This window comes from Vicia villosa, unplaced genomic scaffold (assembly GCF_029867415.1).
Source record: "Vicia villosa cultivar HV-30 ecotype Madison, WI unplaced genomic scaffold, Vvil1.0 ctg.000716F_1_1, whole genome shotgun sequence".
NCBI classification, from domain to species: domain Eukaryota; kingdom Viridiplantae; phylum Streptophyta; class Magnoliopsida; order Fabales; family Fabaceae; genus Vicia; species Vicia villosa.
The window spans coordinates 52,361-196,539 of NW_026705324.1; the positions used below are offsets into that span (position 1 = coordinate 52,361).

General features: G+C 38.2%; 2 protein-coding genes, 1 long non-coding RNA gene and 1 other non-coding gene across 22 annotated transcripts; 1 reads left to right on the forward strand and 3 right to left on the reverse strand.

Annotated features, from left to right (window-relative positions):
• Positions 1 to 29,956: 29,956 nt before the first annotated feature.
• LOC131630695 (uncharacterized) lies at positions 29,957 to 79,513 on the forward strand. Its single transcript, XM_058901446.1, has 2 exons — positions 29,957 to 30,058; positions 79,229 to 79,513. Exons 1-2 carry the CDS (start codon positions 29,957 to 29,959, stop codon positions 79,511 to 79,513), a joined length of 387 nt encoding a protein of 128 aa, XP_058757429.1.
• LOC131630703 (small nucleolar RNA R71) lies at positions 73,398 to 73,504 on the reverse strand. The gene has a single exon (XR_009292431.1). It is a non-coding gene; the product is annotated as a small nucleolar RNA R71 (small nucleolar RNA).
• A 10,881-nt stretch (positions 79,514 to 90,394) lies between the features above and the next one.
• Positions 90,395 to 92,854, reverse strand: LOC131630696 (uncharacterized). Its single transcript, XM_058901447.1, has 3 exons — positions 92,577 to 92,854; positions 91,379 to 91,841; positions 90,395 to 91,198 (listed from the first exon to the last, which is right to left on the reverse strand). Exons 1-3 carry the CDS (start codon positions 92,852 to 92,854, stop codon positions 90,395 to 90,397), a joined length of 1,545 nt encoding a protein of 514 aa, XP_058757430.1.
• A 4,276-nt stretch (positions 92,855 to 97,130) lies between these two features.
• LOC131630689 (uncharacterized) lies at positions 97,131 to 102,995 on the reverse strand. Of its 19 annotated transcripts, none has more exons than XR_009292429.1 (8): positions 100,691 to 100,839; positions 100,498 to 100,615; positions 100,176 to 100,248; positions 99,513 to 100,072; positions 99,330 to 99,437; positions 98,941 to 99,020; positions 98,723 to 98,831; positions 97,131 to 98,290 (listed from the first exon to the last, which is right to left on the reverse strand). It is a non-coding gene; the product is annotated as an uncharacterized LOC131630689 (long non-coding RNA). The 19 variants fall into 19 exon arrangements; XR_009292428.1 differs by having other exon boundaries at positions 99,200 to 99,437; XR_009292425.1 differs by adding an exon at positions 102,567 to 102,995 and having other exon boundaries at positions 98,723 to 99,437; positions 100,498 to 100,578; positions 100,691 to 100,767.
• Positions 102,996 to 144,179: the final 41,184 nt, after the last annotated feature.

The window sequence follows — 144,179 nt, forward strand, 5'->3', positions numbered from 1 at the left end:
ATTCTGGTGATACGCGTATGGTACGCGTATGGGCAAAAGATGATACGCGTATGGGATTGATGATACGCGTATGGCTTCTGTATGTGAAAATTCTGTTTTATGATTTTCTGGAAAGTTCAATGATGCGTAACTTTCGATCTGTAGGCCTATTTTGTGTGTTGTTTGAGAATGAGTAGACCTTGTTATGTGATCTTGTGGCTTACTGATGAATTGAGTGTATTGAATGATGTTAATGTATATATGAACATGCTTGATAATGATGATGATGATGAAATGAGTATAGATGATGCTACTCATAGAATGGTGATGACGAAAGCATGTTATATATTGTTTGCATGCATTCATAAACATTGATGAGGGCTGAATCCTAGATGATGAGAGGATTCAGTGAAGGGCAGAATTCCCATTGTGTGGAATTTGTGCTGGCAGGGCCGTATCTGGATGATGATAGATCGGTCGGTGGATGAATTCCACTGGTGATGTTTGGTACCACATGCATAGAGTCAGTTTCATACATATGCATGAATTTAATAATATGATTGAATGTATTTCATTGTTATGTTTTGATGATATGTGTGTTTGTGTGAATGGTGGATTACCTGAATATAGATGAATTGGGTGAATAAGATAACTATCAATGTATTGTTATTTATAATGCAATAATATTTGTTAATTGTGAATGAGACTCACCCTTACCCTATATTTTTTCAGATTGAGGATAGCGGCTTCGACTCGGTGAGGATTAGCTCATGAGTCAATGTGTCGGTTAGCGTCGGGTCATGCTCTGATAGGTGTAACACTAGGGGAACGCTGTTTTTAATTTATGACATTAACTCTGTTTTGTTTAATTTATTTTGAAGATTGAAGCATTAATGATGTAATGCTAGTTGAAGATTTATTCTGCTGTGTAAACATGAGTTATTGATTTATGAGTTATGTTAAGATGTTTTCTTCAGCCAATGCATGACTTATGATAGATGATATTTATTCTATTATGAATTGTAACGCCCTTATGCATGTTACTCTGACTTGAATTGTTTAATTGTCGTGGGATTTAGAAGGGTATTACAATAGTGGTATCAGAGCATAGTCGGTCGTTATGACCAGAGTCTTAGTGTCAGTCTTTCTTGTGTATGCGACTAATACGAGTATTTGTCGATACTTTTGTTCTGACTGGATTGTTTGTGATTAAGCAGAACAATGGCTGGAAGAGGAGGAAGAAATGATGATGCTATCGCTAAGGCTCTGGGCATGATTGCTGGTGTGCTTGGAGGGAATGCTGTAGGTGCAGGGATTGGTGCTGATAGGCAACTGGGGAATTTTCAAAGGAACAATCCTCCACTGTTCAAAGGCACGCATGATCCCGAGGGTGCTCAGAAATGGCTAAAGGAGATCGAGAGGATTTTCAGAGTCATCGATTGTGCTGAGAATCTCAAGGTGAGGTATGACACACATATGCTGTCGGAAGAGGCTGATGACTGGTGGTTGGCAACCAGAGTTGAACTGGATGCTGATGGTATAGAAATTACTTGGGCTATATTCAAAAGGGAATTCCTGAGGAGGTATTTTCCTGAGGATGTTAGGGGAAGAAAAGAGATTGAATTTCTGGAATTGGTTTAAGGTAATATGACGGTACCCGAGTATGCTGCAAAGTTTGTTGAGCTAGCAAAGTACTATGTGCACTACAACAATGATGAAGCCAGTGAGTTCTCAAAATGTGTCAAATTTAAGAATGACCTTCATGATGAGATCAAGCAAGGCATTAGGTACCAGAGGATTCAGAGATTTGTTGACTTAGTGATAACACGTAATTATATCGTATATTAGGCTCGATTATAACATAAATTGTTTCGTTATTTTATTATAATTATATATTATTACGGTATTATGCTGGTATTTTAATGTGTTTTAGGAATTTAATGTTTATAAGGTTCGCTCGAAGGAAAGGAAGTAAAAAGGAAAAGAATTGAAGAAATATATATATATATATATATATATATATATATATATATATATATATATATATATATATATATATATATATATATATATATATATAAGTGGGTCCCATACCATATTTATATATATATATATATATATATATATATATATATATATATATATATATATATATATATTAAATATTTATATATTTATATAACATTATATATATATATATATATATATATATATATATATATATATATATTAAATATTTATATATTTATATAACATTATATATATATATATATATATATATATATATATATATATATATATATATATATATATATATATATATATATATAGTGACGTAGTCACTTTTATATATATTTGCCAATGTGAAGCAATGGAGACGTACGTCTCCAAGCCACTTGCCCCACGTCTTCTTAGGAGACGCCCGTCTCCTCCCACTAGGTCCACTTGAGACACACGTCTCAAGTCTATTTTGAAATTGAAGAATTACACGCCGCATCGTACTTCTGTAGAGTCAATTAATGTGCTATATTTTAGGAGAAAAAAGGGGACCAGCTAGAACGAGCAGTTACCACAAAGAGAACTACATAAAGAACCAGATATTCACGTAAAAGGGGTTGGACCATGTGTAGTCCCAACCACTGTTTTTGTTCAGTATTATTTTCCTTTCATTCCATCATTTTTAATTCCAGCTTTTATTTCTACTTTCGTTCATATTTTCTCACAACAATTTCTACACCGGAAATTGTTGTGAACCTTTAACGGATCTAACCTTACGTTAGGTTTAGTTTTTATTTCCTTGTTTAATTTATGCCGAATAATTTCTGAAGAACAATCCAACCAACCTGTGGTGGAAGTTCAAGTACTCCAAGATTCAAGTTTTATTTCAGATTTATATTATTCAGGTTTATTATTTACCGCCTTTATTTATATTTATTTGCATGATATATTGTATGCCATTTAATATGCCTTTTATTATGAATCGAACCGATTTATGCATGTTTAACCGTATCAATATGTCTGGCTAATTTATTTAGATGTCAGTATGTAAAGTAATTTAACCGTAGGGATCCGAAATAAATTGGCTTAATTACGTTTTATTAAAAATCACTCGTTTCTAGCTTTGTGTCTAATTTAATTTGATAAAGTTATAAAACCAACAGAGCGAGAGTTTCAGGTTTTAGAACTAATAAAGGTTAAGGTCAAGAGAGCGAGAGTTTGAGATTATTAACTAGATAGTAGACATAGGACATTGGTTTTAAGGATGGCTAAAGCGTATTAAAATTGATTAAAATTTATTTACTTTCAAAAAGTGTTTTTAAACCCGACGTGGGATGGCGAGAGCGTACGTTAGGGAATACTAGCATGATCCGAGTCAACAGAGCGAGAGTTTGAGACTAGGAGATTTAAGTAGGTAACGTCTTCTTGAAGCGAGCATTTTATTAACTATGATGTTTTCAAAAAGCGTTTCTAAATCTGGTGGGATAGCGAGAGCGTACATCATGAGTTAGGATCGTAGTCTTAATCAATAGACCGAAAATTTGAGAGGAGGACTTTTAAATGACATAGTTAGTAAAGGTTTTTGATTTAATAAGAATCTGGCCAATGGAACTTCGGATCACCTAAGTTAGACGAACTACATACCGATATCCGCGCATTTATATTTTACCTAGATTTAAGATTTTAGTTTCCCCTTATTAACAACCCAAATATCATTAGCCTTAGCTTTACATAGTAACTTTAGATAACAGTAGGTCGATTTATAGTCCCTGTGGATTCGATATCTTTTAAAACTACACGACACAACTGTGCACTTGCAGTTATCCCGACTAATAGACACGCAAAGTCGCGATCAAGTTTTTGGCGCCATTGCCGGGGACTATTCAAGTCGATATCGTAACTCTTTTAGTTACGCAGTAGAGACTAAGTCATTTTTTTTATTTTATTAGTTACAATGTATCACCCAAACTTTTTCTACAACTCCCAAGTATTTTGAGGGATACCAAGAATCCCGTAAATCCGACCTCGAAATACTGTTGGAAAATTTCAATGCGTCACAAACTCATTCTCACCCGAATTACCTCTCCAACTATCAATCCCAACATTTTGAGGAGTCGCAAGAATTTTATAATTCCAACCAAACTTATCCTCAACCGAATTTCCTCTACAATCAGCACAACCAATATTTTGAGGAGTCACCAGAATCCCATAAATCCGATCTCGAAATAATAATGGAAAATTTTAATGAAACATCTATGATGACAAGGCACTTTGTGGAAACTCAAAATGCGACGCTAACCTAGTTCGAGGAACCACAAGAATCCTATAATTCTAACCTCGAAGCATTAGTAGAGGATTTCAATGCAACACAAACTTATCATCAACCGAATTTCCTCTACGATCACCATCCCTAACATTTTGAGGAGTCGCAAGATTATCATAAATCCAACCTCTAAATATTAATGGAGGAATTCATTGAAGCACAAAATCTCTCTAGGCTAGAATCTATGATGACGAAGCACTTTGAGGAAACGCAAAATGCAATGCTAGCTCCCTTTGAAGAACCTCAAGAATCCCATAATTTTAACTTCGAAACATCAATGAAGGATTCCGGTGAGACGCTAACTCACTCTAGATTAGAAGCCATGATGGAACAGTTTGTAGAGACAGAAACCGTCCAAAACCAAGAGTTTATCAAACAAAGTCTTCAAAACAATGAAACCTTTAGGCAACTGACCACTATGGTCGAGTCCCTCACGACTCACAACATGGCATTAGAAACTCAAATCTCCTAACTTGAACAAAAGTCGCTAGGACACTTACTTGAGGAGTATATGGAAACAACCATTAGTGAAGAACAAATTGAAATTCCTGAGGAGAGTGATAATGAGATTGAGGAGAGTGATTATGAGATTGAGAAGAGTGATAATGTGGTTGAAGATATTTCTAGTGAGAAAAGAGTGGAGATTGAGAAAAATCCACCAACACCATCTGAAAGGGAGGTTGTAGAAGAGGTTGAGAGGAAAACACCTATTGTTATTCCTCTTCCCTATACCCCACCGATTTCTTTCTCGCAAAATTTTGTGGAAACTAAGGTAGACTCCAAATCCATAATGTATGTAAAGATATTGGAAAATATCCACACTAATGCACCCTTATTTGAAGTCTTGCATAAAAAGAGAAATTTAGACGACCATGAAACTAAGGATATCATTAGTGATAAGAGGGTAAGGTTAACCTTTGAGGTGGGGGATAATATCACTAAGCCCGAACTTGAAAAGCTGATACTTAGGATCGATCCAGAACCGCCACCACGATTTCAAAAGAATGAACCACCCCACAGAAGAAAGAAAAGAAAAGGTGAGGGATATGTGAGATGGCTCGATAAGTGGCCATGGAAAACGACGATTACTAAAAGTTCAACCGAGGAGTCATTCTCGAGAGAAACACCTTGAGTGCTTGCACTCTTAAGCCGTCGAGCTATCGACGTTAAACAAAGCGTTGCGTGGGAGGCAACCCACGAGCTTTCAATTTAATATTTTCCTTTTATTGTTTGAACTTGCAGATAATAAAGTTATGGATTGCTTGTCACATCTCGGCCATATCTAGGCGAAAAATCTATAGACGATCATTGTAACACCCCTTTTTATACCCCCAAATATTTAACATATAATCAGAGAATAACATGCATATAATTCAAAAGGGCGTCACATCGATGCTTTTAGAAGAACTAAAAACCTTAAAAAAAAACTGACAGCATTTATCTACACAGCACAATACTCCTGGTCATTTTAATAACACTCAATATCAAATCACAATTTAACCTGGATATGCATTCACAGCGGAAATATATGATACTCATGTGATTTATAATGATTCATGTCCCATACCATGATCATACATCGACTAGTAGTCTCAATCCAACATAAAACATAATCAAAAGGCTTGGCTTGTAAGCCTCACAAAAGACATGTAACCAATAAATAAGTTCACCAGTCATAGCATAATACATACACAAACATAACATGAGTTAAATACACCTAGTCTACCCAGTGTTACATGACCAGAGCATCGACTCACTACCTAATCTCCAATAACCAAGGAAGAAACTCCGGCTAGGTCACACGCGGCTACTAAACTCCAGAACCTGCATGTCGCCAAACGAGGGCAACATTAAAACAGAAGGGTGAGAATACGAACCATTATGAAGAAAGTATAACAGAATACAATGGTTAAATCAATACTTCTAATAATTAGTCATACTATGTAAAACAAAATAGATCATAGTAATCAACACATATTTCACATGTTATCGAATATACAACAAGCTCAAATAATATAATATTTCAATTCTACTATTATATTCTCAAGAAAGTACGCAATCATGGTTATCACATATTCTCACATTTTGTCAAGTATGGATTCAAACTCCACCCGTCTCAACTATCAAACTCATACACATATTACAACTACATCAACTTCACACACTCAATTATCGCATAATTTTAATGTGACTCAATGCAAGATATGTGACACTATGCATGTGGTACCGAATTGTGAACCCAAAGTTTCACCGCTTTCCGATTCAATATCTAGAATCCAAGTCACGCTTCCGATCCGGACAAGACCAAAGCCCACCAAACGTAAACATATAGTTTACCGCTTCCGATTCACTTTAGAATCTAAGCCTCGCTTATGTTTCAAAGCAAACCACCTTTGTTTCAAGGCATCCATGATATGAATGTATGTACAATGTTAATCAAACATAAGCAATTAAGATCATCTCTACCATCGTAATATTTAGCATATCACAATAATTCAACCCTATGAATTATCCACAATTATTGTACACAACATTCTAATCACATAAGTATTATTCACATATAATAGCCAACACACAATTTCAATGCACCATTTCAATTAACACTAGTAATTAATACTATCACATGCTAACTCACAATTTGTCAATTTCATATGGTTTACTCACTTTCATATTAAGCCAGCAAACCATTAGTATTTTTATCAACTAGTTATTTCTAAATTTCAAATTTTAGAATTATAATAGAAATACAATCTAATTTGCTATCTTTATTAGGAACATATTATATTAATTTTTTATAGAAATCAATTCCATTCAAGCCTTCCTATTTTTTTCCAATTAATCTAAATATATATATATATATATATATATATATATATATATATATATATATATATATATATATATATATATATATATATATCATGTATGTCTATTAATAAAGTATGATGGTGGTTCACATTTTTAATTAAAACTAGGCGCTACAGCATGTAATCCACCATATATATATATGAACATGTTGATAGCATATACTTAAATGCTTACATAACCAGTGCTGTTCCTTTTCTTTCTAATTGGCCAATGGTAGCAAAATAAAATAAAATAAAGAAAACAAACATTGGGGAAAATGAAACAGTATTGTGTGGCTCTTAATGGTCACTTGGATTCAAGATATAGTATCAATAGCATGTTCATTTATTGATTAGCAGTAGGCCCACGTTTTATTCATTGGCATTAATTTAATGGCAGCAGCACTTTCTATCCTTATCTCATATAATTGCGCTACAGTCAGGGACAATTGAAACTTGTTTCAATTAAAACCAAAAACGCTACAGCAAGTTACCAGAACAACCACAAAATAACTTCACAACACCTGTTCTCATCAACAAATCACATTACGGAGTATACCCATCAAACAAAACCTATGCACCTACCACTAAACAGATCTTAAATCCAGTGTTTCAACCAGCTTGGAAAGTAACGTTTCGGAATAAACAGCAATTAAAACACATATTTAAGATTCAACTATAGATAAATATAAATATGCTAATCTACCAATTGCCCCATTATACTAGCCCACAATGATTAGGGATTCTCCCCCTTACCTCTTGATTCCTCCTCCAAAACCCTAGTTCCTCTTCTTGTTCCTCTCCTCCACTTCTATTCTTCAAAAACCAGCAAAAAATGAACTAATGGTGCTTCTACCCCTTATTCCCTCTTTTACTATCTTTATTTATTACCTTGGGCTTTAAAAATTAATAACACCCCCTATATGCTTATCACCCCAATAAATAGGCCCAATTAATAAAATAGAGTAGTCAAATAAATAATTATGCTCCAACAAATAATATTATTTTCCGATTAATCCAATTAAATCCGACTTTATCTCAAATAAATAAAATCCAATAATAATATTATTTCTAATATTATTTCTCTACATACTCCACTTTATTAATTCCTCGATTAACCGAATGAATTTCAACTTCACTTAATAATCCGAACACGTTTCTCAATAACACCGACGATCCAATTAATTATTAAACTTCGTCCAAATTAAGTAAATAAATCCTTATTTAATTTAATTAGCCAAATAATAAAATCCGGGCTGTTACAACTCTCCCCCACTTAAAATATTTTCGTCCTCGAAAATTCCGTCGACACAACCATTTCAACACCAAAACCACATCCACTCTCTCTCTCTCTCTCTCTCTCTCTCTCTCTCTCTCTCTCGATTCATACCGATACAAAACGTTCTACACCTACGACCTTACAAAGCTCCAAAAGATGTCATTTCAACATCCAAAGAAAATACCATGCAACACACAATCCTTTCGATACACAACTTAGCAAGTCTCTTCATCGAATAATCCGTCTTCATCGGAATAAAACGAGCACATTTCGTCAACTATCCACACAGACCCAACTCACTTCACAATTACTCGATGCCTCGGAAATCTCGAAATAAAATCCATAGAGTTACTATCTCACTTCCACTCGGAAATAGATAACTGTTGCGCCAACGAAACCGTTCCTGACAAATCCAACTCAAATACACAATTCCGGCATATCACTCTTCACACTTTACCACTAAACATTTCCTCAAATTTCGATACATCATTAATACCATGATTAATACTCAATTCATTATGATGTTCCTCATCCACACATTCTCTTTGTCCAAATTCAAACCATCAGGAATATAAACTCGATCACAACATCTCATGACACCATTCTCGAAAATCCAAAAGTTATCACTTTTTCCTTGATTAATCAATATCATCTCGTCAACCAATTACAAAATCCAATTGCTAACCTTCTATAATCTTGTCAATAATATCACAAGTAAGCTTCAGCATACCAACTTAACACACAAAGACGTCGCTTCACAACCAAAATCAATTCTCTAAATCGTTCCAACGATTTCCAATTCTTGAATCCTCAACATAACTTATAAAATTATTTCCTACTTAATGCATCGGCCACAACCTTCTTTCTTCTTACTCGACAAATAGGGTACTCTACGATTATACACTCACACAATGAACCTCTTCTCAACAATTCCTCAAATCTACTCTTCAACTTCTCCTTAGTCGCTTTACACGCTACCAAGTTAGTAAGACACGTCTATCTCGTTCAATACGATATCGTCTCCTATCAACAATAGATTAAGGGTTATCAAGTCCTCAATTTGTCAATAGAAAATTGACAATTATAACGAAACATAAACCATCGTTACTAAACCATTATAGTGTTCCTTCAAAACTCGCACTCGAAATTACTTAAAACACCAATACCCAAAATCTCTCTTAAAGTTACAATTACTTGCTTCAACTCCAAACAGTTCATACCAAATTCTCATTAAATTGGTCTAGCGGAAAACAAACTAATTTAATCCCAAAATCTCTACCAAGATGCTCAACGGATAATTCAAACACGTAAAAGAAATAGAAACAAAGCCACAACAGTTGTGTCAATAGCTACCCTTCCATGCATAACAGATAAAACATGATCCAATCTTATAGCACAATCCAAAGAATAAAATAATGCGTTGCACCATTATCAATAATAAAGCACGTACCTCAGATTAACTTATCCTTAGTATTAGTCTCAGCACCAAACAACGCAGACACTTTTCCTTTCGCTTGCTCCTTCTTTGGCTTATCGCACATGGCACAATTGTGTCCTTGCTCACCACAACTGTAGCAAATCCTACTCGAGCCAACTCCACAATCAACAGTTTTGTGACCCGTCTCGCCACACCTGTAGCACTTAATCGGAATAGATGCTCCTCCCCCACTTGGCTTCTTGCCAATACCAGATTGTCCCCTCATGTCATCATGCGATCCCTCACGGAACTGTTCTCCTCCTCGTTTCAACTGTAGAAACCTCACTTATTTCTTTCCACGCACATCTTCTGGACAATAGTTTCCCAAAAATGCATCACGGAAAAGAGTCCAAGTAACTTCAATACCTTCTCTTTCAAATCTCCGCACAGTATTACTCCACCAACCGTCAGCTTATTTTGTCAGCATGTGAGTACCAAACTGTACCTTCTGTACATCAGTACAACTCACGACTTGAAAGGTCTTCTCGATTTCTCTCATCCATGCGTGCGCTTTGCCCGGTCCATACCCTCCTTCAAAGATCGGCGGGTTGCACCTTCGAAAGTCCCCAAAAGCACGGAATTCATCCTTTCCTCCATAACCGACATTCTCTTGCGGCGCTTGTCCAATCGCACCAGTCCACCTCATCATTGCCTCAACATTAATGTCAACATTCCTTCCCGCAGCCATCGTCCTAATCAATCAAACAACCAGACAAAACAGTATCGATCGTGTCAGATACACGAATCAAATACAACAGGATAAAAGACATTAACAACTATTGACCAACTGGTCAACCAGGCTCTGATACCACTAATGTAACACCCCTTTTTATACCCCCAAATATTTAACATATAATCAGAGAATAACATGCATATAATTCAAAAGGGCGTCACATCGATGCTTTTAGAAGAACTAAAAACCTTAAAAAAAAACTGACAGCATTTATCTACACAGCACAATACTCCTGGTCATTTTAATAACACTCAATATCAAATCACAATTTAACCTGGATATGCATTCACAGCGGAAATATATGATACTCATGTGATTTATAATGATTCATGTCCCATACCATGATCATACATCGACTAGTAGTCTCAATCCAACATAAAACATAATCAAAAGGCTTGGCTTGTAAGCCTCACAAAAGACATGTAACCAATAAATAAGTTCACCAGTCATAGCATAATACATACACAAACATAACATGAGTTAAATACACCTAGTCTACCCAGTGTTACATGACCAGAGCATCGACTCACTACCTAATCTCCAATAACCAAGGAAGAAACTCCGGCTAGGTCACACGCGGCTACTAAACTACAGAACCTGCATGTCGCCAAACGAGGGCAACATTAAAACAGAAGGGTGAGAATACGAACCATTATGAAGAAAGTATAACAGAATACAATGGTTAAATCAATACTTCTAATAATTAGTCATACTATGTAAAACAAAATAGATCATAGTAATCAACACATATTTCACATGTTATCGAATATACAACAAGCTCAAATAATATAATATTTCAATTCTACTATTATATTCTCAAGAAAGTACGCAATCATAGTTATCACATATTCTCACATTTTGTCAAGTATGGATTCAAACTCCACCCGTCTCAACTATCAAACTCATACACATATTACAACTACATCAACTTCACACACTCAATTATCGCATAATTTTAATGTGACTCAATGCAAGATATGTGACACCATGCATGTGGTACCGAATTGTGAACCCAAAGTTTCACTGCTTTCCGATTCAATATCTAGAATCCAAGCCACGCTTCCGATCCGGACAAGACCAAAGCCCATCAAACGTAAACATATAGTTTACCGCTTCCGATTCACTTTAGAATCTAAGCCTCGCTTATGTTTCAAAGCAAACCACCTTTGTTTCAAGGCATCCATAATATGAATGTATGTACAATGTTAATCAAACATAAGCAATTAAGATCATCTCTACCATCTTAATATTTAGCATATCACAATAATTCAACCCTATGAATTATCCACAATTATTGTACACAACATTCTAATCACATAAGTATTATTCACATATAATAGCCAACACACAATTTCAATGCACCATTTCAATTAACACTAGTAATTAATACTATCACATGCTAACTCACAATTTGTCAATTTCATATGGTTTACTCACTTTCATATAAAGCCAGCAAACCATTAGTATTTTTATCAACTAGTTATTTCTAAATTTCAAATTTTAGAATTATAATAGAAATACAATCTAATTTGCTATCTTTATTAGGAACATATTATATTAATTTTTTATAGAAATCAATTCCATTCAAGCCTTCCTATTTTTTTCCAATTAATCTAAATATATATATATCATGTATGTCTATTAATAAAGTATGATGGTGGTTCACATTTTTAATTAAAACTAGGCGCTACAGCATGTAATCCACCATATATATATATATGAACATGTTGATAGCATATACTTAAATGCTTACATAACCAGTGCTGTTCATTTTCTTTCTAATTGGCCAATGGTAGCAAAATAAAATAAAATAAAGAAAACAAACATTGGGGAAAATGAAACAGCATTGTGTGGCTCTTAATGGTCACTTGGATTCAAGATATAGTATCAATAGCATGTTCATTTATTGATTAGCAGTAGGCCCACGTTTTATTCATTGGCATTAATTTAATGGTAGCAGCACTTTCTATCCTTATCTCATATAATTGCGCTACAGTCAGGGACAATTGAAACTTGTTTCAATTAAAACCAAAAACGCTACAGCAAGTTACCATAACAACCACAAAATAACTTGACAACACCTGTTCTCATCAACAAATCACATTACGGAGTATACCCATCAAACAAAACCTATGCACCTACCACTAAACAGATCTTAAATCCAGTGTTTCAACCAGCTTGGAAAGTAACGTTTCGGAATAAACAGCAATTAAAACACATATTTAAGATTCAACTATAGATAAATATAAATATGCTAATCTACCAATTGCCCCATTATACTAGCCCACAATGATTAGGGATTCTCCCCCTTACCTCTTGATTCCTCCTCCAAAACCCTAGTTCCTCTTCTTGTTCCTCTCCTCCACTTCTATTCTTCAAAAACCAGCAAAAAATGAACTAATGGTGCTTCTACCCCTTATTCCCTCTTTTACTATCTTTATTTATTACCTTGGGCTTTAAAAATTAATAACACCCCCTATATGCTTATCACCCCAATAAATAGGCCCAATTAATAAAATAGAGTAGTCAAATAAATAATTATGCTCCAACAAATAATATTATTTTCCGATTAATCCAATTAAATCCGACTTTATCTCAAATAAATAAAATCCAATAATAATATTATTTCTAATATTATTTCTCTACATACTCCACTTTATTAATTCCTCGATTAACCGAATGAATTTCAACTTCACTTAATAATCCGAACACGTTTCTCAATAACACCGACGATCCAATTAATTATTAAACTTCGTCCAAATTAAGTAAATAAATCCTTATTTAATTTAATTAGCCAAATAATAAAATCCGGGCTGTTACAATCATCTCAAAGATGAATGGGTCTCCATGTACATTCCTACGAGTGTTGCTGCTGGTGGTGACACCGCTGATGAGCATGATAGGAGAAGATATTTCCTCCGGACGCGGAGCAGATTTGGTCGTGATAGCCCGTCGGTAGCATCCATATAGGTTCTGTCTTTTCTTCTCCACCTTGGATCGAAACATTGAGGACAATGTTTGGTTTAAGTGTGGGGGAGAAGCTTTACCGCTTTCATTTGTTGCTTTATTGTTTTATAGTTATGTTGTCAAGTCTTTATATATGATTTTCTATTGTTATCAAATTTCCCCAAAATTTGAAAATTTTAACCTCTAACAAAAATTTGAATTTTGACGCATGGCATACACACTCTGAAAGTATAGTGGTTGTCACACTTTAGGCATTGTTAGAAAGACTTGGAGATGTTTCAACAACATCGATACCGTCCTGACACCCTAAACCCCCTCATTATGTGATATCAATTTGGATGCCCATTATGTCGAGACCTTAGGCTCAAGTTTTCAAAGTAGCTCTTAAGTAGTTTATATTAGCAGTCGACACCATCTTAAGCACAAACTACGTAGGGAGTCGATGAATATAAGTGAATGATCCTGTTTTTAAATGATATAATTGAAAAATAACCTTCTAAGTTAGGTGAACCTCACTCGGTCATTTAGCCCAACGGTTGTTAAGCCAATAAGGATTTAATAATTAGCACCCACTGTTGGTTGGCATAGAAGTCACTGGTACTGGGCTTGGTAGGGTGGACTACGGTCTGATCCCCCGCAAACACAGTTGGGAAATATGGGGGTTCACCACTAAAAACCAGAACCCCGTGCTAAAGAAAAGAAAAGGATCATAGTCGCTAACCGATTTCCCTACTATGTGCGTGTACGGATAACGAACTTAATGTGTTTGTGCTTGAATGAAAAGAGTGAAAGGAAAAACGAGAGATATAGGTTGAGTTATAATAGCATAATTCGATTTGGTTTGTATAAGGAAGGAGTTTTTGAACATTGTGTCATTACAATATCCTTGGTGTCGATATCTATTACCTATCGATGTAACATTTGCCTAACACAAATATGATTAGCAGTCGTGTTATGCCCTTGTTTCGAATCAAGCTTAATTATTTCTTTTTACCGTGTTGGTTGATTGCTTGAGGAAAAGCAATGGTTTAAGTGTGGGGATGTTGATAACACGTAATTATATCGTATATTAGGCTCGATTATAACATAAATTGTTTCGTTATTTTATTATAATTATATATTATTACGGTATTAAGAGATTTGACATGGCAAAATCAAAGATCCCTGACACTCCAATGCCTACTGCCGTTAATCTTGATCGGGATGAACTTGGTAAGCTGGTTGATGTAAAAAGGTATAGAGGTATGATCGGATCCCTTATTTACCTTACCACTTCTCGTCCCGATATTATGTTTAGTGTTTGTATGTGTGCAAGATACCAATCATGTCCTAAGGAGTCTCATTTAAAAGTCGTTAAGCGCATACTTAGGTATCTTTGTGGTACCATTATGCATGGGTTATGGTTCTCCAAGGGTAGTGATTGTTCTTTGATAGGTTATTCCGACTCCGACTTTTCCGGTTGCAAGTTGGATAGGAAGAGTACTAGTGGTACATGTCACTTCTTTTCAAACTCTTTAGTGAGTTGGCATAGCAAGAAACAAGTATCTGTTGCTTTGTCAACCGCAGAAGCGGAATATGTGGCTGTCGGAAATTGTTGTGCCCAAATATTGTGGCTCAAACAACAATTACTCGATTATAATGTGAAACTTGATCATATTCCAATCTTTTGTGACAACACTAGTGCTATCAATTTAACAAAGAATCCAATTTTACACTCTCGCACTAAGCATATTGAGATTAGACACCATTTCCTTAGAGATCATGTAGAGAAAGGCGATGTTGTTTTTGAGCATGTTGAATGTAAAAATCAACTTGCCGACATCTTTACAAAACCTTTAGCAACCGAGCCTTTCATACATATTTGTAGGGAACTCAGTGTTCTTGACATATCGGATAGAATGCAACAATGATTGTTGCATTGGTGTTATTTAATTTTTTTTTGCTCTCACCAAGTTAGCAACTAAAGTGAAATAGATCTATGAGAGTGCAAAGGTTCTCCTCCATACTTCAAATGTATTATCGTTTCAACTTAAAATATCTCCTGCTCAATGTCTCTATGTGGTAAAACTCTACTTCACTATGTGATTCCATGATAAATATGTTTGATTATGTCTTGTGCTATATGTGATTCATGCTAGTGTCTTAATATATGTTGCATCATGCATTTATGGTTCAAACTTATGCAAAAATGGTAAACAAACAGGTTTAGGTCGACCTACCCTATCTATGGGTCGACCCATCACATTAATTTTTTTTCAAAATATGGCACTCATGCGTCGACGCATGATTTTTGGAGGTCGACGCATTGCGCGTCTGTTTCCAATTTTCTGTACAAAAACAACACAGCAACTTGTCATTTTCATTCCTCTTCCAACAATCAGCCGCAAAAGCTCTCCCAAACCCTAACTTCTTCTTCCCCAAAAATCCCTCATCCACTCAAGCATTCAACAATGTCATCCCCAAGACCATCAAAGAAAAGGCTCTTAAGAGGGAGTGGTTCATCTCAACGAAGTAATCCGGTAACCCCTTTCTCTCTTCTCTCTGATGACTTAACTGAATCATTCTCAGTAGACTTTGCTAAGAGGAAGGTAGTTAAACAACTTGTTATTTATCAATTGACCATGAATAGACTACATGTAGAGGAAGTTATGGATTTACTGAATTTCCAAAATTTGGGTGCTTTCTTAGAAATTGATAATGAGTATAATGAAGACCTTGTGCGAATGTTCTACACGGGTATGCAAGGGTCTTTTGAGAGTTCATATTTCAAGTATAAGATGGGTAATAGGGTTTACAATGTCAATTCTGAAATATGGAAGGAAGTAGGTCTTTTTCCACCAAGTCCGGTAACGGTCAAAATCACCGACCAAAGTCATGTTGGTGAATACAATTATAAGATGGCCATGAACTCAATGTTGAAACGTCCCTATCCTGATAAAATTCTCAACAGTGACTTGTTTCCAAAAGCATTTACTATAGGTGTATTGAAACCGGTTGATCGCATGCTTTAATGGTTTGTTTCTCATATCATTCGTCTAAAACAAGGTGGTTATTCTCGTGTGGATCAATCTGAGGTGCATTTGGTCTGGGTCATTAAGAGTCGGATTCGGATAAATTGGCCTCACTAATTTGTAAGTCGTATGTTCGACTTAAAACTCTCAAGATGAGGCAACGCTCTGCCCTATGCTTCCTTCATCCAATTGGTGCTCAACAAGGCCAACATAGTTGTTCCTAACCTTCCCATGCTCAAAATTCCTACTGATCAGGAATTTACTCAGAAAACCTTAACCATGATGGGGTATGTGTGGGATAGAGACACACACCGGTTTAGGGTTCTTGTGCGAAGTAACAATGCTAGACAAAATAGGGCTGACAGTGATAAAGAGAATGAAATTGAGAATGTGGTGGGTGATGAGGATGAAGAGATGGAAGATAACAATGAGGAAGACCAAGATAACAACAACTCTCACATTGTTAACATGCTTGAGGCTATGCGCCTTCAACATGTAGAGAATAAATCTCTCATGAATGAGCGCTTGACAACACTGTCTACCCAAATTATGGAGCAAGGTGCCCAATTCTCTACATACTCGACTCTCCAAGATCAATGCTACAACACCTTGTACGGGCTAATGGAGTCTCAGGCTAAACTTCACCAACTTCACCAATAATTTCAACTCATTCACCACAAGCTACATGAACCAATGCAATTTGCCTCCAAACCCTCCACCTCAAGATGGGAATGAAAATGACCAAACTTAATGTTGTTTTTAGTTTTTTTGTGAACCGTATTTTGTTATGTTGTGTTTTATTATGGCATCTGTACTATATTATGGCATACTATGTGTTTGTTTTGTTGTAAGAGTGAGTGTGTTTTATGCTCACGAACTTGGATGTGTTATTTATGTTATTTCCCGTTATTTCATTCTCTAACTTCCTTTTATGTGATTGATAGTTAGACAATGCTTATTAAATGCAAATTTTGGTACTTGACATAAACTGAATGTATTATGATCCTCTAATTTCTCGATTGCCGCATCTTCTTTTTGATGTTGTCAAAGGGGGAGAAAGAGAGATAGAAAGAGAAAATTTAAGAAGCTCAAGCATATAGCAAAAGGGAGTGCACCAAGATAGGGGGAGCCTTGACAAAAGGTAATGCACCAAGTCAGGGGGAGCCTTGACTTCCAAAGAAACAAGTTTTGCCATCATAAAAAAGGGGGAGTATGTGAATGCAAGGTGTGTTTTAAGTGATGACAAAACTTTTTATTAAAGGTTGGATGTGTCTCAAGTCAATCGTGCAAGATGGGAAACTTCAAATAGACTCAAAGCAAGCAAATTTGAAAGTTCCAGGTTCACAAGATGACCTATACAAGGTGTGAGTCGACTCACACAGTGAAAGAGTCAGTTTTCTAACATTTTGAGGTCCTCAGGTTGACCTCCAAAATTCACAGGTCGATGCATGAAGTTTTGGGTGAACCTCGGGTTTAATCAGGTCGACCCTCGGGTCGACGCATTCTGGGTTGCATGTTGGGACAACATGCATCGACGCATGGCCCTGTTTGGGTCGACGCATGGAGAATTGAGGAAACCTCGGGTTTGAATAGGTCGACCCTTAGGTCGATGCATGACAAGCACAGGTCAACGCATCACAAACACAGGTCAACGCATGCATAAGTTTTTGGCAAACTGAAGGAACCACGGGTTTGAACAGGTCGAGTCCCCCAATTCCTCAGGTCGACCTGTCGCCCCAAAACTCATAATTTTTGCTGTTTGTTTTGCTATTGCTGCTCTTTGTATAAAAGAAAATCATTTTGGTTTGGTGAGAAACAACAAGAAAAGTGAAAGATAGACACAAGGCTATTATCATCTTTAACCTCTCTCTCATCAAATTGACAACTACACATAACAATTTTTGTGAATCATGGTGAGGAGTGTGGGTTGATAACGTTCGACGGTAGATTCAGTTCTTGTTCGAGTTAAGAGATTGTGGGTTTTTCATGAATAAAACCTTAGGGTTTTGTCCTCCAAGATCAAGTGTGATTTGGGGGTTTTTGACGATCGCTTTGCTTCACGAGTATCTGACTTTGCTTAAGGGTTTGAGGGATTCGCAATTCGCTCAACAAGCTAGCATCAACTGGAGAATAGAGAAGAAAGGATCAGGGTCAAGATTCATCAGGATCGTCGATAATCACTTGGTTCTAATTGAATCAAGGGAAGAAAAGTGTTTAGATTCAATTTTACTTCCCTGTTGTAATTGGTAATCGGTAAACCTTGTCTTGTTAAGACCATTTGCATTTAATACATACTATCCTAATTCCAATTGGAGTTATGGGCAGACGTAACCTACGCGAGGACGACAAGGGGAACTGCCTAAATAACTATCGTGTTCTCTATTGTCTTTTGCTTTATCTTTTCGTATTTGTCTGCGGTAAAATCCATTTTTTATCAATAGTTAAAACTTGGTGAAAGACGCGCACCAAGTGTTTGATAAAATTCCAGATTCAACTTTTGCTCAAATTTTTGTGAAACAGTTTATTGTGAGAAATCTCTTATAGTGTGTAGATTAAAAAATTGGTAATCCAGTTGAAGTACGTAATTTCATTTCATTATTTTCATTCGGTTTTGTTCACACATATCCGGCATTCAATAACTTGATCGTTCTAGACGATAAGTTTGATTCTGGGGCATTACGTTTTTCAAACACTAATATTTCACAAAAATTGAAAAAGATGGTTTGTTCACCCCCTCTAGACCATTCATATCGGCTAACAAAAAGTACATCCCAGAGCCTCCACTTCTTGAAGAAAAACGGAGAATTTATGCGTCTCAGGTACTCATCCCTTTTAAACTTTCTGGAGAAAACTATGCATATATGGGTCCAACTCCTGACCCAGATGCACACCCACAAGATAGTTACTTTCCAACTTATCATAAATACAGACCTTTAGTTAGTAGGAATAAGGTATATGACAAATGAAAACACGTGCCTATTGATTTAGGAACTCTTCCCCCAAACCCAAATACATCTTCGACTAAAATTAGGATAGTTCGGGAGCGTATTCCTTTAGAGTTTCTGAAAAATACCCTCAAGGTATTTCGAGCTATTCTGCTAGCAAAAGACCCTGAACCTTATTACGCTTGGCTGTCAAAGGTAGAAGCAAAAAAGTCCCAATTTCGGAAGGAATTAGTGATTTATGACCTGGTCCAATGGTCGAAAACTGGACTCGACTATAACCAAACCATGCTAGTGACCTCTCTATACTTTTGGGACACCACCCATAATACCTTTCACCTTCCATGTGGAATGGTTACTCCCACTCTCTTTGATGTGGCTGCCGTCACTAGACTCCATCCGATTGGAGAGGATTTCGATCCTAATGATATGGACGTTGATACTATCCAATTAGGTGAGAGTAAGGTCACCTACATCGATTATATTGAGAAACATCATGATAGCAATAGTGCAGACGTCTCTGACGAAGAGCACATTGCTTTCTTGGCACTATGGATGTCGAGATGTGTTTTCTGCTCAAGGTTGCTGCAAGTGGCAATGAGATATCTGACTATGGCTAATCAACTAAATGCTGGGAAGAAATTAGGCCTAGCCCAACTGATCCTCATATATCTCTACGAAGTCCTTGGTGAATCCGTGGAGCATCTGAAGGAATATGAAGCTAGGAAATCTTTGTTGTTCGCTGGTCCCTTTTGGTTTCTACAACTATGGATGAACGCAACTTTCGAGTCTTGCATGCCAACAAAAGGTTTGGTGGACGAAGAGGATCCTGCTATCAAGGAGAGGATTGTCGAAAGGACTAGGCTCGCTCCACTGACTCCTGGGGAAGATCCTGGAAAACTACCAGAGACTTTCAAAGCTTTCATGATGATGTTTACGAAGCGTTATAATTTTAGTCCATCGATGGCTCCCTTTGCTGAAAGAAGAGTAGGCCCATTTTGGTAAGCTTTCCTTACTCCTAGGTTGCTATCTCACAGAATCATTTTGGCCTCCTAAGTTACCAACCAATCTCGTTTCTAGACAATTTGGTCTTGTCCAGATCAAACCTATGACCATGTATACGAAGAAGAGTCACCTGCGTCTCCCCTCCATGTATTCGACTGAGCAAGGCTTCAAGAATCAGACTGCCAGATTCATTAGTGTTACTTCCCTTACTCCAGTCCCCATCAAACCCATTTTCTACTGCACTAGGGAATTTTCCACTTGGTGGGATGAGTATTACCGAAAAGAGATTTTTGATGCTCCTTCACTTTCAAAAGAAATAACCTCAGCCTTTGCTTCTACACAGGAACGCTTCAAGAAAGGTAATTCGATTCATCTCCAAGAGATTCAAGCATTCCAGAAATACTTTGAAACTGTTTACAGGCCTCATGAGCTTAGTCGAACTATCAACGAATCAACTGTTACTTTGCACGAAAAGTTTTCTAAAAAATTGGAGAGTCTGAAATTGCCTTCGTATGTTCGTCCTGAAGAAGGATATGAACTGGCTTTCAACATGTATCCTCTGAAGTTTCCTCGATTATCCAGTGCTGACTTTGGTGTGGCTTTACGCCCTCCATTCCCTGACTGGTTTGTCTGTGGTGATGTTGTAAAAATCATCCGGGAATCTTCGAAAAAATGCTTTAAACAGGTAGTTCCGACTAAGCATACCTTGGACAGTTTCAAAGGACACCTTCATATTGGAATCGAACATGTTCGAGTTTTGACTCCAATACCAGAAGGTGTGGAATGGGTTTCTATTTCCATTTTCCCTATCTTTTGTTTTTTTCGATCCTTATCAAAAATTGTCATGTTTTATCTGACTGTAGCTCTGAGTCGAAGGCAAAGCGCAAAAGAAGGTGATAGGCGAAAACCTGGTGCTGCTAAAGAAAAAAAGACTAGTGAAGACACAAACACTAGTAAATCGAAACCCATGGTGAGTATTCGAGTTTAGTCTCCGTATTCTCTTCAAATTTCATCAGTTTTCTTAATATCTAGTTCTTATCGAAAACCTCCCCCAACGCCAAAGAGGAAAGTTGTTGAAGCCACTCCTCATGTTGATTCTGACCCTGAAGACCAATCCCCTCCTGATTCAAAGCTTATAAGAAGGAAAAAGACTAAAGTTACCACTCCTTTGGCGAAAGAGAAATCCTCTGGGACTTTGAAACCTGAAGTCTCAACTGATCAAAAGGTGTTTGAAGAACAACCTAACAAAACTGCTGAGGCTGAAAGTCATAATTCGAGTCCATACAATGTTGTTCCTAAGGTAACTTGTACTTCTTTATTTTCGTCTCTTTTACTCGATTGTATATTTTATAACTTTTAATGTTACTTATGCAGGATGATGCTGCTGGCACCACAACTTTGATCTTACATGCCACCCATGTTCAAGGATCTCTCGAAGGCTCAAACAGCAGACCAAATGACTTTGTGATTCCTGCTCATCCAAAAGCGACTTCCAAAGCTCCAACAACCCTAGTTCTCTCTGATTCTGATACTGAAAGTGATGACATGTTTCAAGACTTCATACAACCTACACCTCTTCAATACATACTTCCCGAGGACTCGTCACCAGAAATCCCAAATCATGACCAAGATGTTGATATGGATGTGGATCTTACTTCGCTGAATATAGATGATGGCAACGAACAATCTGGAGATGATGGGCAATTCGAAACCATCGAAACCACAATCGAAGATGGCCCCTCCAAACAAAATCTGGACCAAACAAAAGACCATGAGCAACCAAATCATCCTTTTGGAACTATTACCCAACCGTCAACCAATTCGACCAATGCTCCTTGCGCCTTTTCTCAAGCTGAGCTCAAAGATATTAAGGCAAAGAATCCTGCTGGTTTCCTCAAGGATATGCTCCAGACGCGAAGTGGCTCCTCTGAAAAAGGTGGGACATCCTCTACCGCTTCAGGGGGACCAAGAGAAAACACCACAAGTCAAAGCTTCCTTCGACAGCTAAAAGAGAAAATCTTTGATATTGATCTGATCCAGGACATGAGCGAGAATGTTAACATTTTCTTTCCCTTGAAAGACTTGCTGAAGAAAGTGGATGTGCTAAGCGTTTCTGGTGATGTGTCTCAAATTTTGATCTCGATTGGTCTCCTAATTGAGGAACTTCAAGCAGCTCAACTTCGCAAGCAAGATATTTCGCAGAGAGTTGCTGCTCAAACCTCATAATGGGTAGAAGCCAATGCTTCTAGTGAGAAGGTCGAAGCCATGGAAACCCAGTGCTCAAAACGGCACGAAGAATACAAATCTTGTGAAGCAAACATCAAAGCCTTGGAAGAACAAGTTTCTCAGTTAAAACATAAAATTCAAGCTGCGAAGGATCGTCAAGATGAGATCCGCGAATTGGACTAGGAGGAACTTAATGTGGAAATTCAAGCTAGCATTTGTCACGTCAAAGAGGATTAGAAACTGGAATCCGAGGTTGAGGAGTTGATGAGACAAAAAACTGTAATCGAACGACGCCTAGTCGTGTTCGCTTCTCAGTATCTTCAGATGAAATCCAATCTTCCTGATGATTTTAATCATTAAAAAAATGTTGTAATAACTTTGGATCTTTTAATTCCTTTCTGTTATCACTTTTGTATTTGAAACGTATTGATTTGTATTTGGTATTTGTATGACTATTCTGGGATTTAACATTTAACAATGCCATTTTGGCGAAGCATCATACCATTTTGGCATTTTTGTGTAGCTTTTAGTTATTCCGTTAATATCTTGACTTCCTAAAGACAAGGTTTATATTTTTTCAAATATTACCATTTACTCGAAGAATCCTTCGATCTTCAGCAAGCTCTTCTATTTCGTAAGCATTATTCGAAAATTCTTTTACAACTCGAAAGGGTCCTTCCCAATGTGGGGACCATTTTCCTAATGCTTTGTTCTTTTTATCCATAGGTAATATTACTTTCCAAACTAGATCGTTTGTAATGAAAGTTTTGCTTTTAACCCTTTTGTTATATGCTCTAGTCACCCTTTCTTTCTGTCTTCTTAGGACTTCTAACACATGTTGTAACACCCTTCTAATACCCCGCATAATATTAAACAATAATCAGAGTAAAACATGAAAAAGGGCATTACAACTTCCGAATAATTAAACAATAATACTCATGTCATGCCACAAAGAGAACGTCAACCAAATTTATTCAGATCATCATGTTTAACACAACGGAATTATCTTTAACATCTGAATAACAAACAGCCAAGTCATAGACTTAAAACACCAACATAAGAAATCCACCCAAAATAAAAGAGTTTAACAAGTAACTCTAAACGACGCCCCCAGTGTTACACGACTAGAGCATGACACAGACCCAACTGACTCTAACGAACTACTTGACGAGCTAATCCTCACCAAGTACGAGAGCTACTCCTCAATCTGAAAAATAACAACTGTAAGGGTAAGTCTCATTCACATTTAACTAATGTTATAAGATATAGATAATAAAATATCATTTTTACATGCCATTCACCCAATCACATTTACGATCAGATTCGAACCATACAAACAATAAACAAACAACCAAATCAACACATATTATAACATTGGACGATCTTCCATTCATGTTATAATAGCACAAACAACCTAATGCAATGCAACTACATGCATGTGGTACCAAAATCTGGGATAACCCCAACTCACCGACCCACCATCATCAAGGATACGGTAACACCCACTCACTAATTCCACACAATGGGAATTAGCTACCACTGATCCACCATCGTCAAGGATCAGCCACAAAATGATTATGAATGCATGCATCTATCATACCCCAATTTTTGACCCTAAGATCATACATCATTCGCATTTCAATCATCAATAAAGATCACAATCTTGAGGTATCATTTTTCCTTTGAGAGGGACCATCAATCACCAATGTTTGTTTATCTTGTATGCATACTGTACTAACCCAAATACCAAAAATATTGCTTTGTTTCTTTGTAGGCTTTTGTTTTGTAGGTACCAAGCCAAGACATGCAATAAACAAGGCATTTTTCACATTTTTTGGACTGATGAAATCGATTTCCCTACTGGGTAAATCGATTTCCCTGCAACAATATTCAACAAAATCACATTCTGGACAACATGAAATCGATTTCCCTCCTGGGTAAATCGATTTCCCTAGTGTATTTTGCGCCAAATTCTCTTCTGGAGCAGTGTGAAATTGATTTCGCTCTTGGGGAAATCGATTTCGCTCCTGTGAAATTGACATCATTTTGGCACCTTTTTATTTGATCATTTTACCAATTTTCCACCTCATCAAAATAATTCCCTTCATTAATTCCATTTTAACCTCATTTTACCATTTCTTACCATTTAATTGCCACTTTAATCACCAATTAAACACAATTTAATTACCAAACACAAAATGACCAATTTGCCACTACTCTTGCTCCAATTCTATAAATAGAGACCTCTACTCTCTCATTTCTCAAGCTTTGAGAGCCAAAAAATCCCTTGCAATTTCTCTCCTCATCCCTACCAAATTCACCAAAGCTCTTTTTTCTTTCATAAAGTTTGTGAGTCACATCTTGAACCTCACAAACTTTGAGCTAAACCACCATCTATTTCACTCTTTTTTCTTCAATTGTTGAGAGATCAAGATTTGTGTTGGTGATTCTTGAAGTAGATATAAGTTTTGTTCAAGATTTGGTAATTTTCTTCATCCTTTTTGTATATCATAATGTGATCCTTTGTTGCTTGTGTGTGATGCATCTTTGATGCTATATTGTTGCTAATTGATGTTAATTTGATGAAAAATTCGTACTCAAGTTGATGTGTGATCATAAGGTGTTTGTATATTTGTTCAAGTCAATTTTCATGCCTCTAAATGCTGTTTTTGCTGAAATTTGCACTGAGGAAATCGATTTCCTTAAGGTTGAAATCGATTTCATGCTGAACGTAACCTGTTTTTTTTGAAAACTGCACTATGGAAATCGATTTCCCTCTGCATGAAATCGATTTCCTGCTGGCAGAATGTGGTTTTTTGCCTTTTTCTCAACATGTTTTGGTATCTTTTCTTCCTATACTTCCTTAATCATGTTCTTGTGTAATTTTCATTGTTCTCTCTTTATTTCTTGTGATCAATGAAAGTCTTAATATCTTGAGGATCCTATGGATTCTTGATAAAGACTAGATCAATTTGTTTTCATCTTTTTCATCTTATTTTCTTTTGATCGATGAAAGTCTTAATATCTTGAGGATCCTATGGATTCTTGATAAAGACTAGATCAATTTGTGTTCATTCTTATCTTTTGCATCTTATTTTCTTTTGATCGATGAAAGTCTTAATATCTTGAGAATTCTATGGATTCTTGATAAAGACTAGATCAATGTTTTTCATTCTTATCTTTTTCATCTTATTTTCTTTTGATCGATGAAAGTCTTAATATCTTGAGAATTCTATGGATTCTTGATAAAGACTAGATCATTTCTTCTTCTCCTTCTTATTTCTTTTGATTGATGATTTTGATACATGGAGAATCCTCCTACATTTGTCCCGACTCGATAAAAAGATCCAACATAGAAGAGAATTGTATGCGGTTGATTTATGACTTATGGAAGTTTATCGTGTAGTCGCTATGATTTTATCAAGCTTCTGATAAATTTCCATTGAATTTAAATCCGAGAACATCCTTCACTCACCATCGATCTTTCTTACTAACTTTGATAACATACTTGACAAGTTTTAAGATGGTTATCTTTAACATCTAACAACTAACTTTAATTTCCGCAATTTATTATACCGCTCTTTATATTTATCGCTTTACCGCTTTATTTTATCATTTCATCATGTTTATGTTTCCGCCATTTTCTCTTTGTCCATTTGGACGTTTATAATTCCGCTATTTTCCTTTTGTCCATTTGGACATATGTTTATGCTTCCGCTATTTTTCTTTGTCCACTTGGACCATACTTTACTTTTATGCTAAAACACTAATAAATAACAAAAATCTAAAAAATGTTTAATGTTCTCTTTTGGACTATTGGTTACTATCCCTAGCATTTTGGAGATTCGGACTTATGGACTTAGTGCCTCTGGACCCTTATTCCGTTTTTTCTCTGCTGTTGTTCTGTCTGTCTGGCATTGGATTGTTGTCTGTTTATGTGTGCAGGTATTTCCTTGAAAGCCCTTGATGGTTAATTCCAAGGCATTGATATAAGGATTTTACCCAAAAACAGCCGTTACTCTGCCCGATTTTCGTCAGAATTTCAATGTGCTTAATGCAAAGTGGTGCTAAGATAATAAGTTCATCTGGATCCCCAAGTGATAATGTGTTGGTTTGGTAATGATAAGTCCAAAGGATGGGAAATCTACCTTGACTCATAATGTCAAGTGTTGGCTTCTTATTTCGGTTAGACCGTTTCTTTCCTTAGCTTTTATTTTACGCAATAGGATAGCCTCTTCATCTCCTCCCATTCTTAAATTTTCAAAATCTTCTTCCTTTTTCAAAAACATTCTTATGTTTGCAAACCTTTTCAAAACCTTTTCTTTAAAATATCTTTTGCCTTCAATGGCTTTTCTTCAAAAGTTTAGACACTATTAATTGTCGAAACGAGTGGTTATACCCCACGATTTTGAAATTGATTGATATAATGAGATCTTTTCCGCGTGAGAGAGCTAGTGGCATACTCGTTGATTTTATCCGAGTTGGAGCCCTTCTTTCATTTGTGATGCAAAGAACTCGTTTGTTCTCATGCTCAAGATCAATGGCTGAGTATTTCTCTCCGACGACGATAAAGTGTTTATTCGTTTTTTAAAATGTTTTCCCTTTAAGCGGAACTACATTAGCTCTGACTTCTCCATTGCACCGAGGAGGTATGTAGGCCCAAGGCTCAACCTCTTGCCGAGCTTATTTTAAAAATAAAACAAACCCTTTTTAGCACACACGACACAGATTTTCAAAAAGGTTCCTGTGGAGTACCACAAATATGAGGGGTGCTTAAAACCTTCCCCTCGTATAATCAACACTCGTACCTGAGATCTCTTTCTTGTTTTAAAAACAAAACTTTGGGTTTTTCGTTCTTTCCCCTTTTCCTTTGAAAAAATAAAGCGCGGTGGCGACTTTCACCGAAATATTGATTCGAGTCAATCCTATGGCTTCGACATCAGAATTTCCCCGCTACAGAAAAAAATGGCGACTCTGCTGGGGATCCAGTTTTAAGTGTGTTAAGCCTATTTTTGTTTATCTGTGTGTTTTTATCTGTATATATTGTTGTGTGCTTTGTTTGTTTTTTTTCTTTTTTTTCTTTTTGGTGCTCGATGGTTCCTCTGTGATGAGATAAAGTCCTAACCTGGACTTTGGTGAGTAACTTGAGATAGGAGGTGGTAATACCAATAGTCGCATGTCAGGAGCAATCCTTAACATGAGCGTCATATGGTGGAACCCCAATCAGTGGAGGCCTCATGGAAGGTAGTAGAGGTTGTTACGAACTATCGTGATAACGCTATTACTTTCAATAGTGAGTGTCCGTAGAAGCTGAATGATCTAGAACCCTTTTAACCCATCTACGCCTTTTTAGGATGTAGCGCAGAAACAAGGTCAAGTACCAATTTGAGCTTGTTGTCATGCGATGCTACGCTCAGACGAGGTCTTTTTAGGCATATTATTGGCGCCCATGAGCAATTGTGCGTGCCGGTAATATCCGATAGAAGATTGAAAACTCTGGAAACCTTTGTAGAACCCGTTCGGCAGGTACAAAATTCCCTAGTACATACCTTTGTGGGTGGTTCTTAACTTTGACTCCATGCTCGTGACGTTGAACCTTTGAACCCTGTTTGTGCGACCATGTGTGATCTTGATTGTGATTGATGCATAAACCATGCATCCATGCATTCATTTGATTTCCAAGGAACTCATAGGTCTTTCTTTGTAAACATCATAAGTTTCATCAAACTCAATGGATCTTGGGTGTCGATAGGGTGAAAATCTTAATCCACCAAAATGGATGATTGATCTTGATGATAACTTGATCAAAGCTTTGATCCAATATAGGATTTACCTCCTTCATGTTTTGATGTTTACAAAGTAATAACTTGAATTCTTTGAAAACCAAATAAATAAATAAAAAAAACAGCAATTGCATCATTTGCATACATACATCCAGGTTGTCCAGAAAACTTATTCTTGTCTGTCTCCATCTTCAGAGTTTGTCTGTCTACCGTCAAGCTGATTCCTCCACACAAGTACGGAACTAGAGCCAACGTCAGATTGAGAATGGAATACCAAGAGCAACACAATGCAGAGGTCAGAATGGAAATTGATGAGTTGAAGTCAGGCATGACCAAGCTAACTGAAATGCTGCAAGTTTTGATTGCTAGAGGAGAACCGCCTCAGAAAACTGTCATTGTTGAAGTCTTAAGTGCTGATGTTGACCCTCAACCTACTCAACAACCACCTTCTACATGGCCTGAGTTTGGTTTGCCACATGGTTACACTCCTCCTTTTGAGAAGGCTCCTGGTATTGGTCAGTCTTCACAACTTGTGATTGGTCAAGCTTCAAATCCAGTTTTTCATGCTCCTGTCTTCACTGAATCTCAACCTATTGTGCACACTGTTGCTCAGCCTACTTATGTGAATCCTCTGTTTGAATATCCAGCTGCCCGTTCCCAGAATGGAAGTCAAGGAGATGCTGGAGATATTGAAGATGTCAAAGAGCAGTATCAGACTTTAGAAAAGCGCCTGAGAGCCATGGAAGGAAATGATTACTTTGGGATTGCTGCTGAGAATATGTGTCTGGTTTCCAACTTTGTCATGCCTGCAAAGTTCAAGACTCCTGAGTTTGAGAAGTATAAGGGGAACACTTGCCCAAGAAGCCATTTGACCATGTACTATCGCAAAATGGCTGCTTATACCCAGAATGATAAATTGCTTATCCATTGCTTTCAGGATAGTTTGAGTGGAGCTTCGCTGAAATGGTATATGGGACTTGAGAGTAATCACATTCATTGCTTCCAAGATATGACTGATGCTTTCATGAAACAATATAAGTATAATCTGGACATGGCACCTGATCGCCGACAACTGCAAAGCATGTCTCAAAAAGAGAAAGAATCTTTCAAGGAGTACGCTCAACGCTGGAGAGAGCTAGCTTCTCAAGTGGAGCCACCTCTGGTTGAGAAAGAATTGACTGGAATGTTCATGGATACTCTCTCCCCTTTCTACTGGGAGAAAATGATTGGAAGTGTGTCCTCAAATTTCACAGACTTGGTTACTATTGGCCAGAGACTCGAAGAAGGAATCAAGAATGGGAAAGTTGCTAATGTTGCTGAATCCTCTGGTGGATCGAAGAAACCTTATGGAAACTTCCACAAGAAGAAAGAGAATGAGACTAATGCTATGTCGGATAGCAGAAGGGGATCTCGTCATAGACCTCAAAACGGTGATCAACCTTTTGTAGCCGCTGTCGCTCCTGTGCAAGTTCAAGTTCCTCAATCTCAAGTTGCTAATCAGAATCAGAATCGTGGTAGGACAACTTATGATCCTATTCCCATGACTTATACGGAACTGTATCCTGCTTTGGTCCCGAAAGGGTTGATTACAACAAGAGCCATGCCTCCTCCTCGAAACCCCCCCTCAAGGGGATTTCGGCCTGATCTTCATTGTGAATTTCATCAGGGTGGTGCTGGCCATGATTTAGAAGGCTGTTATGCTTTGAAGGCCTTAGTGCAAGAGTTGGTTAGATCAAAGATGCTATCTTTCAGGGATATGGGTCCTAATGTTGTCACTAATCCTTTGCCAGATCAAAGTGGTTGAAGATAAGTCAAAGCCCGATTTTCCTAAAGCCAGGTGTTTCAGAAGAGATAGCTCATCTTTGTTGCTGATTAGTCATTAGGCCTTGTTTCTGTACTGTTCGTATTTCCTTTATTGTGCTATTTACTTTTAGACTTTGTTTGTTTATGAATGGTGATTTTAATGAAATGAGCATTGCATATTTTGAATTCATTCACATCTGCTATGTTTATACCTTCTTTTACAAAACTTTTTCTTCCTTTTGCTTTCTCTATCAAACTTGTGTTTTATGCAAAGATTGGAGGGAGGATGATGACAACGAAATACCCAAGTTGTTGAATTGTATGCTTTCAAATAAAACTTTGCTGATGATGTACAGGCATTGTTTCAATTCCCAAACACTGGAGAAATAAGGAAGTTAATCCCTTGTCAACCCCTTTGAGCCTTCGAAGTAGGAGTTTCTTTCTGTATGAAAAAACCCGCATTTTTAACCTGGGGCAGGGTAGTTCTCAGTTAATTTGGCTGTGCATTCTATTTTAAGAGAATCATTCAGTACACCTTTCAACAAGTGCTTCAATCGCAAGCTTTCCTCCACACACATCAAAGAAGTGTTGGAGATGTCAATCAAAGCCAATGATGGTTCATCAATCATTAAGCCAGGCAGTCACTATCTTTCAAAAAAAATGTATCAAAAAAAATATATATACAAAGAAAAGCCTGCTAAGTCAAAAATCCAAAAATGACTTAGGCAAAAATTAAGGCATCCCGCTGACTGTAAGTTCAAAAATAAACAGTTCAGGCAAAAGTTAGGGATATCAAAAGAAAAAGATGAAAAAAGAGAAGTCAATAAATCCTCAAGCAACAAAATGTTGTGACAACAAAAGGAAGAAGTGACCGCAATCTCAAAAGTTCTCTTTGCTTGTGAGCTATCATCATTACAAAGGTGGAATTCCAGAAGCCTCTTGGAATCTGAATGCATAACATGAATTAACTGAGCTTAGGACTGGAGATCATCACGAAGGGGGTGGGTACAATCAAATTTTGAGCCTTATATCCTTTGTTTCTGAAACCGTAAACCTGGCCACGTTACAACCTTTAAAAGACCTAATTGAAGCAAGGTTTGTTTGAAAGCATACTACAACAAGGTTGCGTAAGCTGACTCCCATGAGATTTTCCAATCATTTGTTTTGATATCATGCCTTTGCTTTATTTTTCACTTTGAATGTCTTAACCTTTATGTTTTGACCAGTGATTCCATTTGCTCTACATCAATAATATCATTCCAATAATGATTTTGATTTCAAAAATATTCTTTGAGCATTGCATTAAAATTACCATTCTTGAATAAACATTTTTATTTGCAAGTAAGCACTCATCTTTCAGGAAGTTCAAACAGTCGAGAAACTTGATCAGTGATCCTACCAGGGGCGCGTTACTTCAAGATCCTGTTGTTCAGATGTTCATTCAAGATTTGTTGATCAGAACATCCTTTCAAGACTTATACTGGGGCAAGCCATCCCAACATGCATTTCAAGAACTGAAGCCGTGATCAGTTCATCCCGAGTACACTTCAGCTGAAGCCATGATCAGTTAACTTGCAACAATTAGTCAATAAGGGGCAATATTCTTCAGTAATCCCCAAGCAACTTTATCAATCCTTCTTAGAGGATCATCAGTTTGATACAACTACCAATGTGACAAAAGTTTGTTTAAACATCTTTTTCCCAAGCAGAGTTGGCAGAGTTCTCGTGTTAAGGAATCCGAGTTCCTATCGTGCCTCACAAAAGAGTCTCCCCTAGTTGTCACAAACAATTGCATTGCATTGATCATATATCATGCATAGAAAAATTCAACATCATACAATGAAACAAAGTTCATGCTCATTTACATTCTCCGAGGTCCTGTTGTTATCAACATCTTACCTTGAGATCTAAGTCCAACTTACTTGGCACATACCAAAGTATATGTCCGTCTGCCTATTGCTATTTCCGTCCAATGCTACTCTTGGATTTGTAAACTTTTCTCTTTGTCCAATGCTACTCTTGGACGTGTCGTTTCTCGCTTTTTATCCAAAGCCACTATTGGATGTCACAATCCCCATTAACATGTTTCTCACCTCATTCAAAGCTACCATTGAATGACGTTCATGTCTTTGAGCGGGAATAACATTCTTTTTGTCCAATGCCACTATTGGATGTTTTTTTAGTTTGTTTTCCATCCATTGCCACTCTTGGATGGCTACTCAGGTTTTTCAAACAAGATTCCTTTGTGTATTTAAAGCCACTATTGAATCTCTCTAGTTTCTTTTCGTCCAAAGCTACTATTGGATGACCCCAATATCTTCGAGCTGGGTTAACTTTCCTTTTGTCCAATGCCACTCTTGGATGTTCTCAGGTTGTTTTCCTTTCCATCCAATGCCACTCCTGGATGGCTGCTCAAATTTCCAAATTGGTTTCCCTTTTGTTCAAAGCTACTGTTGAACGTCTCTGATGTATTTCTGGGTTCAGGTTTCCATTTTGCATTCAAAGCCACTATTGAATCTCTTTGGTTTCCATTTTTGTCTAAAGCTACTATTGGATTGTTCCCGATGTTTTCCAGAGTTTGGATTCCTTTTGTTCAAAGCCACTATTGAATCTGGTTGGTCTCCTTCCATCCAAAACAACTATTGGATGTCTCCGATGTTTCCTCAGAGTTTGGACCCTTTTTTCAGATTCATTCAATGACACTCTTGAATGTCTCTGATGGTTGGTGTCGTCTAATGCCACTCTTAGACGTTTCTACCCAATATGTTTGTGTTCCAGAGTTCATTCAATGCCACTTTTGAATATCTCTGTTGATTTTCGTCATCTAATGCCACTCTTAGACGTTTTTACTACACTTCTAACTTGGGTTTTATTCCTCCCTTTCCAAGTATTGCTGGATATTTCTTGTCACCCTGACGGATAACCAGTAATATCTTGTTTCCCCAGCCGCTCCTTTCATTCGAGTCTATCGCTCATTCCTTTTGTTCCCCCAATGGCATTATATTCCCCTCTATTTCATAATCATACTTGATGCATCCATTAGCATCACATCATACCTTAGGTTCAAAAATTGTGTGTTTTGTATTTAAGTCTCTTCAATTACGTCGAGCTGAGGATTTTAACCCTCACATCTCCGGATAGAAGAAACTTAAATAGGGGCATCTATCATACCCCAATTTTTGACCCTAAGATCATACATCATTCGCATTTCAATCATCAATAAAGATCACAATCTTGAGGTATCATTTTTCCTTTGAGAGGGACCATCAATCACCAATGTTTGTTTATCTTGTATGCATACTGTACTAACCCAAATACCAAAAATATTGCTTTGTTTCTTTGTAGGCTTTTGTTTTGTAGGTACCAAGCCAAGACATGCAATAAACAAGGCATTTTTCACATTTTTTGGACTGATGAAATCGATTTCCCTACTGGGTAAATCGATTTCCCTGCAAAAATATTCAACAAAATCACATACTGGACAGCATGAAATCGATTTCCCTCCTGGGTAAATCGATTTCCCTAGTGTATTTTGCGCCAAATTCTCTTCTGGAGCAGTGTGAAATCGATTTCGCTCCTAGGGAAATCGATTTCCTTGGGGAGAAATTCAAAAAAATATAAGGAGGGAAGCTTGACATCATTTTGGCACCTTTTTATTTGATCATTTTACCAATTTTCCACCTCATCAAAATAATTCCCTTCATTAATTCCATTTTAACCTCATTTTACCATTTCTTACCATTTAATGGCCACTTTAATCACCAATTAAACACAAGTTAATTACCAAACACAAAATGACCAATTTGCCACTACTCTTGCTCCAATTCTATAAATAGAGACCTCTACTCTCTCATTTCTCAAGCTTTGAGAGCCAAAAAATCCCTTGCAATTTCTCTCCTCATCCCTACCAAATTCACCAAAGCTCTTTTTTCTTTCATAAAGTTTGTGAGTCACATCTTGAACCTCACAAACTTTGAGCTAAACCACCATCTATTTCACTCTTTTTTCTTCAATTGTTGAGAGATCAAGATTTGTGTTGGTGATTCTTGAAGTAGATCTAAGTTTTGTTCAAGATTTGGTAATTTTCTTCATCCTTTTTGTATATCATAATGTGATCCTTTGTTGCTTGTGTGTGATGCATCTTTGATGCTATATTGTTGCTAATTGATGTTAATTTGATGGAAAATTCGTACTCAAGTTGATGTGTGATCATAAGGTGTTTGTATATTTGTTCAAGTCAAGTTTCATGCCTCTAAATGCTGTTTTTGCTGAAATTTGCACTGAGGAAATCGATTTCCTTAAGGCTGAAATCGATTTCCTGCTGAACGTAACCTTTTTTTTTGAAAACGGCACTATGGAAATCGATTTCCCTCTGCATGAAATCGATTTCCTGCTGGCAGAATGTGGTTTTTTGCCTTTTTCTCAACATGTTTTGGTATATTTTCTTCCTATACTTCCTTAATCATGTTCTTGTGTAATTTTCATTGTTCTCTCTTTATTTCTTGTGATCAATGAAAGTCTTAATATCTTGAGGATCCTATGGATTCTTGATAAAGACTAGATCAATTTGTTTTCATCTTTTTCATCTTATTTTCTTTTGATCGATGAAAGTCTTAATATCTTGAGGATCCTATGGATTCTTGATAAAGACTAGATCAATTTGTGTTCATTCTTATCTTTTGCATCTTATTTTCTTTTGATCGATGAAAGTCTTAATATCTTGAGAATTCTATGGATTCTTGATAAAGACTAGATCAATTTGTTTTCATTCTTATCTTTTTCATCTTATTTTCTTTTGATCGATGAAAGTCTTAATATCTTGAGAATTCTATGGATTCTTGATAAAGACTAGATAATTTCTTCTTCTCCTTCTTATTTCTTTTGATTGATGATTTTGATACATGGAGAATCCTCCTACATTTGTCCCGACTCGATAAAAAGATCAAACATGGAAGAGAATTGTATGCGGTTGATTTATGACTTATGGAAGTTTATCGTGTAGTCGCTATGATTTTATCAAGCTTCTGATAAATTTCCATTGAATTTAAATCCGAGAACATCCTTCACTCACCATCGATCTTTCTTACTTATTTTGATAACATACTTGACAAGTTTCAAGATGGTTATCTTTAACATCTAACAACTAACTTTAATTTCCGCAATTTATTATACCGCTCTTTATATTTCCCGCTTTACCGCTTTATTTTATCATTTCATCATGTTTATGTTTCTGCCATTTTCTCTTTGTCCATTTGGACGTTTATAATTTCGCTATTTTCCTTTTGTCCATTTGGACATATGTTTATGCTTCCGCTATTTTTCTTTGTCCACTTGGACCATACTTTACTTTTATGCTAAAACACTAATAAATAACAAAAATCTAAAAATTGTTTAATGTTCTCTTTTGGACTATTGGTTACTATCCCTAGCATTTTGGAGATTCGGACTTATGGACTTAGTGTCTCTGGACCCTTATTCTGTTGTTTCTCTGCTGTTGTTCTGTCTGTCTGACATTGGATTGTTGTCTGTTTATGTGTGCAGGTATTTCCTTGAAAGCCCTTGATGGTTAATTCCAAGGCATTGATATAAGGATTTTACCCAAAAACAGCCGTTACTCTGCCCAATTTTCGTCAGAATTTTAATGTGCTTAATGCAAAGTGGTGCTAAGATAATAAGTTCATCTGGATCCCCAAGTGATAATGTGTTGGTTTGGTAATGATAAGTCCAAAGGATGGGAAATCTACCTTGACTCATAATGTCAAGTGTTGGCTTCTTATTTCGGTTAGACCGTTTCTTTCCTTAGCTTTTATTTTACGTAATAGGATAGCCTCTTCATCTCCTCCCATTCTTAAATTTTCAAAATCTTCTTCCATTTTCAAAAACATTCTTATGTTTGCAAACCTTTTCAAAACTTTTTCTTTAAAATATCTTTTGCCTTCAATGGCTTTTCTTCAAAAGTTTAGACACTATTAATTGTCGAAACGAGTGGTTATACCCCACGATTTTGAAATTGATTGATATAATGAGATCTTTTCTGCGTGAGAGAGCTAGTGGCATACTCGTTGATTTTATCCGAGTTGGAGCCCTTCTTTCATTTGCGATGCAAAGAACTCGTTTGTTCTCATGCTCAAGATCAATGGCTGAGTATTTCTCTCCGACGACGATAAAGTGTTTATTCGTTTTTTAAAATGTTTTCCCTTTAAGCGGAACTACATTAGCTCTGACTTCTCCATTGCACCGAGGAGGTATGTAGGCCCAAGGCTCAACGTCTTGCCGAGCTTATTTTAAAAATAAAACAAACCCTTTTTAGCACACACGACACAGATTTTCAAAAAGGTTCCTGTGGAGTACCACAGATATGAGGGGTGCTTAAAACCTTCCCCTCGTATAATCAACACCCGTACCTGAGATCTCTTTCTTGTTTTAAAAACAAAACTTTGGGTTTTTCGTTCTTCCCCTTTTCCTTTGAAAAAATAAAGCGCGGTGGCGAATTTCACCGAACTATTGATTCGAGTCAATCCTATGGCTTCGACATCAGAATTTCCCCGCTACAGCATCAACCATAACATGCTCATCACCCACATAAATCGACCAAATGTCATAATCATTAATGAAACACATTTTTCACGCCAACAATACATGTATAATAAACACCAGTTATAACCACAACATCATACAGGTAAAACATTCAATAGTGTACCTATAAGCATAACCCACCACAACCAAATAAAATCGGTGTTTCAAAAATAATTCAAGCCACAACTCAAAACACCCTTTGAGTATATAAATTATTTGATTAACTCCACTGTACTCGAAACGGCACCAAAATCTGGTTTACGGTTTAAAAGTTACACATTATTAAGCTTTTCAAAACGGCCCATCGCCAACAGCACGCGGCGCCACACACAGTTCGCGGCGCGGAACGAATAAAAACTACGCCTTCGCGGCGCAAACAAGGGTTCGCGGCGCGGAACGAACAGGAACTACGCCTTCGCGGCACAAACCAAGGTTCGCGGCGCATACTGAATGCAACACAACTTCCTGGCTTTCTTCCAAGCAGTTCGCGGCGCCAACTCCTGGACGCGGCGCGAACTGGCGATTTCCAGAACTCCGAATCTCAGAAACAGCCTGCGATTTTGCCCTTCTTTCACCGAATCACTACCAAACCAATTCCAGTCCAACCAGATTTTACGTACAGCAAACAAGCACATATTATAACACATTTATAATACATCCAACCATCCAATTATCACCATACATGATCAATACAATCATTACAAATCAATCCTTCCAAAAACCTAACAATTCTACAACCTAAGCATAACCCAATTGATACGAATAACACGATCAATTTCTATCATACCATCTATAATCCCATAATAGAAGATAAACGGAAGAGTCCCCCCTTACCTGAAGGTTGATTCTTCGTTCCTCTTCGCGTCGCACTTCCTCGCTTCTCTGCTCTTTCACGTTCAGACTTCTCTTCTCCCTTTTTGGTTCTCTTCCCACAATTCCTCTATTTTTCTATTTTATGAAAATAATCTTATCATTAGTAATGGGCTTCACAACTGACACCCCCCTTCTACTCAAAGCGACACTGGCCCATTAGCCTCATTATTTCATTTTTCTCCGTTAACTCAAATAATTCTAATATTTAATCCAAAATTAATTAAATTAAATAAAGAATTTTATGGGGTGTTACAACTCTCCCCCACTAGAAAAGTTTTCGTCCTCGAAAACATACCTTAGGCAAAGAGTTTCGGGTAGGAGTCCTTCATCTGGCTCTCCAATTCCCACGTAACATTTCCACCAGCTGGTCCTCCCTAAGCTACTCTGACCAACGCTATCTCCTTGCCACGCAATTGTTTCACCTTCCGATCTTCAATCCTCATCGGCAAAGTTTCAACTGACAGATCATCCTTTACCTGTACATCATCTACTTGGATCACATGAGATGGATCAGTAATGTATTTCCTCAACTGCGACACATGGAATACATCATGTAGATTCGCAAGTGTTGGTGGCAACGCAATACGATACGCCACTTCTCCAACCCTCTCCGTAATTTGAAACAGACCAATGAAACGCGGAGTCAACTTCCTTGACTTCAGTGCTCTACCGACACCAGTTGTAGGAGTCACCCTCAAGAACACATGATTCCCTTCTTGAAATTCAAGTGTCCTTCTCCTTTTATCATGATAACTCTTCTGACGACTCTGAGAAGTCTTCATCTTCTCCTGGATCATCTTAATCCTTTCTGTTGTCTCCTGAACAATTTCCGGCCCAATCACCGCACTTTCGCCAGATTCATACCAACATAAAGGCGTTCTACACCTCCAACCATACAAAGCTTCAAACGGAGCCATACCAATACTCGAGTGAAAACTATTATTTTAAGTAAATTCAATCAAGGGTAGATAACTATCCCAAGCACCGCCTTTTTCCAACACACAAGCACGCAACAAATCTTCTAGTGATTGAATAGTTCTTTCCGTCTGTCCATCCGTCTGCGGATGATAAGCAGAACTCAATCTCAGCTTAGTACCTAAGGCCTTCTGCAAACCTTCCCAGAATCTGGATGTAAACCTTGGATCTCTATCTGACACGATACTCGAAGGAATACCATGTAAAGTCATTATCTTCTCAATATACAATTGAGCCAGCTTCTCCATTGGGTAATCCATTCTCATTGGTATAAAGTGAGCAGACTTCGTCAACCTGTCCACAATAACCCAAATAGCTTCACAATTCTTCACCGTCCTCGGCAAACCTGAAACAAAATCCATAGATATACTATCCCACTTCCATTCTGGAATAAATAACGGTTGCATAGCTCCATACGGTTTCTGATGCTCAATCTTTGACTTCTGGCAAGTCAAACAAGCATAGACAAATTCAGCTATCTCCCTTTTCATTCCAGGCCACCAAAACAGCTTCTTCAAATCATGATACATCTTGGTAGCACCAGGATGAATACTCAATCCGCTACGATGTCCCTCCTCAAGAATGCTTCTTCTCAATTCGGCAACATCAGGAACACAAACACGATTACCAAACCTCATTATACCATTCTCGTCGATTCTGAATTCACCTCCTTTATCTTGGTTAATTAGAGTCAACTTATCAACCAACTCTACATCAGTCTTCTGACCCTTTCGGATTTCCTCAAGAATATCACTAGTCAGCTTCAACATACCCAATTTAATACTGGTAGGAGTGTCTTCACATATCAGACTTAAATCTCTGAATTGCTCAATTAAATCCAATTCTCTCACCATAAGCATAGACATATGCAAGGACTTCCTACTCAAAGCATCGGCCACCACGTTTGCTTTGCCCGGATGATAATTCAGTTCAAAATTATAATCCTTGAGAAATTCTAACCATCTTCTTTGTCTCATATTCAGCTCTTTTTGGTCAAAGAGATACTTCAAGCTCTTGTGATCACTAAATACATCGAACCTTGAACCATATAGATAATGCCTCCACAATTTCAGCACAAATACCACTGCTGCCAACTCTAAGTCATGAGTCGGATAGTTTCTCTCATGCACTTTGAGTTCTCTCGACGCATAAGCGACTACCTACTGATTCTGCATTAGTACACCTCCTAATGCCAACAACTAAGCATCACAATATAACAAAAGATTCCGCCGGATTCGGCAAAATCAAGATCGACGCACTAGTCAACCTCTTTTTCAACTCTTGAAATCCTTCTTCACATTTCGAATCCCAGACGAAGGCTTGACCCTTCCTAGTCAACTTAGTTAACGGCAATGCTAACTTTGAAAAAACTTCAATGAACTTTCTATAGTAACCCGCAAGACCAAGGAAACTACGGATTTCGGAAACTGACTTCGGAGCTTCCCACTGAGACACTGCTTCTACTTTCGTTGGGTCAACGACAATACCATCCTTGGAAATTACATGCCCAAGAAAGCTCACTTCATTTAACCAGAACTCACACTTTGGCAGTTTCGCATAAAGTTTCCTTTCCTTCAATAGTTCCAATACCACTCTAAGATGATCGGCATGCTCTTCTTCATTCTTAGAATATATTAAAATATCATCGATAAATACCACTACGAACTGATCCAGGTAAGGATGGAAGATCCTATTCATATACTCCATGAAAACCCCCGGCGCATTAGTTACCCCAAAAGGCATCACTGTATATTCGTAGTGACCATACCTTGTTCTAAATGCCATCTTCTGAATATCATCCGTCTTCACCCGAATCTGATGATATCCCGACCTCAAGTCAATCTTGCTGAACACGCTCGCACCAACCAGTTGATCCATTAAATCATCAATCCTCGGCAATGGGTACCGATTCTTGATAGTAACTTTATTCAGTTGCCTATAATCCACACACAACCTCATTGAGCCTTCTTTCTTCTTCACTAGTAACACTGGTGCACCCCACGGTGAGACACTAGGACGAATAAATTTATTTTCAAGTAACTCTTCCAATTGACTCTTTAGCTCAGTCAATTCCGATGCCGACATACGATAAGGTGCCATCGACACAGGACTAGTTCCAGGAACTAATTCAATAGCAAAATCTACTTCCCTCTCTGGCGGTAATTCTCTTACATCTTCTGGGAACACTTCCGGAAATTCACGTACTACCGGTAAGTCACTACTCACCGCTTTCTTCTTCACTTCCATGGATGCAATCAACATAAACACAACCGCCCCATCCTTCATTGCTTCATCCACTTGTCTAGCCATCATCGCTAAATCCTCAACACTGACATCTTCAGGGAAAATAACCGTCTTCGTGAAATAGTTGATATGAACTCGATTAAATTGCAACCAATTCATGCCCAGGATAACATCAAGCTGTTCCAATGGAAGGCACACTAAGTCCATTCCGAATTCTCAACCAAAAATGTCAATTGGACAGTTCAAACAAGCAAACGAAGTAGTCACTGAACCCGACGCAGGAGTGTCAATGATCATACTTCCATTAATATCAGATATTTCCAAATTCAGGCGTTTAGCACAATCCAATGAAATAAACGAGTGGGTTGCTCCAGTATCTATTATTGCAATTAAAGGAGTGTCATGGATAAAACACGTACCTTTAATCAACCGATCCTCTGGAGTAGTCTCTGAACCAGATAAGGCGAACACCTTACCACCAGCTTGATTCTTCCTCGGCTTAGGACACTTAGGACTAATATGACCTTCTTCCCCGCAGTTGAAACAAGTTACAGTGTTCCCTTTGCACTCAATAGCAATGTGACCTGCCTTTCCACATCTATAGCACTTCCTCTCCTCACTTTTGCACTCGTGAATGCGATGTCCAGGTTCTCCACACTTGAAGCACTTAATAGGGGCACTAGAGTCTCCCCCACTAGGCTTCTTCCAGCCTCCAGCTTTCTGGTTACCCTTACCATATGGCTTACCGCGATCCATATGCTTTTTCCCTTTCTTGTCGACTAACTCGCGAGAGTGTGATGACTTCAGCTTAATATTGTCCTCTTCAAAGATTCGGCTGCAGTCAACCAAATCGACAAACCTGCGAATCCTCTGGTATCTGATACCCTGTTTAATCTCATCACGGAGACCATTTTCAAACTTAACACACTTCGAGAACTCGCTAGCCTCATCATTATTGTAGTGGACATAATACTTTGCCAGTTCAACAAACTTGGATGCATACTCCGGCACGGTCATGTTACCTTGTGTCAGCTCCAAAAATTCGATCTCTTTCCTGCCTCTAACATCCTCAGGAAAGTACCTCCGCAAGAATTCCCTCTTGAACACAGCCCAAGTGATTGCAACACCTGCAGCTTGCAGTTCATCCCTACTAGCCATCCACCAATCATCAGCTTCTTCAGACAGCATGTGAGTACCATATCTCACCTTCAGATTTTCGTCACAGTCAATCACCCGGAAGATCCTTTCAATTTCCTTTAGCCACTTCTGGGCGCCTTTGGGATCGTGAGTGCCCTTGAACAACGGAGGGTTGTTCCTTTGAAAACTGTTCAGCTGCCTGTTAGTACCAATTCCAGCTCCATTGGCATTCCCTCCCAACACACCAGCAATCATACCGAGAGCCTCAGCAATCGCGTCGTCGTTTCTTCCGCCTCTTCCGGCCATTGTTCTGCTAAATATCAAACAATATTTATTAGAACAAGAAGTATCGACAGTGTCAATCTTACACTAATCGCATACAAGGGGTCAACCGACACTAAGACTCTGACTCAAACGACCGACTATGCTCTGATACCACTATTGTAACACCCTTCTAATACCCCGCATAATATTAAACAATAATCAGAGTAAAACATGAAAAAGGGCATTACAACTTCCAAATAATTAAACAATAATACTCATGTCATGCCATAAAGAGAACATCAACCAAATTTATTCAGATCATCATGTTTAACACAGCGGAATTATCTTTAACATCTGAATAACAAACAGCCAAGTCATAGACTTACAACACCAACATAAAAAATCCACCCAAAATAAAAGAGTTTAACAAGTAACTCTAAACGACGCCCCCAGTGTTACACGACCAGAGCATGACACGGACCCAACAGACTCTAACGAACTACTTGACGAGCTAATCCTCACCAAGTACGAGAGCTACTCCTCAATCTGAAAAAATAACAACAGTAAGGGTGAGTCTCATTCACATTTAACTAATGTTATAAGATATAGATAATAAAATATCATTTTTACATGCCATTCACCCAATCACAGTTACGATCAGATTCGAACCATACAAACAATAAACAAACAACCAAATCAACACATATTATAACATTGGACGATCTTCCATTCATGTTATAATAGCACAAACAACCTAATGCTATGCAACTACATGCATGTGGTACCAAAATCTGGGATAACCCCAACTCACCGACCCACCATCATCAAGGATACGGTAACACACACTCACTAATTCCACACAATGGGAATTAGCTACCACTGATCCACCATCGTCAAGGATCAGCCACAAAATGATTATGAATGCATGCATCAACCATAACATGCTCATCACCCATATAAATCGACCAAATGTCATAATCATTAATGAAACACATTTTTCACGCCAACAATACATGTATAATAAACACCAGTTATAACCACAACATCATACAGGTAAAACATTCATTAGTGTACCTATAAGCATAACCCACCACAACTAAATAAAAACGGTGTTTCAAAAATAATTCAAGCCACAACTCAAAACACCCTTTGAGTATATAAATTATTTGATTAACTCCACTGTACTCGAAACGGCACTAAAATCCGGTTTACGGTTTAAAAGTTACACATTATTAAGCTTTTCAAAACGACCCATCGCCAACAGCACGCGGCGCCACACACAGTTCGCGGTGCGGAACGAATAAAAACTACGCCTTCGCGGCGCAAACAAGGGTTCGCGGCGCGGAACGAACAGGAACTACGCCTTCGCGGCGCAACCAAAGGTTCGCGGCGCATACTGAACGCAACACTACTTCCTGGCTTTCTGCCAAGCAGTTCGCGGCGCCAACTCCTGGACGCGGCGCGAACTGGCGATTTCTAGAACTCCGAATCTCAGAAACAGCCTGCGATTTTGCCCTTCCTTCACCGAATCACTACCAAACCAATTCCAGTCCAACCAGATTTTACGTACAGCAAACAAGCACATATTATAACACATTTATAATAAATCCAACCATCCAATTATCACCATACATGATCAATACAATCATTACAAATCAATCCTTCCAAAAACCTAACAATTCTACAACCTAAGCATAACCCAATTGATACGAATAACACGATCAATTTCTATCATACCACCTATAATCCCTTAATAGAAGATAAACGGAAGAGTCCCCCCTTACCTGAAGGTTGATTCTTCGTTCCTCTTCGCGTCGCACTTCCTCGCTTCTCTGCTCTTTCACGTTCAGACTTCTCTTCTCCCTTTTTGGTTCTCTTCCCACAATTCCTCTATTTTTCTATTTTATGAAAATAAGCTTATCATTAGTAATGGGCTTCACAACTGACACCCCCCTTCTACTCAAAGCGACACTGGCCCATTAGCCTCATTATTTCATTTTTCTCCGTTAACTCAAATAATTCTAATATTTAATCCAAAAATTAATTAAATTAAATAAAGAATTTTATGGGGTGTTACACATGTACTCTTTCTTCGTCCAAATCTACCAATTCATTCATCATCATTTCCTAGTATAGGTCATATAGGATTTCTCCCTGCCTTTGAATCCTCACTGATTGTATGCAGATTTTGACAGGTAACACTGCATTGTGGCCAAATGTAAGTTGAAAAGGTGTGGTGTTAGTGGCTTCTTTTGGGGAATTTCGCCAAGCCCAAAGCGCTTGATCCAATGTATTATGCCAATTCTTAGGTTTCTTCCCTATATGTTTCTTAATTAGACCTATTATTACTTTGTTGGCTGCTTTGACCTGTCCATTTGCTTGAGCATAGTATGGTGTGGATGTTAGTAATTTGAAACCCATTTCTTTTGAAAAATCCGGCATCTTTCGACTAGTGAAAACTGATCCTTGATCTGTTCTTATTCTTTCTAGGATTCTAAATCTGTACAATATCTATCTTTGAATAAATTTGATGACCATTTCTTGATCCACATTAACCAAAGGTATTGCTTCGACCCACTTAGTGAAGTAGTCGATTCCTACTAAAATGTATTTTTGGCCCTTAGATGAAGTAGGATGAATTTCTCCTATGAGGTCTAAAGCCCAACCTCTAAAAGGCCAAGGTTTAATGATATGATGGAGTTTGCTTGCAGGGGCATGTGGTATACCTGCATGTTTTTGACATTCTTCGCAACCTTTGGCGAATTCTATACAATCCTTTAAAATTGTAGGCCAATACATTCCGTATCTAAACAACAACCATTTCATTTTATGTCCTTCCTGATGTGCTCCACATGCCCCATTATGTACACTGGATAGAGCTAGGTATGTTTTGCTTTCTCCCAGGCATTTTAACATGATCCCCTCAGGGTTTTTTTGAATAATTCGTTTCCCATTAGTGTATAGGATAAAGCTCTATACTTAACCTTCCTGTCTTTATTTATTGAGGGGTCCATCAGATAACTGATAATAGGGCTTCTCCAATCTGTGTCTACTAAAGTATCAATGGATAATACTTCGAATTCTTCTTTATTAGCGTAGCCTAAGCGTGCATTTTCCAAGTCTGTTGGAGATACCTTAGTAGCCATAGCTTTCCCTCTGACTTCGACCAGTTCCTTTAGTTTTTCCTTTGATATTCTATATCCTGAAGCTATTTTTGCTAAATCATTTGCTTCTTGGTTTTTTATTATAGGGACATGCTTTATGTCAATGTACTCGAACTTTTTAAGCAATCAATTTACAATGACGAAATACATAATCAAATTTTCTTTTATGCATTTGTACTCTTTGGTCAATTGTTTGATCACCAATTGTGAGTCTCCTTTAATTTTGACTCTAGTTGCCCCCAATTCCAACAAGGCTTTAAGTTCTGCTATAAGGGCTTCATATTCTGCCTCGTTGTTTGAGCATAGTGGTTGTCATACCCCAAAATTTGACCTCCTCATTTCATCTTCAATGACTCAAGGTTAAAGGGTTTTCTCAAAAGCACTATCTCCTATTCAAAATTAGGGTTGTATTTTACCAAAGGATTTTGAATCTCTGAGGCCTCAAATGGATCTCAAGGTGTCACATATGTATCAAAGCATCTCCATGTCAAAAGTCAAGCTTCAATTCCAAGGTTTACTCACTCAATGACTCAGATGATCAATAATCGACTATGTTGACTTAAAAGTCAACTATAGTCAAAATACAGTCAAACTTCAATATTTTTGGTCAATATCAAGTATGTGAGGTTATATCCATCATTTGATCAAAGGTTGATCATGATCCATTAATAAAAACTCAGAAATGAACAAAGTCAAAAGGTTCAAATTAGGGTTTTTTATAGGAAAAGTTAACTCAACTTTGACTGGCCATAACTTTCATATGGAGCATCAAAAATTTCCCAACCAAAGCCTATTGTGAAGGAAATTGGATTCTTTACAACTTTGTCTCTCACAAGCCAAGGCCAGAAATGCTTCATTTGGGAGATATGGTGCAAAAGATTATAGGTCCTCCAAAAAGTCAACGAAAAACACCTTTTGGGTCAAAGCTCATAACTTGAGTATGGAAGCTACAATTAAGATGAAACCAAAAGGGTCATTTAGAGGACTCTTTAAGCTTTCTAAAAAGTCCTAGAATGCATTCATATGATCAAAATTAAGGGAGATATGATGTGCACAAGTTGGTCGAATTTTAAGAAATGCATGACTTCCTAATGGGTAATTTTCACAATTATGGATTGGTGGGCCTAATATTTGGACTTCAAACATGTATATGGGCTAAATAAAAACCTTTAAAGCATTTATTTTATTTTTATGACATTTTTTATATTTATTTGAATTTTATTCGTTTAAATATTAAATAAATTAAGTAAAATATGAAATAAATTGATGTAAATCATAAAGTGCATTTTTGAAACATGGCAAGCAATCCAAATATCAGATATTGAATGGAAAATTCGTGGAAGCATGATTGGGTGAGATTGAACAAAAATAGAAGCTTTTACATGAGATTTTCAATCAAATATGTTTAAGGAAATATCTTTGATTCTTTCCAATTCCATAACCCTAAATTAATCCATATATAAGGACAAATTTATTCAGCCACGAAGGGAGGGGAAGCTGGTCATAAAACTAGGGCTCACAAGAGAAAAATATTAAAAAGAGGTGCAATTTTCGTTTGGCAAAAGACAACCACCCTCAAGACCAAAAAACCATCATATTCCATCCCCGAGACACTATAGAAGAGATCCAGGTAATATTTATCATGGAATCACGCGTGGAATTCGTAGGCCGTGCGCATCACTTTTGTTTAACTCTTTGAATTTCGTATACGACATATCACGACGTTTTAATGAAATTTGAGGCTACTAACATGTTTCTGGATTGATTTAGAGTAGTTGTGATGCTTTACATGCAAGTTTGGGGACCGGAGTCATGAATTGCCATGATTAGGGCAAGGTTGAGTGTCATATCCGAGTTCATGATTCCAAGGATTTTCGGATCAAACGAACACCATATTTGAGATCAAGAGTTATTTTTAATGCGATCTGGGCGTTTTCCTTTCGTGTTTAACGTTGTTTTGCATGATTTGGCGTTCGAAGGATTTTTTGCGGCAAAATCCGCAGCAAAATCCCAAATAAAATCCGCAGGAAACTTTAAGCAAGAAGGTGAACAGTGCATCAGACTTCCAGGGCGTGCGTGGCAGCTGTTCGCTCGCTGGTCAATATTCTCGTTTCTCTCTCTCACGCGTGGGACATCCCAATTTGTTGGTCAGCTTTTCAACCTTCCCTCTCTCTTCCTCATTGGCTCACGTATACGGTTGTGGGTCCCAGGTTTGACTTGGGTTTTGTTTGTCCATTCAGGATCCTTTTTTGTATATAATTAATTGCATGTGTTATTATAACAACTGACGTGTGCAGCCTGATTGGCAAAGGGGGTCTTCATGTCACTACCCGAACCAGGGTTTGATCCCTAGGTCTATACCATTATTTTGGCTATTATTTCCTGCATATTCCAGGACGCGCCTCCTCTACAAGGCTTATGGTGTTCCCTCGTCTCACAGCCCTTAGATCTCTTCTAATCCAGATCAAACGTATTAGAACTTACAAGTCCACCATGGAACTTCAAGGGCTCAACGCACAGGATTACTATCCAGGTTTCTTTTATTATTTGAATATCTAGATTAATATAAATATTGTTTAATTTAATTAAATAATTTAATTAGGATTAGAATATAATTAGGATTAGGTTTAGGATTATAATATTTTTCCTGATTATTCGATTATTTCGATTAATTTATTTAATTGGTTTTGACCATTATAAATCACAAAATCCCTAGGAAGTGTTACGAAGTATTAGGCTTTGTCCAATCCTATTGACCATTTTGCAAAACATTAACCCTTAATTAATTTTCCCCCCGATCCGACTATATCTATTGGTCGCATTGGCGAAAAAAAATTTAATCTAATTATTTTATTAATGTTAATTTTAATTTAACTGGTTATTGACTAATTCTCTCCTCGATCCGACTAAATCTATTAGTCGCATTGGCGAGAGATAAAATAATAAAACATAAATATTGAAATTCATTATCGTGTAATAACCAAATCTATTGGTTATGAGAGGTAATGATAAAACATGAAATTTAATTATACAAAATTAAAATACACTTTATTTGCTGCTCGTGACGACCGAATCTATCGCTCATAATGGCCAGCAATACATTATCTAATTCGTTAATTATAATGATCAAATCTATTGATCATCGCACCTAACGAAAACACATCAAACCAGGGTTGTACGCCCAAATATGAAAACACTCCTCCAAAACTACGGATTTTCATCTCTTCAATACTGCGAATAAGGCAATTCAAAATGCCTTGCAAACCACAACATTTCAAAACTACGATAGGTAACTCAAAATACCTTCAAACCATATCATATCAAATTCAAAGGCGTACAACCCTGTGGCCTGAACTACGTTGAATCTGATTCTCCCTAAGGAGATACATAGACACTTGGCAACAAGGCGAGTACCCTTCCCTAAAACCTCCATTCTTTTCAAATCTCACTTTCCGCCCTTTTCATTTCCTTAGCTATTAAACCTAAATATTTAGCCATAAAACTGTACCTTAGACTTAAAACCTTAGGAAAGGGTTGAGGGTGCCTAACACCTTCCCTCGATCTGATTATAGTAATCTTACCCCGATCTCTTAACTGCGTAGGGTTTCCTATTTTCCCTGGTAGAATAGGTGTTGACTCTAAATCTTATTTTTTAGGGCAGGTGGCTACAGCTGGCGACTCTGCTGAGAATAACAAAATTGTAAATTATTATGCTCCTATAGGTTTTGGCAGGGTTTAGGTTTTTGGCAAATTATTTAGGTTTTTTGGCGAATATTTTTTAGGGTTTGGCTAATTCGCCAGTTTAGGGTTTATTTATTTATGTAAATATTTAAATTTTTATTGTATTCATATATTTACAATTTCATCTATTTACATCAGTTTAAGTAAATTTTGGTTTATTTAAATATTTGATGTTTTATTGCAATTTTGAATTATGAGAAGCCGTTTTTTGAGGTTAGTTTTTTAAATATTTAAATTTAATTTAATTTATTTATTTATAGTCTCAAATTACCGTAATTTTTTTACAGTAATTTAAATAATTGCCTGTTTGTTTTACTGTATTTATTGGGTTATATAAATTGTCGTTAAAACCTAAGCGTGGGAATTATCCTTAAGACCAGGGGGAACTTGAATCGCTTACGAGTCTTATTGATAATTCCAATCAGAGTGGGTTGAATATCCGGAAATGTCCAATAGGAGGCTTGACTTTGTTGAGGGCAGGACTTGGTATTTGGCTGATCTCTCTGAGAACCCACCCTAGAAACTCGAACCTCATGGATAAAATGAGTTGTTCTAAAATCCAAAGAGACAAAAAGTCTCGGAGGCTACGAACGACCCCATGAGACCCTTCTTAGAACATACCAATGGGAAGGGTAGCCTCCCTAAGCCGTCATGTCGAACCTATGAACTTAGGACTTTTGTGCTTTTGTGCTTGTTATATGCTTGCGATTCGTATGCTACGAATATATGCGTTTTAATTTTGCAGGTATCACTACGTGTTCCCTAGCCTGCAGGGACTCTATTTCCAAGACCACGTCCTTCCCACGAAGGACATCTTTATTAAATACACGTCAACTGGCCTCTTGATGGCCATGAGATCAAGTGACTGTCTTGAACGGTCACCCCGCGCTACATCTACGCACTCCCTAGCTGGTAGGGATTCTATTTCTAAAATCGAATCCTTCGTACGAAGGACATCTTCGTTTGCATGCGTCAATTGGGCTCTAGATGGACATGAGATCTAGTGACTGTCTTGAACGGTTACCTCGTGCTCACTCCTACGCACTCCCTAGCCTGTAGGGATTTTATTTTTATATCTTTGTATTTTTACAACTACGTGACCTTCCCACGAAGGACACCTTCGTTTATGCACGTCGATTGGCCTCACGATGGCCATGAGATCTAGTGACTATCCCGAACGGTCACCCCGTGCTTACTCCTATGCACTCCCTAGCCTGTAGGGATTTTCTTTCATGTCCATGTGTTTTTACAAAGCCTTTGTCCTTCCCCTGAAGGACGTCCTCATTAAGCGTACGTCGATTGGCCTCTCGATGGCCATGAGATCTAGTGACTGTCTTGAACGGTCACTCAATGCTTGCCCTCGCGCAACTCTCTAACTTGTAGGGTTTGGATTCTCATCTATACATCTTTCATCCCTAGCCTGTAGGGATTTCGCTTCGTCCAATATCGTCCTTAGATAGGTTGTGTTCCGCATAGAGAACCTTCCCACGAGGGACAACTTCATTGGTACACGTCGAACGGCCTCTCGATGGCCATGAGATTTGGTGACTGTCTTGAACGGTCACCAGTCGCTACCTTCTGCATACTCCCTATTCTAAGGTATTTCCATTGGCGTGTCATAACATCTATCTTGCAAGAATTTTGCTAGGGTCTAATGTCGCTTCAAAATCCGCATAGGCTATCCTTAGGATTACATATGTCGCACGTCCGCATTTAATTACATACATGGAGTTATAATACGCAAAAAAAGGAAAGGTGTCCTTTGCATACGCATGCATTTGCATTTTCATGCATTCATATATTTACATTTGCATCTTCACCCGCATCCACACTTACCGTGCTATCCGATTTCCTGAGACTCGCAAAGAAAAATCCAGAGGATCATAGACTATGGAGAAAGGAGGAATGAGCCTTACTAAGAAAAAAGAGGATGCCTTTCGCCATGCCAGTTACATGTCCATGCCTTTTCCTAACAGGATTGAAAATACAATAAAGGTTATCATCGAGCAAGGATTAGTTCAACAAAGAAGTTTCCTCATAGATACACTTAAGGGGTATCTAGCCATAGAGGGGTTCATCTACGAACATAGCAAACCTACAAAGACGCTCTACGATAACTTGAGGGGCAAAGGTCAGCCCAACTGGGGCAATATCCTGAACAAAGATGCAAGGATACATGTGCTACCCCCACACCAAGGGGCAAAAGGGTCATATGTTTTCTTTATCAATTTACAAAATCTGAAGTTTGCAAACGGTGTGATACTATCCTTATAAAAAGCAAAAGAGGTTCAGTCAAAGGAAACTCGTGAAGTTCCGATACGACGAAAAACCCATCGCTGACAATTTATTCCCGACAAGTTTGACGTGCCCAAGGAGAATTCGAGGTTACCCTTTACTTCTACAAGTCTAGGAACTGAGGAGTAAAACAAGGTCAACGGATTTACAAAGGAGATTGTCCCTAGAATCAATAGGTTTTATCATGTCAAAATTTAACCCTTACGATCGCTAAATGTTACTCAGGATAAAAGTTGTACCTTTGGGTTAGGAATTCTAATGGGATGACCATGCAGGTTCTGGAATCAATTCATTCGCTTCATTCGCTCACTACTATGAGTTTTCACTCGCACACTTCTATTCTATTTTCAATTTCAAATTTAGAATTATTAACAAACTTTAGGGAGAATGACGAATACAAATAACTAAGTCTCGCTAAACATATGCTTTCGAGGTAAGACTAAGCCGACGATGTACAAGCATTGTTTCAATTCCTAAATAGTGGAGAAATAAGGATGTTAATCCCTCGTCACCCCATCAAGCCAGGAGTTGGAGTTTGTTTCTACCTTTCAAATAAACCATGATTTCAACCAGGGGCAGGGTAGATTTCAATTAATTCAATGGTATATTTTAGTTGTCAAGAGAATCAATCAATGAAGCAAAGGTTCAAGCATAAGGATCAAACAAAGAAAAGGTTTAGGCATATCTTCTTCCTTGCATTCATCCAAGAATGAGGAAGCAATGGAGATAACATTCACATCAATCTTCTTCCTCAATATATCATTCAAGATCGAGGACGTATCAAAGTCGAAGCTTGCAAATCAAATTCAACATGGCAGTCACAACTTCAATATCCAAGGATCAATATTTCAAAAGGAGCATTCAAAAAAAAGGAGGAAAGCGCTCGCTAAGTCAAAATGGAAAATTCCATGAAAGAAAACAAAATGACTTAGGCAAAAATTAGGGCATCTCGATGGATCAAATTCAAATGATTTGGCTCATGCAAAATAAGGGAAAAACAAAGGCGAAATACAAAGGATAATCTGGTGACTGCTAAATCATCGAAGCTTCCCATCAATGCTTGAATCTCTACATTTTTCATCGATGCTTAGATCTTCACTAATGCTTCCGCTCAATATCAGAACTGAAATGATTCTCTTACAAAAAAAGCACATTCATTGGATTAAGCGAATTTTTAGGATTTGAAGAACATCAAGGAGAAAGGGGTGGGTTAAATAAATTTTGAGCCTTACATCCGTTGTTTCTTAAACCCTGAACCAGGCCAAGTTACAACATTCAAAAGTCCTAATTGAGGCAAGGTTAACTACGAAAGCATATCAAGAAGGATTTTGTTATACTGACTCCTAGGTTTGTTAAAACTATTTCTAATCATTACGCTTCTCCAAACATTCATTTCTAATCATCCAGTCCTAATTCATGACGGACCTCGATTCCAAAACTTACGTACACATTGCGTTAGAGTTACTTCTCGAAGGGTACAAACATGATCTGCGAATATACACTTAGCATCAAGGAGATCTTGAGATTGGTTAATAAAAGGCAACCATTTCTGATAAAGACTCTCGAATGGGGAAACCACGTCCAGAGGGTTTTCCTAAACAGGGGCAGAATTTTAAGAATTACAGGGGCATACAATCAAAGATCCTATTAACTAGGGGCATTCACCCTAAGGTTCAATCGAACTGGGTCACATCTCAAAGCAATGACAATCAGGGGCATGTCAAACATGGGAGGAATTTAAACCAAAAGGATAGTACACTATGGATAATCCTTCATATCCTGGAGATCAAGGGCATACCCTTGAATCTAAACGTCGAAGCATATGACAAGGTTATTTCCCAAGGCACTTCCCTCATGAATTGGAGATCATAAGTATCTTTTCCCACGAAAATATTGGGACAATGGATATCAAATCCATAATACGCACAACAAAAGGAAAAGGCGTTCTCACACTTTACAACAATGAACAAATCTTTCTCCTAACTACGATCTTCAAAGTTCAAAAAACAGGTATTTGGAAATCGCGCTAGCATCCAACAACCTTACAACATTAGCGAACTATATACGCTTTGGTAATCAACAACCTTTCATTGGAGCATCATGCAAATACATATAAGTCACGCATTACATACATCGGTTGATACATTACACCACACCTTTTTAAGTAGTCTTCTTCAAGATAAATCTTACGATCCTTTCTAGGAACCTCTTCAGGCAGTCTTCTTTAAGACGAATTGTCATCCTTTCTAGGAACCTCTCCAGGTAGTTTTCTTTAAGACATTCTTTTTCTAAGAACCTTTCTAGGTAGTGTTTTCTAAGACATTCATCACCCTTTCCAGGAACCTCTTCAGGTAGTCTTCTTTAAGACATTCCTTATCCTTTTCCAGGAACCTCTTCTGGTAGTCTTCTTTAAGACATTCTTTATCATTTATAAGAACCTTTTCAGGTAGTCTTCTTTAAGACAAATGTTCATATCCATTCCAGAAACCTTTTCAGGTAGTCTTATAGAAGACATTATTTCATTCCACTCGTTACATCAATCAACATATGCATGAGCATAAGCATTTATCCCATACATCAAAACATCCAAGTCATTAATCTGGTGCTAAACCACATTGTCCACCGTATCCCGGTAACCTTACCGATGACAGTAACCTTATTGTTTATTTATTTCCAATCACCTGATTGACATATCCCGGTAACCTTACCGATGATAGCAACCTTGTTGTTCATTTCACTCATAAAACATATACATACGCATTAGCATATACATATCATCTAGCGCATTCACATACTACCAAAAGACCAGTTTCCGACCCTGGAGTCATGAGTTTCCAACCCTCGTGTTGTGATTGGTTTGTTTTCCGACCCTCGAGTCGTGAGTTTCTAAACATATCGTTTCCTTTCCGACCCTCGAGTCGTGAATATTTGACATGCTATTTTTTCCGACCCTCGAGTCGTGAGTCTCCAAGTAAGTGAATCTTTTTCATACAGGAAAACAATCTTCCATGCAGGTAAACTTGTCCGTACTGGGGCAAGTGGATCCCATTGGTCCAGGTGAGCTTTCTAGGGCTATGGCAAGTGACCCTTTTGGGATTACTCACACTACGATAGTAAGAAGGTATGGCTAACTGCGACGACTTACTAGAACTATAGTAAGTGGGTCATACCATCTACGATAAGCTTACTCCAACTACAATAGCAAGTAGGTATGGCTAACTGCGACGACTTACTAGAGCTATAGTAAGTGGGTCATACCATCTACGATAAACTTGCTGAAACTACGATAGTAAGGAGGTATGGCTAACTGCGAAGACTTACTAGAACTATAGTAAGTGGGTCATACCATTTACGATAAGCTTACTCTAACTACGATAGCAAGTAGGTATGGCTAACTGCGACGACTTACTAGAGCTATAGTAAGTGGGCCACACCATCTTCGATAAACTTGTTGAAACTACGATAGTAAGCAGGTATGGCTAACTGCGACGACTTACTAAAACTATAGTAAGTGGGTCATACCATCTACGATAAGCTTACTCCAACTACGATAGTGAGTAGGTATGGCTAACTGCGACGACTTACTAGAACGATAGTAAGTGGGTCATACCATCTACGATAAACTCACTCCAGCTACGATAGTAAACAGGTATGGCTAACTGCGACGACTTACCAGAGCTATGGTAAGTGGGCCACACCATCTACGATAAAGCTTACTCTAGCTATGATAGTGAGTGGGTATACTGTCGCGGGGAAAAATCATCGTTTTGTGGGATGAGACACCTGATGCCTTCTTTGGGCTCGAGTGCTCAAAAAAAGATTTTTCTTTGTTTTTGTCACGACCAAACTTTTTATTATTTCCAAAGTAGGAAAAGGAAAAAAGCTGCAATAACCTTAAAAGTAGGGGAGAGATCTTGGGTAAGAGGGTTGGTTATACGAAGGGAAGGTATTAGCACCCAACGTATCTATAGTACTCTATAGGCTTCTTTGTTATGTTTGTTTCATTCTATGCTATTGAGGAGGTTCTGTTGTGAGATAGGTGGGAAACTAAGGTGTTTGTTTGATTATGCTCGCAAAGATCATCGCGGTCCTCTGCATACATATCCCTTAGAGGGAATCATAGCATCTGTAGCTCAGGGTCTAAGGGTGCTAAGGTTTGAGTGGTTTGAGGGAGAAGTTTTGCTCGCCAAGGATACGACCTTGTGCCTACGTATTCTCAAAGGGATGTTGATAAAATCAGAGCAATCGTAGTTCCCACTTATGCTAGTGGAAGCAAAGGATAAGAGACAAATGTCATCTAAATGTTCGATGTATCTAATCTATATCATCACATACATATGTTTAATTTTTGTTTGAAATCTTTTCATTATAAGCCCTGGGTTGTGCCACTTATGGCGCTTAGAATGATAAAGATGTTTTTTGTTTAGCCAGCCTTGTGGCAAAAACAAGTTGATTAGTCAACCTTGTGGCAAAAACTTTCAATTAAGTCAGCCTTGTGACAAAAAGTTTTGATTAATCAGCCAGCCTTGTGGCAAAAGTTTCGACGAAGCCAACCTTACGGCAAAAACTTTGATTAATCAGCCAGCCTCAGGCTGCTGAGAAAATTGAGAGGACTGATAAACCTCTTCTGGTTGACTACTATATTCAACAGAATCTCCCCATCCAGTTGGTTGGATATCTTCAATCGCAATCTTTGAACTTTCAGGTGCCGTATATTTCACGATATAATCATATTTGCCACTTGGTTGTCCCAAGGTGTCCTAGACCTCTGCAGGAACAGGGTCAGTTTCTTTATCATTTGTTTTGACTTTGCCTCTAGGTTTCTCTGAAGGAGGATAGAACGGTGCATACGGTTCTTCCTGAGATACGTATCCTGAGTCATTGAGATAACATTTCCATTCTTCTTCAGGATCGGGCAGACCTTCTTCGATACATTCTTCGATAAGGACATTAACCTCTTGAGGAATTGGGTTAAGGAATCCTCCACTAATGAATGTTTCTTTGATCGGACGAAGGGTTTCATCCTTCTTGGTGCAGTTTGAGAACATCGGCGAACATCCGAGTCCTGCTCTGGTTTCGTTCTTGGTAGGGATCACAACTTGCCCCCAGCCAGTGGTAGTTCCATCTTTCACTACTTTCACTGCCTCTTTGTATAAAGAGATTGATGCTTTCTTTTTGGAAGATTCGTCTTCTAAAGAGAGACCTTGGAACTGCGTTCCTTCCACATTATCAACACTTATGAAAGAGAAATTGGATAAATGGCTCACCATCAAGGCTTGTTCCCCACTTATTGTTACCAATTTTCCATTTGTTACAAATTTTAACTTTTGATGGAGCGTAGAAGTCACTGCCCCTGCTTCATGGATCCATGGTCGTCCTAACAGACAGCTATAAGCAGCTTGAATGTCCATGACCTAGAAGGTGATTTGAAATGTATGTGGACCAATTGTCATGGGAAGGTTGACTTCGCCGATAACAGATTTTCGCGATCCATCAAATGCTTTGACTACTACACCACTGAACTTCATAGGCATTCCTTGGTAGGACAAGCGAGCAAGAGTCATGTTCGGCATCACATTCAAGGAAGATATGGTGTCTACCAGTACATTGGACAAAGACTCTGACTGACAGTTCATAGAAATGTGCAGAGCAAGATTGTGATTTCTACCCTCCTCGGGGAGTTCTTCATCACAGAAACATAAATTGTTGCAAGCTGTTATGTTGGCTATTATCCCATCAAAATGGTCAACAGTCACATCATGATCCACAAAAGCTTGATCTAATACTCTCATCAGGGCTTCCCTATGGGCTTCTGAGTTCAACATTAATGAAAGTATTGAGATCTTTGAAGGAGTCTGCATAAGCTGATCCACAATCTTGTATTCACTTCTTTTGATAAGCTTCAAAATTTCATCAAAGTCAGGTTTGACATTAGTTCCACTGGATTGGCCAACATCAGTGTTTGTATTACTGACAGGAGTTTCCTCAGGATACCCCACCGGTGTATCAACAGGATTTTGCCTGGTTGCAGGAGCAACAGGTTGCTTTGAAGGTAGTGGAGTATACACACGTCCACTTCTTGTTACTCGACTCACATCGGCGATATTCACGACAGATGAAAGAGTAGGTAAAGGAACTTCTTGTCCATTCTTTATCATTGTTGCATTGTAGTTGTAGGGAACTGCCTTGTCAGAGTCATAAGGAACAGGTCCAGGTAGACAAATGATCAAAGGAGCAACAGGAACCCTTGGCTTGTTGTAGGTAACTTCTATTCGCTCGGGCATGTTGAAATGAGGAACGATGACGTTAACTTTAGGCATTTCCGAGTTGATATCTGAGACTAAAAGCTCATGCGGATAACATCCTATCATGTTAACTTCATCTTCATTCCTATTTCTGTAGATCTGAATAGTATCATTATCTAGCAAGACTTGAAGATCTCTTCTCACAATCGAACATCCATGAGGATCTACACAACATATGCTACAGGAACCGTAGTGATGCTGGCGAAAATTCTGCCCTTGACAGAGAGTAGCGTGCATTTGTACCAAATCTGCTCTTGAGAAATTGATATCATAGATTCGATATTGACCAGGACATCCATACAACATGTTTACAACCTGCCCTCCATGATTGGGCAGCGGATTTGCTTGCACATTTGGATTCAAATTTATGAAAGAGAGGATATTAGATCTAACCAACCTCTGAACTTCATATTTCAAAGCTATGCAATGCTCAAGATCATGGCCAGGTTCTCCTTGATGATAAGGGCATGAGACCTCAGCTTTGTACCACCATGGGAGTTTCTCAGGTACTGGTGGTGGTGCTTTAGTTTGAACAAGACCTCTTTCAATCAAAGCAGGATACAACTCTGTGTAAGTCATTGGAATCGGATCGAACTGTGGAGCTCTTTGCACACGATTCTGATTGTTGTTAAACTGTTGAGCCTGTTGTCGAGGCTGTTGTTGTTGAAACTGCAGGGTAAATCCCGGATTCGGTGCTGTATTAACGACTGGCGCGATAGCAGCAATCTGTTGTTGACGATTGATATTTCCTCTTGGCTTCCCTTGGGATACCATGTCAACACTTTGTTCTTTCTTCTTTTGGAAACCACTTCCGAACTTTTTGGTTCCGCTTGAAGATCCACCTTCTTTAGTTAGACGTCTGGTTCGGACTCCTTCTTCTAGACGCATCCCCATGTTTACCATTTCGGTGAAATCACTTGGAGCACTAGCAATCATGCGTTCATAATAAAATGGGCCAAGAGTATTCAAGATGATCTTTGTCGTCTCTTTCTCTTTTAACGGTGGATTAATCTGAGCAGCAGTTTCTCTCCATCGTTGGGCATATTCTTTGAAAGCTTCATGATCTTTCTGAGCCATGGATCGGAGCTGATCTCTGTCTGGAGCCATATCCGAGTTGTATTTGTATTGTCGGACAAAGGACTCACCTAGGTCGTTGAAAGTCCGAATATTGGTGCTATCCAATCCTGTGTACCACTTCAGTGCGGCACCAGTCAAACTGTCTTGAAAGTAATGGATGAGCAACTGATGATTATCTGCATAAGTAGACATCTTTCTAGCATACATTACGAGATGGCTTTGTGGACAAGAACTACCTTTGTACTTCTCAAAGTCTGGGACCTTGAATTTAGCTGGTATTTGTACACTGGGAACCAAACATAGCTCCTGGGCATTCTTTCCAAACAAGTCTTTTCCCCGAATAGCTTTGACTTCCAGTTGAATCTTGTTGAATTGTTCTTGGAGATCTCCCATGAGGTTACGCTGATTTGTGCTATCACCTTGATCATGATAAATCTCGTTGTCTCCGTAAGGAACAGTGTGAACCATAGGAGTAGCAACCATTATAGTGGGTTGAGAGAGTGCCATAGTGATTTGAGAAAAAGTTATCCCCTGATTTGGAGTGAACACTGAACTTTGTGTAGCAGGCGCTTCAGTTGTGGATGCTTGAACCCCAGAAACATTATGGTGGAAACCTGTACCGAAGCTGAAAGGCGTGCCCCAACCTTCTGGCATGGAGAAAGATGGAATGCTGAATGCAACTGTAGAAACTGGAGTAGTGGTCTCGGATATCACCGTTGCTTGACTGTTGGGTGGTGGCTGCTGATTCTGTGCGGCCATTAAGGAGTCAACCAGAGTAGTGAGACTTTCCAACTTTTCCTGAAGGGTGGTCACTGTACCACGGAGCTCAATATTCTCTTGTTCAGAGCTTTCCATCACTCTTCTTTTGCTTGAACGAGTATTGTATCTGTGATCTGATTGCGAGCGCGGTCGAGAAACTTTGAGACGCGATAGCTTGACGATCTAAGGGAGAAAGATCCAAAAGATGAGACTCTATACAACAGACTCGACATGCAGAATGATGTATGCAAATTTTTTTTTGATTTTTCCAAATATTTTAAAGATTATTTCCTTGCAAACATTTGAACACAAACTATTCTTTTATTGAAATAATGGGAAATGTTACAACATTGGAGCGTAGCTCCTTACAGAAGCAAATGATAAATAAAGCTAAACAATCCTAAACATATTCATCAGATGAAGAACCAAATGCGTTATGCAGCTTGAGCTTCATGATTTCTTTCCCATAGTAAGCTTTCAACTCGGCCTTTTCGGTCCTCAGCTTGTCAATAACATTCTTCCAGTCGTCATGAGTTGGAGCGTTGCTTGTTGAACCTTCAAGCTTTTTCTTGCTTTCTTTGATATACCTCCTGATTGCAGCGTCTTTCCGACGGATCTTCTCATCTTTACTCATGAGCCATCCATCTTGATAATAAAGAGTTTCTTCGTGATCCTTCACTCGTTTCTTCAACTTTCTGTTTTCCACATCAGTCTTACAAAACTTTTCTTCCCAAGCGTCTTTTTCTAACCTCATCTTGGCTAAAGTCTCTTGGTATTCTTCCGTAGTGTCAATGGGAATATTGGGTAGTTGAGATACCACAGGGAACATGGATTTTTCATAATCATAAGGCATTTGAAACTCCCTTGCTCTTTTCTTCACCCAACAGGTATAGGCGTCCGTAGCAATGCAGTTTCTTACCCCACCTTTTTCTTTTCTTCGGACGTCGTACCAAGCTCTTACCATTCTTGTCTTTAACCTCTGAGGATCCTCCCCTTATCGGTAAAAGTAGCATTCCACTGCGAGACCAATGGGTTTAGCTGAATTTGCATACCCGAGTTGTCGTCGGTCTAGGACCGGATTGTAGTTAATTCCTCCTCGTGTACCAATGAGGGGTACGTTGGCAAACTCTCCACAACTATCAATGGTTTCTGTACCACAGCGAGTCAAGGTATACCAATGAATATCATTATTAGTAAGAGACATAAGTCTTCGAGGACAGCGCAAAGCTTCTCGGTTTTCCGTGAAAATAGGAGACTTAGGTAAGTGTGAAATAATCTATTTGAAGAACAGAGGTACACAACATACAATGATTCCACCTCCCTGGCGATTCCTATGATGGATAGAGAAATACATGTCACCAAGCAAAGTTGGAACAGGATTTCCAATCAGAAAGATCTTTATGGCGTTGATATCAACAAAGTCATTGACGTTGGGAAACAGAACCAACCCATAGATGAGCAAGGCTAGTATAGCTTCGAAAGCTATCATGCTACCAGTTTCGATGAAATCAAAGGCTTTCTTTATTAGAAACTGCGAAGTTAAATCCGGAAGGTTTCCTTTGGTAGTCCAATTACTCTCTACTTCAGATTTCTTCAAGTGGATACTTGCTGCAATGGCTGGTGACTTAGGAATGGCTTCCAAACCATTGAAAGGTATTTTGTCAGACACAGGAATACCCAAAAGATTGGCATATTCTTCCAAGGTTGGTACCAACTGATAGTCCGGAAAGGTGAAACATCGGTAGACGGGATCATAGAACTGAACCAGAGTTTTGAGAAGTCCTTCATCAACATGAGTGTTCAAGATAGGCAAAAGCTTTCCATGACTTTTCCTAAAATCGGAAGGATCTTGTACAAAAGATGCCAACTCTCTCAGTCTTTCCACATTAGGCATTTTGAAACCGTACTTCTTGGTATGCCTTTTTACCCACTCCATAACTTAATCCTATAATGTTTGCAAAGAAAATTCTCTAAAATTTTTGGAAAAATCATGTTTTTATGGAAAAAGATGGATTTTTTTTATGGATGTATGAATGCATGGATGCATGAATGCCATATATACAAACATGGTAAGGCAAACATGATAATGCAAACATGGTAACGCAAACATGGTACTACAAACATGGTAATACAAACATGGTACACATAGGTTCAAAGGTCCAGCGTCACGAGCATGAGGTCAGAGAACCAAACATGGGATAGTACTAGGGGTTAATCACCTGCACAACATGTTCTACTGATACGTCAGAGTCTACATTTTTCTTTCGTATATTACCGGCTTGCACAACTGAACTTGTGAGCTAGCAATATTCTCAAGAAAAATTTGTCTGAGTGTGGCTCTCCGCATTACAACTAATCCAAGTCTTCACCTGAATAGTTTCTGCGCCACAACCTAATAATGCCTGGATGGGTTATGGGTTCTACAGCCAACTCGGCTTCTACAGTTCAATGAAAGCAATAATGTCTTCGCAACTGAACTTGCTAAACATATACTACCAACAAGGAACCTCCACTGAGCGGAAGGATTCTCATGCCAGCTTTTTAAGGACTGACTCCTTGTATGCCATACATGACTATACCTTCCACCTAATTCTTATGTGTACTTAATCCGGGTTAGGATTTGTCCATAATGTATCACTTGTAACAGAACCACACAAGTAACGGAACCACAGAATCACACATGTAACAAAAATGAAATAACAAACATAAAAATTAGAATTAACCCTTTCTTTGGAAACAATAAAAAGTTTTGTCCCCAGTGAAGTTTCCATTTTTCTGTCGCGGGGAAAAATCATCGTTTGTGGGATGAGACACCTGATGCCTTCTTTGGGCTCGAGTGGTCAAAAAAAGATTTTTCTTTGTTTTTGTCACGATCAAACTTTTTATTATTTCCAAAGTAGGAAAAGGAAAAAAGCTGCAATAACCTTAAAAGTGGGGGAGAGATCTTGGGTAAGAGGGTTGGTTATACGAAGGGAAGGTATTAGCACCCAACGTATCTATAGTACTCTATAGGCTTCTTTGTTATGTTTGTTTCATTCTATGCTATTGAGGAGGTTCTGTTGTGAGATAGGTGGGAAACTAAGGTGTTTGTTTGATTATGCTCGCAAAGATCATCGCGATGCTCTGCATACATATCCCTTAGAGGGAATCAGAGCATCTGTAGCTCGGGGTCTAAGGGTGCTAAGGTTTGAGTGGTTTGAGGGAGAAGTTTTGCTCGCCAAGGATACGACCTTGTGCCTACGTATTCTCAAAGGGATGTTGATAAAATCAGAGCAATCGTAGTTCCCACTTATGCTAGTGGAAGCAAAGGATAAGAGACAAATGTCATCTAAATGTTCGATGTATCTAATCTATATCATCACATACATATGTTTAATTTTTGTTTGAAATCTTTTCATTATAAGCCCTGGGTTGTGCCACTTATGGCGCTTAGAATGATAAAGATGTTTTTTGTTTAGCCAGCCTTGTGGCAAAAACAAGTTGATTAGTCAACCTTGTGGCAAAAACTTTCAATTAAGTCAGCCTTGTGACAAAAAGTTTTGATTAATCAGCCAGCCTTGTGGCAAAAGTTTCGACGAAGCCAACCTTGTGGCAAAAACTTTGATTAATCAGCCAGCCTCAGGCTGCTGAGAAAATTGAGAGGACTAATAAACCTCTTCTGGTTGACTATTATATTCAACAGAATCTCCCCATCCAGTTGGTTGGATATCTTCAATCGCAATCTTTGAACTTTCAGGTGCCGTATATTTCACGATATAATCATATTTGCCACTTGGTTGTCCCAAGGTGTCCTAGACCTCTGCAGGAACAGGGTCAGTTTCTTTATCATTTGTTTTGACTTTGCCTCTAGGTTTCTCTGAAGGAGGATAGAACGGTGCATACGGTTCTTCCTGAGATACGTATCCTGAGTCATTGAGATAACATTTCCATTCTTCTTCAGGATCGGGCAGACCTTCTTCGATACATTCTTCGATAAGGACATTAACCTCTTGAGGAATTGGGTTAAGGAATCCTCCACTAATGAATGTTTCTTTGATCGGACGAAGGGTTTCATCCTTCTTGGTGCAGTTTGAGAACATCGGCGAACATCCGAGTCCTGCTCTGGTTTCGTTCTTGGTAGGGATCACAACTTGCCCCCAGCCAGTGGTAGTTCCATCTTTCACTACTTTCACTGCCTCTTTGTATAAAGAGATTGATGCTTTCTTTTTGGAAGATTCGTCTTCTAAAGAGAGACCTTGGAACTGCGTTCCTTCCACATTATCAACACTTATGAAAGAGAAATTGGATAAATGGCTCACCATCAAGGCTTGTTCCCCACTTATTGTTACCAATTTTCCATTTGTTACAAATTTTAACTTTTGATGGAGCGTAGAAGTCACTGCCCCTGCTTCATGGATCCATGGTCGTCCTAACAGACAGCTATAAGCAGCTTGAATGTCCATGACCTAGAAGGTGATTTGAAATGTATGTGGACCAATTGTCATGGGAAGGTTGACTTCGCCGATAACAGATTTTCGCGATCCATCAAATGCTTTGACTACTACACCACTGAACTTCATAGGCATTCCTTGGTAGGACAAGCGAGCAAGAGTCATGTTCGGCATCACATTCAAGGAAGATATGGTGTCTACCAGTACATTGGACAAAGAGTCTGACTGACAGTTCATAGAAATGTGCAGAGCAAGATTGTGATTTCTACCCTCCTCGGGGAGTTCTTCATCACAGAAACTTAAATTGTTGCAAGCTATTATGTTGGCTATTATCCCATCAAAATGGTCTACAGTCACATCATGATCCACAAAAGCTTGATCTAATACTCTCATCAGGGCTTCCCTATGGGCTTCTGAGTTCAACATTAATGAAAGTATTGAGATCTTTGAAGGAGTCTGCATAAGCTGATCCACAATCTTGTATTCACTTCTTTTGATAAGCTTCAAATTTCATCAAAGTCAGGTTTGACATTAGTTCCACTGGATTGGCCAACATCAGTGTTTGTATTACTGACAGGAGTTTCCTCAGGATTCCCCACCGGTGTATCAACAGGATTTTGCCTGGTTGCAGGAGCAACAGGTTGCTTTGAAGGTAGTGGAGTATACACACGTCCACTTCTTGTTACTCGACTCACATCAGCGATATTCACGACAGATGAAAGAGTAGGTAAAGGAACTTCTTGTCCATTCTTTATCATTGTTGCATTGTAGTTGTAGGGAACTTCCTTGTCAGAGTCATAAGGAACAGGTCCAGGTAGACAAATGATCAAAGGAGCAACAGGAACCCTTGGCTTGTTGTAGGTAACTTCTATTCGCTCGGGCATGTTGAAATGAGGAACGATGACGTTAACTTTAGGCATTTCTGAGTTGATATCTGAGACTAAAAGCTCATGCGGATAACATCCTATCATGTTAACTTCATCTTCATTCCTATTTCTGTAGATCTGAATAGTATCATTATCTAGCAAGACTTGAAGATCTCTTCTCACAATCGAACATCCATGAGGATCTACACAACATATGCTACAGGAACCGTAGTAATGCTGGCGAAAATTCTGCCCTTGACAGAGAGTAGCGTGCATTTGTACCAAATCTGCTCTTGAGAAATTGATATCATAGATTCGGTATTGACCAGGACATCCATACAACATGTTTACAACCTGCCCTCCATGATTGGGCAGCGGATTTGGTTGCACATTTGGATTCAAATTTCTGAAAGAGAGGATATTAGATCTAACCAACCTCTGAACTTCATATTTCAAAGCTATGCAATGCTCAAGATCATGGCCAGGTTCTCCTTGATGATAAGGGCATGAGACCTCAGCTTTGTACCACCATGGGAGTTTCTCAGGTACTGGTGGTGGTGCTTTAGTTTGAACAAGACCTCTTTCAATCAAAGCAGGATACAACTCTGTGTAAGTCATTGGAATCGGATCGAACTGTGGATCTCTTTGCACACGATTCTGATTGTTGTTAAACTGTTGAGCCTGTTGTCGAGGCTGTTGTTGTTGAAACTGCAGGGTAAATCCCGGATTCGGTGCTGTATTAACGACTGGCGCGATAGCAACAATCTGTTGTTGACGATTGATATTTCCTCTTGGCTTCCCTTGGGATACCATGTCAACACTTTGTTCTTTCTTCTTTTGGAAACCACTTCCGAACTTTTTGGTTCCGCTTGAAGATCCACCTTCTTTAGTTAGACGTCTGGTTCGGACTCCTTCTTCTAGACGCATCCCCATGTTTACCATTTCGGTGAAATCACTTGGAGCACTAGCAATCATGCGTTCATAATAAAATGGGCCAAGAGTATTCAAGATGATCTTTGTCATCTCTTTCTCTTTTAACGGTGGATTAATCTGAGCAGCAGTTTCTCTCCATCGTTGGGCATATTCTTTGAAAGCTTCATGATCTTTCTGAGCCATGGATCGGAGCTGATCTCTGTCTGGAGCCATATCCGAGTTGTATTTGTATTGTCGGACAAAGGACTCACCTAGGTCGTTGAAAGTCCGAATATTGGTGCTATCCAATCCTGTGTACCACTTCAGTGCGGCACCAGTCAAACTGTCTTGAAAGTAATGGATGAGCAACTGATGATTATCTGCATAAGTAGACATCTTTCTAGCATACATTACGAGATGGCTTTGTGGACAAGAACTACCTTTGTACTTCTCAAAGTCTGGGACCTTGAATTTAGCTGGTATTTGTACACTGGGAACCAAACATAGCTCCTGGGCATTCTTTCCAAACAAGTCTTTTCCCCGAATAGCTTTGACTTCCAGTTGAATCTTGTTGAATTGTTCTTGGAGATCTCCCATGAGGTTACGCTGATTTGTGCTATCACCTTGATCATGATAAATCTCGTTGTCTCCGTAAGGAACAGTGTGAACCATAGGAGTAGCAACCATTATAGTGGGTTGAGAGAGTGCCATAGTGATTTGAGAAAAAGTTATCCCCTGATTTGGAGTGAACACTGAACTTTGTGTAGCAGGCGCTTCAGTTGTGGATGCTTGAACCCCAGAAACATTATGGTGGAAACCTGTACCGAAGCTGAAAGGCGTGCCCCAACCTTCTGGCATGGAGAAAGATGGAATGCTGAATGCAACTGTAGAAACTGGAGTAGTGGTCTCGGATATCACCGTTGCTTGACTGTTGGGTGGTGGCTGCTGATTCTGTGCGGCCATTAAGGAGTCAACCAGAGTAGTGAGACTTTCCAACTTTTCCTGAAGGGTGGTCACTGTACCACGGAGCTCAATATTCTCTTGTTCAGAGCTTTCCATCACTCTTCTTTTGCTTGAACGAGTATTGTATCTGTGATCTGATTGCGAGCGCGGTCGAGAAACTTTGAGACGCGATAGCTTGACGATCTAAGGGAGAAAGATCCAAAAGATGAGACTCTATACAACAGACTCGACATGCAGAATGATGTATGCAATTATTTTTTTGATTTTTCCAAATATTTTAAAGATTATTTCCTTGCAAACATTTGAACACAAACTATTCTTTTATTGAAATAATGGGAAATGTTACAACATTGGAGCGTAGCTCCTTACAGAAGCAAATGATAAATAAAGCTAAACAATCCTAAACATCTTCATCAGATGAAGAACCAAATGCGTTATGCAGCTTAAGCTTCATGATTTCTTTCCCATAGTAAGCTTTCAACTCGGCCTTTTCGGTCCTCAGCTTGTCAATAACATTCTTCCAGTCGTCATGAGTTGGAGCGTGGCTTGTTGAACCTTCAAGCTTTTTCTTGCTTTCTTTGATATACCTCCTGATTGCAGCGTCTTTCCGACGGATCTTCTCATCTTTACTCATGAGCCATCCATCTTGATAATAAAGAGTTTCTTCGTGATCTTTCACTCGTTTCTTCAACTTTCTGTTTTCCACATCAGTCTTACAAAACTTTTCTTCCCAAGCGTCTTTTTCTAACCTCATCTTGGCTAAAGTCTCTTGATATTCTTCCGTAGTGTCAATTGGAATATTGGGTAGTTGAGATACCACAGGGAACATGGATTTTTCATAATCATAAGGCATTTGAAACTCCCTTGCTCTTTTCTCCACCCAACAGGTATAGGCGTCCGTAGCAATGCAGTTTCTTACCCCACCTTTTTCTTTTCTTCGGACATCGTACCAAGCTCTTACCATTCTTGTCTTTAACCTCTGAGGATCCTCCCCTTATCGATAAAAGTAGCATTCCACTGCGAGACCAATGGGTTTAGCTAAATTTGCATACCCGAGTTGTCGTCGGTCTAGGACCGGATTGTAGTTAATTCCTCCTCGTGTACCAATGAGGGGTACGTTGGCGAACTCTCCACAACTATCAATGGTTTCTGTACCACAGCGAGTCAAGGTATACCAATGAATATCATTATTAGTAAGAGACATAAGTCTTCGAGGACAGCGCAAAGCTTCTCGGTTTTCCGTGAAAATAGGAGACTTAGGTAAGTGTGAAATAATCCATTTGAAGAACAGAGGTACACAACATACAATGATTCCACCTCCCTGGCGATTCCTATGATGGATAGAGAAATACATGTCACCAAGAAAAGTTGGAACAGGATTTCCAATCAGAAAGATCTTTATGGCGTTGATATCAACAAAGTCATTGACGTTGGGAAACAGAACCAACCCATAGATGAGCAAGGCTAGTATAGCTTCGAAAGCTATCATGCTACCAGTTTCGATGAAATCAAAGGCTTTCTTTATTAGAAACTGCGAAGTTAAATCCGGAAGGTTTCCTTTGGTAGTCCAATTACTCTCTACTTCAGATTTCTTCAAGTGGATACTTGCTGCAATGGCTGGTGACTTAGGAATGGCTTCCAAACCATTGAAAGGTATTTTGTCAGACACAGGAATACCCAAAAGATTGGCATATTCTTCCAAGGTTGGTACCAACTGATAGTCCGGAAAGGTGAAACATCGGTAGACGGGATCATAGAACTGAACCAGAGTTTTGAGAAGTCCTTCATCAACATGAGTGTTCAAGATAGGCAAAAGCTTTCCATGACTTTTCCTAAAATCGGAAGGATCTTGTACAAAAGATGCCAACTCTCTCAGTCTTTCCACATTAGGCATTTTGAAACCGTACTTCTTGGTATGCCTTTTTACCCACTCCATAACTTAATCCTATAATGTTTGCAAAGAAAATTCTATAAAATTTTTGGAAAAATCATGTTTTTATGGAAAAAGATGGATTTTTTTTTATGGATGTATGAATGCATGGATGCATGAATGCCATATATACAAACATGGTAAGGGAAACATGATAATGCAAACATGGTAACGCAAACATGGTACTACAAACATGGTAATACAAACATGGTACACATAGGTTCAAAGGTCCAGCGTCACGAGCATGAGGTCAGAGAACCAAACATGGGATAGTACTAGGGGTTAATCACCTGCACAACATGTTCTACTGATACGTCAGAGTCTACATTTTTCTTTCGTATATTACCGGCTTGCACAACTGAACTTGTGAGCTAGGAATATTCTCAAGAAAAACTCGTCGGAGTGTGGCTCTCCGCATGACAACTAATCCAAGTCTTCACCTGAATAGTTTCTGCGCCACAACCTAATAAGGCCAGGATGGGTTATGGGTTCTACAGCCAACTCGGCTTCTACAGTTCAATGAAAGCAATAATGTCTTCGCAACTGAACTTGCTAAACATATACTACCAACAAGGAACCTCCACTGAGCGGAAGGATTCTCATGCCAGCTTTTTAAGGACTGACTCCTTGTATGCCATACATGACTATACCTTCCACCTAATTCTTATGTGTACTTAATCCGGGTTAGGATTTGTCCATAATGTATCACTTGTAATAGAACCACACAAGTAACGGAACCACAGAATCACACATCTAACAAAAATGAAATAACAAACATAAAAATTAGAATTAACCCTTTCTTTGGAAACAATAAAAAGTTTTGTCCCCAGTGAAGTCGCCATTTTTCTGTCGCGGGGAAAAATCATCGTTTGTGGGATGAGACACCTGATGCCTTCTTTGGGCTCGAGTGGTCAAAAAAAGATTTTTCTTTGTTTTTGTCACGATCAAACTTTTTATTATTTCCAAAGTAGGAAAAGGAAAAAAGCTGCAATAACCTTAAAAGTGGGGGAGAGATCTTGGGTAAGAGGGTTGGTTATACGAAGGGAAGGTATTAGCACCCAACGTATCTATAGTACTCTATAGGCTTCTTTGTTATGTTTGTTTCATTCTATGCTATTGAGGAGGTTCTGTTGTGAGATAGGTGGGAAACTAAGGTGTTTGTTTGATTATGCTCGCAAAGATCATCGCGATGCTCTGCATACATATCCCTTAGAGGGAATCAGAGCATCTGTAGCTCGGGGTCTAAGGGTGCTAAGGTTTGAGTGGTTTGAGGGAGAAGTTTTGCTCGCCAAGGATACGACCTTGTGCCTACGTATTCTCAAAGGGATGTTGATAAAATCAGAGCAATCATAGTTCCCACCTATGCTAGTGGAAGCAAAGGATAAGAGACAAATGTCATCTAAATGTTCAATGTATCTAATCTATATCATCACATACATCTATTTAATTTTTGTTTGAAATCTTTTCATTATAAGCCCTGGACTATGCCACTTATGGCGCTTAGAATGATAAAGATGTTTTTTGTTTAGCCAGCCTTGTGGCAAAAACAAGTTGATTAGCCAACCTTGTGGCAAAAACTTTCAATGAAGTTAGCCTTGTGACAAAATGTTTTGATTAATCAGCCACCCTTGTGGAAAAAGTTTCGACGAAGCCAACCTTGTGGCAAAAACTTTGATTAATCAGCCAGCCTGGTGGCAAAAAGTTTGATTGATTAGCCAGCCTTGTGGCAAAAAAGTTTGATTGATTGATTGTTTGTGATGATATAGATGAGATACTCCTATCATAGAGATGATAAATGTCTTATCTCCTAGGGTATTTGTTTTGGATATTGGGGATGCTTATAAGAAGCCCGTGGGTCCTTGTACGAAGCCCAAGAGGAGGATATCCGAGGGTCCTTGCATTGTAAGCCCAAGAGGAGGCTATGGGAGGGACAATCGAGGGTCCTTGCATTGTAATCCCAAGAGGAGGCTATGGGAGGGAAAAGTCGTTTGTACGAAGCCCAAGAGGAGGCATGGTATAGTTGGTTTGAGCTCTTAGAGCGATTTCACCGGGAAACCATACTATATGTCCTAACCTAAACTTGGGAGATTCTTTGCACGAAGCCCAATAGGAGGCTATGGGGAACCTAGTGTTGTACTAAGTTGAACAAATATATATAACACAATCACAAATATGAACAAGTACGAACAAATATGAACAAGTACATGAACAAATATGAACAGTTATACGTGACAAGGTGTGTTTATACTGATAACACGATTTTATATCGTATATTTAGCTTGAAATCCGTAGATATTTATAGCGTTTTCCGTTTATTATATTGATTTATTATGATATTATGCGAGTATTTGCTTTGTTCCAGGTTTTACACTCTTATTATGACTATTTGTGAAAAGGAGAGGAAATAGAGCTAAAATGACCACTATTTATGCCTAAAAGATGAAAAATGGGTGCTGAAGTAAAAAGGAGGTGCAAATAAGGCCCAAATGTGCTAAAGGAGACCCAAAGGCTCAATTGTGCGTGGCCCAAACCACACAAGCAAGTGGAGACACACATCTCCAACGTTCCATGCCACGTCAGCCAGGGGAGACGCACGTCTCCAGTCCCCTATATTTTCTCCACTTGAGACGCACGTCTCAAGTCATTCAAAGGAGCTTCCCCAAAAAGCGGAGACGCACGTCTTCCAGTCCAAGTCAGCTGAGGTCCCTCTTTTCACGCGTCCCAACTGCAGAAGCTCCCCTATAAATAGAAGCAGTCACTTCAGTTCAAAACGTCCGATTTCCTGCTAACGAAGTGCTGCCGAAATTGTTCCGCGCTTATTATTTTTCTTCCTGCTTTCATTTAAACAGTTTATTTTCTCACAACAATTTCTACACCGGAAATTGTTGTGAACCTTTTATAAATCAAGCCTTACGTTAGATTTATCGCTTTTATTTCCTTGTTTTAATTTCCGTCCGTTTAAATTCCAAGAACGATCCAGCCAACCTGTGGTGGAATTTCGGTACTTGAAGATTCAGTTGCAATTTATTTTATTCAGGTTTATTATTTACCGCATTTATTTATAGTTATTGCATGATATATTATATGCCAATTAACATGCCTTTTATTATAAGCCAAATTAATTTATGCATGCTTAACCGTATTAATATGTCTGGCTAATTTACTAAGATATCGGTATGTAAAGTAAGTTAACTGTGGGATCCAAAATAAATTGGCTTAAACTATGTTTTATTAATTATCACTTGTTTTTGGTTTGTATGTCTAATTTAATTAGTAAGTCTTAAAACCAATAGAGCGAAAGTTTGCGGGGTTAAGACGGTCAAAGGTTAAAATCAATAGAGCGAAAGTTTGAGATCTTTAACTGGATAGTAGACATAGGACATTAGTTTTAAGGACGGCAAAAGCGTATTAAAACTAATTAGGACTTATTTATTTTCAAAAAATGTTTTTACACCCGAGCGGGATGGCGAAAGCGTACGTTAGGGATATTAGCATGTTCCGAGTCAACAGAGCGAAATTTTGAGATTAGGAGATTTAAATAGATAACAACTTCATAAAACAGGCATTTTATTAGTTACGTTGTTTCCAAAAAGCTTTTCTAATATCTAATGGGATGGCGAAAGCGTACATTAAGAATTAGGATAGTAATCTAAATCAACAGAGCGAAAGTTTGAGACGAGGATTTTTAACCAATTGAATTAGTAAAGATTTTTAATTGAATTATGCATTAGCCAATGGACCTTCGGATCACCTAAAGTTAAACGAAATACATACTGATATCTGTTTATTATTATACTTCCTTTTATTCACAAACACTCTCCCTTAGGAACAATCAAATTATTGGTAGCTTTAGCTTTACATAGTAACCTTAGATAACGGTAGATCGATTCATAGTCCCTGTGGAATTGATATCTTTTAAAACTACACGACACGACTGTGCATTTGCAGTCATCAGATTAATAGACACGTAAAGTCGCGATCAAGTTTTTGGCGCCGTTGCCGGGGACTATTTAAGTCGATATCGTAACTCACTGTTACACCGTAGAGACTATGGAAATTCTTTCCTTACTTTTTGAATGATTGTATGCCAAATACTCGTTCACAAGGAGGAGATTTAATACAACGAATTAACGAGATCGAACGTTTCATTAACGTCAAACGTCGAGCTCGCAATCTTCCTGAAGTAGCACCAATTCCGATTAATCAGGAATTGACCTTTACTGATCAAATCAAATCAAATTATCCCTTCGTTGGTACAAGCTGTTCAACAGAATCAATTCTCTGGAAGCCCTGCAGACGATCCCAACCTCCATTTATCTGTGTTCGTGCAATATGCCGACAATGTCAAAGCTAACAATGTTAGTTCCGAAGCTATTCGATTACGTCTCTTTCCTTTCTCCTTGAGAGATAGAGTTAGAGCGTGGCTTCAATCCCTGCCTTCTAATTCCATAACTACATCGGACGAATTGAAGACAGAATTTTTAGCGAGATACTTTCCGCCTAGCAAAAATGCTATGCTAAGAGGTCAAATCAACGGATTTACCCAGAAACATAACGAATCACTCTTCGAAGCTTGGGAACGATATAAGGACATGCTTAGACTATGTCCTCATCATGGACTCGAACCATGGTTGATCATCCATACTTTTTATGGTGGTCTCCTTTATAACACTAAAATGACTATAGATGCCACTGCTGGCGGAGCACTAATGGACAAACCCCATGATGAAACATACAACCTCTTAGAGAACATGGCACAAAACCATTACCAATGGGGTGGAGAACGAGCCGCTCTAGAGAAGACCCAAACCAAAGGAGGAATGTACGAAATAAGTGGTATAGACCGCGTTAACGCTAAAGTAGCCGCTTTAACTCAAAAGATCGAAAACTTAACCATCACTCCTTCAGCCACCGCTGCTGCCGTAGCACCTAACTGCGAGATTTGTGGATTAACTGGACACGCAGTTGCCGAATGTCAACTCTTAACTGAAATCCCATCTGATCAAGTAAACCATGGTTGCCCCTGCTGGCACGTTTCCTGCTCAACCACGACCTAATCCTAAAGGACATGCGAACGCAATAACACTATGAAATGGAACGAACTACGATGGACCTATCGATCCTAGAACTCAAAATGCACCCATGTCCCAACAAGAGCCAAAGGAAACCCAAAAGACATCAACTGATGATCAAACTGCTAAGACTAATGAGATCAACAACGAAGTGGAACCTGAAAAAGAAAAACCTTACGTTCCACCGCCACCTTATAAGCCACCAATTCCTTACCCTCAGAGATTAGCTAAATCGAAAACCGAAGCGCAATTTAAAAAATCTTTAGAACTTCTGAAACAATTAAACATAACCATACCGTTCACAGAAGCCATAACTGAAATGCCTTCGTACGCTAAATTCTTGAAAGAAATTCTATCGAACAAAAAGAAACTCGAGGATAACGAAACTGTAACACTTACCGCTGAATGTAGCGCTATCATCCAAAATAACAAGCCTCCTAAACTGAAAGATCCTGGTAGTTTTTCTATACCTTGCGTAATAGGAAAGACCATTATAGAGAAAGCCTTGTGCGACTTAGGAGCCAGTGTTAGCTTGATGCCTCTTTCAACCTGTAAGAAGTTAAATCTGGGTGAGCTTAAGGCAACGAGAATGTCTCTTCAACTAGCTGATCGATCAGTTAAATACTCTGTAGGAATGTTAGAAAATATCCCTGCTCGTGTAGGCCAATTCTACATCCCAACTGACTTCATCATAATGGATATCCAAGAAGATTCTAACATCCCGATCATATTAGGAAGACCATTCTTAGCAACTGCTGGTGCAATTATAGACGTAAAGCGAGGAAAGCTTACCTTCGAAGTAGGAGAAGAGAAAATAGAATTTATTCTTTCCCAATTCCTAAAGGCCCCATCTATAATTGACACATGCTGCTCTGCCGACATAATCGACGAGTGTGTTACTGAAATAAAATCCGAACCACACGAGGAAACTGAGATCCTAAGAATTCCTATACCGCCAATTTTTGAAGACGACAACTGGCGTGGGGAATATCAAGATAACCACCTGAGTGAATGTTTGGCATTAACTCCTGTTCCTTTACCTAGGCCTAAGAAACCTGCTATAGAACTTAAAACACTACCTACCGAGACTGAAAAATTACTTACCGTCCTAAGAAAATACCCGACCGCTTTAGGATATAACATATCAGATTTGAAAGGAATAAGCCCTTCCATCTGTATGCACTGCATTATGCTCGAAGACGATTGTAAAACTTCTAGGGAACATCAAAGGCGAATAAATCCAATTATGAGCGATGTGGTTAAAAAGGAAATCCAAAAACTGCTAGAAGCCGGAATAATATATCCAATATCCGATAGTAAATGGGTTAGTCCTGTTCATGTCGTGCCAAAGAAAGGAGGAGTTATTGTAATCACTAACGCAAAAGGAGAATCTGTAGAAAAACGTACCCAAACTGGATGGAGAATGTGCATTGACTATAGGAAGCTAAACAAAGCCACCCGAAAAGACCATTTCCCGTTACCATTCATAGATCAGATGCTCGAACGCCTAGCTAAACACTCACATTTCTGTTATCTTGATGGATACTCCGGATTTTTCCAAAATCCTATCCACCCTGACGACCAAGAGAAGACCACGTTTACCTATCCTTATGGTACATTCGCTTATAGACGAATGCCTTTTGGACTATGCAATGCACCCGGAACCTTCCAAAGATGCATGATGGCAATATTTGCCGACTTCCTGGATGGAATAATGGAGGTCTTTATGGACGACTTCTCTGTCTGTGGAGGAAGTTTCGAAACATGTTTAGAAAACCTTGAATCAATACTTAAACGATGCGTAAGCGTTAACCTAGTCCTTAATTGGGAAAAATGCCATTTCATGGTTCGACAAGAAATTGTACTTGGACACATCGTATCCGATAGAGGGATCGAAGTGGATAAAGCTAAAATCGAAATTATAGAAAACCTTCAACCTCCCAAAACTGTTAGAGAAATAAGAAGTTTTCTAGGACACGCTGGTTTTTACCGACGTTTCATTAAGGATTTCTCTAAAATAACCAAACCCTTAACCAAATTACTAATGAAAGACGCCGAATTCATTTTTACCGATAAATGCACTGAAGCATTCCATACGCTTAAACAAGCATTAATCTCTGCGCCAATTATGCAACCTCCCGACTGGAACGAGCCTTTCGAAATAATGTGCGACGCAAGCGATTATGCTGTAGGAGCCGTTCTAGGGCAAAGAAAAGATAAGAAACTACATGTCATATACTATGCGAGTAGAACCCTAGACGAAGCTCAAATGAATTACGCCACGACAGAAAAGGAATTATTAGCTGTCGTATTCACGTTAGATAAGTTCCGTTCTGACCTGGTAGGAGCCAAAATAATCATATACACTGACCACGCCGCTATTAGGTACCTCTTAACCAAGAAGGACGCCAAACCGAGACTGTTAAGGTGGATCTTGTTATTACAAGAGTTCGACCTAGAAATTAGAGATAAAAAGGGAACTGAAAATGTCGTAGCAGATCACCTCTCTCGATTGGAAAATCTGAAACCCGAACAAGTACCAATTGACGATGATTTCCCTTATGAAAGACTCATCGCTCAGTTAGAAGCTAACGAATTAGAACCATATCATCCAATCACTGGAACTAATAACTTCGCAGAAGTAGCTTTAGTCCGCTCTGACGCACCTTGGTATGCAGACTTCGTAAACTACCTAGCTGCTGATGTACTTCCTCCTGATCTAAGTTACCAACAGAAGAAGAAATTTTTCCATGACCTAAAACATTACTATTGGGACGACCCGCTCCTTTTTAAAAGAGGCCCCGATGGAATCTTTAGACGTTGTGTACCCGAGGAAGAAATAGGAAGCATAATAACACATTGTCATTCTGCACTGTGTGGAGGACACCATAGCACATCTAAAACCTGCGCCAAAATCCTTCAATCTGAACTCTTCTGGCCCAACCTGTGGAAAGACGTTTATTTTGCTGTATTAAACTGTGATAGATGCCAACGAACCGGAAATATCTCGAGACGTGACGAAATGCCTCAAAAGGGCTTTCTAGAAGTAGAAATATTTGACGTCTGGGGGATAGACTTTATGGGTCCGTTTCCATCATCATTCGGAAACCAATATATACTCGTAGCTGTCGATTACGTTTCGAAATGGATAGAAGCTATCGCTTCTCGTACAAACGATACACGAGTAGTTATCAAACTCTTCAAAAACGTCATCTTTCCTAGGTTCGGTGTGCCAAGACTGGTAATTAGCGATGGTGGGTCTCATTTCATTTCAAGAATCCTTGAGAAACTCCTTCGAAAATATGGAGTAAATCATCGAATAGCTACACCATACCATCCTCAAACAAGCGGACAAGTAGAAGTATCTAACCGCGAAATAAAACAAATATTGGAGAAAACTGTTGCTATATCTAGAAATGATTGGTCAACCAAGTTAAATGAAGCTTTATGGGCTTATAGAACAACTTTCAAAACTCCAATTGGAACTACCCCATTCAAACTCGTTTATGGAAAATCATGCCACCTCCCGATAGAATTAGAACATAAAGCCTATCGGGCCATTAAAAATTTAAATCTAAACTACACCGCCGCTGGTGAGAAACGACTTCTAGACATAAACGAATTAGACGAACTTAGACAAGACGCTTACGAGAACGCCAAAATTTATAAAGAGAGAACGAAAAAATGGCATGACAAGCGTATATCTAGGAAAATTTTTAACATAGGCGATAAAGTACTTCTATTTAATTCTAGATTAAAATTATTTCCTGGGAAGTTACGATCTAGATGGTCTGGCCCTTTCGAAATTACTAACATATTTCTGAGTGGAGCAATAGAAATCAAAGGAGAAACCGTCAAACCATTTGTCGTTAATGGCCAACGTCTTAAGTTTTACCATCATCTCGAACACGATGAAAATATCCAAATTTTTAAACTTGACGAGCTTCCCGCTCATTCGCAAAAATAGTTTTCTATTTTTAATCGTCGAGCTTACGACATAAAACAAAGCGCTTGGTGGGAGACAACCCACATTTATTTATTTTTTATTATATTTTTTATTTTTATTTTTAACTTTTTATTTTTATTTAAATAATCTATTCTATTTTGAATTATTTTAATTTTAATTTTAATTATTTTTTATGTTTTTCCTACATTTTATAATAATCACTATAATTATAACCGCTATCTTTAAATCGCAAAAATATTTCCTTTTTATAATTATATCTATTATTATAACTTGTTACTTTTTTATTTTATTTTTCTCTTTATTTTCCTTTTTAAACAACAGTAGCCTAGTTCTAACTTAATCTTAATATTTTCAACTTATAGGTTTTCTTAACTACTAACTAATCAAGATGCAAGAAGTTGACAATATGGAAGTTGTGTTCCGTGGTAGAGGACAAGAAGCGAGATATGCTAAGCTGGCCGAAAGGAAAATGGATTTGACTTGCTATCCTCACCAGCCGACTATGGAAAGACTTGGTATCGAAGAGAGCGTCATGCACTTGCTGAACCAAATCGGTTGGACCGGTTCTCACCTGTTCCGCAAGTTTAGTACTTACCGAAAGCTCACTCTAGAATTCTTGAGCTCCTTGACTTATCTTCCTAACTGTGGACAAGGGCTGAGGAAAGGAGTTATCCTCTTTCGACTCTTTGGTTTGGAATATAACTTTTGCATCCGAGATTTTGCTGAAATGTTAGAATTACCTCATGGATCAGATGCATACACCAAAGTAGCTGAAGACAGTCTTGCTTACTGGGAATTGGAGAGATTTTGGGGCAAGATCACTGGAAACGATAACCTTGAAGAGAACGAGTTTCAATCTGAGAACATCCATAACCCTGCCTTCAGATACTTGCATAAGATCATCGCTCACTACATTTTCGGTAAACCCGATAATATTACTGAGGTCTCTAGAGAAGAGTTATTCATCATGTTCTGCACCTCTCAGAATCGTCCGGTCAATGCCATCGCATTCATGCTAACAAACTTCGAACGCATCCCGCAAGACGAAGTTTCACCTATTAGGATTGGCGGATTTGTCACTATGATTGCTAATGCTATAGGACTGAGAATACCTCTACTTAGATTGACACCTCTTGGTTCTCACAACTTAATGGACATTCGCTTCTGCTTTAATCGAGGTATCATTGGTAACCTTGGACCTGATCAGTTTGATTTACTCATTGATAATAAAGTATTAGATCAGTTCACCTTACCGAGCCCAAGGACGAGTGTGCACAACCCTGCTAACTGGCTTTACTATGGTCAGATTCCTGAGAGAGAAGCCTCACTTGAAACCCCACAAGCTTACGAACATTTTGATGAAGAAATGCACGAAACGGAATCTGAGCCTGACACTCCTCCTGGATACTATGACCAAAGAAATATACCCGAAGATTACCTTGAACCTGAATACGAACCTATGCCTGAGGATGATCATATGCCTGAATATGAACCTCTTCCTGAAGATGAACCCATTCCTGAGTATGAGCCTGAGACTCCTACTGGAGAATATTCCGAAGATTTGACTGATGTCGAGCTTGAGCCACAATAACCTGCTGCATCCACCGAATCAGTGAACCAAAGAATGCCTAATCAGAACACACATGAGCAAGCCATCAATGCACTGCAACAAGATGTACAACATGTGCGCAACGAGCTACACACTTTGCAAATGCACTTCTTCGATTTCATCGACACCGTCAATGCTCAATTCGACAAAGTTTTCAAACACATTTATTCTAATGTGCACAAAAATAGACGTGGCTAGATGTTACTGCTTAGATTATTAGATTTTATTTCTAGTTTTAGCAATTTCTAATTCCTAGTTCAGAATTTAATTTTCGGTATTTTTGCATTCTGTTTTTGTCAACATTCAGTACTAGTTTTTAATTCGAAATGCAATATTTTATTCATTACTGCTACTGTGTTATATTATTCTACTGTCTGACTGCTATATATTTATGAATACATATAACTCACTCAGTCTGGTATTTTGCTGTTTATAGTAACATCACTTATCCAATTTGTGCTATTCTCTAATTAATCCTATATGTCAGAATTGGTCCACACCCATGCATGCGTGATAGCCACCTGCCTAAGCTAGGAGACACACGTCTCCAATTATGTGGGACCAGAACCCTGGATGCAAAGGACAGGAGACGCCCGTCTCCATGCCCTGTCCCCCAGCAGACTGACTGCCTGAGACGCGCGTCTCCCAAGGCCAGCAGTCTGCGTTTGACCACGCAGAAGAAGCATTTTACTCCATTTTGAATTTTGAATTTGAATTTCAAAATTCATCATTCAATCTTCTTCATTCTCCCCATTATTTCTTCCATTTAAACACCATTAACCTCATTCATCCTCCATCATTCACCTCTTTAACTCTACATCATTTCCCATTTCTCCATTCCATTCAAACTTCAAACACCACCATAATTCCATTTTAATTCTACATTAACCACACCATTTTCAAACCTCACTGTAAAACCACACCACCACCACTCTTCTTCTTCACAACCTCCAAACCATTTTCTACTCTTCTACTCTCCATACTATTTTTTCTTTTCAAACACATCATGCCTCCACGTTCAATTATTCGTAGTGTGCGTCCAGAGAGGCCACCTCCTAACCTTGCAAATATTATCTTTCGAGAGGATGACAACGATGCTCAAAGAACAAAATACCTTGCTTTCTATGAACGTTCGGTTGTTCCCACAAAACTTGTGAACATCGAATGTCTAGAAACTCATAGATGGTGTCACCCGTTTACTCACTAAATCTAGCCTACACCATCTTTGTACCGAACCCGTACCAACTTATGAGCCGCTCGTCTTAGAGTTCTTGAGCTCTTTCAACTACAACACTCCTTCTGATCAACCGCTCTTAACCGGTAACATCCAATTTCGGATGTTCAACCGTGAATTTACTCTGGATCAAGAAGCAGTGGCTACGTACTTGCATTTTAATAATGCACCAAATGCTCTCCGCATAATCTTTCAAGAACTAAATGGCCGATCTTGGGAAGAACTTGCTTTCGAATTTTGGTTTAATCTCACTGGCGAAATTCCTACCGGTTGGAGGTCTCTTCATGCTTCTCATATTCAAAACCCCGCTATACGTTATTTTCAACGTGTTTTGGGGCACACTATTTTTGCAAGATCCAACAACCACAAGGTAAACCAAAATGAATTATTTTTCTTATACTGTGTGCTTAACAATATCCGTTTCAATGCCGCACCTTTTATGCTCCAACACATCCAAGGCTGCATCAACGCCCCCGCTACAAACCCCTTCCTGTTTGGCGGAATTATTACCTCCTTGGCCTGTGCCTTAGGTCTTGGTGATGACCTCATCTCCCTCTCTCATCTCATGATGCCTGCTCAATCACTCGATCTCACCTACTGCCGTGACTCTCATTTGGTTTCACCCCGCCATGATGGCCGCTACAGTTTGGTCGTCAACAAAGTTCTGATTCCTTATGTCATCCTGCCATGCCCAGAGCAAATCAACATCCGTTATGTTCAGCGTTGGAGGCTCATTAATGACAATCCTCAAGAAAACCAACCTGAACATCCTAATGAACCTGTGGATGAAATGGAAGAAGAACTCAACCAAGAACAAGCTGATGTCAACCAACCTCCTCAAAACAACCCTCTTCCTATCACTCTTGATGCCATGTATGCTGCTATTCAACGCCAAGATCAACTTTTTCAAGCTATGCAGATAAATCAAAGCGAAACACTAAGGCTCATTCGAGAGATGCAACAAGAGCACCGTGACTATGCTATTAGGAACGAAGGTCAATACACTGAAATTGCTACACAATTGCATGATCTTAACATTCGTGTAAGTGGCTCTCCTACTGATAGACGTCGCCGTGTTCGTACAAGAGGCGCAAGCAGTTCTCGCAATCGCAACACTGAGGAGTAGTTCACATGCATTGAGGACACTGCATCATTTAAGTCTGGGGAAGTCGTATTACTTGCTTTATTTTTATTTTTATTTCCTTTTAGTTTATTTCCCTCCCTTTCAGTTTTATTTCCCTTCCTTGTAATGTTTTTCTAATTCAATAAAGAATATTTATGGAATTTCAAGTTTTATATGTATAATTCCGTAGTTATTACAATTTCTTCCATTTTCTTGAGCCATAAAAAAATTTTTACTCCAAAACGATAAATGCACAACCCCACACGTTCGAGAAATACGAAGCTACTCAAACACTCAACGCATAGAAATTGATAAAGATTCAAGCCAATACCCTTATTGTCCCAACACTCTAAAACCCCCAAGTATGCATAACCGATTTGAATACTCTTTATACGGAAACCGTCGACTTTAATTTTTGAAGTAACCCTTAGTAGTTTATTCTAGCAGTCGGCACCGTCTTAGATACCAACTACGCAGAGAGTCGATGAATATAAGTGTATGATCCTCATAATAATAATTATGTACTTAACCGCTAAAAGAAATGTGCCTACTAAGTAAGGTGATCCTCACAAGATCATTTAACCTAACGGTCACAAATCTCAAATACAAAGTGTCATACCCCAATTTTTGACCTAAGATACCACCTCATATCATCTGCATATGCATCATTTGCATCTCTAACAAAATTGCATAGCTTGTGTTTGCTACTTGTGCTCAGCAGGGTTTGATCAAGAAATCACTCATTAGTACAAGCAACAACCAGTTAGGGTTTTGTTCTCCCTTCATCTCAAATGAACGATCTTCATCAACAATAAACATTTGGTCCTCAAAGATTCATTTCAACAAGCTCAAAAGCTCTGAATCAACCAGATTAGGGTTTTGACTGAAGACAGCATACTCCTGACTTTTGCTCAAGATTTGACCTAATGACTTGGGACAGGACTTCAAGACCCCAAGTACATCATTTTGACCTAATCTATTGACTCAAGACATCTCCTACACAAGGATTGATCAACAGTGGAATTTCAAATCATCAAATTAGGGTTTTGAGCTATCAGGGACTAAAATCAGGGATCACATTTGGGAAGCCCTAAAAAGCTCCAGGGAATCACTCAAAGGTTTCAATCCTCTTCAAATAATCCTTATGACAATATCCAATGGAAATTGTATCTCAATTCAAGATCCACAGTCATCAATTTCATCTGGTCGACAATTAGGGTTTTTGACCTAATTCACCTGAACCACTGACTTTTTAATCAGGACATGGTGCCACAACTCAAGCTATGGTTAAATATCATCCAATAACTCAATGTGATCCATTCATACCATTTATTTGGTGAGGATAGTTTGGTTCATTTGAAATCTCCAGAAAACGCGATTCGTCTGAAAAAGTCAACTGTACAAGATCACCATTGACTTTTGGGGAATTTTGGTCAACCATGACTTTTGAAGTTTTGAATCATCAATATATGATATATAAAGTCATTTGATCAAGAAAAATCAAGAAAATCAATCAAGAATCAAAAAGTCAAAAGTTTGACTTTCATACTTAGAAAATTTTCTAAGTGTTTTTCAATGGTTTTTTCCAAACTTTGGAAGGGAATAACTCAAAATTTCACCTACAAACTGAAAAAAACTTCCAACATGAAAGTTGTAGATTTTGATCCAATGAACAACTTTGTCACATATAATGATTTTCCAAAAGACCAACCATTTAAGAGATATGGAGCTTCAAAGTTGGTATCTTTTGAAAAAATGCACTTAAAATCTCATTTCAAAGTTCATGGATCTTTTTCACCCATTTCCTTAAAGGTCTTGAAGAAACTTTCAACTAGGGTTTTGAAGTACATAACATGAGCTTTCCAAAATGTCCAAGAGCATGAAAAAATATGGAGCATAGCTATGGCTTGAATTATGCATTTAGTGATCATTTTCACTTGAAATTTCAAGTCATTTTGCCAAAGTTTTGAACCATATGGTATATGATCCAAGTAATGATGCATAGAAGCAATAATTGAAAGATATTTTCTGATTTGAAGATCAGAATGGAAGAGGATAGGAAGCTTGGAAGAATAACCATGGTTAAGTCACTTTAACCATTTTGCATTAAATGTAAAAGATTCCATTTTATCTCTTAAGCCAAATCATCACTCCTTGATCAACTTGCAAAGGTCTGAGTTCAGAACTCTTGGCCTATAAATAGAGATCATTTCCACTCTTCAAAATCACACCAAAACCTCATAATCATAGGTTTTCCTCTTCTTTCTTGAATTGCGAGTTTCATAGTTTTCAAAGAGGTAGAAATCTCAACCTTCAAATCCTTGAAGCTATGGCCAAAGTGATGGTTCTAACAACTTCTAAACATCATATGTGATGTGTTTGATCCACTCACACACCCCAAAAACACCTGAAACTCATAATCATCATCTCACCTCCATATTTGCATATATTGAACCTTATCATGCCAAAATCCATACCAGGCCAATTCTATCCAAACTAACCTTCTAAACACCATCCATATACTTCATATGAATGATCCAAACACTCACCAACAATCTGAAACACCTCCATCATCAAAATCGATCCTCACTCCAAGCAACTGCAGATCGGGTTCCATGGCTATGCTCAGGTGAATTCAATCCATTCCAAGCATTCAAACACCTTCCCTAAGGTCCATTGAAGCTGTTCAGATCATCAAACAACAACTGGAACTTCTCTTTTGCAGAAATCAATTTCCAGATTTGCCGTTTTTGAAGGTAAGTAATATGAACTTCAAACTCTATCATACATGCATCATAAATGAAATATTGATATACCATCTTGTTTCTGCACCTATGAGGATCATTAACCCTCAATCAATTGCATCATAACTTGCATACACACGATTTCACATTGAATTTCAGTTCTAGGGTTCTTCATGTTCATGCAAAAATTAACCACCTTAGAGCAAAAATAAATGAATTGTGAGATCACCATCATGTTCCTCGTGCAAAACCGAGTGGGATAAATCCTTTACTTGGTCAAAACAACGCAGTTTTGGAGATTTTCAAATTTCAGTTGGGATGTTGTTCTTGGCGCGTTTTTTTTGTTCATAAATTCTGGAAAATTGATTGATAATATAATTAAATGAACGCGTACGTGTTACAAGCCACAAGCGTGGCTCAGTTGGCTTTTGTTTTGAGAAACAACCTCCAGGTCGTGGGTTCAACACCCTTAGGGACCAAAACCATTTATTTTACACTTATTTTCTTCAATATTCTTAACAACTTTAACTAATTATTTAACCAAACAAAATTAATCATTTTTACTTCATTTTTTGCACACTCTTTATTTAACACATATATTTCATGAATATCAAAAAATTACAAAAAAAAATATTTTTTTAATATGTTTTTTATTAGGTTTAAAATAACATGTTTTTAAGTATTTTTAATACTTTAAATATGGTTTTTTTATTTGATTTTTCAAACCTAATCATTTGTAAATATTTTTGTGATCAAACCCTAAACATTTAGGTATTAATTAAGTATAATCTTTGCTTTCATCTTAATTAAATTGATTTCTTTCAAAAATTTCAAACCATTAAAAAACAAGCGATCACCGTTTTAAAATAAACAAACCTTTTCTGTTTGATTTTCTTTTCAAAAACTCTTGATTAAATCTTTTTGGATTGATCAATTGATTTTCAAAAACAACTGGGCCTCTCGAATATTAGAGAGTATAAGTCTCATTCCTTTTTCTTTGTACAGTTTTTTTCTTTAAACAGAAAATGTTTTTCAAAACAAAACTTTCAAACAGTTTTTCAAACGACGAAACCTCGCGTTTTTTAACAAAACAATCAACCATGTTTTATAAAATATACCATGGGCCTCCATGTAGGTATAAGTCCCAAGCCCCTTTGTAAATATTTGTTTACATAGCCATGGATAAACTCAATGGGCTTCTCCCCGAGTATAAGTTCCGAGCCCCGTGCATACAAAAGGATCATGCTTACAGGTATATTTCCTTCATAAACTCCATTGTATACACACACTTTGTCATACATATGTGCTTGTTCATGTACTTGTTCATATTTGTTTGTACTTGTTCATATTTGTGATTGTGTTATATATACTTGTTCAACTTAGTACAACACTAGGTTCCCCATAGCCTCCTATTGGGCTTTGTGCAAAGAATCTCCCTAGTTTAGGTTAGGACATAGAGTATGGTTTCCCGGTGAAATCGCTCTAAGAGCTCAAACCAACTATACCATGCCTCCTCTTGGGCTTCGTACAAACGACTTGTCCCTCTCATAGCCTCCTCTTGGGCTTACAATGCAAGGACCCTCGATTGTCCCTCCCATAGTCTCCTCTTGGGCTTACAATGCAAGGACCCTCGGATAGCCTCCTCTTGGGCTTCGTACAAGGACCCACGGGCTTCTTATAAGCATCATCAATATCCAAATCAAATACCCTAGGAGATTAGACATTTATCATCTCTATGATAGGAGTATCTCATCTATATCATCACAAACAATCAATCAGTCAAATTTCACTTTTGCCACAAGGCTGGCTAATCAATCAAACCTTTTTTTGCCACCATACTGGCTGATTAATCAAAGTTTTTGTCACAAGGATGACTTCATTGAAACTTTTGCCACAAGGCTGGATGATTAATCAAAACTTTTTGTCACAAGGCTGACTTCATTGAAAGTTTTTGCCACAAGGCTGGCTAAAAAAAACATCTTTATCATTCTAAGCGCCATAAGTGGCACAGCCCAGGGCTTATAATGAAAAGATTTCAAACAAAAAACAAACAGATGTATGTGATGATATAGATTAGATACATCGAACATTTAGATGACATTTGTCTCTTATCCTTTGCTTCCACTAGCATAAGTGGGAACTACGATTGCTCTGACTTTCTCAACATCCCTTTGAGAATACGTAGGCACAAGGTCGTATCCTTGGCGAGCAAAACTTCTCCCTCAAACCATTCAAACCTTAGCACCCGTAGACCCTGTTGAATAGTATATTCAAGGCAAATATTTTTAAATCGTATCCACAGAGATTGGGTGATATTACCGCCGTTCTATAGTTACTATCGCTTTAAGTTTAAGTTGTAACAAAGTTGGTTTGAGTTGAGTTTCTATTTTTCTATTCAAAAGGTAAAACAAGTAATAAAATAAGATTTGTTCAAAGATAAAAGATTGACAAGATTGGTTTTGGTTTCACTATCCCTATCTCCTATGTAACTTTAACAACTAAAGTATACTTCAATAGCAATGCAATATTCTAGTATCCTCTCAACAATGTTTATGTCTAAACAAGGTTGTGAAAGTTAATATATTAATCTTTAGATGATCTCTCACTCTAACTATCAATACATTAAGCTTGATTGATTGATACAATTAGAAAAGTGGCAAATAAATCTATCTCTAGCATTTATCCACTACATGATAAAATGTTGTAGAACAAGACTTGAAATATATTTCTCAATCATAAATCAAATCTAAATATGAAATATAGAACAACAACATTCATCCATTTCAATACTAATGAAGTTCATACAAAAGTGTTAGAGGAAATACATAGTTAACAAGGATAGCTACTACCTCCAATCTTGTCAAAGTGGGATTTAGCTACTCATCACCATGGTTGACAACAAGAACAATGAAGAAGAAGCTATGAGCCTCAATCTCTCACAAAGGTGCAAACTTTTCTCTCCCAAAACCCTAATCTCAATGTGTGGTGTACAATAGAATAGAATCTTCTAATTCCCCTTTTTTATCTCCCTAAATAACCCCTAATTCGTACTAACTTTTCCTATTCAAAAGATAAGCCCAATTCTGATGACAAGTGGCAACAAAGTAAAAGATAAAATTCTGCAACGCAGTGTTTGCGGGGCAAACAATGTTTGCGGGGCAAACAGTGAAATTCAAAACTGGACTTGTTCAGCATCTAGCAGTTGGCGGCGCAAAGGATGTTTGCGGGGAAAACTTGCCTCATCAACACTTCTTTTGCTATTCCAAGTATTCAAGTAATACCTCTTTGCTTCCATGATCTTCAAACCTTAAAAACGCTACAAAACTAACAAACATGTGAAATAACAATTCAAATGAACTAAAATGAACAAAATTGCAAAATTATTAAATTGTATGAATAAAAGTGTGATTATTGAGTAAAAAGTGGTTAAAGGGACCAAAAACAATATATGAAAATTAGTACTATTTGGTCCCTAACAACTCTCCCCAACTTACCATTTTGTTTGTCCCTAAACAAAATTTCACAAGAGTAGCAAGAGCAACGCACAAGAGAATGATGACAAGGTAACCGAACACGCATATGGCTCAAAAGTATAAGTCTTTCCAAAGTACACTCACCACAATGCTAAAACAAAGCATGAGAAAGAATGATGGCAAAGTCCAAATTATTATCAAGAAATTCCAAAAGAGACATGTCAAAATTGAATCAAACCTACACACACATCAAAGTAATGATGAATACAAGAGGGTTCACTTTCACTCATCCGAGCATTTAAATCAATAACAACTCAAATCATGCTTTCACCAAAACAAGTTCAAATTTATGTGCAAAGTGAGAATCAAGAGGGCTTTCATAGGTTGTAATGTGGCTTGGGTTACAAAGAAAGGGTTTTTTTAAAGGTAAATTAAACAAAAATGCCTATCCTAAGGGAGCATTCCTATCAATTCACTTAACAACAACACTTGCTTGAATCCCCTTTTCTTTCTTTTTCTCTTTTTTTTTTTCTTTTTCATTATTTTTCAACAACACATAACGGGAACGATTTTATTTCTTTATCTTGCCCCATACTTTCAAAATGTGTTGTTCTCTTCTTATTACCACAAAACTTATAAGTACCACCTTTTCATTTGTTTTTCAATCAACTCTCCCCAACTTTAGGATTCAAACCATAATAGATACAACAATGCTCCCTACATAGACATAGGCACTCAACAAAATTGCAACCATTGCGGTTGACGGTTTCGATGAATTAAAGAGATTAGGATTCACATACACACATGCTCAATAATCACATGAATCCTAATATAAGCTCAAAGGGGGTTAACTAAGAATCACTCCTCACAAGGTTAATTGATTTAACTTTTTGGTCAAGTGGTTTTTCTCAAATTCAAACAATGCCTCTATCACTTTCACACTTTTCACAAACAAGAATAATGCATGGTTTAGCATGATAAAAATGAGTTGAAATAAATTCCGGTATCCCGCATTTAGTGCACAATGGAAATTTTCCTCACTTGGCTAAGTTCTACATTTTGATTCAAAAATGACATGTGACTTAAGGAATTTATGCTAAGCAATTTGCACACACCATCAACTAATCATGTTAAGTCTAGAGAGCGATAAAGTGTACCTTAATTTTCCTTGATACCGATTCTCATCATTGCCACTCAAAGTGTTCACAACATCAACTCTTGTCCGTTCCCATTGATTCCTCAAGCTTCCTTTGTACAAGAACAATCAAACAAAAACAATAATTTGAAAAGTTGGGTAATCACTTTCCGCCCAAACACACAATTAAACCACAATAATAAAATTGCAATTCTTAAAGATGTTCAAATGGTGAAACGAGAGCCACCATAAAGTACACAGTTAAAAATCAAAAGGTGCAACCATAACTAAATAAAATAAAACAGAATTACGACTAAAATAAAATAAAAATAAACTAAAAAAAATTGCTACAACACCACTTAAATCCTCTTCTTCATCACCACCACCAACTGTCCCGATCACATCCTCCCTTGTGTCGTCCTCATTTCTGGTACCGCTGCCTCCTGCACCCCCCATGAAAAGTGGCCTGTCCACAGGCCAATTAATGTATGCATCATACTCCGCTTCCAAAGAATGTGGGTGAAGATAGGGTATGAGAGTGTAGTGAGGAAGAGATTGGTAGAGTGAGAGGAGAGAAGTAAAAATAAAAGATAAAAATAAAAAACTAGGTTAAATTAAAAGCTAATGTTTTTTTTTTTGAAAGTGGAATTTTTTTTGTACTGAAGTGTTTGCGGGGCAAACACCTGTTCGCGGGGCAAACAAGAAAAATTTTCTTTGTAAAATTGGCTTACTCACTGTTTGTGCTCTGTTTGCGGGGCAAACAATGTTTGCGGGGCAATCACTGATGAAAATTTCTTTTTCAAAATTGGCTGACCTGTTTGCGGGGCAAACACCTGTTTGCGGGGCAAACAGGAGAAATTATCTTTGTAAAATTGGCTTAGTCACTGTTTTTGCTCTGTTTGCGGGGCAAACAATGTTTGCGGGGCAAACAGACATGAATTTTTGAAAAAATGCCAATTTTTACACTTAACTTCCACCTCCTTTCAAAAATAGTTACTAAATAACTCTGAAAACAAAAATCAAAAAGCATAATAGAATTTACTTACGACGTTGGGTTGCCTCCCAACAAGCGCTTTGTTTAACGTCGTTCGAGCTCGACGGTTCGATGGTGCACCAAGGCTTGACGAGCGAAATGACACACCATCGCGGCTTGATTATCCATCGTGGTAGCCTTTGAGTCTTTGTTCCTTTACAGTCCAGCTTTCTTGTGTTTTAGGGTCCTCCACCACAATGGATCCATAATTTCGCACCTCTTTCACAACAAATGGCCCCGACCACTTTGACTTTAATTTACTAGGAAACACCTTGAGTCTTGAATTGCACACTAGCACCATTTGTCCAACTTCAAAGTTTTTGTGATGAGTCTTTCCCTCATGATTTGCCTTCTCCTTGTCCTTGTGAAATTGATTCGCCACCTCAATGATTTCTCCTTTTTCATCATCGATTCGAAAGTTGTCATGTTCATTCTTAGGAGGCTTCGTAGACTCAAAAAGAGTAAAAATTACCTCTTTATCTTGCACCCTTACTTTCATAATCCCATCATCGATATCAATCATCATTCGGGTGGTCTTCATGAATGGTCTTCCAAGTATTAATGGAACATCACAATCCTCCTCCATGTCGACTACCACAAAATCAACCGGGAACAAAAATTTGTCAACCTTTACTAGCATGTCTTGTACAACTCCATATGGTGAAATGATAGACTTATCGGCTAGTTGCAAAGTTATCCTGGTGTGTTTCATCTCAATGTTCCCCAATCTCTTGACAACGGATAAAGGTATTAAATTGATGCTAGACCCCAAATCAACCAAACCATTACTAATGTAGTTACCTCCAATGGTGATCGGTAAAATGACTCGTCCCGGATCGGCTTCCTTTCTTGGGGGAGTTTTTTGAATAATTGCACTACAATGAGCATCAAGCACAACTGTCTCTTCATCCGTGTACTTCTTTTTCTTTGTGAGCATTTGCTTCATGAATTTTGCATACTTGGGCATTTTCTCCAATGCTTCGGAAAATGGAATATTTATGTGAAGTTGTTTAAATATATCCATAAATCGAGCGTAGCGCCTTGCGTCTTCCTTCCTTGATTGCACATGCGGGTAAGGTAGATGTTGGAGAGGAATTGTGCTCACATTCTCATTTCTCTTTTTATTCCTCTTCACTTTTTTGTCATTTTTCTCTCTTCCTTCTTTTTCTTTCCGCTCTTTTTCAACTAATTCTTCCTCCACTTTCTCCTCACTTTTTTCTCCCTCATCATCAAGTATCACTTCATCCTCTTCATCTTCAACTATTACTTCCTCCTCATCTTCCACTATAACCTCTTCATTTACACCACTATTCACCTCTTTCCCACTTCTTGTAACAATGGCTTTGCAATGCTCCTTTGGATTGGTTTGGGTGTTGGCGGAAAAATATGCTCTCGGTTGTTGCTCGGACAATTGCTTTGCAAGTTGGCCCACTTGATTTTCTAAATTCTTTATGGCCGCTTCATTACTCCTTTGATTAGCCATGGATGCTTGCATGAATTGTGTAAGAGTGTCTTCCAACTTTGAGCTTCCACTTTGAGATTGTTGACCTTGGCCTTGTGGATTTGAACTTTGATAAGGAATTTGGTGTTGATAGTGTTGATTGTTGAATCTTGAAGGTTGGAATCCTTGGTTGTTTCTTTGGTAAGGATTGTTGTGAGGTGGAGGTTGCCTTTGATAACCTTGATTTTGATTGTTGACATAATTCACTTCTTCACCCTCGGGAGGAGGACAAAACCCGGTAGGATGGTCACCTTGACAAAGTTCACAACTTGCTACATGAGACGTCATTTGCATTCCATGAATTTCTTTCATTTGTTGTGGAAGCTTCGACATTTGCTTAGTGAGTAACTCAACTTGTTGAGAGAGAATCTTGTTTTGAGCAAGGATGGCATCACTGGTGTTTAATTCAAGAACACCCGGCTTTCTTTGTGATGGACTCCTATCATGTTGAGTTTGGAGATCGTTGAGTGCCATACGATCAATTATCATTATTGCATCCTCCGCGCTTTTTGACATTAAAGATCCACCCGCGGTAGCATCCAAAAGTGTCTTGTGCACCGGTTGAAGCCCATTGCGGAAGATGTGAATTTGTGTGAGATCATCAAAACCATGACCCTTGCATTTTCTAAGCATGGATTTGAATCTTTCCCAAGCATCATTTAAGGACTCGTTGCTTCCTTGATTGAAAACCGCGATTGCCGTTTTGGCCTCCATGAATCGGGATTGAGGAAAATATCGTTCTAAAAATTTTTCTTCCAATAGATTCCAATCCGTCATCACATTTGGTAATTGATCAAGATACCATTCTTTAGCTTTCCCAATTAATGAATGTGGAAATAGCCTCTTGAACAATGATTCTTCATTCGCCGCATCAACTCCCGTTGAACCCGCAATCTCGTAAAATTTGGTGAGATGTGCGAAAGGATCCTCATGATCCATTCCGGTGAATGGATTTGCATAAACAAGTTGGAGGATTCCGGTCTTCATCTCCGTATTTGCTCCACCTTGAGCATTGCGTGCAAATTGGGCGGTGCGTCTTGGACTATTGGCGGACATTTCGGTTGGAACAACACCCGCCATGTCTCCTTCAAAAGTCTCTACAACTACTTCTTCAATATGATTGTTAGAAGAAGTAGATGCCTCTTCTCTTTGTCGCTTCTCTTGGGCTAACTTCCTTCTACTTCGTGTCTTGCTATTGAGCTTTCAGAGTGTTCTTTCAATTTCGGGATCAAAATGAAATTGCTCTTCGGTAGCTTTTTCTCGCATACACAAGAATCTACAAAACTAGCAAACCAAGTGAAACGCAAAAGAATTAAGAATAAAGTAACAAACTTAAAACAATGAACTATTGCAATGCTTGCAATATCAAACGCCAATCCCCGGCAACGGCGCCAATTTGTTGAATAGTATATTCAAGGCAAATATTTTTAAATCGTATCCACAGAGATTGGGTGATATTACCGCCGTTCTATAGTTACTATCGCTTTAAGTTTAAGTTGTAACAAAGTTGGTTTGAGTTGAGTTTCTATTTTTCTATTCAAAAGGTAAAACAAGTAATAAAATAAGATTTGTTCAAAGATAAAAGATTGACAAGATTGGTTTTGGTTTCACTATCCCTATCTCCTATGTAACTTTAACAACTAAAGTATACTTCAATAGCAATGCAATATTCTAGTATCCTCTCAACAATGTTTATGTCTAAACAAGGTTGTGAAAGTTAATATATTAATCTTTAGATGATCTCTCACTCTAACTATCAATACATTAAGCTTGATTGATTGATACAATTAGAAAAGTGGCAAATAAATCTATCTCTAGCATTTATCCACTACATGATAAAATGTTGTAGAACAAGACTTGAAATATATTTCTCAATCATAAATCAAATCTAAATATGAAATATAGAACAACAACATTCATCCATTTCAATACTAATGAAGTTCATACAAAAGTGTTAGAGGAAATACATAGTTAACAAGGATAGCTACTACCTCCAATCTTGTCAAAGTGGGATTTAGCTACTCATCACCATGGTTGACAACAAGAACAATGAAGAAGAAGCTATGAGCCTCAATCTCTCACAAAGGTGCAAACTTTTCTCTCCCAAAACCCTAATCTCAATGTGTGGTGTACAATAGAATAGAATCTTCTAATTCCCCTTTTTTATCTCCCTAAATAACCCCTAATTCGTACTAACTTTTCCTATTCAAAAGATAAGCCCAATTCTGATGACAAGTGGCAACAAAGTAAAAGATAAAATTCTGCAACGCAGTGTTTGCGGGGCAAACAATGTTTGCGGGGCAAACAGTGAAATTCAAAACTGGACTTGTTCAGCATCTAGCAGTTGGCGGCGCAAAGGATGTTTGCGGGGAAAACTTGCCTCATCAACACTTCTTTTGCTATTCCAAGTATTCAAGTAATACCTCTTTGCTTCCATGATCTTCAAACCTTAAAAACGCTACAAAACTAACAAACATGTGAAATAACAATTCAAATGAACTAAAATGAACAAAATTGCAAAATTATTAAATTGTATGAATAAAAGTGTGATTATTGAGTAAAAAGTGGTTAAAGGGACCAAAAACAATATATGAAAATTAGTACTATTTGGTCCCTAACAGACCCCGAGCTACAGATGCTCTGATTCCCTCTAAGGGATATGTATGCAGAGGATCGCGATGATCTTTGCGAGCATAATCAAACAAACACCTTAGGTCCCACCTATTTCACAACAGAACCTCCACCATAACATAGAATGAAACAAACATAACAAAGAAGCCTATAGATTACTATAGATACGTTGGGTGCTAATACCTTCCCTTCGTATAACCAACCCTCTTACCCGAAATCTCTCCCCCACTTTTTAGGTTATTGCAACTTTTTTCCTTTTCCTACTTTAGAAACAATAAAAAGTTTGGTCGAAACAAAAGAAAAATCATTTTTATGAGCACTCGAGCCCAAAGAAGGCATCAGGTGTCTCATCCCACAAAAAGATACGATTTTTCCCCGCGACAAAAAAATGGCGACTTCACTGGGGACCATCTTTTTATTGTTTCCAAAGAAAGGGTTAATTCTAATTTTTGTGTTTGTTATTTCATTTTTGTTACATGTTTGGTTCTGTGGTTCTGTTACATCTGTGGTTCTGTTACAAGTGATACATTATGGACAAATCCTAACCCGGATTAAGTACACATAAGAATTAGGTGGAGGGTATAGTCATGTATGGCATACAAGGAGTCAGTCCTTAAAAAGCTGGCATGAGAATCCTTCTGCTCAGTGGAGGTTCCTTGTTGGTAGTATATGTTTAGCAAGTTCAGTTGCGAAGACATTATTGCTTTCATTGAACTGTAGAAGCTGAGTTGGCTGTAGAACCCATAACCCATCCTGGCCTTATTAGGTTGTGGCGCAGAAACTATTCAGGTGAAGACTTGGATTAGTTGTCATGCGGAGAGCCACACTCAGACGAGTTTTTCTTGAGAATATTGCTAGCTCACAAGTTTAGTTGTGCAAGCCGGTAATATCCGAAAGAAAAATGTAGACTCTGACGTATCAGTAGAACATGTTGTGCAGGTGATTAACCCCTAGTACTATCCCATGTTTGGTTCTCTGACCTCATGCTCGTGACGCTGAACCTTGGAACCTGTGTGTACCATGTTTGTATTACCATGTTTGTAGTACCATGTTTGCGTTACCATGTTTGAATTACTATGTTTGCCTTACCATGTTTGTATTCATGCATCCGTGCATTCATACATCCAAAAAAAAAATCCATCTTTTTCCATAAAAAAAAACATGATTTTTTTCCAAAATTTTTAGAGAATTTTCTTTGCAAACATTATAGGATTAAGTTATGGAGTGGGTAAAAAGGCATACCAAGAAGTACGATTTCAAAATGCCTAATGTGGAAAGACTGAGAGAGTTGGCATCTTTTGTACAAGATCCTTCTGATTTTAGGAAATGCCATGGAAAGCTTTTTCCTATCTTGAACACTCATGTTGATGAAGGACTTCTCAAAACTGTTGTTCAGTTCTATGATCCCGTCTATCGATGTTTCACCTTTCCGGACTATCAGTTGGTACCAACCTTGGAAGAATATGCCAATCTTTTGGGTATTCCTGTGTCTGACAAAATACCTTTCAATGGTTTGGAAACCATTCCTAAGTCACCAGTCATTGCAGCAAGTATTCACTTGAAGAAGTTTGAAGTAGAGAGTAATTGGACTACCAAAGGAAACCTTCCGGGTTTGACTTCGCAGTTTCTAATAAAGAAAGCCTTTGATTTCATTGAAACTGGTAGCATGATAGCTTTCGAAGCTATACTAGCCTTGCTCATCTATGGGTTGGTTCTGTTTCCCAACGTCAACGACTTTGTTGATATCAACGCCATAAAGATCTTTCTGATTGGAAATCCTGTTCCGACTTTGCTTGGTGACACGTATTTCTCTATCCATCGTAGGAATCTCCAGGGCGGTGGAATCATTGTATGTTGTGCACCTCTTTTGTTCAAATGGATTGTTTCACACTTACCTAAGTCTCCTATTTTCACGGAAAACCGAGAAAGTTTGCGTTGGCCTCGAAGACTTATGTCCCTTACTAATAATGATATTCATTGGTATACCTTGGCTCGCTGTGGTACAAAAACCATTGATAGTTGTGGAGAGTTCTCCAACGTACCCCTCATTGGTACACAAGGAGGAATTAACTACAATCCGGTCCTAGCCCGACGACAACTCGGGTATGCAAATTCAGCTAAACCCATTGGTCTCGCAGTGGAATGCTACTTTTACCGAGAAGGGGAGGATCCTCAAAGGTTGAAGACAAGAATGGTAAGAGCTTGGTACGACGTTCGAAGGAAAGAAAAAGGTGGGATGAGAAACTGCATTGCTACGGACACCTACACCCAATGTTTTAAAAACCAGACCGGACCGGCCGGTCGGACCGGTTGAACCGGGAACCGGACCAGTAACCGGTCTGGTCTGATAACTGGATCGCTGTTGTCGTTGGGCCGGTGGAAAACCGTGAAAACCGGATTGGACCGGTTAAAACCGGAAAACCGGTGGTTCATAGAAACCGGCGGTTCTGATGCACTTTTTTTTTTCTCTTTTTTTACTCAAAACACAGTCGTTTTGAACTTTTTAACTTGAAAAAAAAAAGAAAAATTAAAACTTATCACTATCAGTACCATTCTATCCAACCAAAAACCATCCACTCCACCCATTTCCAAAATAGTGAACAAGACCATAGCAGTAGCATTCCCAGAACGTGAACGCCATCGATTGGCTGCCGATTCGTGAACGCCACCGCGCCTCCATTTTCTGAACACCACTACGCCGCCGTTTCATCCCGCCGCACCACCGTAAGTTTTTTCGTTTTTTATTCTCATATCTAATCAATATTAGGGTTAGTTCAAGATTATATTGTTGGAATTTGTTGTTGTTGTTTTATGAGTATATTTTATACAAGAGTATTTGGTGTTTAAATCTTGTGATAGATTGAATTAATTACAAGATTGAATTAATCTTGTGATAGCAGTGGAGTGTTTTTTGGTTTTGAACTCTATAATTTGTTGTTTTATTTTATCATAAGAATGATGAGTTGTAATAATGTATTATTATTGTTGTGATAGCAGTGGAGTGTTTTTTTTGGTTTTGAACTCTATAATTTGTTGTTTTATTTGATCATAAGAATGATGAGTTGTAATAATGTATTATTGTTGTTTTCTAAAAAACTATCATATGGAGGTCTTGTATTATTGTCTACTGCCATGGAAAAAACTTTCTAAAACAATGTGGTGAATATATTAGAGAAAGTGAGATACTAAAATGCAGTCTAATACTCTGATATGGTGAATATATTAGAGAAAGTGAGATACTGAAAATAATGACAATGTGGTGAATATATTAGAGAAAGTGAGATACTAAAATGCAGTCTAATACTCTGATATGGTGAATATATTAGAGAAAGTGAGATACTGAAAATAATGTAGAGAATATATTTTTGTTGCAGTCTAAAGACTTTAGGAGTATACTGAAATGCTATCTAAGAGCCTTAAATTATATGGATTATGAGTATTTTCAGCACCTAATGCACAACTTTTGAATTTGTAATTTTTAAGAGCCTTATTTATAGATTATGATGTTAATGGATCAGCTTTTAAGTGCTAATTATATATTTTTTAGAAATTTAATGATCCGGTTCGATCAGTTTTATACCTATATAGTTTTATTATAATGATAGGTTTAATCCGGTTTACTCATACGGTTCGACCAGTGACCCAGTGGTTCGACCGATGAACCAGTGACCCAGTATCCTCACCGGTTTGATGACCGGTCCGGTTTTTAAAACATTGTATCAAACAACTCCATGTTCCTATTTTCTATATTTGAATTTTCATATAACATAAAAAATCCCTACTTATATTGTATGTTAGTGTATCCACAACTATGAACTTTCACGTGTCTCTTTACTTTTCACTTTCACTTTCACGTGTCTCCATCTAAAGTCATATAAACTGTTCCTGAAATAATAATAAAAATTGATCAAAATTAATTTTTAGACAAACAAATCAATTAATTTAATGAATAGTTTTATATAGCATTATAAGCCAATTTAACATATGTTACTAGTCTAAAATCAATTCAGCAAGATAATTTTATCCAAAAAAAATTACATACATCAACTTTAAGCAGCTAAACTCAAAGAAACTATAGATTAACTCTAGGCAGCTAACTCGAAGAAACTATAGATTGTTTAGAATTGGGCGTTTCAATAAATTCTCAAATATAGAGAAAAACATTCTAACATGATATGTTCATACAAGCACAAAATTTATAAACATTTAACTAAAAATTAGAACCAGGCAAGAGGCAAGAATACTCTATATACCTTTAACTAAAAAATATTAATGTTGATAAAAAAGACTCATACCAAACAACTATTTAGTTTTTACCAAAATTTGAACATAGCTTTTGGTTTTAGCATTCACCCAGTCCCTCCTCACTGCAAATGCTTTAAGGACAAGACATATTTCTTCACGTTTGTTGATCCACATGCCAAAACTGTCTTACATTAATACCTCAGATATTAAGGCATTCCTCCCGGGCCAAAAATTGAAATTGACAGAAATCACCAATACAATAAGAAACTAAAAAATCAATGACAGAGAACCTGCATATGTCAAGATGCGCATATATTCTCTGTTGTGCTTCTGCACTTGCTTTGCGCACATCCTCAAGGGTAGATACCAACTTAGGTAACAAACAAAATTGAGTCAACGGAGAAATTAATAAACAAAATGTGCAGCTACAACAGCAAGGTAATCAGTGATAACCTATATGTTAAAATTAACCAAATCTACTGACCTATATGTACTTTTATTCTCTAATAGTAGTCACATAGAACACAAGCTAATAAACAAACTAAAAACCTTTTTTCAAAGATGTCGATGCTACAGAGGTTTTGACGGACATATACATGTCGTTGAATTTTCTGTAAGCTTGTTAATTGTTATATATTCAAAGATCCTAAGATGCTATGCAAAATATGTTGATTGATACCGGTCAACAAGTAGCAGCAATAACTTGACATTCGCCATGATACTGAAGATATTGTACTAATCCTTTTTAGACATAGAAATGCAGAAGATACGAAGCCTTATGACGAACCTGTAACAATTATAGTTGTAAGTCAAATTACACAGTAACAAAATTAATTGATTAAAAATAAAATATTCCACTCACCTTTGATGCGTATGGTCGTAGGTCAGTCACTCAAATTAAGGTAAAACAATGTCTAAGAAAAGAATAGAACATCTCGTAGATTTCTGGATTGTCTTCACCAAACGAGTTATAAGTAAATGTATATTTTGAAGAAATTGCAACTTTTATCTTTGAAGTTAATTTTATCAAGTGATTTGAGAATCTCTTCTGCACTGTTGGCCCGAGGAAAGAACATGTAAATATCAAGTAATACAAAATTTCACTACCAAAACTTTTATATGCATAAACATAAATAAATTTGATGGCAAGGGTAAGGATCATACTTCGTCAAAAGAATAAATAAGGCTTTGATAGGCAATAGAGCTTCTAAGTTGCTTAAAACGAGAACTATCTTTTGAAACACATTAAACAGTCTGGATACAATTCAAATCCTTTGAACTCTGCAGATCCAAGACAACAAGAATAAGAGAAATTAAGCGAAGATTGCTTATGGACATGATCTAGAAAATAGTTATCAACAATCAATACTATCTTTTGAAACACATTCAACAGTCTGGATACAATTCAAATCCTTCGAGACTCTGCAGATCCAAGACAGCAAGAATAAGAGAAATTAAGCAAAGATTGCTTATGGACATGATCTAGAAAATAATTATCAACAATCAATACACTGTTGTTGCTTACCTTATCCGACGACAAGAAGTGACAAATCTGATCCAGGCTCTAATATTTTGGGGTGGACCTCCATGGTTAGAATCTAAATACAATGACATGTATTGTTCTTAAAAGCATGGTAATAGGTATGGCAAGATATTTGCATTCCTATTTCAATAATGCAAACATATCTAAATTAAGTGCAATTGAAAAAGAAATAAAATACATGGAACAAAAATAATTAATGAAAATATAGAAATATTTTGGCTCTGTTGTGCTGACACTCAACATAACTTTATCTCTTACGAAAAGAAAATATGTCTCCCACAATGCATAAATAAGCAAGAGATACCTGAACTATCATGCTCAACGCTGGATGAACACTTAAAGAGGAGCCCGTAAATGTTAAGAGCGCTTCTCAAATCTGAGTACTCTGGAAAACAATCAATTTTGATAGAAAGTTGATCAACCTATTAAAGAATGAACATGAGTAGTAACAATTTAATATTATTGGAAAATAAAGGCATTGAGATAAACAAGTTTACCTCTTTTCTAGAAGAGAGAATTGAGCACCAATAGTCATCGGAAGAATTTTGGAGTTCTTCTTTTGATGAGTATAACACTGAAATAACCAAGCAAAACAGATGCATGACAACCATGCTCACATCATTAACATGAAAGAAGCTGTGATTTTACTTACTTGTGTTAAAGGCCAAAATAGCTATAGGTTTTTCAACATGGCAGGTGTAGCAACCTGCCTAAAAATTATACTTAGAGAGTCGCCACCTATTCTACCAAGGCGAATAGGAAACCTTTAATGGTTAAGAGATTAAGGGTAAGATACTATATTCGGGTTAAGGGAAGGTGTTAGGCACCCAAAACCCTTTCCTAAAGGTTAACATGCAAAGATAAGGGTTATGGCAGAAAAGGGTAACAGACAATTATTAGGGTTAAAAGTTTAATTATTGAAAATGATTAAGATTTGGAGGAGGGGGACTCGCCTTGTTGCCAAATGTCTACGTATCTCCTTAGGGAGAATCAGAGTCCACGTAGTTCGGGGAAGGGTTGTACGCCCTTAGAATTTGAATTTGATAGGGTTGGGAATTTGCCTCAAAGGCTTTTGAAATAGCCTATGATAATGTGTAATTTGATACTGGATGTTTTGAAAAGTTTGGGAAGTGTTTTAAGAGTGGGCGTACAACCCTGATTTAATTTGTACTATTAACCGCAATGATCAATAGATTTGATCACCATAGTTAAAAGATTCGAAATTTGCATCACTACCAATTTTAATCGATTGATTCGATTAACACTAATAATGAATTAAGGTATTTTTATAATTTTTATGAATTTTATTTGTATTGTTACCCCTCGTAATCGATTGATTCGATTAAAAAGAATAACAAATTAGAATTAAAAAAGAAAACGATTAATCATCACAACTAATAAAATGGTTGCAACCATTTAATCAAATTGAAACTAATGTTATTTTATTTAAATAGTATTTTAATTAAAAATATTGTTAACCATAGCGATTAATCGATTTAATCGGCACGAATCACAAATTATAATTTAACATAAATATTATATATTAATTTATTTATAAAAAAATAATCTTATAATATTAATAAATATGTATAAAAGGATTTAATTAAAATAGGCATATTAATTAAAAATAATTTAGTTTTTTAAGGTTTGTGATTCTGTGTGGTTGTCACTATGGTGCATGATACAGGGCCTGAATTTGGGTGCGTTGATCTAAAGCTAGTGATGGATTAAAGGCCAGATTGAGAAGGTGTATGGTAATAGCCACGATGAGGAGCGCACAGGATCATAGAGTAATATTTAGAAAAATAAATAAGCGAAGGGGAGGCTCAAACCCATGACCTCCCCCTCACCAACGCATCACACAACCAACACACCACGCATGCATATGTGTTAACCATGCGCATCCATAACATAATATATGAATCAAGAAAAACCCAAAGAAAATAAGCGCGAAAATTCAAACGCACGAACCAGATGATGACAGCGCATCATCTTCCCCAAAACACCTGCAAAAACCCTGTAAATATTGCTACGATTTTGCTATGAAACCGTTCGTAGCGAACCCCCCTACGAAAATAGCGATTAGGGCCTGAACGCCTATAAATCGTTCGCACCACCTGCAATCTTCTCACTTAGACCATGCGAAATCAGTCACGTTCTCAATGTCCCTTAATTTTAATCCTACTGAAAACCCCCAAATCCAAAACAAAAACCCTAACTCGGCCTCCAATGGCTGAATGCAATTCACACACCAAAACTTAAAGAAAACAATCCAGAAACGTTCAATACATTCTTATCAATCAAAATATGCAATCAATTAACAGTAATAGCGTATGAATCATGCTAATCGGTCACGTTTTAGAAACTACATACCACGGCTAATTGGAGGATTATCTGGGGGTGCTGATGTAGTGTATTGATCCAGACACGTTCCAAATCCTTCAGTGAAGCTTTTGCAACCGTTAGTTCTTGTTGAAACCTCTTAAAACTCAAAAACCGAATCCAAGCTCTTTGGTGATTTTTTGTTCTTGCAAATATGCCTCTCTCTCAATTTTGCGTCCCCTAATCCTATGCTTTAGGTTGTGTACTTATAGGGGAAAGAATTAGGTCTAGAAAAGAGCCCAAAAAGCCTTTGAATCCAAACTTCCTTCTTTGAGAAATTTGATTTTGTTTCTTGAATAAAAAGTTTCTTTTTTTGCCAAGATTATGTACCAATCTCCTCCCATTTGATTTGCCACGAAAATTAAATCATATCTTAGCATTAATGTTGATTGAAAATCAACAAAATATATTTTCTATCAAAATTATTTGATTTCTCACTTATTTAAATCATTAAAAATCAATTTTAAATGAAATAAAATTGTGTAAAAATCGAATAAAGTGATAAAATTCATGGCATATCTTTTGGATAACTTATGGGCCAAGTTCAAGTCATAAAAGTACGGGCCTATTTGCAAGAAATCCAATTTGAACCTCCTTTTTTCACATTTGGTCCTCCAAAATCAACCAACTTTGATCAAGCATATCTCACTCAATTTTTAAGCTATGAGGGAGTTCTAATACTTTTTGGAAACCTCAAAGTGTCCTCTACAAGCCACTTTGGAACATATTTTTCATTTGGAGCTTTTATCTTGATCATATCTTCTTTAACAAAAAACTGCTTTTGAAGGATGCCTGAAAATGACCTGTAATCTTTTGTACTGTACCTCTCAAATGAAGCATTTCTAGCCCTAGCTTATGAGAGACAAAGTTGTAGAGAATCCAATTTCCTTCAAAATAGCCTTTGAGTGGGGAATTTTTGATGTTCCAGGTGAAAGTTATGCCCAGTCAAAGTTGGGTTGACTTTCTCCTAAAGAAACCCTAATTTGAACCTTTTGGTATTTGTTCATCTCTGAGTTTCTATTAATGGAATCATGATCAAGCTTTGATCAAATGATGGATATACCTCTCCATATTTGTTGTGTGACCAATGGTTAGAAGTTTGGATCATGCCTTGACTTTGGTTTTGAATCAGTTGATTGTAGATCTTGAGACTGTTTGAGCAGGTGACCTTTGGAGTGGTGCCTTGACTTTTGCCATGGAGTTAAATTGGATCACTATAAACCATATACCCTTGATTAGGAGCCTTATCTCATTGATCCCTCTTAGAGGAATCTCAAACCCTAGCCTTAGGAGGCTCTTGGCTAGGAGTGTTGCTTGAATGGAACCCTAGTCTTTGAATCTTTGTAAGTGAAGTAGATGGGGCAAATTTTGGGGTATTTCAAATGCCTTATGATTATGAAAAACCCATGTTCCATGTGGTATCTCAACTACCCAACATTCCCATTGACACTACGGAAGAATACCAGGAGATTCTAGCCAAGATGAGGATCGAAAAAGACGCTTGGGAAGAAAAGTTTCGTAAGACTGATGTGGAAAACAGAAAGTTGAAGAAACGAGTGAAAGATCACGAAGAAACTCTTTATTATCAAGTTGGATGGCTCATGAGTAAAGATGAGAAGATCCGTCAGCAAGACGCTGCAATCAGGAGGTACATCAAAGAAAGCAAGAAAAAGCTTGAAGGTTGAACAAGCAACGCTCCAACGCCTGACGACTGGAAGAATGTTGTTGACAAGCTGAGGACCGAAAAGGCCGAGTTGAAAGCTTATTATGGGAAAGAAATCATGAAGCTCAAGCTGCACAACGCATTTGGTTCTTCATATGATGAAGATGTTTAGGATTGTTTAGCTTTATTTATCATTTGCTTCTGTAAGGAGCTATGCTCCAATGTTGTAACATTTTCCCATTATTTCAATAAAAGAATAGTTTGTGTTAAAATGTTTGCAAGAGAATAATCTTTAAAATATTTGGAAAAAATCCAAAAAAATTGCATACATCATTCTGCATATCGAGTCTGTTGTATAGAGTCTCATCTTTTGGATCTTTCTCCATTAGATCGTCAAGCTGTCGCGTCTCAAAGTTTCTCGACCGCGCTCGCAATCAGTTCACAGATACAATACTCGTTCAAGCAGAAGAAGAATAATGGAACACTCTGAACAAGAGAATATTGAGCTTCGTGGTACATTAACCACCCTTCAGGAAAAGTTGGAAAGTCTCACTACTATGGTTGACTCCTTAATGGCCGCACAAAATCAGCAGCCACCACCCAACAGTCAAGCAACAGTGACATCTGAGGTCACTACTCCAGTTTCTACAGTTGCATTCAGCATTCCATCTTTCTCCATGCCAGAAGGTTGGGGCACGCCTTTCAGCTTCGGTGCAAGTTTCCGCCATAATGTTTCTGGGGTTCAAACATCCACAACTGAAGCGCCTACTGCACAAAGTTCGCAGTTCACTCCAAATCAGGGGGTAACTTTTTCTCAAATTACTATGGCACTCTCTCAACCCACTATGACGGTTGCTACTCCTATGGTTCACACTGTTCCTTACGGAGACAATGAGATTTATCATGATCAAGGTGATAGCACAAATCAGCGCAACCGCGTGGAAGATCTCCAAGAACAATTCAACAAGATTCAACTGGAAGTCAAAGCTATTTGGGGAAAAGATTTATTTGGAAAGAATGCCCAGGAACTATGTTTGGTTCCCAGTGTACAAATACCTGTTAAATTCAAGATCCCAGACTTTGAGAAGTACAAAGGTATTTCTTGTCCACAAAGCCATCTCGTAATGTATGCCAGAAAGATGTCTACTTATGCAGATAATCATCAGTTGCTCATCCATTACTTTCAAGACAGTTTGACTGGTGCCGCACTGAAGTGGTACACAGGTTTGGATAGCACCAATATTCGAACTTTCAATGACCTAGGTGAGGCCTTTGTCCGACAATACAAATACAACTCGGATATGGCTCTAGACAGAGATCAGCTTCGATCCATGGCTCAGAAAGATCATGAAGCTTTCAAAGAATATGCCCAACGATGGAAAGAAACTGCTGCTCAGATTAATCCACCGTTAAAAGAGAAAGAGATGACAAAGATCTTCTTGAATACTCTTAGCCCGTTTTATTATGAACGCATGATTGCCAGTGCTCCAAGTCATTTCACCGAGATGGTAAACATGGGGATGCGTCTAGAAGAAGGAGTCCGAACCGGACGTCTGACTAAAGAAGGTGGATCTTCAAGCGGAACCAAAAAGTTCGGAAGTGGTTTCCCAAAGAAGAAAGAACAAAGTATTGACATGGTATCCCAAGGGAGGCCGAGAGGAAACGTCAATCGTCAACGACAGATTGCTGCTATCGCGCCAGTCGTTAATACAGCACCGAATCCAGGATTTACCCCGCAGTTTCAACAACAACAGCCTCGACAACAGGCTCAACAGTTTAACAACAATCAGAATCGTGTGCAAAGAGCTCCACAATTAGATCTGATTCCAATGACCTACACAGAGTTGTATCCTGCTTTGATTGAAAGAGGTCTTGTTCAAACTAAAGCACCACCACCAGTACCTGAGAAACTCCCATGGTGGTACAAAGCTGAGGTCTCATGCCCTTATCATCAAGGAGCACCTGGCCATGATCTTGAGCATTGCATAGCATTGAAATATGAAGTCCAGAGGTTGGTTAGATCTAATCTCCTTTCTTTCAGAAATTTGAATCCTAATGTGCAAGCAAATCCGATGCCCAATCATGGAGGGCAGGTTGTAAACATGGTGTATGGATGTCCTGGCCAATACCGAATCTATGACATCAATTTCTCAAGAGCAAATTTGGTACAAATGCACGCTACTCTCTGCCAAGGGCAGAATTTTCGCCAGCATCACTACGGTTCCTGTAGCATATGTTGTGTAGATTCTCATGGATGTTCGATTGTGAGAAGAGATTTTCAAGTCTTGCTAGATAATGATACTATTTAGATCTACAGAAATAGGAATGAAGATGAAGTTAACATGATAGGATGTTATCCGCATGAGCTTTTAGTCTCAGATATCAACGCGAAAATGCCTAAAGTTAACATCATCGTTCCTTATTTCAACATGCCTGAGCGCATAGAAGTTACTTACAACAAGCCAAGGGTTCCTGTTGCTCCTTTGATCATTTGTCTACCTGGACCTGTTCCTTATGACTCTGACAAGGCAGTTCCCTACAACTACAATGCAACAATGATAAAGAATGGACAAGAAGTTCCTTTACCTACTCTTTCACCTGTCGTGAATATCGCCGATGTGAGTCGAGTAACAAGAAGTGGACATGTGTGAACTCCACCACCTCCAAAGCAGCCTATTGCTCCTGCAACTAGGCAAAATCTTGTTAATACACCAGTGGGGAATCCTGTGGAAACTCCTATCAGTAATACAAGCACTGATATTGGCCAATCCAGTGGAACCAATGTCAATCCTGACTTTGATGAAATTTTGAAGCTTATCAAAAGAAGTGAATACAAGATTGTGGATCAGCTTATGCAGACTCCTTCAAAGATCTCAATACTTTCATTGCTGTTGAATTCAGAAGCTCATAGGGAAGCCCTGATGAGAGTATTAGATCAAGCTTTTGTGGATCATGATGTGACTGTTGACCATTTTGATGGGATAATAGCCAACATAACAGCTTGCAACAATTTAAGCTTCTTTGGCGAAGAACTCCCAGAGGAGGGCAGAAATCACAATCTTGCTCTGTACATTTCTATGAACTGCCAGTCAGACTCTTTGTCTAACGTGTTGGTAGACACTGGATCTTCCTTAAATGTGATGCCGAAGACGACTCTTGCTCGTTTATCTTACCAAGGAATGCCTATGAAGTTCAGTGGTGTAGTAGTCAAAGCATTTGATGGATCGCGAAAATCTGTTATCGGCGAAGTCAACCTTCCCATGACAATTGGTCCACATACATTTCAAATCACCTTCTAGGTCATGGACATTCAAGCTGCTTATAGCTGTCTGTTAGGACGACCATGGATCCATGAAGCAGGGGCAGTGACTTCTACGCTCCATCAAAAGTTAAAATTTATAACAAATGGAAAATTGGTAACAATAAGTGGGGAACAAGCTTTAATGGTGAGCCATTTATCCAATTTCTCTTTCATAAGTGCTGATAATGTGGAAGGGACGCAGTTCCAAGGTCTCTCTTTAGAAGACGAATCTTCCAAAAAGAAAGCATCAATCTCTTCATACAAAGAGGCAGTGAAAGTAATGAAAAATGGAACTACCACTGGCTGGGGGCAAGTTGTGATCCCGACCAAGAATGAAACTAGAGCAGGACTCGGATGTTCACCGATGTTTTCGAACTGCACCAAGAAGGATGAAACTAGAGGCAGTGGAGGATTCCTTAACCCGATTCCCCAAGAGGTTAATGTCCTTATTGAAGAATATATCGAAGAAGGTCTACCCGATCCTGAAGAAGAATGGAAATGTTATCTCAATGACTTGGGATACATATCTCAGGAAGAACCATACGCACCGTTCTATCTTCCTTCAGAGAAATCTAGTGCCAATGAAACTCCGCCTATTCCTGCAGAGGTCTGGGACACCTTGGGACAACCAAGTGGCAAATATGATTATATGGTGAAATATACGGCACCCGAAAGTTCAAAGATTGCGATTGAGGATATCCAACCAACTGGATGGGGAGATTCCTTTGAATATAATAGTCAACCAGAAGAGGTTTATCAGCCCTCTCAATTTTCTCAGCAGCCTGAAATTACTAAAAATTTCAACTTCAATGCATCTACCAAGATTGATAACCCTGAAGATGGTTATTATCACATAAATGCCATTTTTGAAGATGAAGGGGAAGATGGCCCCACAGTTGACTTGGAAAGCGTCTCTGACAATGAGTCTCTACATCCTGAGGATTGGGAATTACATCCTGAAAGTTCTGAAGATTGTGATTCATCTTTTGCTCTTCAAGAAATAGAAGAAAACCGTTTCAACTCTACAAAGAACAAGGCTGACAAACCAGGACCTTCAAATCCTGCTCGACCAGCGGTCAATGTCAATACTGAAGATAATTCTGAGGAGAATTTTCCTGAATACACAATACACAGAGGAGTTCGGTGCTACTGGAAAGCTGTCTGTCGCGGGCGAAAAATCGTTTTGTTCCTCTTTCTGGATGAGACACCTGATGCCTTCTTTGGGCTCGAGTGCTCAAAAAAATGATTTTTCTTTGTTTCGACCAAACTTTTTATTATTTCCAAAGGAGGAAAAGGAAAAAAGCTGCAATAACCTTAAAAGTGGGGGAGAGATTCCGGGTAAGAGGGTTGGTTATACGAAGGGAAGGTATTAGCACCCAACGTATCTATAGTACTCTATAGGTTTCTTTGTTTTGCTTATTCCATTCTTGTTGTGGTGGAGGTTCTTGTGAGAAAGAGGTGGGACCTAAGGTGTTTGTTTGATTATGCTCGCAAAGATCATCGCGATCCTCTGCATACATATCCCCTAGAGGGAATCAGAGCATCTGTAGCTCGGGGTCTACGGGTGCTAAGGTTTGAATGGTTTTTTTTGTTTTGTTTTGCTCGCCAAGGATCGACCTTGTGCCTACGTATTCTCAAAGGGATGTTGAGAAAGTCAGAGCAATTGTAGTTCCCACTTATGCTAGTGGAAGCAAAGGAAAATAGACAAATGTCGTCTAAATGCTAGATGTATCTAATCTATATCATCACATACATCTGTTTGTTTTTGTTTGAAAATCTTTTCATTATAAGCCCGGGGCCATGCCACTTAGGGTGCTTAGAATGATAAAGATGTTTTTGTTTGTTTAACCAGCCTTGTGGCAAAAGTTTCAATGAAGTCAGCCTTGTGACAAAAACTTTGATTAATCAGCCAGCCTTGTGGCAAAAGTTTCAATGAAGTCAGCCTTGTGACAAAAACTTTGATTAATCATCCAGTACGGTGGTAAAACAGTTTGATTGATTAGCCAGCCTTGTGGCAGAAAAAGTTTGATTTTTGATTGATTGATTGTTTGTGATGATATAGAAGAGATACTCCTAGCATAGAGATGAAAAATGTCTAATCTCCTAGGGTATTTGTTTTGGATATTGGGGATGCTTATAAGAAGCCCGTGGGTCCTTGTACGAAGCCCAAGAGGAGGCTATCCGAGGGTCCTTGCATTGTAAGCCCAAGAGGAGGCTATGGGAGGGACAATCGAGGGTCCTTGCATTGTAAGCCCAAGAGGAGGCTATGGGAGGGTCACTCGTTTGTACAAAGCCCAAGGGGAGGCATGGTATAGTTGGTTTGAGCTCTTAGAGCGATTTCACCGGGAAACCATACTCTATGTCCTAACCTAAACTAGTGGAGATTCTTTGCACAAAGCCCAATAGGAGGCTATGGGGAACCTAGTGTTGTACTAAGTTGAACAAGCACACATATCACATATATGAACAAACATGAACAAGTATGAACAAACATGAACAGGTATGAACAATTATATATGTATATGACAAAGTGTGTGTATATAATGGAGTTTATGAAGGAAATATACCTGTATGCATGATCCATTTGTATACACGGGGGCTCGGGACTCACACTCGGGGAGAAGTCCACTTGAGTTTATTCAAAGCTATGTAAACAGGTATTTACAAAAGGGCTTGGGACTTATACCTACATGGAGGCCCATGGTATATTTTTGGGAAGATTTAAAGAAAACCTTCATTTTTGGTTTGTTATTCAAAGTTAAAAACAAAATGAGATATGTACAAAAATGTATGTGTACAATGAAATACCTAATTTCATGTACAAGAGTGGGTATGTACAAAAGGGCTTGGGACTTATACCTACGTGGAGGCCCATGGTATATTTACAAGACATGGTTGATCGTTTTATTTACAGACGCGTCGTTTGTTGTTTTGAAAACAGTGTGAAAAGTATTGTTTTGAAAGAGTTTTCTGTACAAAGAAAAACTGTATAAAAGGAAAAAGGAGTGGGTCTTATACTCTCTAATATTCGAGAGGCCCCTGTTTTATTTTCATAAAACAGGGTGGATGGTTTTGAAAAAGAGTTGAAAGATTTGGCGTTAAAAACTGTGAAGGTTTTGGAAAAAGTTTTCTGTACAAAGAAAGACAAAAGGGACTTATACTCTCTAATATTCGAGAGGCCCCACATCGTTTTGAAAATCAATTGATCAATTAAAAAGATTTAATCAATAGTTTCAAAAAGAAATGGTTTATTGTTTTTTTGAAAAGAATCGCGATCGCTCGTTTTAAAACGATTTGAATTTTGAAAGAAGTCAAATTAATCAAGATAAACAAAAAGATTGTCTTCAATTAACATTTAGATGATTAGGGTTTGCTTCAAAAAGTATTTATAAATGATTAACTTTGAAAATCAAATGAAAAATAATATTTAAAAGTATTAAAATTACTTAAAAACAAGTCATTTTAAAACTATTAAAAAATGTATCAAATAAATATTTTTTGATGATTTTTTTTGATATTCTCAAAATATATATATTAAGTGAGAGGTATGCAAAAAATGAATAAAAAATGAGTTAATTTGGTTAGTTAAATAATTAATTGAAGTTTGTTAAAAAAATGAAAGAAAAATAGTTGTAAAAAAATGGTTTTGGTCCCTAGAGGTGTTGAACCCACGACCTCACGCTCACCACTCAAAAACATGACCAACTGGACCACGCGCGTGGTCTGTTTAGTATTTGCAACGAATCAATTATATTTTTGAATCAATTTCTAATTTCAGTTTCAAAATCTGGCGCCAAGAACACATACCCAATTCAAATTTGAAAATTCTGAAAACTGAATTGTTTGGATCGAGTGAATAGCCTATCTTGCTCGATTTTTCACCAGGAACATGATGGTATCATTTAATTGCATTTATCTTATCTCTAAGGCTATCAATTTTCTGATGAACACGAAGAACCCTAATTTTGAGTTTCAATCTGAAATCGTGTGTGTGCATGATAAGTTGCAATTGATTGAGGGTTAATGATCCATACATATGCAGAAACAAGATGGCATGGCAGTTTTTCATTTATGATGCATGTATGATAGAGTTTGAAGTTCATGAGCACTTACCTCAAAAACGGCCAAACTGGAAATTGAAATCGTGCCTGGAGGTGTTACAGATGCTTTGTATCAATCTGGATAGCTTCAATGGACCTTATGTGATGTGTTTGAATGCCTGGAATGAACTGGAAACCTCTTGATCACCTTGTGGTACCCGAACTGCAGTTTAGCTCAAGTGAGGATCAAGCTAGTTGATTTTGATGTTTCAGATCATGTATGATGGTTGGAACAGTTCATGTGAAGTATATGGAGTGTGTTTAGATGATTAACTTGGACAGATATGGCCTGGTATGAGAATTGATATGTTAAGGCTCATTTTATGCAAATATGGTGGTTGAAGAGTGATTCTGAGATTTAGGGTGATTTGGGGTGTATGGATGGATCAAACACATCCCATATGATGTTTGTGGTTTGTGGGAAGCATCACTTTGGTCAGAACTTGCAAGAGATGGAGGTTGAGTTTTCTACCTCACTTTGAAACACATGACTTGTAATTCAAGAAAGAAGAGAGAAAACCTATAATTGTGAGGTTTTGGTGTGATTTGCAATGAAGTTTGGACCTCTATTTATAGGCCAAAGTTTCTGAATACAAAGCTTTGCAAGTTGATCAAGAATTGGTGATTTGGCATTTGAAGATAAAATGGAATCTTTACATTTAATGCACATGGTTAAAAGTTACTAAACCATGGTTAAATCCCAAGCTTCCTATCCTCTTCCATTCTGATCTCATATCAGAAAATATCTCTTCAATTATTGCCTCTTTGCATCATTGCTTGGATTATAGGTCATGTAGTCTTGAAACTTAGTGAAAAATGGTGAAAATTCAAGTGAAAATGAGCACTAAATGCATAATTCAAAACCATACCTACACTCCATATTTTTTCATGCTCTTTGACATTTTGGAAAGCTCATATTACACACTTCAAAAGCCTAGTTGAAAGTTTCTTCAAGTCTCTTAAGGAAATGGGTGAAAAAGTTCCATGAACTTTGAAGAAAATGAAGTTTTAAGTGAAGTTTTCAAAAAGTACCAACTTTGAAGCTCCATATCTCTTAAATGGTTGATCTTATGGAAAAAATTTATATGTGTCAAAGTTGTTTATTGGATCAAAATCTACAACTTTCATGTTGGAAGTTTTTTTCAGTTTGTAGGTGAAATTTTGAGAAATTCCCTTTCAAAGTTTGGAAAAAACCATTGAAAAACACTTAGAATTTTTCTAAGTATGGAAAGTCAAACTTTTGACTTTTTGATTCTTGATTGATTTTCTTGATTTTTCTTGATCAAATGACTTCATATATCATATATTGATGATTCAAAACTTCAAAAGTCATGGTTGACCAAAATTCCCAAAAGTCAAAGGTGTTCTTGTACAGTTGACTTTTTCAGACGAATCGCGCTTCTGGAGTTTTCAAATGAAACAGGCTATCCTCACCAAATGAGTGGTATGAATGGATTTCATTGAAGCATTAGAGGTTATTGAGCCATGGTTTGAGTTGTAGCATCATTTCCTGATTAAAAAGTCAGTTGTTCAGTGAATTAGGTCAAAAACCCTAATTGTCGACCAGATGAAATTGATGACTGTAGGTCTTGAATTGAGATGTAACTTCCATTGTATGTTGTCATAGGGATTATTTGAGGATGATTGAAACCTTTGATTGACTTCCTGGGGATTTTTAGGGTTTCCCAAATGTGATCCCTGATTTCAGTCCCTGATAGTTCAAAACCCTGATCTGAGGATTTGTCTGATCAATCTTTGTATAGGAGATGTTATGAGCCAATGGATTAGGTCAAAATGATGCACTTGAGGTCTTGATATCATGTCCCAAGTCATTATGTCAAATCCTGAGCTAAAGTCAGGAGTGTGCTATCTTCAGTCAAAACCCTAATTCAGTCGATTCAGAGCCTTTGAGCTTGTTGAGATGGATCTCTGAGGACCAAATGTTGATTGTTGATGAAGATGATTCATTTGAAATGAAGGGAGAACAAAACCCTAATTGATTGGTATTTGTACTGATGAATGATTTCCTGATTAAATCCTGCTGAGTCAGAAGTAGCAAACACAAGCTATGCAATTTGTTAAAGATGCAAATGATGCATATGCAAATGATATGAGGTGGTATCTTAGGTCAAAAATTGGGGTATGACAGATGCCCCTATTTAAGTTTCTTCAACCTGAGACATGAAGATTGAAAATCTTCGTTTTGATAGGGTGGAAGAGACTTAAATATCAGAAGACGCGAATTTTGGACCTAAGATACCAAAATTGCGAATGATGCAAGGATATCTTTACCGAGGGAATATCAAGAACTGACTCCGCTGGGGAAAAGAGATCGGGAAGGATGTCTCAATCCGTTTTAGGAAGAGAATCCGTTTTGTCTTTTCGGGAAAGCAAGTGTATGCTTCACCGGGGAATGATAGCTTTGTAAGAAAAGCTTACCTATCGACATTATCGACTATCATCACAGGGATAGACTTGTTTAATAATGCGAAGGTGAAAGGTATGAAACTGTATTACCGACTATCAGCATGGTGATAGACTTGACAAGGTAAAAAGAGTTTCAAAGGTTCGGTTAATATTATCGACTATCAGCATTGGGATAGACATGTTTAATAATATAACCAGAACAAAAGGTTACCGACTACCAGCCTTGTGATAGTGGTTTTGAAGACATGATCAATTATCAGCCAAGTGATAAAATGATTCTGGAGACTTTGCTTAGGGGAATTACTGGTTATTCAGCCTTGTGAACAGTAATAAGGCCCTGATTGTCAAATGGTCTTCATGATTGATTTCCTTGAGAGGAAATTTTTGAAAGAAACATAAACTGCTCAGATGACGAGGCGATTGTTTATGGTTCAATTTTTTCTTGACTCTATTTGGAGAATCGGAATTTGAATTTTTTGGTAAAGACAAGGTTCTATCCATGAATGAATTGGAAAGAAACAGTCAAACAAGACTTTGTACCCAGTGAGGAATGAACTCGAATGGGTATTTTCTCCTTCGTTTTGAGAGGAGAAACTAAAGCAACCTTCTTCCACGAGGAATGATCTCAGTGGGGAACTGGAGAAAGAATATGTTTTTTTTGCTTATGGGTGACGACCTACTGGAGAGATAACACGCCCATACCTATTTCTTTTTTTTTCTTCTCTTTTTTCTTCTTCTTTTTTTTCTTTTTTCTCTTTTTCTTTTTTTTTTGGGATAGATATATCCTGAACAAGTGATTTCGAAGCAAACATGAAAAATGCAAGCATGCATAAATGATGCAAATACGTATGAATGATGAATGTCATGAATGTAGCATGAATGCTGACGATACTGACAGACAATGAAGTATATACTGGAGATGGACCAGCGTCGCAATACAACCAGATACTTGGCAAATGTTTTTCAACATGGTGTAGATAAACACGAGTGATGAATGGTGCTGCATGTTTTAAACTTCTCTGGGGAATATAAGCATCTTTTCTTATTGAGATGGAAGAACCTCCTCACTGGAGATGGAAAATCTTCTTCACTGGGGATAGAAGACCTTCTTCAATGGGGATAGAAGAGCTTCTTCACTGGGGATAGAAGAGCTTCTTTACCTCGAGGGATAATTGCTTCGGGAATTCTTTTCTGGGACCAGAATACCATTGTCTCAACAATTTTTTCGGGAGAATCCTTTTGTTCATCCTATGGAGACGACTGCTGATGTTCCTTCCGTTGTTCACAACTCAAAGGAAAATTTCGCTTTTTATTTTGAAAAAGAAAAGTGAAGTAAAATTCATTTAAAACCTTTTTTTCTTTTTCTGTTTCAAAAGTGAATAACACAATTAAAGCGTCATTTTGCAAGCTGAAAGAAATTAAAGATTGCAAACAAATGGGCACAAGGCTCAAATTTATTTAATAGGATGGAAATCAGCTAAAGGCGTGATTCCATGGAGTATTTACAAAAGTTGGAAATGGTAATTATGCGGAAAAGGCTACATTGAAAGCAATAACCACTATTCCCCCCAACAACTTTGAGTTCCAACTGTATTTGTTGCTTCAGATTGGCGATGGCTTGATTGAAGATCCTTTGATGAAGTACAGACTCTTCAGGTGACGAAGTATAGACTAATGCAGTTACTTTGTCATAAATCCCTAATTTTTGCCTAGATTGCCCTTTCAGGTTTTCAATCTACCAGGATGATTTTTTTTTCTGTTTATTGTCCCTAATTTTTGCCTGGACCGCCCTTTCGGGTTTTCAGTCCACCGAGACGCTCATTTTTGCCTAAGTCGCCCTTTGCGGGTTTTCGACTTACCGAGCTGTTCTTTTGTATTTTTTAGACAAAGTATTTCTTGACTGCATCAGCATTCACAGGATGTGGGAGTTCATCACCATCCATGGTTGCAAGAGTCATGGCGCCGCCAGAAAATGTTCTTTTGACAACATACGGGCCTTCATAATTAGGAGACCATTTGCCCCTAGAATCTGGTTGAAAAGACAAGATCTTTTTAAGCACGAGGTCGCCTTCTTGAAATTCACGAGGTCGAACCTTTTTGTTGAAGGCGTGTTTCATCCTTGCTTGGTACAACTGTCCATGGCATAGAGCAGTCATACGCTTTTCTTCGATTAAATTCAACTGATCGTATCTGCTTTGACACCATTCAGCCTCTGATAACTTAGTCTCCATGAGGACTCTCATTGATGGGATTTCAACTTCTACGGGGAGCACAGCTTCCATGCCGTATACTAGAGAAAAGGGAGTTGCCCCTGTTGAAGTACGCACTGAAGTACGGTACCCATGTAAAGCAAAAGGCAGCATTTCATGCCAGTCTTTGTAAGTGACGACCATTTTCTGGACGATCTTCTTAATGTTCTTGTTGGCAGCTTCAACGGCGCCATTCATTTTTGGTCTGTAAGGAGAAGAGTTATGATGCTCAATCTTGAATTCCTCACATAATTCTTTCATCATTTTATTGTTCAAGTTTGAACCATTGTCAGTAATGATCTTGCTGGGAATACCATATCGGCAAATGATGTTATTCTTGATAAACCTTACAACCACTTGTCTTGTAACGTTGGCGTAAGATGCTGCTTCGACCCATTTGGTGAAGTAATCAATTGCTACCAAGATGAAACGATGACCGTTTGAAGCTTTTGGTTCGATCATTCCAATCATGTCGATACCCCACATGGAAAAAGGCCATGGAGATGAGAGAACGTTGAGTAGAGTCGGTGGCACATGGATCTTATCTGCGTAGATCTGGCACTTGTGACATCTCTTCACGTGTTTGTAACAGTCTGATTCCATTGTCAACCAATAGTATCCTGCTCTTAAGATCTTTTTGGACATTGCATGCCCATTTGAATGAGTTCCAAAGGACCCTTCATGCACTTCATGCATTAACATGTCTGCTTCGTGTCTGTCCACGCATCTGAGCAAAACCATGTCGAAGTTTCTTTTGTATAGCACTTCTCCGTTCAGGAAGAAACTGCCAGAAAGCCTCCTTAGAGTTTTCTTATCTTTGTTTGATGCCCCAAGTGGGTACTCTTGAGTTTGAAGGAAGCGTTTGATGTCGTGAAACCACGGTTTATCATCGATGACTGCTTCGGTTGCAAACACATATGCGGGCCTTTCAAGGCGCGTGATTCTGACTTTAGGCACATCATTCCAGTGACTGACTTTGAACATGGAAGATAAAGTAGCCAAGGCGTCTGCCATTCGATTCTGATCTCGAGGTATATGATGCAATTCAACCTTGTTGAAGAAAGTCAACAGACGTCTTGCATAATCTCTGTAGGGAATCAAGCCAGGGTGGAAAGTTTCCCATTTGTCTTTGATTTGGTTGATCACGAGGGCTGAATCTCCATATATGTCAAGGATCTTGATCCTTAAGTCAATGGCTTCTTCGAGACCCATGATACAAGCTTCGTATTCTGCGATGTTGTTGGTACAATCAAATAGCAGTCTGGCGGAGAATGGGATATGAGTACCCTTGGGAGTGATGATGATTGCCCCAATTCCATTGCCAAAAGCGTTTACTGCTCCATCAAAAATTAGGCCCCATCTTGATCCAGGATCAGGACCTTCTTCAGGTAACGGTTCGTCACAATCTTTCATTTTCAAGTACAAGACATCTTCGTCAGGGAAGTCAAACTTGAGAGATTGATATTCATTGATTGGTTGATGCGCCAAGTGATCGGCGAGAATGCTTCCTTTGACCGCTTTTTGAGCACGGTATTCAATGTCATATTCGGATAACAGCATTTGCCATCGGGCAATCCTTCCTGTTAAGGCAGGCTTTTCAAAGACATACTTGATCGGATCCATTTTGGAGATTAACCAAGTAGTATTGTTGATCATGTATTGGCGGAGACGTTTTGAAGCCCAAGCCAAAGCACAACATGTTTTTTCGAGCATGGAGTAACGAGACTCACAGTCTGTGAATTTCTTACTCAAGTAATAGATGGCATGCTCCTTCTTACCAGTTTCATCTTGCTGTCCAAGCATACAACCCATGGATTCTTCTAACACGGTAAGGTACATGATTAGTGGTCTTCCTTCAACTGGAGGAATCAATATTGGTGGTTCTAACAGGTACTCTTTGATACTGTCGAACGCTTTCTGGCAATCTTCAGTCCATACAACCCCTTGATCTTTACGGAGAAGCTTGAAAATTGGCCCACAAGTAGCAGTCATTTGAGAGATAAATCTGGAGATATAGTTCAATCGTCCGAGAAATCCTCTTACTTGCTTTTCAGTTTTTGGTGCAGGCATCTCTTGAATAGCTCTGACTTTGTCGGGATCTACTTCAATACCTCTTTGGCTGACAATGAAACCCAAGAGTTTTCCAGATCTAACCCCAAAAGTACATTTGTTAGGATTCAAGCGAAGTTGATATTTCCTTAGTCGTTGAAACAACTTCAAAAGGTATTCAATATGTTCTTCTTCTGTGCTGGACTTGGCTATCATGTCGTCCACATAAACTTCAATTTCTTTATGCATCATGTCATGAAAGAGAGTAGTCATTGCCCTTTGGTAAGTTGCGCCTGCATTCTTTAATCCAAACGGCATCACTTTGTAGCAAAAAGTACCCCATGGGGTGATGAAAGATGTCTTCTCCATGTCTTCAGGAGCCATCTTGATCTGATTATAACCGGAGAACCCGTCCATGAAGGAAAAGACGTTGAACTTAGCAGTGTTATCAACCAGCATGTCAATATGTGGTAATGGAAAGTCATCTTTTGGACTGGCTTTGTTCAAGTCACGGTAGTCAACACACATTCTGACTTTTCCATCTTTCTTCGGAACTGGCACTATGTTGGCCAACCATTGAGGATACTCAGAGGTGACTAGAAAACCTGCGTCGAGTTGCTTTTGAACCTCCACTTTGATCTTGTTAGCCATATCAGGGTGAGTCCTTCGCAATTTCTGCTTAACTGGCGGACATTCTGGCTTCAATGGCAAATAATGCTGAACAATATTGGTATCCAACCCAGGCATGTCTTGGTAGGACCAGGCAAACACGTCAACATATTCTTTGAGAAGGTCTGTCAACTTACTCTTGATATCAGCATCAAGCAGCGATCCAATGGTCACTTCTTTTTTGTCTTCTTCAGAACCCAAGTTGATCTTTTCTAAAGGCTCTTTGTGAGGCAGAATGGCTCTTTCCTCGTGCTTAAGTAATCGAGAGATCTCGTCCGGGATCTCCTCTTCTTCCTCTTCTTCGGCTTCGAACACAGGAAACTCAAAGTTGGGAGAGGGCATAGGGTTATTGCATTCAATGGGTTTATCAATAGTAAATCTGCACATGTGATTTATATCTATTTCAGAAAATTTATGAATGCAAGAGTGTATGCAGATTTTTTTTGAAAAGTTTTTTTTTTTTTATTTGGTTTTTTAGGATTACCATTTCCAGAAAAAAGCAAAAAATAAAACATATAATGTAGGAAATTCAAAATGACACTTTATTTATGATTCATCTTTGAAACAAAGCCCTAAACACAAACTCATTTGTCTTGGGCAGGACAAAGAGGGAAACTTTTAAAACAAAGCCCTATACACAAAGTTATTTGGGCGGAACATTTAAAAGCAAAGCCCTATAAAACATCTCTCTGCTTTGGGCAAGGCAGGAGGTCAAAATAACAGCGAGATGATTACTTTGAGCGGCGAACAACATTCGGAACGTCAACAGCCTTCCAGTAGCAACGAACTCCTCTGTGTATTATGTATTCAGGAAAATTCTCCTCAGAATTATCTTCAGTATTGACATTGACCGCTGGTCGAGCAGGATTTGAAGGTCCTGGTTTGTCACTCTTGTTCTTTGTAGAGTTGAAACGGTCTTCTTCTACTTCTTGAAGAGCATAAGACGAGTCACAATCTTCAGAATTTTCAGGGTGTTCTTCCCAGTCTTCAGGATGAAGAGACTCATTGTCAGCGACACTTTCCGAGTCAGTTGCGGGACCATCTTCCCCTTCATCTTCAAAAATGGCATTTATGTGATAATAACCATCTTCAGGATTGTTAATCTTGGCAGATGCATTGAAGCTGAAATCTTCAGTAATTTCAGGCTGCTGAGAAAATTGACAGGGCTGATAAGCCTCTTCTGGTTGACTATTATATTCAAAGGAATCTCCCCATCCAGTTGGTTGGATATCCTCAATCGCAATCTTGTAACTTTCAGGTGCAGAATATTTCACCATGTAATCAAATTTTCCACTTGGTTGTCCCAAGGTGTCCCAGATTTCTGCAGGAACAGGCTCAGTTTCATTGCCTTTGGATTTCTCTGACGGAGGATATGGTTCTTCCTGAGATATGTATCCCGAGTCATTGAGATAACATTTCCATTCTTCTTCAGTATCGGAGAGACCTTCTTCAATGCATTCTTCGATAAGGACATTAACCTCTTGAGGAATCGGGTTAAGGAATCCTCCACTAATGAATGTTTCTTTGATTGGACGAAGGGTTTCATCCTTCTTGGTGCAGTTTGAGAATGTTGGTGAACATCCAAGACCTGCTCTAGTTTCATTCTTGGTCGGGATCACAACTTGCCCCCAGCCGGTGGTAGTTCCATCTTTCACTACTTTTACTGCCTCTTTGTAAGAAGAGATCGATGCTTTCTTTTTGGAAGATTCGTCTTCTAAAGAGAGACCTTGGAACGGAGTTCCTTCCACATCATCAGCACTGATGAAAGAGAAATTGGATAAATGGCTCACCATCAAGGCTTGTTCTCCACTTATTGTTACCAATTTTCCATTTGTTACAAACTTTAACTTTTGATGGAGCGTAGAAGTTACTGCCCCTGCTTCATGGATCCATGGTCGTCCCAACAGACAGCTATAAGCAGCTTGAATGTCCATGACCTGGAAGGTGATTTGAAATGTATGGGGACCAATTGTCATGGGAAGGTTGACTTCGCCGATAACAGATTTTCGCGATCCATCAAATGCTTTGACTACTACACCACTGAACTTCATAGGCATTCCTTGGTAAGACAAACGAGCGAGGGTCGTCTTTGGCATCACATTCAAGGAAGATCCGGTGTCTACCAACACATTGGACAAAGAGTCTGACTGACAGTTCATAGAAATGTGCAAAGCAAGATTGTGATTTCTGCCCTCCTCGGGGAGTTCTTCATCACAGAAGCTTAAATTGTTGCAAGCAGTTATGTTGGCTATTATCCCATCAAAGTGATCAACAGTCACATCATGGTCTACAAAAGCTTGATCTAAGACCTTCATCAGGGCTTCCCTGTGGGCTTCTGAGTTTAACAGCAATGAAAGTATTGAGATTTTTGAAGGAGTCTGCATAAGCTGATCCACAATTTTGTATTCACTTCTTTTGATAAGCTTCAAAATTTCATCAAAATCTGGATTGACATTGGTTCCACTGGATTGACCAACATCAGTGTTTGTATTACTGACAGGAGTTTCCTCAGGATTCCCCACTGGTGTATTGATAGAATTTTGTCCGGTTGCAGGAGCAACAGGCTGTTTCGGAGGTAGCGGAGTATACACACGTCCACTTCTTGTTACACGACTTACATCGGCAATGTTTTCAACAGATGAAAGAGTAGGTAAAGGAACTTCTTGTCCATCCTTTATCATTGTAGCATTGTAGTTGTATGGAACTGCCTTGTCAGAGTCATAGGGAACAGGTCCAGGTAGACAAATGATCAAAGGAGCAATAGGAACCTTCGGCTTGTTGTAAGTAACTTCCATGCGCTCAGGCATGTTGAAATGAGGAACGATGACGTTAACTGTAGGCATTTCCGAGTTGATATCTGAGGCTAAAAGCTCATGCGGATAACATCCTATCATGTTAACTTCATTTTCATCCCTATTTCGGTAGATCTGAAGAGTACCATTATCCAACAGAACTTGGAGATCTCTTCTCACAATTGAACATCCGTGAGGATCTACACAACATATTCTGCAGGAACCGTATTGATGTTGGCGAAAATTCTGCCCTCGACAGAGAGTAGCGTGCATTTGTACCAAATCGGCTCTTGAGTAATTGATATTATAGACCCGGTATGGACCAGGACATCCATATACCATGTTTACAACATGCCCTCCATGATTGGGCAGCGGATTTGCTTGCACATTAGGATTCAAATTTCTGAAAGAGAGAAGATTAGATTTAACCAACCTCTGAACTTCATATTTCAAAGCTATGCAATGCTCAAGATCATGGCCAGGTGCTCCTTGATGATAAGGGCATGAGACCTCAGCTTTGTACCACCATGGGAGTTTCTCAGGTACTGGTGGTGGTGCTCTAGTTTGAACGAGACCTTTTTCAATCAAGGCAGGGTACAATTCTGTGTAAGTCATTGGAATCGGATCAAACTGTGGAGCTCTTTGTACACGATTCTGATTATTGTTAAACTGTTGAGCCTGTTGTCGAGGCTGTTGTTGTTGAAACTGTGGGGTAAATCCCGGATTCGGCGCTGTATTAACGACTGGCGCAATAGCAGCAATCTGTCGTTGACGATTGACGTTTCCTCTTGGCTTCCCTTGGGACACCATGTCAACACTTTGTTCTTTCTTCTTTGGGAAACCACTTCCGAACTTTTTGGTTCCACTCGAAGATCCACTTTCTTTAGTCAGACGTCCGGTTCGGACTCCTTCTTCTAGACGCATCCCCATGTTTACCATTTCGGTGAAATCACTTGGAGCACTAGCAATCATGCGTTCATAATAAAACGGACTGAGAGTATTCAAGAAGATCTTTGTCATCTCTTTTTCTTTTAATGGTGGATTAATCTGAGCAGCAGTTTCTCTCCATCGTTGGGCATACTCTTTGAAAGCTTCATGGTCTTTCTGAGCCATGGATCGGAGCTGATCTCTGTCTGGAGCCATATCCGAGTTATACTTGTATTGTCGGACAAAAGCCTCACCTAGGTCATTGAAAGTCCGAATATTAGTGCTATCCAAGCCTGTGTACCACTTCAGTGCGGCACCAGTCAAACTGTCTTGAAAGTAATGGATAAGCAACTGATGATTATCTGCATAAGTAGACATCTTTCTAGCATACATCACAAGATGGCTTTGCGGACAAGAACTACCTTTGTACTTCTCAAAGTCAGGGACCTTGAACTTAGCCGGTATTTGTACACTGGGAACCAAACATAGCTCCTGGGCATTCTTTCCAAACAAATCTTTGCCACGAATAGCTTTGACTTCTAGTTGAATCTTGTTGAACTGTTCTTGGAGATCTTCCACAAGATTACGCGGATTTGTGCTATCACCTTGATCATGATAAATCTCATTGCCATCATAAGGAACAGTGTGAACCGTAGGGGTCGGAACCGTCATAGTGGGTTGAGAAAGTGCCATAGTGATTTGGGAAAAAGTTACCCCTGAATGTGGAATAAACGCCGAACCTTGTGCAGTAGGCGCTTCAGTTGTAGCTGTTTGAACCCCAGAGAAATTATGGCGGAATCCTGTACCAAAACTGAAAGGCGTGCCCCAACCTTCTGGCATGGAGAAAGATGGAATACCGAACGCAACTGTAGAAACTGGAGTAGTGACTTCAGATGTTACCGTTGCTTGACTGTTGGGTGGCGGCGGCTGATTCTGTGCGGCCATTAAGGAGTCAACCAGAGTAGTGAGACTTTCCAACTTTTCCTGAAGGGTGGTCACCGTACCACGGAGCTCAATATTCTCTTGTTCAGAGTGTTCCATTACTCTTCTTCTGCTTGAACGAGTATTGTATCTGTGATCTGATTGCGAGCGCGGTCGAGAAACTTTGAGACGCGACAGCTTGACGATCTAATGGAGAAAGGTCCAAAAGATGAGACTCTATACAACAGACTCGATATGCAGAATGATGTATGCAAAAAGCAATTTATGATTTTTCCAAACATTTTAAAGATTACTTCCTTGCAAACATTTGAACACAAACAATTCTTTTATTCATTCATTTCATTTTTTTTGCAATAATGGGAAATGTTACAACATTGGAGCGTAGCTCCTTACAAAAGCAAATGATAAATAAAAAAGCTAAACAAATCCTAAGCATCTTCATCAGACGAAGAACCAAATGCGTTGTGTAGCTTGAGCTTCAGGATTTCTTTCCCATAGTAAGCTTTCAATTTGGCCTTTTCAGCCCTCAGCTTGTCAACAACATTCTTCCAATTGTCAGGCATCGGAGCGTTGCTTGTCGAGGCTTCAGGATTTTTCTTGCTTTCTTTGATGTATCTTCTAATTGCGGCGTCTTTCCGACGGATCTTCTCATCTTTGCTCATGAGCCATCCATCCTGATAATAGAGAGTTTCTTCGTGATCTTTCACTCTTTTCTTCAACTTTCTATTTTCCTCATCAGTTTTGCGAAACTTTTCTTCCCAAGCGTCTTTTTCTAACCTCATTTTGGCTAAAATCTCTTGGTATTCTTCCGTAGTGTCAATGGGAATGTTGGGTAGTTGAGACACCACAGGGAACATGGGTTTTTCATAATCATAAGGCATTTGAAACTCCTTTGCTCTTTTCTTTACCCAGCAGGTATAGGCGTTTGTAGCAATGCAGTTTCTTTCCCCACCTTTTTCTTTTCTTCGGACGTCGTACCAAGCTCTTACCATTCTTGTCTTCAACCTTTGAGGATCTTCCCCTTCTCGGTAAAAGTAGCATTCCACTGTGAGACCAATTGGTTTAACTGAATTTGCATACCCGAGTTGTCGTCGGGCTAGGACCGGATTATAGTTAATTCCTCCTTGTGTGCCAATGAGAGGTACGTTGGCGAATTCTCCACAACTATCAATGATTTCTGTGCCGCAGCGAGCCAGAGCATACCAATGGATATCATTATTAGTAAGGGACATAAGTCTTCAAGGCCAATGCAAACCTTCTCGGTTTTCCGTGAAAATAGGGGACTTAGGTAAGTGTGAAACAATCCATTTGTACAAAAGAGGTGCACAACATACAATGATTCCACCACCTTGGCGATTCCTATGGTGGATAGAGAAATACGTGTCACCAAGCAAAGTCGGAACAGGATTTCCAATCAGAAAGATCTTTATGGCATTGATATCAACAAAGTCGTTGACGTTGGGAAACAGAACCAACCCATAAATGAGCAAGGCTAATACAGCTTCAAAAGCTATCATGCTACCAATGTCAATGAAATCAAAGGCTTTCTTTATTAGAAACTGCGAAGTCAAACCCGGAAAATTTCCTTTGGTAGTCCAATTACTTTCTATTTCAGATTTCTTCAAGTGGATACTTGCTGCAATGACTGGTGACTTAGGAATGGCTTCCAAACCATTGAAAGGTATTTTGTCAGACACAGGAATACCCAAAAGATCGGCGTATTCTTCCAAGGTTGGTACCAACTGATAGTCTGGAAAGGTGAAACACCGGTAGACGGGATCATAAAACTGAACCAGAGTTTTGAGAAGTCCTTCATCAACATGAGTGTTCAAGATAGGCAAAAGCTTTCCATGGCTTTTCCTAAAATCAGAAGGATCTTGTACAGAAGATGCTAACTCTTTCAGCCTTTCCACATTAGGCATTTTGAAATCATACTTTTTGGTATGCCTTTTTACCCACTCCATAACTTAATCCTATAATGTTTGCAAAGGAAATTCTCTAAAATTTTTGGAAAAAATCATGTTTTTATGGGAAAAGATGGGTTTTTAATGAATGTATGAATGCATGGATGCGTGGATGCCACATATTCAAACATGGTAAAGCAAACATGGTAGTTCAAACATGGTAACGCAAACATGGTACTACAAACATGGTAATTCAAACATAGTACACATAGGTTCAAAGGTCCAGCGTCACGAGCATGAGGTCAGAGAACCAAACAGGGGATAGTACTAGGGTTTATCACCTGCAGAACATGTTCTACTGATACGTCAGAGTCTACATTTTTCTTTCGGATATTACCGGCTTGCACAACTGAACTTGTGAGCTAGAAATATTCTCAAGAAAAACTCGTCTGAGTGTGGTTCTCCGCATGACAACTATCCAAGTCTTCACCTGGATCGTTTCTGCACCACGTCCTAATAAGGCCAGGATGGGTTGGGGTTCTACAGCCAACTCAGCTTCTACAGTTCAATGAAAGCAATAATGTCTTCGCAACTGAACTTGCTAAACATATACTACCAACAAGGAACCTCCACTGAGCGGAAGGATTCTCATGCTGACTTTTTAAGGACTGAACTCCTTGTATGCCATACATGACTATACCCTCCACCTAATTCTTATGTGTACTTAATCCGGGTTAGGATTTGTCCATAATGTATCACTTGTAACAGAATCACACAAGTAACAGGACCAAGGAACCACACATGTAACAAGAATAAAAACAAAACAAATAGAAATAACCCTTTCTTTGGAAACAATAAAAAGTTTATTTCCCCAGTGAAGTCGCCATTTTTCTGTCGCGGGCGAAAAATCGTTTTGTTCCTCTTTCTGGATGAGACACCTGATGCCTTCTTTGGGCTCGAGTGCTCAAAAAAATGATTTTTCTTTGTTTCGACCAAACTTTTTATTATTTCCAAAGGAGGAAAAGGAAAAAAGCTGCAATAACCTTAAAAGTGGGGGAGAGATTCCGGGTAAGAGGGTTGGTTATACGAAGGGAAGGTATTAGCACCCAACGTATCTATAGTACTCTATAGGTTTCTTTGTTTTGCTTATTCCATTCTTGTTGTGGTGGAGGTTCTTGTGAGAAAGAGGTGGGACCTAAGGTGTTTGTTTGATTATGCTCGCAAAGATCATCGCGATCCTCTGCATACATATCCCCTAGAGGGAATCAGAGCATCTGTAGCTCGGGGTCTACGGGTGCTAAGGTTTGAATGGTTTTTTTTGTTTTGTTTTGCTCGCCAAGGATCGACCTTGTGCCTACGTATTCTCAAAGGGATGTTGAGAAAGTCAGAGCAATCGTAGTTCCCACTTATGCTAGTGGAAGCAAAGGAAAATAGACAAATGTCGTCTAAATGCTAGATGTATCTAATCTATATCATCACATACATCTGTTTGTTTTTGTTTGAAAATCTTTTCATTATAAGCCCGGGGCCATGCCACTTAGGGTGCTTAGAATGATAAAGATGTTTTTGTTTGTTTAACCAGCCTTGTGGCAAAAGTTTCAATGAAGTCAGCCTTGTGACAAAAACTTTGATTAATCAGCCAGCCTTGTGGAAAAAGTTTCAATGAAGTCAGCCTTGTGACAAAAACTTTGATTAATCATCCAGTACGGTGGTAAAACAGTTTGATTGATTAGCCAGCCTTGTGGCAAAAAAAGTTTGATTTTTGATTGATTGATTGTTTGTGATGATATAGAAGAGATACTCCTAGCATAGAGATGAAAAATGTCTAATCTCCTAGGGTATTTGTTTTGGATATTGGGGATGCTTATAAGAAGCCCGTGGGTCCTTGTACGAAGCCCAAGAGGAGGCTATCCGAGGGTCCTTGCATTGTAAGCCCAAGAGGAGGCTATGGGAGGGACAATCGAGGGTCCTTGCATTGTAAGCCCAAGAGGAGGCTATGGGAGGGTCACTCGTTTGTACAAAGCCCAAGGGGAGGCATGGTATAGTTGGTTTGAGCTCTTAGAGCGATTTCACCGGGAAACCATACTCTATGTCCTAACCTAAACTAGTGGAGATTCTTTGCACAAAGCCCAATAGGAGGCTATGGGGAACCTAGTGTTGTACTAAGTTGAACAAGCACACATATCACATATATGAACAAACATGAACAAGTATGAACAAACATGAACAGGTATGAACAATTATATATGTATATGACAAAGTGTGTGTATATAATGGAGTTTATGAAGGAAATATACCTGTATGCATGATCCATTTGTATACACGGGGGCTCGGGACTCACACTCGGGGAGAAGTCCACTTGAGTTTATTCAAAGCTATGTAAACAGGTATTTACAAAAGGGCTTGGGACTTATACCTACATGGAGGCCCATGGTATATTTTTGGGAAGATTTAAAGAAAACCTTCATTTTTGGTTTGTTATTCAAAGTTAAAAACAAAATGAGATATGTACAAAAATGTATGTGTACAATGAAATACCTAATTTCATGTACAAGAGTGGGTATGTACAAAAGGGCTTGGGACTTATACCTACGTGGAGGCCCATGGTATATTTACAAGACATGGTTGATCGTTTTATTTACAGACGCGTCGTTTGTTGTTTTGAAAACAGTGTGAAAAGTATTGTTTTGAAAGAGTTTTCTGTACAAAGAAAAACTGTATAAAAGGAAAAAGGAGTGGGTCTTATACTCTCTAATATTCGAGAGGCCCCTGTTTTATTTTCATAAAACAGGGTGGATGGTTTTGAAAAAGAGTTGAAAGATTTGGCGTTAAAAACTGTGAAGGTTTTGGAAAAAGTTTTCTGTACAAAGAAAGACAAAAGGGACTTATACTCTCTAATATTCGAGAGGCCCCACATCGTTTTGAAAATCAATTGATCAATTAAAAAGATTTAATCAATAGTTTCAAAAAGAAATGGTTTATTGTTTTTTTGAAAAGAATCGCGATCGCTCGTTTTAAAACGATTTGAATTTTGAAAGAAGTCAAATTAATCAAGATAAACAAAAAGATTGTCTTCAATTAACATTTAGATGATTAGGGTTTGCTTCAAAAAGTATTTATAAATGATTAACTTTGAAAATCAAATGAAAAATAATATTTAAAAGTATTAAAATTACTTAAAAACAAGTCATTTTAAAACTATTAAAAAATGTATCAAATAAATATTTTTTGATGATTTTTTTTGATATTCTCAAAATATATATATTAAGTGAGAGGTATGCAAAAAATGAATAAAAAATGAGTTAATTTGGTTAGTTAAATAATTAATTGAAGTTTGTTAAAAAAATGAAAGAAAAATAGTTGTAAAAAAATGGTTTTGGTCCCTAGAGGTGTTGAACCCACGACCTCACGCTCACCACTCAAAAACATGACCAACTGGACCACGCGCGTGGTCTGTTTAGTATTTGCAACGAATCAATTATATTTTTGAATCAATTTCTAATTTCAGTTTCAAAATCTGGCGCCAAGAACACATACCCAATTCAAATTTGAAAATTCTGAAAACTGAATTGTTTGGATCGAGTGAATAGCCTATCTTGCTCGATTTTTCACCAGGAACATGATGGTATCATTTAATTGCATTTATCTTATCTCTAAGGCTATCAATTTTCTGATGAACACGAAGAACCCTAATTTTGAGTTTCAATCTGAAATCGTGTGTGTGCATGATAAGTTGCAATTGATTGAGGGTTAATGATCCATACATATGCAGAAACAAGATGGCATGGCAGTTTTTCATTTATGATGCATGTATGATAGAGTTTGAAGTTCATGAGCACTTACCTCAAAAACGGCCAAACTGGAAATTGAAATCGTGCCTGGAGGTGTTACAGATGCTTTGTATCAATCTGGATAGCTTCAATGGACCTTATGTGATGTGTTTGAATGCCTGGAATGAACTGGAAACCTCTTGATCACCTTGTGGTACCCGAACTGCAGTTTAGCTCAAGTGAGGATCAAGCTAGTTGATTTTGATGTTTCAGATCATGTATGATGGTTGGAACAGTTCATGTGAAGTATATGGAGTGTGTTTAGATGATTAACTTGGACAGATATGGCCTGGTATGAGAATTGATATGTTAAGGCTCATTTTATGCAAATATGGTGGTTGAAGAGTGATTCTGAGATTTAGGGTGATTTGGGGTGTATGGATGGATCAAACACATCCCATATGATGTTTGTGGTTTGTGGGAAGCATCACTTTGGTCAGAACTTGCAAGAGATGGAGGTTGAGTTTTCTACCTCACTTTGAAACACATGACTTGTAATTCAAGAAAGAAGAGAGAAAACCTATAATTGTGAGGTTTTGGTGTGATTTGCAATGAAGTTTGGACCTCTATTTATAGGCCAAAGTTTCTGAATACAAAGCTTTGCAAGTTGATCAAGAATTGGTGATTTGGCATTTGAAGATAAAATGGAATCTTTACATTTAATGCACATGGTTAAAAGTTACTAAACCATGGTTAAATCCCAAGCTTCCTATCCTCTTCCATTCTGATCTCATATCAGAAAATATCTCTTCAATTATTGCCTCTTTGCATCATTGCTTGGATTATAGGTCATGTAGTCTTGAAACTTAGTGAAAAATGGTGAAAATTCAAGTGAAAATGATCACTAAATGCATAATTCAAAACCATACCTACACTCCATATTTTTTCATGCTCTTTGACATTTTGGAAAGCTCATATTACACACTTCAAAAGCCTAGTTGAAAGTTTCTTCAAGTCTCTTAAGGAAATGGGTGAAAAAGTTCCATGAACTTTGAAGAAAATGAAGTTTTAAGTGAAGTTTTCAAAAAGTACCAACTTTGAAGCTCCATATCTCTTAAATGGTTGATCTTATGGAAAAAATTTATATGTGTCAAAGTTGTTTATTGGATCAAAATCTACAACTTTCATGTTGGAAGTTTTTTTCAGTTTGTAGGTGAAATTTTGAGAAATTCCCTTTCAAAGTTTGGAAAAAACCATTGAAAAACACTTAGAATTTTTCTAAGTATGGAAAGTCAAACTTTTGACTTTTTGATTCTTGATTGATTTTCTTGATTTTTCTTGATCAAATGACTTCATATATCATATATTGATGATTCAAAACTTCAAAAGTCATGGTTGACCAAAATTCCCAAAAGTCAAAGGTGTTCTTGTACAGTTGACTTTTTCAGACGAATCGCGCTTCTGGAGTTTTCAAATGAAACAGGCTATCCTCACCAAATGAGTGGTATGAATGGATTTCATTGAAGCATTAGAGGTTATTGAGCCATGGTTTGAGTTGTAGCATCATTTCCTGATTAAAAAGTCAGTTGTTCAGTGAATTAGGTCAAAAACCCTAATTGTCGACCAGATGAAATTGATGACTGTAGGTCTTGAATTGAGATGTAACTTCCATTGTATGTTGTCATAGGGATTATTTGAGGATGATTGAAACCTTTGATTGACTTCCTGGGTATTTTTAGGGTTTCCCAAATGTGATCCCTGATTTCAGTCCCTGATAGTTCAAAACCCTGATCTGAGGATTTGTCTGATCAATCTTTGTATAGGAGATGTTATGAGCCAATGGATTAGGTCAAAATGATGCACTTGAGGTCTTGATATCATGTCCCAAGTCATTATGTCAAATCCTGAGCTAAAGTCAGGAGTGTGCTATCTTCAGTCAAAACCCTAATTCAGTCGATTCAGAGCCTTTGAGCTTGTTGAGATGGATCTCTGAGGACCAAATGTTGATTGTTGATGAAGATGATTCATTTGAAATGAAGGGAGAACAAAACCCTAATTGATTGGTATTTGTACTGATGAATGATTTCCTGATTAAATCCTGCTGAGTCACAAGTAGCAAACACAAGCTATGCAATTTGTTAGAGATGCAAATGATGCATATGCAAATGATATGAGGTGGTATCTTAGGTCAAAAATTGGGGTATGACACTGTCGATGTTCCGAATGTTGTTCGCCGCTCAAAGTAATCACCTCGCTGTTATTTTGACCTCCTGCCTTGCCCAAAGCAGAGAGATGTTTTATAGGGATTTGCTTTTAAATGTTCTGCCCAAATAACTTTGTGTACAGGGCTTTTTTTTTTAAAAGTTTCCCTCTTTGTCCTGCTGTGGTGTCGTTTTTTTTACCTCCCCGTTTCACTTGGGAGGACGGCACGCTAGACCCTTCACGCGAAATTTGGAAGGAGAATGCGCCCGTTGTGGGATGAATTTTATTTCAGTTCTTCCTACGATATCACACGAACTTTCTTATTTGTCCTACGAGTAGGAAAGGGGAAAAAAGATCTCAACTAAACCCTAGGAGTTTGCTAAGTGTGGGGATTCACCTAGACTAGAAATTCTTGAGTCCGGGAGTTCGGTTATACATAGGGAAGTGTTTAAACACCCTACATATCTGTAGTACTCTACAGGAACCTTCTTTGTGTCTAAATGTGTTTGTGCTGCTAATGATTATTGGGAAAGTTTCTCCTTTGTATTAGGAGAAGGAATTGAATTGAATTAAGAAGAAGACAGACAGACTGACTGACTATTTTTGGTATTTTATTAGCTCGCTGAGGTTCCTTGTGAACCTCATGCCTACATATCCCTAATGGAAGTCAGAGCTTAATGTAGTTCGGGGAACTAATTGATTATTAATTATTTTTGGTGCCTTGCTTGAAGCTCAAGGTTGAAGCTTGAATTAAATCTCTGTTTACAGTAAAGAGGCATGAAATCATCTTTACAGAGAGGTATTTCTACTATTCCACCACAAACATTAAAAGAGTGATAGAATGACTGAGTTCATTTCATTAAGAGAGTGACCTTACTTGTATGTTTGCAAGTATGCTAGTATCTCTTGAATGAAAGAAAGATGCTCGTCCAAATTAGGGAAAGTGTACAAGTCTGGGGATGTGCCAGATCATGCCTTTCAGAGTCCTAAATGGGAGACTTTGATTTGAAGTTGAAATGATAATGTTTGTTTGTTTGAATGTGGTGAGATAGAAGAAAGATCTCTCTATAGAGATAAGCTATATCTATCTACTGTATAAAAGATTTGAATTTTAACTGGCTTGTATGAGGCCCAAGCTTGAGGCCTTTTGATTGATAATTATTATTATAGACTCTGGGAGATGACTCCACTGGGGATTAATTACAGGGGAATTTTGTGTTCTGTACAAAGCCCAGAATTGAGGATGACTATATTTAGAGATTGTTTATTTGATGGATTTTTATTTGGTGTTCTGTACAAAGCCCAGAATTGAGGCTGACTCTAGCTAGGGAAAAAAACATTATTTTCTGCCTTGTACGAAGCCCAAGGTTGTGGCTGACTCTTAAATAAACTGAGTATGGATGACTCTATGGGGAAAAGATCCTATGTGTTAGGAATCTTTGACACATGAAAATATGGTTTATCTGCCTTGTACAAAGCCCAAGGTTGTGGCTACTGAATGATGAAGGACTTACTGGGGAGACTCTATTATCTGCCTTGTACAATGCCCAAGGTTGAGGCTGACGCTTGACAGGGGAGTTTTATTGTTTGGGGTCCCTTGTATGAAGCCCAAGGTTGAGGCTAACTGTTTTTGTTGGTTTTGACTCTACTGGAGAATGTATGTATTAAAAGACTGTTTTTTGGAAGCTAACCCTTTCCAGGGATTTTGACTCAGCTGGTAAATTTGTCTTTTGAAAAGAATGATTTTTGGAAGCTAACCCTTTCCAGGGATTTTGACTCTTTTTTTTGAAGGAGTGATTTTGGAGGCTAACCCTTTCCAGGGGTTTTTGACAAAATGAAAGAATGTTTGGAGGCTAACCCTTTCCAGGGGTTTTGACATTTTTTAGACAGATGTTTATTAATTGACATTGGAGGCTAACCCTTTCTTGGGATTTTGAAAGATGGCAGAAGGATTATCTAAATGAGACTCTTTGTTTAAAGCCCAAGATGAAGGCTGACACTTACTGAGGATAGACAAGTATGAATCCTAGACTCTGCTAAGGAAAATTAATGAAGATAAAGGTGACAGAGACTGTCCATGTCTCTCATTCCAAAAGGTGTGCTCAATATGAAATTGAGACAAACTTGGCTTGTTTAAAGTCTGGTTTAAATTGGAAGAAACTCACCAGGGTATGTTAAATGGTGACTAAAGACCTGTTCCTATGTTTATAAGAAACCTGATGGGTCCTTGTATACAAGCTCAAGAGGAAGCTGGAAATGCTTTTAAGAAGCCTGTGGGTCCTTGTACAAAGCCCAAGAGGAGGCTAATCGAGGGTCCTTGTTATAGCACAAGAGAAAGCTATGTGGTTTTGAACTTATTTTGGCTTTAAGCAAATGGGTAAGAGGTTTCACCGGGAATAATTCCTCTTGGGTAGATGTGCCCTATTTTTTGAATTCTAAGGTTTTTGCCAAGATGTTTCACCGGGAATAATTCATCTTGGGGGTTTGAACTACAGATCTCTAATTAGGAAAGAGCCTTCACCGGGAAGACATTCTCAATCCTAGGCCATATTCCTATAATATATATAGTTTAACTGTCCTAAGGTTTATACTCAACGCAGTTCTAAACTAATATATGCACAGTTTTATATTTGACAGTAATTTAAACAAAGACTGTAAATTGAAAGCTTGTAAAGCCTAACCTGGATGGAGTGGAGGCCATTGAAGAAGTATGTACAGAGCCTCAACAGTAATTGGTGGATAAGAGTTGAATATATGTATGATAAACAGTTAATGGTTTTTGAAAACAGAAGAAGTGAAGATGGACATAGGTCACATAGGTATCTGAAGAGTTTCACTGGGAATAATGCCCTTCAAATACCAGAAGAATGTTTTGAAAACAGAAAGAAGATTTTGAAAATACAGTTTTGAAAACAAGCTAAGAAGAGAAGGTTTTGGGACTTATACTCTATTAGAGGCCCACTTGAAAATGATTTACTGTTTATGAGAAACAGTTGAAAATGATTGAAATGATATTAGGTTTTGTTGTTTGAAAACCTTAATCGTCTGCTTAATCGGAGATTGAAAACAGTTTTAAATATTGACAAAAGACAACTTAATTAAGGTAAAGATAAAATCTATACCTAATTAAGACCTAAATAATTAGGGTTTTCTCATAAAATATTCACAAAGTAATTAGGTTAAAACAAAATGAAAATATATATTTTAAAGTATTTAAGAAAACACTTAAAACATACTATTTTAAACCTAATTAAAATACATGAAATAAATAATATTTTTATGATTTTTTTGATTATTCACAAAATAGGTATATTAAATAACAAGTGTGTGAAAAATGAAGTGAAAATGAATTAATTTGATAGGTTAAATAATTATGTGAAGTTTGTGAAAAAAAAAGGAAAATAGTGATAAAAAATTTGGGTTTGTCTCCTTCAAGGCTTGAACCCACGCCCTAGAGGTTATCAAACAAAACAAATACCAACTGAGCCACACGCGTGGCTTGTTTAAGAAGGGAGTATATATGATTATATGTAGAACAAAGCAATGAATGAGCTAAAAAAGAAAATAAATGAACAAAAGGTCTGAGGGGGGGATCGAACCCCAGACCTAAGGCATTGCAAGAGTTTGGACGCGCGCTGTAACCACTGGGACACTACGATGAATTCGTAAGTGACACACCTATCATTCAAAATAAAATAAACTTGTTTCTGGGAAATTCAAAAAATAGCGCCACCATCTTCATCTTCAACCTCAAGCTTTTGAATTTCTGGAAATCGTATCTCTCTCAATTCTCAACCAAATCCAAAGATGTAAAGATGGAATTTGCTCGTTTTTGAACGAGGATCATGATGGTGTTCTTTAATTTTATTTATTTTCAGTATAACATAAAATTCGCAAGCATAAACACTAAGAACCCTAAAACTCAAATTAAACATGAAATACTATATATGTATGTTTTGATGCAATTGATAGAGGGCTAATGATCTATGAAGGTGCAGAAACCAACTGGTAACTTCATTTTAAATTTATCATGCGTGAATCATAGAGTTTGAAGCTTTGGAAACTTACCTGAAAAATGAATATCTGGCTCTGATTAAAAGGTGTTACAGAGCTGTTGTAACGATCCAGATAGCTTCAATGACTCCTTTGGAAGGTGTTGAGATGCCTGGCTTGGACTGAAAGTGCCCAGAACTTCTTGCTCGACCCCAACTGCAACAGCTCCAAGTGAGAGGTGAAGATGATGATTCTCCACTCCCAGAAGTGTTTCAGAGGTTTGGATCCCCTCTAAATGACTCCCCTAAGGTGTTTGAATACTTAATTCCAAAGGAAGAGCTCTGGTTTGAAGAATCCGAGTCTTCTTGCCAAAGAACCTTTGAAAACCTTAAGTATGAAGAAAGAAGAGAGAAAGCAAGAATTATGTTGCTTTGGTGTGTTTTCTGAATGAGAAAGAGCCCTCTATTTATAGGCAAATGGCTCAGAGCAATTGAACATAGCAAGCTTGCTTAGTGTAGTGAGTTTGGTTTCTTAGCCAAGAAGAAAATTTGAAAAGATCCTAAATGCAATGATGCATTTTCGGGCTAGCTTCCCCAACCATTTATCTTGTATGATCTAAGGGAACATTTCTGATTCAGAGGAGAGTTCTAATTGGCTTAGAACAAGATTTCTTGATGATTCATCATTTGCCATAAATTCAAAAATGCAATCATTACATAATCACATGCCTTTGTTTTTGGGAATCTTCTCTAATCCTTATGCAATGATGAATTTGGATGCATGGCATGTTTTCAGAAGCATTAGAGGTCGTGTAGCATCACTTAGTGAAGCAAAATGCACAAAATTGCAAAGTTTCAAATTGTACATGACCTATAATTTCACTTCATGAGGCCAACTTTGAACAAGCATAACTCTTAGCTCAAAATGAATTTGGAGAAGGTTGAACACAATTTGGAAAGCCCTAAACACCTACTTCAAATCATTAGTTTGGAGTTTCTTCAGAATCCTTTGGAAAATTTGTGAAAAATGAGGCCAAAGTTGGAAGAAAACTAGGTTAAAACACTTGAAAAATTTTCTAAGTGTTTATGACCTAAAACTTCAAAATCTCCAAATCTCTTAAATGATTGATCTTTTGAAAAAAGTTCCAATGTAAGATGTTGTTTTATTTTGCAAGATCTACAACTTTCATGTTGGAAGTTTTTTGAGTTGTGTAGGTGAAATTTTGAGTTCCCACAATGCCCTCAAAAACCCTAATTCCCGACTTTTTGCTCCTTGGTGATTCTTCATGAATTTCTTTGGTCAAATGACTTTAATGTCCATATATTGATGATATTGATCTTTAAAAGTCATGGTTTGACCAAAAATCTCAAAAGTCAAAGGTGATTCCATACAGTTGACTTTTTCCGGATAAAGTGAGATTTTGGACTTTTGTGTAGAATCAAGATCTTCTCCTCAAATGAATGATGTAAATGGGTTGTATTGAGGTAGTAGAGATTCTTGAATCATGTCTTGAGTTTTGAATCCATGCCCTGATTAAAACTCAACTGTCCTAATGAATTAGGTCAAAAACCCTAATTGTCGACCAGATGAAAATGATGACTGTAGGCTTTGGATTGAGGTGTGACTTCCAGTGGATTTTGTCATATGAGTTATTTGAAGATGATTGATGTCTTTGAATGATTCCCTGGGGCTTTTTAGGGTTTCCCAAAGGTGATCCCTGATTTTAGTCCTTGATAGGCTCAAAAACCCTAGTCTGGTGACCTGTGTAAACCTGTACTCATATGACTGGGTGTCTAATCAACCATGGCCTTTTTGAATCCTATGATTGTGTTGTAGATCAATCTTCTCATTGTTTGATCCTTTGCCTGAGTTTTCTCTTGTCTTTAATTATCCTTGATTAAGTGCCAGATGATGAAGTAACTGCTTTGGGCATTTTCTCTGTTCTGATGAAAAGCCTGAAGATATGACATCTTAGGGGGGGTCAAAATTAGGGTATGACAGATGCCCCTATTTAAGTTTCTTTTATCCGGAGGGAGAGAGATTGACATCTTGATCTCTCCTGCGTGAAAGAGACTTAAATATCAAAGAATGCCCGAATTTTGGGCGCTCTTGAGATGTTGTAATTGATAAAATCTTTTCATAACTTGATCCCGTTGTCGCACTCGGCTGGGGATGAGGAGACAAACTCCTGTAGAAATACTATGATGTGGACTCTAGTGAATGGATGGCAATGTAAGATGCGCAATCCATCTTCTTTAACTAAGTGTTGACACTCAGAAAAAGGCAAACAACCTCCCCTCGTTTCGGAGTCTGTATCTCGAAACTGGTCTCAGTCGTGTTTCTGGACAATATCTCAAATAAAGAGAAAATTCTCCAAAGATTTGTTTCCTCGTCAAACTTCTTACCAGCACTTGGAGGTAAGATGCCATTTGACGGTAGTAAAGAAACTTCAAAGGTTTGTTTCCTCATCAATCTTCTTACCAGCGCTTGGAGGTAAGATGCCATTTGACGGTAGTAAAGAAACTTCAAAGGTTTGTTTCCTCATCAAACTTCTTACCAGCGCTTGGAGGTAAGATGCCATTTGACGGTAGTAAAGAAACTTCAAAGGTTTGTTTCCTCATCAAACTTCTTACCAGCGCTTGCAGGTAAGATGCCATTTGATGGTAGTAAAGAAACTTCACCATCCCTCCTTTTAACTTAACGTCTTTTGAAGGATTGCCATATGATCCCGCGCTCTTTTGAGGGGCTAATGACTTTGCTTGAATGTAGACGAACTGTTTTTGGAACAAAAACTGCCATTCATCAACTTATGCTGGGGAATTAACAAACTGTTTTCCTAGGAGGAGAAACCGCCATTTGTCGACTTTGAAGGGGATGAAACATCTCGGAATTAGACAAACTGTTTAAAGAAAACTGCCATTTGTCGATCTCTTGAATGTTTAACAGACAAACTGTCTTTCCTTGGGGAAAGACTGCCATTTGCAAATTGCTAGGGGAACAAACTGTCTTCTACTGGGAGAGACTGCCATTTGTTGACCCTGCCGTAAAAGTAAGCAACCTGTCTTCTGTCGAAAGAGACTGCCATTTACTGACTCCGCTGGGGATCATTTGTCGATCCGCTGGGGAAATACCAGACTTCTGAGGAATCCAAAATGCGGAACAAACTATCTTATTTGCAGAAGATTGTTGAGCGTTGCTCTGCAGGAGAATCTCAGTCGGGGAATTCCAAAAGTGAACAAACTATCTCTTTGAGGGAGATTACCATTTGTTGACTTGCTCGGGAAATTTGGTCGTATGAACCTTCTTCTTGAAGAAGAAAACCCTTCCATGCTTTTGCAGGGGAATCTCGGGTATAAGCCCAAGTGACTCGGGTATCATCATGATCAAAGCTTAACTAGACTATGCTAATTGTGCAAATATGATGTAAGACAGAATGCATGAATGTTATGATGATTATAAAATGCAAAGTGAATGTGAATAGAATTGTCGCGGATGTAAAATCCTATGATACGACTTGAATCTTGTTGATTAGAAGATGTCTTCTTCTTGTAGCTCGAACTCTGTTGGGAATGACTGGTTCATCAGTTGTCTGCTGTTTGAAATGAGTGATATGAATTGAAATGAAGATCCGTCATCGGGAGATGTTCGCAAAGCGACGTCATGGGGAAATCTCGGTTCCCGGAGTCTCACCTGTTCTTGGAGCAACTGTTTGCATTCTTCCTGATCTTTGTAAACCCTAGAAAGAAAATTTCACCTCTATTTTTTTGCAAGTAAATTCATTTTTATTTTATGAAAACATTTGTTTCAAGAAAATGACTGTTTAAATTAAAACGCATTTTAAGAAACTGAAAAAGACTCGATTGCAAAGAAAGGGCACAAGGCTCAAATTATTATATATGGAATGGTAATCAGCCAAATGCTTGATTCCATGGAGTATTTACAAAGTTGGAAATTGGTAATTTTCGGGAAAAGGGCTACGATGAAACGTGACGACCATTATCTTTCCCTTCCACTCCAAGCTGCGCTATATTCGTGCTTCGTAGAAGATGACCTACTGATGATGAATACTCCGCTATGGATTTTTGAATGATCAAGTTGTCCTGAACACAGTTACTTGCCATTTATCCCTAACTTTTGCGTAAACTACCCCTTTCGGGTTTTAAGTCTACCGGGATTGATTATTTATTTTTTCATGTCTCTAACTTTTGCCTGAATCGCCCTTTCGGGTTTTCGATTCACCGAGACGCTCTTTTTTGCCTAAGCTGCTCTTTGCGAGTTTTCAACTTAGCGAGCTGTTCTTTTAATTATTTAGGCGAAGTATTTCTTGACTGCGTCGACGTTCACAGGACGGGTGAATTCTTCTCCATCCATAGTCGTGAGTATTAAGTCTCCTCCTGAGAAAGCTCTCTTGACCACGTATGGGCCGTCATAATTGGGAGTCCATTTCCCTCTCGAATCTGTGAGAAAAGATTGAATCTTTTTGAGTACGAGGTCGCCTTCTTTGATTGTGCGAGGTCGAACCTTTTTGTCGAAAGCTTTCTTCATTCTTTGTTGATATAGCTGACCGTGGCATAAAGCTGTCATGCACTTTTCTTCGATTAAGTTCAATTCATCGAATCTGCTTTGACACCATTCGGCTTCTGTTAATTTTGCCTCCATCAAGACTCTCATTGATTGGATCTCAACCTCTATGGGTAGGACTACTTCCATACCATATACAAGGGAGAAAGGAGTTGCTCCAGTCGAAGTACGTACAGATGTACGGTAACCATGAAGAGCATACGGGAGCATTTCATGCCAATCTTTGTAAGTGATGACCATCTTCTGAATGATTTTCTTGATGTTTTTGTTAGCTGCTTCTACAGCTCCATTCATCTTTGGTCTGTAAGGATACGAGTTGTGATGTTCAATCTTGAATTCTTCACAAAGTTCCTTCATCATTTTGTTATTCATATTTGACCCATTGTCAGTGATTATCTTGCTAGGAATGCCGTAACGACAGATGATGTGATTCTTGATAAACCTGACGACAACTTGTCTTGTGACGTTTGCATATGAAGCTGCTTCAACCCACTTGGTGAAATAGTCTATGGCTACCAAGATGAAGCGATGTCCGTTGGACGCTTTTGGCTCGATCATTCCAATCATGTCGATTCCCCACATGGAGAAAGGCCAAGGGGAAGAGAGTATGTTGAGAAGAGATGGTGGCACATGAATTCTATCGGCGTAAATCTGACATTTGTGACACCTTTTTGCATACTGGTAGCAATCTGACTCCATCGTCAGCCAATAATATCCTGCTCTCAGTATTTTCCTTGTCATGGTATGTCCATTGGTCTGAGTACTAAAGGAACCTTCATGTATTTCTCTCATGAGTATTTCTGCTTCTTTCTTGTCAACGCATCTGAGCATGACCATGTCGAAATTTCTCTTGTACAAAATGTCTTCATTCAGAAAGAATCTTCCAGCTAACTTTCTCAAAGTCTTTCTATCTTTCTTTGACGTCCCAAGAGGGTACTCTTGTCTTTGAAGAAAGCTCTTGATGTCGTGATACCACGGTTTGTCGTCGATGATTGCTTCTACTGTGAAAACATGAGCGGGCCTATCCAGGCGCATAACATCGATCCGAGGAATGTCATTCCAATGATTTATCCTAATCATGGAAGAGAGTGTGGCTAATGCATCAGCCAAGTTGTTTTCTTCACGAGGAATGTGATGAAAATCTACCCTGTCGAAGAATGGTAACAATCTTCTTGCGTAGTCTTTGTAAGGAATTAGCCCTGGTTGGCGTGTTTCCCATTCTCCTTTGATTTGATTGATGACCAAAGCAGAATCTCCATATACGTCCAAGTGTTTGATTCTTAGATCCATGGCTTCTTCGAGACCCATGATGCAAGCTTCATATTCAGCCTCGTTGTTCGTGCACTTGAAAGTTAATCTGGCGGTAAATGGAATATGGGTACCTCGAGGAGTAACAATGATTGCCCCAATTCCTCGTCCATAAGCATTGACAGCTCCGTCAAAGATTAAGCCCCACTGGGATCCTATCTCAGATCCTTCGTCTGGTAGTGGCTCGTCGCAATATTTCATCTTGAGGTACATGACGTCCTCGTCCGGAAAGTCAAAATTTGTTGATTCATGCCCATTGAGTGGATGGTGAGCCAGGTGCTCAGCTAAGATACTTCCTTTCACGGCTTTCTGTGCGTGATACTCAATGTCATATTCTGATAATAACATCTGCCAACGGGCAATTCTCCCAGTTAAGGCAGGCTTCTCAAAGATGTACTTGATTGGATCCATATGAGAGATCAACCAAGTAGTATGTCAAATCATGTACTGGCGGAGACGCTTGGCAGCCCAGGCCAAAGCATAACAGGTTTTCTCGAGCATGGAGTAACAGGATTCACAGTCAGTGAATTTCTTTGCTCAGGTAGTAAATGGCATGCTCTTTTCTTCTTGTCTCGTCTTGCTGTCCAAGGACACATCCCATGGAGTCTTCTAAGACGGTTAAGTACATTATCAAAGGTCTTCCTTCCACTGGAGGAGACAGGATGGGTGGTTCGCGCAGATATTCCTTAATGCTGTCGAACTCTTTCTGACAATCGTCTGTCCAGACGCAACTCTGATTTTTTCGTAGAAGTTTGAAAATTGGAGCACAAGTTGCAGTCATGAGATATATGAATCTCGAGATGTAATTCAGACGTCCAAGAAATCCTCTAACTTGTTTCTCGGTTCTGGGCGAAGGCATTTCCTGAATTGCCTTGACTTTGTCTGGATCTACTTCAATTCCTCGTTTGCTGACGATGAAACCAAGGAGTTTTCCTGAGTAAACACCAAAGGTACACTTGTTGATATTCAGACGGAGCTGAAACTTCCGTAAGCGCTGAAATAACTTTGTCAGATTTTGTATGTGATCTTCCTCATTTTCTGATTTGGCAATCATGTCGTCCACATAGACTTCCACTTCCTTATGCATCATGTCATGGAAAAGTGTAGTCATGGCTCTTTGATAAGTTGCCCCTGCGTTCTTTAGTCCAAAAGGCATAACGCGGTAACAGAACGTGCCCCAGGGGGTGATGAAAGTTGTTTTCTCCATGTCTTCAGGTGCCATTTTGATTTGGTTATATCCCGAAAATCCGTCCATGAATGAGAAAACTTTGGATTTTGCTGTATTGTCCACCAACATATCAATATGTGGTAAAGGAAAATCATCCTTAGGGCTAGCTTTGTTCAAATCTCTGTAGTCGACGCACATGCGGACTTTTCCGTCTTTCTTAGGAACAGGAACAATGTTAGCTAACCACTGAGGGTATTCTGAAGTGACGAGGAAACCAGCGTTGATTGCTTTTGAACTTCCTCTTTGATTTTCATGGCCATCACTGGATGAGTTCTTCTCAACTTTTGCTTGACCGGAGGGCATTCTGCTTTTAATGGCAAGTGATGTTCCACTATACTGGTATCCAACCCTGGCATATCTTGATAAGACCAAGCGAAGACATCTGAGAATTCCTTGAGTAACTGTACCAAACTTTCTCTGATTTCTAAACTGAGCGAAGCTCCAATCTTAACCTCTTTTCTGTTTCCATCGGAACCGAGGTTAATGATTTCTAGAGGCTCATTGTGTGGCTGAATGGCCTCTTCCTTTTGTTGAAGTAACCGTGAAATTTCCTTTGATATTTCTTCGTCTTCTTCTTCCTCTGCCTCGAATACAGGAAACCCAAAGCTTGGAGAAGTCATACGGTCGCACGTTTCAACGGGGTATTTTATGATTAATCTGCATATGTGTGATAATTTTTATTTAGACAACGAGGGAAGACTCGGTGTATGCAGTTAATGGAAAATTTTTTTTGATGTTTTTTAAGGGTGTTTTTTAGGATTACCAATTTCCTAAAAAAAAAAAGGGAAAACTAACGAAGGAACAAAATGACATTTTTATTTATCAACAGTCACTTCTTGAAACTAAGACCCTATAAAACAAAACTCTATTGCTTTGGGCAAAGCAAAGAGGGACATTTTCCTAAGAAATAGTAAAATGAAAAGCCCTATGAAACATCTCTTCACCCTGGGCTATGGTGACAGGATAAAATAGCGGTGAAAGTTCCTACTTAGGAGTGCGAACAACAGTTGTAACTTCAACAGTTATCCAATAGTGGCGAACCCCATTGTGCACTAGGTAATCTGTAACCTTAGGCTTAAGTTGGCATGTGGTAGGTCTTGATTTACCAACCGCTGTCTTTGCAACACTCAAACGATCTTCTTCTACTTCAGCAGACTGAGCGGTGTGAGCATACCCATTTCCAAGTGGAGTATGTCGAACTTTCTTTTGAGGAAACTTCCAATCTTCTGAATGGAGAGACTCGTTGTCGGAGACACTTTCGAGATCATCCTCTTCTGTATTTTGGTCTTGCTCTTCTCCCAAGATGGCATTGATTAGGTATGTGAACTCTAAATCCGGAGCCTCGGAAGGTGATTTGGGGATATAATCCTCAATGATGACTTCACCAGATGCTGATGATGAATAGCAAGGGTTATATATCTCTTTTGGCTGAGAGAGGTACTCGTAATCAATGTTCCATCCAGTTGGAACAATGTCTTCAAAAGAGGTTTTAAAACTTT

Coding starts and splice junctions, on each gene's coding strand:
- LOC131630695 (XM_058901446.1), top strand. CDS start 29,957: ATGTCGGATAGCAGAAGGGGATCTCGTCATAGACCTCAAAACGGTGAT. Junction 30,059..79,228: donor TTCAAGTTCCTCAATCTCAA/GTTGCTAATCAG, acceptor TACTATGGTCAG/ATTCCTGAGAGAGAAGCCTC.
- LOC131630696 (XM_058901447.1), bottom strand. CDS start 92,854: ATGGCGGGTGTTGTTCCAACCGAAATGTCCGCCAATAGTCCAAGACGC. Junction 91,842..92,576: donor ATTGGGAAAGCTAAAGAATG/GTATCTTGATCA, acceptor TCCTTATCAAAG/TTCAAATCCACAAGGCCAAG. Junction 91,199..91,378: donor ATAAAAAGAGAAATGAGAAT/GTGAGCACAATT, acceptor ATGCTCACAAAG/AAAAAGAAGTACACGGATGA.